We start from the raw sequence: 121,896 nt of genomic DNA on the forward strand, positions 1-121,896 counted from the left end.
GGCTGTAAGAGATTTAAAGGATTAAAGAACAGCTCTCTTTGAGGAAACTGAGGCAAGAAAAGAGTTTCTTCATTCTTAAAATGAAAAGGTAGGCAAGTTCCTTCTTATTCTGACCCTTTACGATTCTTCAAATTTTTCTGTGAGAATGGCAGATGAGGGCTCTAAATGAACAAATACAAGTTTGAGGGAAGAGGAAATATGGAGACAAAAAAAGAGAGAATTGGCTACATTGAATGCTAAGAGCCTGGTTTTCTGGTGCTTTGTTTTTGTTTTTGTTTTTTGAGGCAGGGTCTGGCTCTGTCGCCCAGGCTGGAGTGCAGTAATATAATCTCGGTTTGCTACAACCTCCACCTCCCAGGTTCAAACAATTCTCCCACCTCAGCCTCCTCAGTAGCTGGGACTACTGGCATGCTCCACCATACCCAGCTAATTTTTGATGCTTTTGGTAGAGACGGGCTTTCACCATGTTGGCCAGGCTGGTCTCGAACTCCTGACCTCTGGTTATCCGCCCACCTCGGCTTCCTAAGATGCTGGGATTACAGGTGTGAGCCACCGCTGCTGGCTGAGTCTGGTCTTAGAAGTTAGTCAGCTTCATCCCTGGATGGATCTCTGGTCAGTCATCTGACTGAGCTAATTCACAGCTCTGAGTCTCATCTGCAAGCTGGAGTTCTTAGGAACTACCATAGTTACTCTCAGGAGTAAAGTTTGTTTAATTTGTAAAAATTTCCAGCACAACATCCAGCCTACAGAAGGTCCTGCCTTCTATATCCGCTTCTAGACCATATGGGCAGAGATAACTATTCATCTTTGTTTATTTTCTCATCGAAGGAAAGGACTTGAAAGGATCTCGTCTGAAATTCAAAACATTAGTTCCTTCCTCCCCTTCCAGAGACAAATTGCTTATTAAACATTTTGCCCTATAAATTCACTGACAAATACAGGACCAAAGAACCCCAAATCCTCAGACTTGATTCAATGGCAAAACCTAATCCCTCTCCAAATGACAAGGCTCCAAGACCTCAACTGTTGCTTAACAGAGCCACTTATCACCTCAGTCCCTTATGACTGACCCTCGGTGACCCACTGCCTCTGAGAGTGGCCCCACAAAGGAAGCAGGCCCTTCTCCCTCCACCCTGGGGGTCTTCATTCCCTCCCACCTTTCCAGACTCAGGAAGTGCTGCATCTGCCACTTCGACCTCTGTTTCCACCACCGCACCTCATCTTCCACCTGACTTCCTTTCCTTCCTTTCCCTCTGTGCTTTTTAGGGGACAGGCCAAGTCTAAAGCACCTTCAGAGATCAAGGTGGTGAAAGGAGGTGGATAATGTTAAATGAGGAGACAGGGCTTTCTGTGTCCCAGTAAGTTAAGAATAGCAGAGCTGGAAGCCTTCTTAGGGTCTATATTATTTTCCTGTGGCTACTGAAACAAAGTACTAACAACTGGGTGACTTAATATAACAAGAATTTATTCTCTAACTGTTCCGGATGTCAGAAGTCCAAAATCAAGGTATCAGGAGGGACTTGTTCTATCTGAAAGCTCTAGGAGGCCATACCTTCTTGCCTCTACCAGCTTCTGGTAGTTGGGAATCCTTGGTGTCCCTTGGCTATAGACCCATCACTCCAGTCTCTGCCTCTGTCATCACATGGCATTCTCCCTGTGTGTCTTTCTGTCTCTGAATTTCTATGTGTCCTTTTCTTCTAAAGACACCAGTCATAGTGGATTATGACTCACTCCAATCCAATATGAACCCATCTTCACTTGATTACATCTGCAAGGACCCTATTTCCAAATAAGAACACATTCTGAGGTTCTGGATGGACATGCATTTTGCCAGGACATCCTTTAACCCTTTAACCCAGTGCAGACTCCTCCATGTTTAATTCACCTGAGGACAGTAAGCCCTAAAGATTAAGTGAGTTGGCTGGGCACGGTGGCTCACATCTGTAATCCCAGCACTTTGGGAGGCTGAGGTGGGTGGATCATTTGAAGTCAGGAGTTCAAGACCAGCCTGACCAACATGGTAAAACTTCCTCTCTACTAAAAGTATAGAATGAGCTGGGCGTGGTGGCGTATACCTGTAATCCCAGCTACTTGGGAGGCTGGGGCAGGAGAATCACTTGAACCCAGGAGGCAGAGGTTGCAGTGAGCCGAGATCGCACCACTGCACTCCATCTTGGGTGAGACACAGCGAGACTTAGTCTAAAAAAAAAAAAAGATTAAGTGACTTGGCCTTTACGTGACCAATTAATGGCAGAGCTAACACTAGAGTTCAGGCCTGTTGCTCCCATATCCAAGGTGATTTTTAGAGCACCAGTTTCTAAAGAGCACAAATTTGACAATACGCTCAGGGTAGGGGTAAAGTGGTGATTTTTGTTTGGGAAGCTGCCTGTGCTGAACTAGGCTTATAAGAGTACTAGCTACTGTTTACCAGGCTTCAGAGGCATAATCTCTAATCTCCACAACAATTGTTACACCCACAGAGCTTCCTACAGGGCAGCCATACTGCCTAGCACTTAAATGTGTACAGTAGTCTCCCCTTATCTTTGGTTCCATTTTTTCCATTTCAGTTACTGCAGAAAACATTTTGTTCCCCATGGGTTCAAAGTATTCAATCACCATCTGAAAATATTCAGATATTTTGAGAGAGAGAATATATTCACATAACTTTTATTACAGTATATTATTATAATTTTTTTCTTATTAGTTGTTAAACTCTTACTATGCCTAATTTATAAATTAAAGTTTATTATAGCTACATATATATAGGAAAAAACATAATATATATAGGGTTCTATACTATTCATGGTCTCAGGCATCCAATGGAGATCTTGGAACATGCCCCCAAAGATAAGGGGCGGCCAGCTGTATTAACCTATTTAGTCCACCAAATAAGCCAAAGTCTGTCTGAACCCAAACGGCGTGACCTTCCTCTAGCACCAACCTGCCTTAAATGAGAATTTAGAGTGAAAATGGCACCTTAGGCAAACCCTTCCTGACTCCCTCCAACTGCCTAGGAGTAATTTAAAGCTAGAAGAACTTTGAAAATGTCCACCTAGGCCAAGAATGGGATAACCACAAAAGACAGTTGTCTATCCAGAAGCCAGCTGGCAGCCAATTAGCTGGGAACCTCCCAAAGCCAAATCGTTAGATGTGCCTACAGATTGAGACAAGGCATGGGCCATTAAGCCCATTCCAGCTGATGGCTGTGGTTTCTGGCCAGGGATGGCCAACAGATGTGCACCAGCAGCCTCCACAGGTCCGTGTGCAGATGTTGGGCAAATCTCCCCAGCATGACGCAGCTCCGAGGCAAGGAGGGACCCAGAGAGAGAGAGAGAGAGCAGCTCCAGCTACTCGTGTCAACAGCTCAGATTTTTAAGGCCTGCTGGTTGGAACCTCGTGGCACTGGCTCACCACTCATTACATGCTGAGGAACTGTGGGCAGTAATTAAGGATTACCCAATGGCATCAATTAGTGCCAATGAGAGGCTCAGTTGGACGTGTTGACTCTCCAAGAGGTAATACAGAGGAGGGGAAGCCATCTCTTACTGGGCATTTGCAGAGAAGAAACACTTGGGGAGGTCATAGGGGACCAAAAAAAAAGCAGTGGAATGTCCTTTGCCTCTGCCACTCCCTTTGTAATGATAGTTCTTATTTGAGACAAGGCACATGTGAGCAATTTGGAATCTCGACAAGATTTCTTCTGAGGACACACCCTGTGTTTCTGGACCAGATTTTTTCTTTTAACAGGGTCTTGCTCTGTCACCCAAGCTGGATTGCAGCACTGCTATCATAGCTAACTGCAGCCTGGGACTCCTGGGCTTAAGTCATCCTCTTGCTTCAGACTCCCAAGTAGCTGGCACTGTAAGTACGTGCCACCATTATTTTAAAAAAAAAAAAAAAATGTAGAGACAGGATCTCACTATATTGCCCAGGCTGGTCTTGAACCCCTGGCACCAAGCGATCCTCCTGCCTCAGTCTTCCCAAGTGCTGGGATTACAGGTGTGAGCCACCACACCCAGAATGGACCAGATTTTTAGAGGAGTCTGAACTCATTGCCACTCTTGGCTGCTTTGCTCATTAAGAGAATGGATGTGCCCCTTTTCATTTGTGAGGATACTGAGGAAGCAGCAAAGAGCACCAACTCAGAGCCTTGAGATCTGTGGCCCCATGACAGCTCCATCATGGCCTTGCTACATGACTTTGGATAAACCAACAGCCCAACCCATGGGAAACTGGAAAAGTCATCACAAAACTCTGACAGTGAATGATGGCCTTGGGCCATGAAGTTTTTTGCAAATCTGGCCAAAGCAATGTACCCAAGTACCCCCAGGAAAACGCCCACAGAAGCAATAATATTCGCAGATGACCTCAGAAGCTTTTTGTGGCCCTCTACCAAGTCCATAGATTCCAAGATTGAAAGTGCCTGCCCACAGAAGCATGACAGCAGCTGCCCAGGGCTCAGCTAACACACCTTGAGGAAAAACATCTCAATGTCACCAAGCCCATTATCAGCAGATTGAAAGTGAGAATATGTATTATTTGTTATATCTATCATCATCATCATAAAAGTAATACTGCACATGGTGTAAATATTTTTCACACAGTGTTTGAGGGTAATCTGCTCCCTCGTTGCCGGCAGCACTTTCCTGATCATGTTCTAAACTGTAGCTTGTTCTTCCATATGTTCCCTTCTACTTCCATCTTTCAGAAATTCACCAGAATCTCTGGGCACAGAGGGCCACCCCTGCTGTTCTCAGCACAGTTACGAATTGATTTCCTTTTTATATCTTTGCTGTCATGTCAGTGGGATTCAGGAGGCAAGGGAGGCAAACATGCAAACTCAGGCTTGAGCCAGAAGTTGCTAATTTCTTTTAGATTATGTAAAGGACTTGTCTTCTCCATCCCAGAAGGCTGGGATGGGAGGCACTGTCTAGGCTTGCTTTTGTAAGTCCCTGTCTGACCATCTACCTCATTGCCCATCAGCACTCCCTGAGTGCCAGCATCCATGCAAGGCCCTTGTGGCCCAGGAAAGTAGTAGGATCAGTTGATGCAGCTTCAGCAGGAATGTCATGACTGACAGGGTACCATTCCCAGAAATCTGCATGTCCCTCCTGTGGCCAGAGGACCGGTGCTCTCACCTGACAGGCTGTACTGTCTCTGTTCTGTGGATTAGTGCAAGCACTCATTTTATGTTCAGGTCTGTGGGTTTGGACCCAAAAGGCAGCACAGCACAGAGGTCAAGGAAGTAGACTCCAAGACACTCACCAGCTGTGTGACTTTGAACAAATTCCCTAACCTTTCTGTGCCTCAGGGTCACCAACTGTAAAATAGAGATAATAATATTCACGTATGGTTATACATGAAATGTGTAGAACAATGGCTAGTAAGCATAGTAAGTGCTCAATAAATGAGAGTTTTTTGAGAATGGGGATAACAGGGTGTTATAGACTGAATGCTTGTATTCCCCTAGAATTCATATGTTGAAGCTCTTAACCTCCAGTGTGATAGTATTCGGAGGTGGGACTTTGGGAGGTAATTAAGTTTAGTTGAAGCCATGAGGGTGGGGCTGCCATAATAGGATCACTCCCCTTGTAAGGAGGGGAAGAGACCAAAACTCACTTTCTCTCCACCATGCAAGGCAGTAAGGGAGCTATCTGCAAGCCAGGAAAAACCAAATCTGTGGGCATCTTGATCTTAGACTTACCCAGTCTTTAGAACTATGAGCAATAAATTTCTGTTGTTTAAGCCACCTCATCTGTGGTATTTTGTTATAGCAGCCCACATTGACTGATACAAGGTGGGGTATATTAGTCAGAGTTCTCCAGAGAAACAGAACCAATAGGATATGTGTATTTTAGGGAACTGGCTCCCACAATTGTGTTGCTGGAAAGCCTGAATTTTGCAGAGCAGGCTGGCAGGCTGGAGATCCAGGGAAGAGTTAAGGTTGTAGGTCAAGTCCAAAAGTGGTCTCCAGGAGGAATTCTCTCTTTCTTGGGAGACCTCAGTCTGTTTTCTCTTAAGGCTTTCAACGGATCGGATGAGGCCCACCACCTATGGACAGTAATCTGTTTTACTCAAAGTCTGCTGTTTTAAATGTTAATCTCATCTAAAAATTACACTCTCAGAAGCAACTAGTCTGTTGTTTCACCAATTAACTAAAAAAACCATGGCATAGCTAAGTTGAGACCTAAGATCAGCCATCACAGCGGGTGACCAAAAGTTCACAGGGCACATAGAGTACACCTCCATGGCAGGCTTGACCTCATTTTAACCTAATTACCTACTGAAAGGCCCAATCTCCAAATACAGTCACATTCTGAGGTACTAGGGATTTGAACATTTAGATTTGGAAGAGACACAATTCAGTCCCAAACAGGGACCCACTGGTCTCAAGGGTCTTTCCATATACTTAAAGTGCCATAAGGGCCAGCACTGTCTCTAGAGCCAGGGCCCCTGTGTCTAGGTCTCCAAAGATAACTGAAGAGGGCTCCACAGGCCTGTGTCATTAGCACACACAGAACAGCAGGGATTGTCGAAGCCAGATGGCAGACACCTGCTCTGAGGGCAAGTGCAGACCTGGAGCAAGTGTGTCCTGGATGGCATCCAGCAGGCTTCCCTGCAAGCCCCTCCCATCCTAATCATTATGCTTTCCACTAGGAGCTTTGCCTGCATTTTCTCCTTTGGTTCTTATAGTCACCCATGGAGAAGGCTGGATGAGGATCACCATGCCCATTTCATAGAGGCCTGATGAAAGCTAGAGGCAACACAACAAATAAGGACTTAGCTTTTTTGACCCCTGCTTCAGGGCGCTTTACCACTACACTAAGCTTTTCTCAACGCCCACACACTGGGTCACACTGTGATGTCCCCTTTGGCAAGGCGAAAAAAGGAATGAAGAAGTAGGATATTATGATCTCAAGCAAGTGAGCTCAGCCATCTGAGCCTTGGTTTGTTGAAACGCAAAATGACACAAGGAGGCCAGAGGTTTCTAAATGATGGAAACCTCATCTTTTCCCTCTATATTAAGATATCCCCGACCCAGCCTGTCATGTAGAAAGCATTCAGCAAATGCTTGTTGAACTGAATGGGTAATAGAGGGATGCATTAGTGTGCTTAGGATGCCATAGGAAGCATTTGACTGGGTGCCTTCAACAACAGAATGGACACTCTCACAATTCTGGAGGCTGGAAGTCCAAGACTGAGGTGTTAGCAGGATTGGTTTCTTCTGAGGTCTCCCTCTCCTTGGCTTGCAGATGGCCGTCTTCTCCCTTTGCCTTCCCACAGTCTTCCCTCTGGTGTGTATCCTTACCCTAGTCTCCCCTTCTTAGAAGGGCATCAGGCATATTGGATTAGGGCCTGCCCTGCTGACCACATTTTAACTTAATTACCTACTTAAAGGCCCAGTATCCAAATACAGTCACATTCTGAGGTACTAGGGATGAGAACACATAGATTTGAAAGGGACACAATTCAGTCCCAAACAGGGACCCACTGGTCTCAAGGGTCTTTCCAGCTCTGACATTTTATTTCTCTGATGGTGAATAAGGAACTTTGGCTAGGCCTTTCTCCCTCCAACAAACAGTTCCTGGTGACAATGAGCCGATTGGAGCATTGCAGATGCAGATTAGTGTCAGTCTCCAGACGCGGCTGGATTGGGTCTGGGTGGTGTGACTGGGTAGGGCATCCATGCCGTGGAGCAATCCTCAGTGATGGCTTTAGATTTGTGTCCTCACCCAAATCTCACGTTAAACTGTAATCCCCAGTGTTGGAGGAGGGGCCTGATGAGAGGTGACCAGGTCATTGGGGTGAATCTCCCCCTTGCTGTTCTCATGATAGTGAATTCTCATGAGATCTGGTTGTTTAAAAGTGTGTAACACCTCCCCCTTCTCTCTCTTCCTCCTTCTCTGGCCGTGTAAGACGTGTTTGCTTCACCTTCACCTTCCACGATGACTGTAAGTTTCCTGAGGCCTTCCCAGCCATGTGGATCTGTGAGTCAATTAAACCTCTTTTCTTTATAAATTACCCAGTCCTAGGTAGTTCTTTATACCAAAGCAAGAACAGATTAATACACTAAGCTATCACAAGGAATGAACTACTCATGTGCACCACAATTTGGATGGATCTCAAAGGGATGTGCTGTTCTTTGTCAGTAGCAATCACAGTAAGGATGATACAGACACAAATTTAATGGACATGAAACTTTTTACCAATTAAATGGATATATTGTTTGCTTTCACTTTTTATTATAAATAGAAAATTGTTTTCTAAAATTAAAATATTTGAATTGTCAAAGTAATATATCGAGTGAGGGAAGCTGACCAAAAAAAAACTACATACCCTATAATTCTATTTCTTTTTTTGTTTTGCTTTGTTTTTGTTTGTTTGTTTTTAGAGATAGGGTCTTACTCTGTCATCCAGGTTGGACTGCAATGGCATAATCATACCTCACTGCAGCCTTAAATTCCTAGGCTCAAGCAATCCTCCTGCCTCAGCCTCCCAAGTAGCTAGGACTATAGGTGTGCACCAACATGCCCAGCTAAGTTTTCATTTATTTTTTTGTAGAGATTAGGTCTATTTTGCCCAAGCTGGTCTTGAATTCCTAGCCTCAAGGAATCCTTCCAACTTGGACTCCCAAAGTGCTCAGATTACAGGCATGAATCACCATGCCAGGCGTGTATGATTTCCTATATGTACATCCTAGAAACTGCCAACCAATCTAGAGCGATGGAAAGCAGGTGGGTGATCACCTGGGGAGGAGGACGTAGGAGGGATGGGCAGAGGGTCACCAAACTGCATGACGAAGCTTCGGCAGTAATGGACATGGTCACAGTTGTGATTGTAGTAATGGTTTCACAGGTGTATGCATGTGTCAAAACATATGGAAGAACACACTTTAAACATGTTAATTACACCTAAACATGTTAATTACACCTGACACTTTTCAAAAGAAGACATTTATGCAGCCAACAAACATATGAAAAAAAAAGCTCATCATCACTGGTCATTAGAGAAATGTAAATCAAAAACACACTGAGATATCATCTCATGCCAGTTAGAATGGCGATCATTAACAAGTCAGGAAACAACAGATGCTGGAGAGAATGTGGAGAAATAGGAACGCTTTCACACTGTTGGTGGGAGTGTAAATTAGTTCAACCATTGTGGAAGAGAGTGTGGCGATTCCTCAAGTATCTAGAACCAGAAATACCATCTGATCCAGTCATCACATTACTGGGTATATACCCAAAGGATTATAAATCATTCTACTATGAAGACACATGCACACGTATGTTTACTGCAGCACTATCCACAATAGCAAAGACTTGGAACCAACCCAAATGCCCATCAATAATAGACTGGATAAAGAAAATGTGGCACATATACACCATGGAATACTGTGCAGCCATCAAGAATGAGTTCATGTCCTTTGCTTTGCAGGGACACAGATGAAGCTGGAAAACATCACTCTCAGCAAACTAACACAGGAACAGAAAACGAAACACCGCATGTTCTTGCTCATAAATGGGAGTTGAACAATGAGAATATATGAGCGCAGGGAGGGGAACATCACACAGTAGGGCCTGTCAGGGAGTGGGGAGCAAGGGAAGGGATAGCATTAGGAGAAATACCTAATGTAGATGACAGCTTGATGGGTGCAGCAAACCACCATGGCATATGTATACCTATGTAACAAACCTGCACATTCTGCACATGTATCCCAGAACTCAATTTTAAAAAAAAGAGAGAGAGATGAAAATCATCACACGCACAAAAAAGGAACGTCTGGAGGAAGGGCAATTAATTTATCAGGTGACGAGTCTTACAACTCAAGGCCTGCTGAGAGGAATGCCAGACAGATAAACAATTTGCCAGTAGATCGCTGAGAGGTTCCTGACACCCAGGAGGCACGGGTGACTGAGGAGGGGCAGCAAGCAGGCAGAGCGGATGAAGTCTCCACACAGAGCACCTGCGACCCAGGTTCCTCCCTGCCCCATCCGCAGGGGTGCCTGGTCCTCCAAGATTGGACTAAGGACAAAATGACCCAGCCTGAAGTCCCTAGGGGCTGGACTCAGGTATCTGGACTGAGGAAAATCCCTCTAACACCCACTGTCCTTTCCTCCATGACATTCAGCCAGCTGAGTACGATCCCTAAACCAGCTCATCTGCTTCAAATACAGGCTCCAGCTATGACCAGGAGAAAGTGTCTTAACATGCGTGCTCTGAGTCCTCCACAAAGTAGGGACAGTAATACAAATAGCTCCTGGCTACAGGACTTTGGTGACATCCACTTAGAGCATTGCCTGGCACCTTGGAAGGATCTGTAGCTGCTGGCACTTCTGTCTTAAGAGATCTACACAGAGAAGACGACTTTTACATTTGTTTTTCTTTTCAGTCCTGTTGAACTGCATGATCTCTGGTAGGTCTTCGGACCATGGGGTTTCTTTGTGTTTGTCCTCAGGATACTCCTAGCTTCTGAGTTTAAATCTCTGTTCCATGCAGTCTCCTGAACTCCATGGAAATGGCGTCTCAAAGAACTGGAAATTGACTTTCTCTCCCCCTTCACTCCCTTTGCCACTATTCCTGCCAAGTTCTTCCCACGACCATCGCTCCAACCCACAGCTCCCGCACCATAACCCACTGAGGGTAGGATTCCCATCCCCAGACGTCTGGGGAGAGGGCAGGGCAGCTGACTCTGCTGGGTGCACTTCTTAGTTTCTTTTCATCAGCATATCTGATGTCCAATTGTATTTTGAGTACTTCACTTTCATGCAGTTCATTATTTAGTTTTAACCTACAAGATTTGCAGGAAGATCTTTGTTTTCATGAAACCCACTATCATCTGCAAATTAGAAACAGTTGCTGTCAAGTACTCAGCTCTGAATGTGTGTGCAGGATGTTACCTGTTACTTCAACAGGGTGTGATGGTTGGTCAAGGGGGTTAGCGATTGCCTTTCACGAAACTGTAAACACCACCCCTCTGTCTAGCAAATGGCCCAGCTCTAGCTTATGTGGCCGGTGGGTGGGGAGAGGAAACAGAAAAGGGAAGAGGAGGAAGTGATGCTCTGTGAAGGGTCCCCAGCAAACTTTTCCCTCGGCCCTCACCCCACCCCATCCCAAAGCTCTTCCTCGTGATGACACAGGATTGTTAATTTTGGGAAAATGTGAGAGGGAGGAGCTGAATGGTGTGAGGTGGGTAAGATGCTTGCATCATACTGCCTGAGTTTGAATCCTGGTTCTGCTCCTTAGTACTGATTGACCTTAGCTAAGATACTTGACTTCCCTGGGCATCAGTTTTCTCATCATAAAATGGTGCCGTGAATAGTACCTGTCTCATAAAATTATTATGAATGTATGTGGGATAAATTATCTAGTCCAAACTTTTAAATTTGGGGACTGGTTGGAGAGTCAGACAGACAGAGAGAGAGAGAGAAAGAGAAAGAGAGAGAAAGAGAGAGAGAGATCACTTACCCGAGGGCAAAGGGCTAATTGTAGCTTGGGGACTAAATCCAAATCTCCAGGCTCCTAGTTCAAAACATGTCCCCCGACCAGAGCATGAATGGCCCTAAGCACACTCTATTAAAATGCAAATGTTCCCCAGGAGGTCTAACTCCAAGTTATTAGCACCTTAATGTGAGGGATGTGAATTGGGTTAACATGCTTCTTTTTTCTTTTAATTGAACTCGATCTGGTTCAAAAGGAGTACGGAAGGGGAGTGGGAGGGGGACATGAAGCCCATGATTTTGGCAGGGCTTTCATACTGCATCTTGCCTCAGGCAAACGACATCCCCTTGCCCATTATCAGGGAATAAGGTGGAGATTCAGACTCCAGGATCAGGCACACAATGAAAAGCACTGCTCCCGAATATTTGGCATCTGAGAAAGAAACTGGGATCCAAAACTGGAGTTTTAGTTGACCCTGGGTGTTGCCCATGCAGAAGGAGAGGCCTGGGTGCCCCAGCAGAAGGAGACAGAGACCACTCCAGAGTCCCCAGCAGCTGTCCTGGAAGTGAGATGGCATGGGCAAGACAAGGTGTGAATTCTCCACTCAATCACTCACTCACTCATTCATTTAGCCACAGAGTGTGATTGTCAGAGGCATGTAACCCAGGGCAACTCCATTTTAAGTAGGGGCTGGGTAAAATGAGTCTGAGACCTACCGGACTGCACTCCCAGACAGTTAAGGCGTGCTAAGTCCCAGGATGAGCTAGGAGGTTGATACAAGATACAGGTCATAGAGACCTTGCTGATAAAACAGTTTGCAGTAAAGAAGCTGGCCAAAACCCACCAAAACCAAGATGACGATAAGAGTGACCTCTGGTCGTCCTTACTGCCACACCACCACCAGTGCCATGACAGTTTACAAATGCCATGGCAATGTCAGGAAGTTACCCTATATGGTTTAAAAGGGGGAGGCATGAATAATCCACCCCTTATTTAGGATGTAATCAAGAAGTAACTACAAAAATGAGCAACCAGCAGCCCTCAGTGCTGCTCTCTCTATGGAGGAGCCATTCTTATATCCCTCCACTTTCTTCTTTTTTTTTTTTTTTTTTTTGAGACGGAGTCTCGCTCTGTCGCCCAGGCTGGAGTGCAGTGGCCGGATCTCAGCTCACTGCAAGCTCCGCCTCCCGGGTTCCCGCCATTCTCCTGCCTCAGCCTCCCGAGTAGCTGGGACTACAGGCGCCCGCCACCTCGCCCGGCTAGTTTTTTTGTATTTTTTAGTGGAGACGGGGTTTCACCATGTTAGCCCATGTTGGGATGGTCTCGATCTCCTGACCTTGTGATCCGCCCGTCTCGGCCTCCCAAAGTGCTGGGATTACAGGCTTGAGCCACCGCGCCCGGCCTATCCCTCCACTTTCTTAATAATCTTGCTTTCACTTTACTCTATGGACTCACCCTGAATTCTTTCTTGGGTGAGATCCAAGAACCCTCTCTCGGGGTCTGGATTGGGACCCCTTTCCTGTAATGTAAGCATCTGCTCTATGCCGGAGATGAATGGCAGTCCCAGACCTCAGGGAATGGACGCTCTCATAATCCTTAAGCACCAGCAGTCTTGTGAGCTGCTAATGGTGGAAGTGATGTCTAATTCAGGGATTGAACCCTCAACCCAACAACCAAGAGGTAGCCCCAAAAATCCAGTGGCAATCCTGTGGTCCCCTCCTTCAAGGAAGGTGAGGCTACAGTTAAGTCGTTGAAATTCCTCAGCTTCCCTGCTCCTTTGAGAGAAAAAACAAGCTAAAATACAAATAGCTTGTTTTTTGGTTTTCTTCTTAATTAAACCTTCCAGATTTAGACCTGCTTCTCTGAGATCCTTATGTAGGGAACAGTGGACTACAGAAAATACAAGAAGGGAAATATCTTGTCAAAGAGGGAATGCCATCTTTTCATTATTCAACTCATATATGCAAGGACTTACTATGGCTTTAAAATAATATCTCATTTGATCCTCATGTATTCTATGAAGGATAAAGATCACAAAGGGTGTGTTTGTTACCCAAGGCCTATATAAGGGGCAGAACTGGGAATTGAAGCCAGCTCAAACTGATCCGAAAGCACAGGCTCTTCCTGTGTGTGGCTTCACACCGCCTCTCCATGGCACCCCTCAGTCCCCCATGCATTTGTTCCTTCACCCCCTCACTACTCAAATGCATTCTGTACACAATTTGCGCCGCCCTACAATAGTGGTCCCCACTCACCTTGTAGAGTGAACAAATCATCCAGCATCCCTACCAAATCATCCCTGTTTAAGAAAAAATTACTCAAACTGGCCAAGCACAGTGGCTCACGCCTATAATCCCAGCACTTTGGGAAGCCGAGGCGGGCGGATCACCTAAGGTCAGGAGTTTGAGACCAGCCTGACCAACATGGAGAAACCCGTCTCTAGTTAAAATACAAATCAGCCAGGCGTAGTGGTGCATGCCTGTAATCCCAGCTACTCGGGAGGTTGAGACAGGAGAATCACCTGAATCTGGGAGGTGGAGGTTTCAATGAGCCAAGATTGTGCCACTGCACTCCAGCCTGGGCAACAAGAGCGAAACTCCGTCAAAAAAAAAAAAAAAAAAAAGAGGAAAAGAAAAAAAAGAAAATTCCTCAAACCAAAAGCCACCACGAACTCTGTGATGCTTTAAAATTACTTAATATTTTAATAATCACAACAGTATCTATGCACATTTGAGAAACAGTCTCATGGGGAATCATGCTCTATTCACCCTGTCTAAAATGCTTCCTGTGCCCACGCATTAGAAAAATCCCTAGAAATAACTCACCACAAAGTCCCCAGAGGTTGGAACTGGCTGAAGATTCTTTCCATCCCATAATCTCTCTACCCACTGGACCAGGGAGATCGGGTAGTTGGAAAGTAAGGTGCATCTTTCTTTCTTGTGTATTCCAAGCTAGCATCCTCCCTCCAGTATCATCAGTACTACGCTACCCTCTCCTGGCCTGGGGGAGCTCATAGAAGGCCCAAATTTGTTCTGACCGTATCTTCTTTTGATAGCAGTAAACAACTCAACAGCAAAAACGTATTTTAGTACCTGACAGTCTACACTGCACATTTACCAGTATTTATCCATTTCATGCTCAAATAGACCGCATGGAAGTGGGTGATAAGCCCACCATTTTTGTCAGCAAACAGGCTGGGTGAGATTGAAGCAGCTCGCCAAAGGTTGCTCAGCTAGTGAGTGGGAGAACAAGATCTCAAACCCCAGGGCTGAGTGTGACTCCTTCTCTTTCTACCTCCCCAGCCACTCCCTCTCGCCCTCTCCCTTCAATTCCCTCATAGCTATGACCATGGGAGCTTCCAGGCTGTCCCGGGACAGGCACCCTGCTTGGTAGCACAGGCAGAGCAGAGCTGCTTACCTTTACGGCCCACGCGTGGCTTCACTCTCCAGCCCTTTTGATGCGTGAGGTTCCATGCCAGCGTGAAATGACAATCCTGTTGGATTGATAGGGGCTGTTCCACTCTTCATTTCCTGCCCCAAGCACCTTCTGGAGTCACAGAACAGCCTTTGTGTGGTGGGAATGACTGCCTCAGAGAGCAAAGCCTGCTGGGAAGAGAGCAAAGCCTGCTGGGAAGAGGGCAGCTGCCAAGCTCGCTCTGGCCCGCTAAGCCTGAGTCGTGGCTCTCAGAACTTTGCTTTGCAGTGCGCCCCCCGCGAGGCCTTGGACCGCAGCACACAGAGGCTGGGAAGTGCTGACTTCATTCTCTCTGGGCCATCGTCTTCCCCTTCAGGGCTCCCCTTCCAAATGCCCCCCCCACTCATAGCTGAAATGCCACCTGTGGTGTCTAGGGGCTCAGCATCCCAGGGCAGCCGTAGACACTTTATGAATGTACTGATGCATCAAGTCCCATCTCTGCAGCAAAGACTCCCCAAGAATGCACCAACACTCATCATAGTCTTCTCTGAACGCCCACTGTGGTTTGGCATCTCGTTTTTTTCTTCGTGTCTTTAAACAGGACTGTAAGTTTCTGGAGAGCAGAAATCGTATCTTGTTTTTAAATTTCTTCATGGTCTCATGAAAGGCCAAGTGTATATATTTAATTGAGAGATCAGTTTGCATAAGACCATTTTCCCATACACTTGTTCACCCTAAACTCTCTTCTTATGGGTTCTTCTATGTACAGGCAAAATGAAGCTGTAACTCCAGGGAGACGCCCCTGCCTCCCAGGACTCTTCCCCACCCCACAAAGATCTCAGCAGCAGAGACGGCTGTCCGGCTTTGGCAATTATCCTGGATGCCTTCCAAGCCCCCTAGGTTAATCACGAAACAAACAGCTGCCTAATAAAGAGGTGTCTCTCCTCTTGTACCCAAGATGACTGAGGTTAGGACAGAATTCACACCTTGAGGCCCAAAGCCTGTGGCCCATCTGGTGTTTCTCCCTCCCTCTTCTACACTGAATAGTTTTGGGCAGGAGGTGGCCAGCTGGGTAGGGACCTCTGGAGATCCCTCTCCCTAGACTCACCGGAGTGAGAACCCGTGCGCCCCCTCCCCCCTCCCCCCTCACCCGCACCAATTCAAGGGCTGACGAGGGCCATCTGTGCCTGAACACTGAGAATTGGGCAGGCAGTGCCCCGGGCCTCCAGGGGCCTCCAAGCTGTGAGGAAATTCTGCCAAGCCCCCGGCTCCTCCCCCTAGAGCCTCTGACACTAAATATAACCAGCAATTTCCCTGCCTTTCCCCACTGCCTGAACCAGAGATTTCCTACCACTCACCCTGAGGAAATGCAATTGCATTAGTGCAGCAAAGAAGCTTTTGATCGCTGGTTCTACAGCTCCTAGAAGCAGGCAGGGGATATGGATGGGGATAGAGGAGAGATGTAAAGGAAGCGTAAGGAGCAGAAACCAGGAATTTATAAGTAAACCCATTGACCTCATAAGTCCATCTGTAAAATATGTGCAGAAAAACCAACTTTAGTGTCATTGTGAAGAATATAAAAGATAATGTCTATTTTTAAAATACTGCCTTGATAACTGTTAAACTTGTCCTTTACAGTACACTTTAAATCTGAGGATTTGTTAAGAGTTCTCTATTATCCTATAGACCCCAGACCATTTTTTTTTTTTTTTTTTTTCTGAGACAGGGTCTCACTCTGTCACCCAGGCTGGAGTGCAGCAGCATGATCCCGGCTCACTGCAGCCTCCACCTCCCTAGGTTCAAGCTATCCTCCCACCTCAGCCTTCTGAGCAGCTGGGACTACAGGTGCATGCCACCACACCTGGGTAATTTTTTTGTATTTTGTGGTGGCGGGGTTTCACCATGTTGCTCAGGCTGATCTCAAATTCCTTGGTTCAAGTGTTCCACTCATCTCAGCCTCCCAAGCTGCTGAGATTACAGGTGTGAGCCATCATGCCCAGCCCAGGCTTCTTATCTACCCCAATCTAAGAGGAAGGCCTGCAGGTGAATAGAATGGATGCATCTTCCTTTGGTTTGGGATCTCCTTGGGAGGTAAAGTTGCTTCCCTGGCTCTGTCCATGGATAAATAGGTTATGCTCATGCTTACCTCGAGGTCCGCCCTCCTGCTGAAATGATCTTCCTTCCACCTGTCCAATGTACCCGTTTGTGAAGTCCCATCTCTGCAGGGAAGACTCTCCAAGAGTAGACCACCCATCATTGATACTCTACTTCTTCATGCTTCCCTGTGACTCAGCATCTCATTTAAAAAATCTTGTCTTTTAACAGGACTGTAAGTTGTTGGAGGGCAGAAATCATGCCTTGTTTATTTTTAAGTCTTCTTGTGGTCTAGTGAAAGAACTAGTGTGATATGGCTAGGCTCTGTGTCCCCACCCAAATCTCCACTCAAATTGTTATCCCTACGTGTCAAGGGAGGGTCCTGGTGGAGGTGATTGCACGATGGGGGTGGTTTCCTCCATGCTGTTCTCATGAAAGAGTTCTCACGAGATCTGGTTGTTTGATAAGTGTCTGGCACTTCCCCCTTCTCGCTGTCTCTCCTGCCACCATGTAAGATGGGCCTTGCTTACCCTTCTCCTTCCACCATGATTGTAAGTTTCCTGAGGCTTCCTCAGCCATGTGGAACTGTGAGTCAATTAAACCTCTTTTCTTTATACATCACCCAGTCTCAGGTAGTTCTTAATAGCAATGTGAAAACAGACTAATATAAACTGTACGTATTCATTGAGGGTCCCAGTTTGCATAAGCCATTTTCCTGTACTGTCATGCACCCTAAACTCTTTTGTTGTGGGTTCTTCTATATACAGGCAAAATGAAGCCATAACTCCAGCGAGATGGGCACAAAGGAGAACTTATTCTCTTGCTTGAAGATCTGAGGCTTTCTATGTTCATTTATTCATTTTTTTAATTCCTTAAAAAGACGAGAGTTCCTATACCTGCCAAGTATAATTCACGTGGAAGGAACTCTGGCCAGAGGTGGGCAAGTACCTGTGAGGCACCATCAGACCTCAAGATAGAACCAACAAATCCTGTGAGGTCATTTATATCAACAATGTGTGCTACCTGCTTTTCACGCACTAATAATTCTAAGTGCTTTACGTATTCACACATAAAATCCCTATGACTGTCTTTTGAAGCGGGGACTCTGATGACTTCCAATTTATTGATCATGCAACTGAGGCACAGAGATGTCAAGTCACTTGTCCAGGGTCTCATGCTAGGGAGTTAGAGTCTGGAAGAAAGCCAGGCATTCTGGCTCAGAACCCGTGTGCTTACGCACCCCACTGAAATGCTTCTCAATGGGGAGGCATTTCTTCACACAGAGTGTGCGAAGTGGAGGGACACTCAAGAAGGGGAGGACATCACTGAGAAACTCCAGAGCCCGAGTGGGCTGGGGGCAATTGGAGGGTGCCAGCACCTTGGTCACAGACACTGAAGATGCCCAGGTCCTGCCCTGCCTCTAGCCCCTGTGAGCTCTCTCCTTAAAAGGACATCCTGAGCCTCTCCAGGGAGCTGCCCTTGGGACTTAACAGACACAGGTTTCTTAGGGGCAACTTGGCAGTCCCGTCTGCCTGAGATTAACCAGACCCTGGACACAGGAGTTCGTGATTTCTTGAAAACCCACCCTTTGCATTTCTAATGCAGTTCTTCTAACATCCTGAAAGAGCACTCCTCCACCTTCAGATCACTAGTGACAACCACAGAGTGTGCTTCCTCAGTCCTGTGGGCATGGGTGGCAATGCAAAGGGAAACATCCAGCAGGGACATGAAAGATCATTAGAAGATGCTAGAAGGAGCGGATGCTCATAGCATTTGCTTCTGAGAAAACTGGGGTGGCAGGCAAGGCTTCCACCATCCCTCATGCAGGTAGGGAACCGAGACCCTCGGGGTATTCTTAAAGAGAAGGGCAGAAGCTTACAGCTATGTTTGCAGTAAAGCTTGGTGCAGGTAAGCTGTGCACTAAGACAGCATGAAGACACAGGCCACCACTGTTAGTTAAGGCCGAGCCAATGGCAAGGCATGAAATGAACTGGATTCAAGAATAATAGGACCACAGGCAAACTCAGCGAGAGTGGAAATTGCTGATTGCCCAAATAGATTTTCAAAAGCAAAGACTCTTGGAGAAACCTTCATCAGTTGTTGGTACAATGGTCGCTTGTGGAAAATCAGCATTTTATTCATGTAGTCAAAGACAAGCATAAGCCCAGAGGTGGTATAAGCCCTAGCCAGCTTTGTGGCCTGTTGATGTGAGATGAGCCCACAGGATAGAAGAGCAGGAGAAGTGGGGCTTTCCTGAAAGATATTTCACATGAAAAAGAAAGGAGTTGGAGCCACAAGCTCTCCACGCCATCAGGCCATTTTGGGATTTGATTGCAGCCAGCACAGCTCACCCATGGGAATCACCAACCGCAGTGGAGCATGGATTGTAGTGGGTAGCACGTACGCTAGTATACCACATTGATTATTTTCCTCACGTGTTTTCCGAGGCCTCTCAGGATCTACCCTCTCCCATGACTTCTCCGACTTTGTCCCCTGCCACCCTCCATTCTCCCCAGCCCAGATCATTTTTCATTTTTTTTTTTTTTTTGAGACAGAGTTTCACTGTGTCACCCAAGATGAAGTGCAGTGGTACCATCTCGGCTCCCTGCAACCTCCACCTCCCGGGTTCAAGTGATTCTTGTGCCTCAGCCTCCCAAGTAGCTGGGATTACAGGCACCCACCACCACGTTTGGCTAATTATTGTATTTTTAATAAAAACAGGGTTTGGTCGTGTTGGCCAGGCTGGTCTTGAACTCTTGACCTCAAGTGATCCACCTGCTTCGGCCTCCCAAAGTGCTGGGATTACAGGCATGGCCCACTGCGCCCAGCCCCCGGTTCATTTTTTATCTATGGCACTGGCCAACCAGTTGTTCTATGAACACCCCACAGGCTCCTGCCTCAGGGCCTTTGCACCTGCTGTTTCATCTGCTTAGATGACTCTTTCCCTAGCAACCCAAATAGCTCGCTCTCTTCTTTTTGGTTTCACCTCTCCAAGAGGTGACCTGATCTCTCCCTTAACACCCCTCAAACACTGCATGCTCCCCCTGGAAGTCGCACTCCTGAGTACCCTTCCCTGGCTCCATTTCTTCAGATGCATATCACCACCTGACATGGATGTGGCTATGTGTGTGTGTGCATGTGTATATATCATGTGTTTGATCCTCATAGAACGCAAGCTCTATGAGAACAGGCTATATTTTGTTTATTGCTATATCTCTGTGCCTAGGCCAGAGTCTGCAAAATCGTTTATTGAATTGAATTCTCCTCCTTTGGTTTCAAGTGATTCCCACCTAACTGGGTCTAGTGATTTCCCTTGTTGGTGTTCTTTATTTGTTGGTGTATTTTTTAAAAACATTAAAAAAAAATTTTTTTTTAGAGACAGCTCTGTCGCCCAGGCTGGAGTGCAAATGGTACAGTCATGACTCACTGCACCCTTGAACTCCTAGAGTGATCTTCCCACCTCAGCCTCCCAAGTAGCTGGGATTATAGGCTTGTGTTACCATACCTGGCTCATTTGTTTGTTTTCTGAACCTATAAGCAGAGTGTGGAAGGACCTGCCAAGGAATCAAGGCCCTTGAAAACAAGACATCCCCTCTATTCCTGCCACTCCCCCATGTGAACCCGATGCCCCAGTGATAAATAAGTTTCCAACTTGTTCTTGGCTATAGGTCCCAACTTGTGCTGGGCTCCCCACCAAATATGAACTTCCTTCTGCTTAACTAAATCATACTCAAACTTTCATACTCTGCCTTCCACTTTCTTTTTTTTTTTTTTTTATCTGTTCACCAATTTCTCCTTTCTGTGAGTCTTTATGTCTCTTTGACATCGTTTAGCACTAAAAATTTAAAATGTGCTAACCTCTTCTTCCTTATCAGACTACTGTTGTTTGGGGACAGAAACCATGGTTTCCTTATCTTGCACATCCTCCTGCAGATGCACACCATGCAGGGAGACAGTGCTTCCATGTTGACCGATTTTTCAAAACATTAATAAAATAATAGGGCAGTGTGGAATGGCGTTGCTGCTTCTTGCTGATGTGGCTCCTGCTACCTCCATGTGGGTATCTGTGATCACTGAGTGAGATAGTGAAAAGCACAGCAAGGGGAACGTCCGAGGCAGGGATCCTTTGGCCTCCTTGGTCACTCACTCGGTAAGCATTAATTTAGGGCCCAGCAATGCACCAGTTGATCTAAAGACAAATTCTAGAGTTGTAGAACACTGAGCTAGAAGGAACCTTGGAAAGCATCTGGTCCAAACCCTGGTGACAGAGGCAGGAGGCAGAGAAACTCCAGGCAGACAGGGACAGGTACCCAGTGGAAACCCCACCTTCAAGCCAAAAGTAGCCTAAAACCTATAACCCAAAGTGAGAACTTCTATTACTGTTTGCTTGCTCTCTCCCAATTGGTTCTTTCTGAATAAAGTCTTTTTACCAGTTGAATGTTACCTTTTCCAAAATAACCTATGCCCCCCTGCCCCCATCCTGTGCCTATAAAGACCCAAGTCTCAGCCAGTAAGAAAAGAGAAGCAGCTGGACATTGGTAAGTGGCGACTTGACTTCAGAGAAGCAACTGGACATTGGAGAGAGGTGACTTGACTTCGGAGACATGGCTAGATGTTGGGGAGAGGCAACTTGACTTCAGAGAAGTGACTGGACATCAGAAGAGGTGACTTGACTTCAGAGAAGCGACTGGACATCAGAAAGAGGTGATTTGACTTCAGAGCAGAGAGGCAGTGAGGCGACTTGACTTCATGGGAGAGTGACACATTTCCATCCCAGTTCCAGCTCCCCTCTCCGCGAGAGCCATTTTCATCCTTCAATAAAATTTTCTGCATTCACCATTCTTCAAATTGCCTGCATTACCTAATTCTTCTTGGGCACTGGACAAGAATTCAGGAGCCACTAAGTGCGGATATCCAAAAAGGCTGTCACACTGGCTCTTTGCCCTCACTGGCAGTGGACAGTCACCCCACGTGATGAGACAGAGGGCCCATTGAACTGAAAGCACATTGCTGTCCACAGACCACGGAGCTAAGAGTATTGTGACATGTCCTCTGGGGTCTTGGGGTCACAGGCTCCCCCATCTGGATGCTGCCACAGGGCCTGGACAGAGTTTGCTCCTACCAGCACCTAAACAGCTGGTCAGTTCCTGCACTCGCTCATTCGTGTGCTCCCTCCTGTGAATGGCTGAGCATGGTCGGCTGAGTAAACACGGCACCTCTGTCCTGAGTCTCACGAAAATATCCTGCACCACTGGTAGCAATTAAGGTGCTTTGTAGCAAGCAGCAGAAACTGGGAAGGCTTAAATTACAAAAAAAAAAAAAGGAGCATCTTCAAAGGACAGTGCGTGTGGTAAGGGAGCTGGAGAACTACTGTCCGGGAGCAAAGCCCAGCATCACTCCATTGAGCAGGTCAGGGTAGAAAGTGGGTGCTGCTATCATGGACACTGGACTTTGCAGCTTGCACTGCAGAGGCACAGCCCTGTTTCGGACAGCTACCACCTGCAGGAGGACTCACCACGGTCCTCACTCCCTTCTGACTCATACTCTGGCCAATGGGCTTCTGATCGGGAGAACTGAGTTCACCAATCTCCACCCGAGCTGCAAGAAAGGGCAGGAAACAGGCAAATTTCACATTCTCAATGAGACATGGACTTTTTTTCTGACCTAGAATTTTTAGATGGAGGATTCCTTAAATGGAGAAAGGGATTCAATGGCAAACGTCCTCTTTACCTCTCAAAGCACAGCACTCAAAACTGTGGCTAATGCCCACAGTGGAAGTTACTAGTAGCTGGGATGACAATCCAGGTCTCCTGACTGAATGACTCAGATTCTTCCTACTCACCTGTGCATGCAAGAAGCAACTGGTGGAAAAGTTACAGGGATGAAGTAGGATAACTCACTGGGAGCAAAGGATCAATGATCCATGTCCCTGGCAGCTATTTTAGGTAATAACTGACTCTTAGATTTAATCATCACTCTGCCACCCTTCACAATGCCATAGCTCAGACATCACCTCCTCTGGGAACCTGACTTCACTGGTTCACTGACTTAGCACTGCTGCAGCATTTACCATTTATATTGCAATTATCTGCATCTGTATCAGCTTCCTCATTAGGCTGTGAGCAACTTGAGAACAGGCATTAACTAAGGCTTATTTATATTTGAATACTGAGTGCAGAGGAATGGGAAGGATGAAGTCTTGTGCTGAGATAGATCCGTGCAAGGAAACCTGGCAGTTGGTACTCATATCTCATTCCCCAATTAATACATTACGTTCATGCTTAACCTTTGTGCCTTTCTTCTACCTACAATGGACTACTCCACCTCCAAGGTCCCTCTAAGAATGGCCATTCTGTGTGTGCATGTGTGTTTGTGTACGTCTGTGAGTCTGGGGTCCTGAGGCTTTGTTGATTCATTTATTCAGACTAGAAATAGTATGGCATATGAAGTGTGTTCGATAAATAAGGATTGTTAAACTGGAGTGAGGAGGGCAAGTGTTAATACCTCCATTTAACAGATGAGGAAGCCAAGGCCCAGAGAGATTATACAAGGTTCCAAGACCTAAGCTTCCATTGCATGTCAGTAGCAGAGCCTGCTTTCAATCCAGTGCTCTTTCTGTGGTAACCACTGAGCCCTGGCCCATGGGCCCTCCAGTACTCAGATCTGCCCTACAGTGCTCCCAGTGGACGTTGATAACAGTACCCCCATCTTCCAATGCTTCCTGGGTTAATACTACAACTGTCATTCATCTCTTGTATCCAGGCTGCCTAAAATCAGCTTCTTGAGGCATCTTGTAAACGACCCCAGCCACATGTCACAAGTCACAACTCATAGATGCTGGCACTTGAGGTGGCCTCACAAAGTCATCACCAAGGACTCTTGCTGGTGGGTGGGAGAAAGCAAACGGCAGAGTTGGCAAAGTAGGTGTGTGAGACCAGGAGGCAGAGGTCTGAGCAGGGCAGCCCCCAGTGGGGTAGAAAGTGCAGGCAGATGCCTGACGGCAGGAATCAAGCTCTTGGCATCTAGGCCCCTTGCAAATGACAGGAACTGCCCTGCAGAGAAGCTGAGTCAGCAGGACAAATGTCACAGGGATGAGCTATGAGCTCCTGGAACAAGATGTGGCTTCCTTCACCTTGGAATGGAAATACTTCAATATCTGTTTGAAAACCTTTTCAAGCTCGCTCTGGCACCCCCTACTCTTGGTTTCAAGTTTGCCCAACCTCATCACTGGCCCCCACACGACAGGTGCATGGCCACATGCTGTTGCCGTGCTCAAAGAGCCTTCCTCTGAGTCCTCGCATCCTTTAAAGCCCAGCTTGGGTGTGATCTCCTCCAGGAAACTCCTTGGACACACTTATTTCTTAGCTGATATCTCAGGGCAATATTTATCTCTACCATTGGCTTTGATATTTCTTCCTATTGTATTCTACCCTATACTAAGTTCTGAATATAAGCCATGTCTCCTAGACTGCAGTATTATACTAAGCTCTGAATATAAGACATGTCTCCAAGACTGCAGTATTATACTAAGCTTTGAAGATAAGACATGTCTCCAAGACTGCAGTATTATACTGAGTTCTGAATATAAGACATGTCTCCTAGACTGCAGTATTAGTCTCCGGATGGCTGATCATCTCAGACATTTCCTTTTCCTCTATAACCGTCTTGCACAATGTTGTGCACATAAATACCAGCAAACCAACCAACTGGAATCATACCATCAAATTCTACACTCTACACCATTCATGTGGCCTCCATTAAAATAATCTATTGATTGTTAGCAATCTCTTTTTAAAGAACATTAAAATAATCTTGATTATTAGCAATCTCTTTTTTAAAAATGTCACCTTGTTGTCAATTAATACATACTGGGGCAGATGTCAGAGGTTGACTCTACCACACAATCCTAGACATCTCTCTGTTGCCAAGGCTGGAATAACTGAGATACTCAAGTCCGCAGCATCCCTTGGAGTTGGGGAGAGGCAGAAGGCACAGGTTCCAGTTCTGATGATAAGACGAAAGTGGTGACCTGCCATGTTGCTGCTTCCTCCTTCAGAGTAATTCTGCCTGAAATACAGGCATGACCATGACCTCTAGAACTGTAGCATCTTCTGGCTTACGGGGCAAATGTGAGGAAAAGGCTCTAAGACTGTCAGAGATGCTGCTGACATGCTGAGCAGAAACCTCAGGATAAGGAGCCGACCCATTGGGAGACTTGGGAGTAGGAAAGGGCTCCCAGTTCCCCCACTGACATTATCAAAGTGCTGAGCCCAGGCCAGGTGCCATCTACACTCAGATTTCCAGTAAATGAAGGGGGGAATCTATTTGACGAGCAACTGAAATCAGCTTTCTGTAATTTGCAGGCAGACAAACACTTTCCTAATACACACATACGTTGTCAAAAACAGAGAAAAGCACAAAGATGAAAAGCCCTGTCCCCTCCCACCACAGACAGTTTGTTGCATATGATTCAGTATTTTTGTAAATGTTACATTTTTATAAAAATGAGATATTTTAGTTGTATGATTTTCCACTATTTAACATATATTATAAAACTTTTAAACCTTTTCATCAAGAAGTACTTCACAGCATTATTTTAGATAGTATATACTACAATTTATTTTGTTGATCTCCTTCCACAGTGATATTGTGCATATCAGTGGACATGAGGTTCTTTCTAATACATCACTTTTATGAACGTGGTTATAGAAACATCTGGCTAAATTTTTGCACAACTTGAAAATGATTTCAAGATTTTCTTCTGGTAGTAAAATTGGTAAAAGTGTACATATCTTCAATGTTTTTCTATTCAATGTTAAATTTTCCTCTATCAATATTATATTACTTTTCTCGATAGCATAAATGATAAATTACAAAATATTTAACATTTATAAAGACCCAAGAATGTATAAAAAATAAAGAGAAAACAAATGCCTAAAATAACATCAAACTAAATAACCAAGCTTACACATATGAGCAGAGTTCAAGGTGTCTGTGTAGGGATTCAGAAACTCATCCCTTCATGCCACCATCACCACCACAATAGCCTTTTGCCTTTTTTCTTACTGTAAAAGAAAATAATCCACACACTTGGATTCTAGAAATAAAAAATAGTCAAAGATGATGAAACACATTCCCTAGGGAGTTTTATATGATGGGAGGTTGGAGAGCACAAGTGTTTGGAGCAGCGTTTTCTGAAGAATAGGGCCAGATTGAGAGATGATAGAAGGAGTAGAACAAGGAGACAGGATAATACAGAGAAGAAGAAGATCTTTTGGGTTAGAGGTGTCCAGGAGTTGTTGAGCACAAGAGAATAAGTGAAGACAGAGCATGTTAATAAGAGAGTCTCTAGACTGTACTTATAGCCCCTTGAATGAGTTTGGAAGCCGTCAGTAAGAATTTGACTTTCTGTTAAATTATTCTTCATATGCAACACTCTACTGCTAGACTGTATCAGTTAAGGCTTTTACATGGGTCATGCAAGATATGCTTTACTCATCTTTAGCTAGCAGCCACTACTGTCACTCATCCTTCCTGCTCTCAACTTGCTCCCACGTGATGGCAGAGACCATCCAAACACCACTCCAGGTAGGCCCATCAGGCATCCACAGTCCTAGACTCAGGAGCAAAGCAAGCAAGAAAGAGAGTAGAAACTCCTCTTTTCTACTGTCACACTTTGTAGAGGTCTGCCTTTCTGTTTTCCACCTAAGACCCAAGAGAATTTTGCTCCTAACAAAGAATGAGCACTCACTGCAGGGGACTCCAGACCTACCCAAAGGGTGTGGCCTTCCTCAACAGGCCTAAATTTTAAAAATCAGAATGGAATACAACACAACCACTCCAATATTCATACCAGGGACTAACTAGATGGTTTTTTAAAAAACATTAGTTTATTTTTTAAATTGACAAAAGTTTTATTTATTTATTGCATACAACCTTTTGTTATGAAGTATGTATACATTGTGGAATAACTAAATTGAGTGTATTATATGCATTTCCTCAAATACCATTTTTTGCATGTGATGAGAACATTTAAAACCTACTCTCTTAGCAATTTTCAAGGATATAATACATTGTTGTTAACTACAGTAACCATGTTGTGCAATAGAACTATTCCTTCTATTTGACTGAAATTTTGTGTCATTTGACCAGTATCTCCCCAACCCTCCCAACCTTCATAACTGTTCTTAATGCTAAGCCACGCCTCTCTCCATAGGGTCACCTACATGGATCAAATGAATATTCTTTCTACTCCACCCGAAAATCCATTTCCTGAGTTTCTTATGTCACCTCCATCACAAAAGCAGGGATATCAGTCTGTTTTGTCTTCTTAATATATGAATATGTGTGCTAATATCCCTTCTCTCATTTCTGACATTGGTCGTTTATGTCTCTCTGTTTTATTTCTTGAGATCAGTCTAGCTTAGAGATTAGTCATGTTTATCTTTTTAAAGAAAAAGTTTATGTTCTTTTCTGTTGATTTTTATTTTCTCTAATTTTACTTTCACTGAGATAAATAAAAATGTCTGCTCCTTATTTTTCCTTCTAGGCGTTTATTTTGGATAAGATTTACTTTCTACTTTTTTACCCTAGCTTCTTAAAGTGCAAGTGTAACTCATTTAGGATAGTTTCTATTGTTATGTCTTCAAGTTCACTAATATTTTCTTTTGTCGAGTCTAAACCTCTTTAATCTTACTCAGTAAATTTTCCATTTCATATTTCTATTTTTATTCCATCTGTTTATTTTATATATGTACATTTCTTTCTTTCCCTCATATGTTCCTTTGAATTTTTGAGCAATTTTACGCTAATTTTGAGATGTGAGCATAGCTTGACCCAAGGAATTTGAAGATGCAGTGAGCTACGATCACACCATTGCACTCCAGCTCTGGGTAGCAGAGAGAGACTCTGTCTCCAATAATAAATAAATAAATAAATATCCTTGTCTACTAATTGTATCATTTCTGTCATTTCTGTGTCCACTTCCATTGACTGATTTTTCTTCCCATTATGGTCTCATATTTCTGCTTCTGCCTGTGTCTATTAATTTCATATTGGATGCTAGAAATCATAATTTATATTTTGTGTGCTGAATTTTATTGCATTCCTTTAAAAAGGGTTGGGACTGTTGCATTTTATTCTGGCAGACAGTTAAGTTCCTTATGGATTGGCTTGCTCGTTTTGAGGCTTGTTTTTAAGGTTTATAAGACAGATTTTAAGAAGCCCTTACATTAGCACTAGTTTTGCCCCCCTCTTATGATGAGACTTTCTGGAGCTTCCACTGAGCCTGGAGGCTCAGTAAGGACTCTCCCCTCTGGCTGGTCAGAAGTAAAACATCTTCCAGACCGGCTCTGGCAGCTATTCGATCTCCTGCTCCTTGGTCGTTCCTTACCTGGCCTGTGAAGAGTTTCACCCTATGCTGTGTAGCGCAGTATTGAGCAACAAATTTAGGAGAATTCCTGTGTGGGTTATTTATTTATTTATTTATTTATTTATTTTGAGACAGAGTTTCACTCTCATTGCCCAGGCTGGAGTGCAGTGGTGCAGTCTTGGCTCACTGCAATCTCCGGCTCCTGGGTTCAAGCAATTCTCCTGCCTCAGCCTCCTGAGTAGCTGGGATTACGGGTGCCTGCCACCACGCCCAGTTAATTTTCATATTTTTAGTAGAGTTGGGTTTCGCCATATTGGCCAGGCTGGTCTTGAACTCCTGACCTCAAGTGATCTGCCCATCTCGGCCTCCCAAAGTGCTGGGATTACAGATGTGAGCCACCGTGCCTTGCTAAATCTCCTTTTCTTTTTTTTTGAGACAGAGTCTCGTTCTTGTCGCCCAGGCAGGAGTGCAGTGGTGCGATCTCGGCTCACTACAACGTCCACCCCCTGGGTTCAAGCGATTCTCGTTACTCAGCCTCCCAAGTACCTGGGATTACAGGCACCTGCAACCATGCCTGGCTGATATTTGTATTTTTAGTAGAGACAGGGTTTCCCCGGGTTGGCCAGGCTGGTCTCGAACACCCTACCTCAGGTGATCCACCCGCCTCAACCTCCCAAAGTGCTGGGATTACAGGTGTGAGTCACCGAGCCCAGCCTGAATCTCCTTTTTCATGCAGCTACTTCATCTCCTACACATTGCTCTGGAATTTCTGACTACCTAAGCCTTCCCAAATTCTGTCTTCTGTTTGTACCACTCAGAAAGACTGTTGTGTTCTCTTGGGATCACCTCCCCATGCTAATGTCCAAAAAGTGTTCCAGGTAGAAAGCTGGGGAAATCTTAGGGCTCACCTTACTTGTTTCCTTTCTCTTGGGACCACAGTCTTATGCTACCTATTTTCCAATGTGCAAAAACTATTGTCTCATATATTTTTCCAGTTTTCCAGTTGTTTATAGCAGGAAGGTATGCATGGTCTCAGATATTCCAAAAAGGACAGATGTGAAAATCTTGGTCTGTTTTGTAAACTAAGCCACAAAACCCTCCCAGATTTGAACAGCAGAGAGCTCCAGAGATCCACTATGGCTCCTCCAACAGGATTAAATGAAAACCCCAATATGAAGTATAAGGGAGAAAATTCAGGGCTGCTTTTACTGCCTCTCTCTTTTACCTGGAGAGCTTTTCTTGGCTAAAACTTCAAAATTCTCTGTATAATATTTGGTTTTCAAATATCTGCCAAACACCTGATTTCCAATGCCCAAGAACAAATAGAAGTGAGCTACGGCTTCATTTGATGAAAATGAGATAAAACGAGTCCAAACATTTTTATTTTTCTTTGCTTAACATAAGTCCTTCAGACTGACTCCTTACTTCAAGTTAGTACAAGCTGGCTGCCTGTTGGAAGCAAGTCATTGTAATTGCCTTCTCTGTAAGGATATCACAGAATGAAGGTGATATCACCAGTCTTCATTGCTGAAATATCAAAGAGAATTCACACTATGTGATTATCTTGGCCTGGTTAGACCAGACTAAACCTCAACAAATCCTTGCACTGGTTTTACCCTACTTCGTCACCTTAGTCCTGGACCATGGTCACCAGTAATTCCCATTCCAATTCAACCTCCTCATGCTATGTGGTCACGTTTTCTATAATTCAACTCTAATCATGTTATTGCCTAGTTGGAAAACATTTGTCATTCCTCGTTGCTATAAAATTCTCCCTCAATTTGGCCACAACCTTCTTTTCCAATGTTTTGTCCCATGACTCTCCTTCACTGCATTTCAGCATTAATTTCTAGTGACTGTGCATGAATCATAATTTCCCAGCTTTCTTTCCCTCTCCCAGCTCATATTTTTTCCATCTCTCTGGAAAACTTTCCTTATACTGAATATTTGAACATAAAAACATAAAAGTCCCACTCTAAGACTACCGCATTCATGAAACTTTTCATATTCTTAGCTACAAGAAATCTCTCTCTCCTCTCTCAGAGTACTTAATCTTACTTGTTATACGTATCATTGTCTATCTTATATTTTAAAACCACCCCAGAAAACCCCTTGAGCATAGAGTCTGTATCTGACTCTGCTTTGTGGCTCTGTAAGCATCTAATGCACTGATCTTCACATAAGAGTGCTCAATGAAATATTTATTGAAAGTATGAGTGAATGAATGGTAAACTGAAAACCTAATACAGTCATGAATCACTAAATGATGGGGATATATTCTGAGAGATGCATGTTTAGGTGATTTTGTCATTGTGGGAACGTAATATGTCACAGAGTACACTTACACAAACCTCGATGGTATAGCCTGCTACACACATAGGCTGTGTGGTATCGCCTGTTGCTGCGAGGCTATAAACCTGTAACAAACAGCATGGCACTGTACTGAATACTAAAGGTCATTAAAACACAATGGTAAGTATTTGTGTATCTAAACGGAAATGATACAGTAAAAGTATGGTAGAAAAGTTAAAAAACAGTATATATGTATAGGGCACTTAACATGAATGGAGCTTACAGAACTGGAAGTTGCCCTGGGTGAGTCCATGAGTGAGTGGTGAGTGCGTGTGAAGGCCCAGGATATTGCTGTGCATTACTGTGGACTATGAACACTGTACACTTAGGCTACACTACATTTAATTTTTTAAATGTTTCTTTCCTCAATAATAAATTACACTTAGCCTACAGTAACTTTTTTGTTTTATAAAATGTATAATCTTTTAAAATTTTTTTTTTTTTTTTTTTTTTTTTTTTTTTTTTTGAGACGGAGTCTCGCTCTGTCGCCCAGGCTGGAGTGCAGTGGCGCGATCTCGGCTCACTGCAAGCTCCGCCTCCCGGGTTCACGCCATTCTCCTGCCTCAGCCTCCCGAGTAGCTGGGACTACAGGTGCCCACAACTGCGCCCGGCTAATTTTTTGTATTTTTGGTAGAGACGGGGTTTCACCGTGGTCTCGATCTCCTGACCTTGTGATCCGCCCGCCTCGGCCTCCCAAAGTGCTGGGATTACAGGCGTGAGCCACCGCGCCCGGCTAAAATTTTTTAAAGAGTTCCAGCTCTCTTTTGTAACAATGCTTAGCTTAAAACATGAATATATTATACAACTGTACAAAAATATTTTTTCTTTTTATCATTATTCTATGTCTTTTTCTATTTTTTTTTTTTTTTTTTTTTTTTACTTTTTAAGTGTTTTGTAAAAACTAAGACACAAACACACATATTAGCCTAGGCCTATGCGGGGTCAGGGTCATCAATATCACTGTCTTCCACCTCCACATCTTGTCCTGGTGGAAAGTCTTCAGGGGCCCTAACAGGCGTGGAGCTTTACTCTCCTAGGCTAACAACGCCTTCTCCAGGAAGACTTCCTCAAAGACCTCAAAGACCTGCCTGACACTGCTTTACAGTTAACTTTTTTTTTAATAAGCTGAAGAAGTACACTGTAGAACAAGGATAAAAACTATAGTACAGGCCAGGCGCAGTGGCTCACGCTTGTAATCCCAGCACTTTGTGAGGCCAAGGCAGGCAGATCACGAGGTCAGGAGTTTGAGACCAGCCTGGTCAATATGGTGAAACCCCGTCTCTATTAATAATAAAATACAAAAATTAGCCGGGCGTGGTGGCACATGCCTGTAGTCTCAGCTACTTGGGAGGCCGAGGCAGAAGAATCGCTTGAACCCGGGAGGCAGAGGTTCAAGTATAAGGGATCACGATCACGATCACAAGTGAGCCAAGATCACGCCACTGCACTGCAGCCTGGGCGACAGAGTGAGACTCTGTCTCAAAAAAAAAAAAAAATTCTGTAGTATAGTAATACATAAACCAGTAACATAGTTGTTTATTAGCATTATCAAGTATTATGTACTGTACATAAATGTATGTGCTATATTTTCATATGACTGGCAGTGAGGCAGGTTTGTTTACATCAGCCTCACCACAAACACCTCAGTGATGTGTTGCACTACATTAGGGACAGCTACAGTGTCACTACGCAGTAGGATTTTTTTAGCTTCTTTATCATCTTAAGGGATCTCCATTGTATATGAGGTCCATTGTTGACTGGAACGTCATTATCTTGCTCATGACCATAAATTCCTTGCTATTCCTACTGGTTAACTTGAGATACATTAATCTGAGTCATATGAAATTGCTGTAGGTAAAAAATAGTCAAATACCAGGAATTTCAAACGGTTCAACCTGATATATCTTCTACTCTATTTTAGTGCAAACGACTGTTTAGCAAATTGTATTACATTATTAAATTCATAGGATATCTAAATTAATCGGGGCAAAGGATGCTCATTCATTAAATTAAAATGTTGTCATTACAAGCACGAGCCACTTAGCCCCGTCTTGCAGTTATGGAGATAACTGTAATAGGAGAACTGAGTATAAAATGGACACATATCTATTAAAGAGCATGTACCTACAAGAGTAGGTGCAGTGGCTCACGCCTGTAATCCCAGCACTTTGGGAGGCTGAGGCAGGAGGATCGCTTGACCCTAGTATTTTGAGACCAGCCTGGGCAACATAGCAAGACTCCATCTCTAAAAAAAAAAAAAAAAAAAAGTAAGAAAAGGGGTGTATACGCAAAACAATAGATAGATCAAATCAAGCTAGCTTACATCTACAAGTGAAGTGTCAGCAGGATGCTAGGGCATCTCAGAGTCTGAACAAGTGGCACTGGTAATGGTGGAGTCGGGCAGCTTTGAAGCCCTCAGCATCAGGTCGTCCTGGGTTTTTCTTTCCAGAGTTCTAACTTCCAGTCTGTTTCAGTTTGAGTTCCAAATTCTTGATGGAGACCACCCGAATGACTCAGCCTGATAGATGGGGCCACTGGTGCATTAGTGAAGATGAGAAGCTGTCTGGAGGATGGCCCTATAACCCAGTAGCTAGAGAGGGACAGTAGGTAGAGAGACATGATTTTTTACAGAAAAAGCACAGAGATTAAAAGAAATGTATGCCACTCCTAGGGAGACACTTGCTCTGCTTTGCTACAGGGGGAAAAGTTTAGGGAGCATCAAGCTAGATGATCTCTATGGCGTCTTCTAACTCTAGCTTTTCTCATTCAATAAATCTCCATAGATAGACCAAAGCTTTCTTTTTTGTTCTCCAACCTAGCTCAGGGTTTTTAAAAGTTGGTCTGTAGGTGGCTGGTCTGCTGTTCGGAATGTCTGAGGTAGAGGAAGATAAGGAAGTGGAATTATTAGCACAAGTTGATAGTTGAACACAAGAGAGCTCATTTCAGCTTTTTCTCTCTTGTTTTTTCTCTTTTTTTCTTTTTTTTTTTTTTTTTTTTTTTTTTTTTTTTTTTTTTTTTTTTGAGACGGAGTCTTGCTCTGTCACCCAGGCTGGAGTGCAGTGGCCGGATCTCAGCTCACTGCAAGCTCCGCCTCCCGGGTTTACGCCATTCTCCTGCCTCAGCCTCCCGAGTAGCTGGGACTACAGGCGCCCGCCACCGCGCCCGGCTAGTTTTTTGTATTTTTAGTAGAGACGGGGTTTCACCGTGTTAGCCAGGATGGTCTCGATCTCCTGACCTCGTGATCCGCCCGCCTCGGCCTCCCAAAGTGCTGGGATTACAGGCTTGAGCCACCGCGCCCGGCCTCTTTTTTTCTTTTTGTCTCTTTTTTTTTTTTTTTTTTTTTTGAGACAGGGTCTTACTCTGTCCCCTAGGCTGGAGTGTAGTGCTGTGATCACAGCTCACTGCAGCATCGACCTCTGGGCGAGTGATCCTCCCACTTCAATTTCCCGAGTAGCCAGGACCTCAGACACACACCAAAACACCCCGCTAATTTTTGTTTTTTTGCAGACAAGATCTCCCTATGTTACCCAGGCTGGTCTCAAACTCCTGGGCTCAAGTGATCCTCCTGCCTTAGCCTCACTCAATTCTTTATAATCCATTTTGTTCGTTTATTTATTTATTTATTTAGAGACAGAGTCTCGCTCTGTCATCCAGGCTGGAGGGCAGTGAATCTCAGTTCACTGCAAGCTCCGCCTCCCGGGTTCAGGCCATTCACCTGCCTCAGCCTCCCGAGTAGCTGGGACTACAGGCGCCTGCTACCACACCCGGCTAATTTTTTGTATTTCTAGTAGAGACGGGGTTTCATCGTGTTAGCCAGGATGGTCTCAATCTCCTGACCTCGTGATCCATCTGTCTCAGCCTCCCAAAGTGTTGGGATTACAGGCTTGAGCCACTGCGCCTGGCTAATTTTGTGTATTTTTGGTAGAGACAGGGTTTCACCGTGTTAGCCAGGATGGTCTCAATCTCTTGACCTCGTGATCTGCCTGCCTCAGCCTCCCAAAGTGCTGGGATTACAGGCATGAGCCACCGTGCCTGACCCATTTTATTCATATTTTTAAAGTATCGACTGTACAACAAAATCTAGCACTCAACAATACAAAATAGTATGGATACTATGAGAAATACAAAGAAATCTAAGGATTATTCTCTGCATTCCAGAAAGTTGTCATCTGATTAGGAAACCAAGATCAACACGCTGGAAACATTAATCCGTGTAAGCTCTGTGGCAAGTGTTCTCCTCAAATCCAAGTGCAAACATATATGTTATTTCATCATAAAACATGACATAGACATGAAGCAAAAGAATTATTTATTGCATGGGATTATTTGCTACAGAAGATTGGCAGCAACCAGACCAACAAAATCCTGCATGAGCTACTTGCCAAGACTTGGAAATAGAGTTCTTCAAAGCTCACCTTGAAAAGTGACTGGGGCCGGACGTGGTGGTTCACGCTTGGAATCCCAGCACTTTGGGAGGCCAAAGCAGGCAGATCACTTGAGCTCAGGAGTTCCAGATCAGCCTGGGCAATATCGTGAAACCCCTTCTCTACTAAAAAATTAAAAAAATAAAAAATTGGCCGGGCGTGGTGGCGTGCACCTGTAGTCCGAGCTACTGAGGTAGGAGAATCGCTTGAACCAGGAGGCAGAGGCAGTGAGCAGAGATGGCGCCACTGCACTCCAGCCTGGGCTACAGTGAGACTCGGTCTCAGTAAAAAAAAAAAAAAGGTGACTGGATCTTTATTCCTTTGAGTCTGATCCATCCTCAATGCTGAACAACACTGAGTCATGTCTAAGCTTTAAGCTGCCTCATCATCCGCTTCCCATTAAGGAAAGACCAGCAAGCATTCCATAGCCTCAACACAAAGGCTTTAGATGGGAACTAAGTCCCAGACAAGGAGGAATTAACAAGAATCATGAATTGGGAACCAGAAAACTTTGTTTCTGGTCTTACCACTGACCCTAACTTACGGCAGTGCATTGAACAAGTCACTTAACCTCTCACTGTCCCAGTTTTGGTGCATTTGTAAATCAAGGTGTGTAGGAAAAGCTTTAAATTCAAGCTTACATTCGAGCTTAAATGTAAAACCCTTGGGGGCTTTAAATTCCATCATAAGCCCCCAAGGAAATGCCTTGCTCCATTAAATACCTGTGGGCAAAATTGCAAACTGAACTTTAGATCTTGAACCTCCAGACTGTCTAATCCCAGACAATTAATGGTGCAACATCTGCTCCGTTTTTCTAATCCCCAGCCCCATATCTGACTAGACAGAGCACAGGCCGCCACTCTCTGATGCAGCGAAAGTCTGTCTGAAAATAAGCTAAACCAGATCGTTTTGGGGACTTGCTCATGGCTCCCACTGAATTTTAGCTTGCAAAAACTCTCCCTCGTGGGGGCGTTAAGAGGATCTAACGTGATACTGTACATGAGAGCACAGAAACCAGTCTGGCCTCGGAAGCGCTTCTACTGGAAGTTTATTATTGAAAGTTGTGGGTTTTGATAGAGCATTACCCAGGGACAAATCCCACCGCTCCCAACCCTCCTCCTCTTCCGCCTCTGTTTATGCTCTTAGTTCCGGTGCCTCGGTCGATGACAAAGAAGGGTCAGCGCTGACTCACAACAGCGCTGAGAATACCATGACCCTGGTGGGCTGCAGGGCCTGAGATGTTTATTTCATTTCCCTTTCATTCCATCCTCAGCTGGGCTCTCAGGGAAGGAGAGGGAAAGTAGCCCACGCTGACTAACCAGTCAAGAAATACTTACTGAGCCCTAGTCAAGTACTGTGCATTACGAGAAAACATGAGAACGCATCAAACGCCCAGGGCTTTAGAGCTGTGCGGGGACTGGATGAGAACCCCATGCTCCGGCTTCCTTAAACAAGGTCACAAACCCTGAGAAAGAACACTTTGGCTGTGTTGGAGTGTGTGGGGGCTGGGAGAGGCCTGGGATGGAGGTTGCTGGAAAGTGCTTATGACCAAGGGGCTTCAGTGCATTCATGCATTGCATTTAAACATGTCAACATATCCTCAACCTGGGCGCAGGGGCACGCACTTATAATCTCGGCTTCTCGGGAGGTGGAAGTGGGAGAATCCCTTGAGCTCAGGAGTGCAAGACCAGCCTCTAAAAAATAGCAAAATAGTGAGACCTCATCTCTTAAAGCAAAAGAAAAAATATTTATCTTAACCAACATCATCAGTCATTAGTCAGTGGATGGACTTTTCTCCAGATCTGAATGCTTTGGAGGGTATAGATGATTGTCCTGGACTAAATGCTCTTTCGCAGAAAGAGGTGGGGCAGAGGGAAGAAACGAAGTGGCAATTGTGTATCCCTCACTCCTCTCCAGCCCCCACCCCAGTAACAAATCCAGAAGCCCCGAACTCCGGGGGGCCACAGTTACTGTTTTGTGTGTTTGTGCAACTGGGCAAGCTGCCTCTACCCTATGAAAACGTGCAGGGGAGAAGATTCCCAAAAAAGCGGAGGAAGATGTTACAAGTCCAGCCCCATGGGACCATGCCTGACAGCACAGCCAAGAGGCTGGGGGTTCAACACAGTAGGGTGCCTCCACACCACACTATCTGAGGTGAGCTTTCTGCCCAAAGGAGGAAATAAGAACAGCTGCTATCAATTTCAGACCACTCACCAGGGGCCAGACACCATGCTAAATGCTTTAGTTGCATTATCTCCTTAACTCTTCACGCCACCACTACTCATTGCCCTCCAGGGAGCTGTAATTCTCTCTAATAAAGGCAGAGAGCAGCGAAGTGACTTGGTCCAGTTAACACAGATAGCAAGAAGAGGAGGGAAGATGCTGATCGTGTCTGTCTAACTTCGAATTCTGTGTTGATCTATTCCTGATACTGCTTGCCAGAAAAGAAGTTGGAAGCTCTAGGAAGAGGGTGGAGGAGGGGAGAAGATGATGACAGAGGCAGGAAGGAGTATAAGGGAGAAGGCTATTGATCCAGTCTGGGTTCAGCAAGGGGAGAGCTTCAGCTTTGGAAAAGGATAGAGCTTGTTTCCCGGAGGCATCCTTTAGGTCAGGGAACAGCACAAAGTGGTAAGATCTGTCTTCTGTATCTGCATCTGTAGACGAAGGTCTTGGGCAGAGGTACTCCAGGAACTGAGAGTAAGTAGCAGACTTTCTGAGAACTCGTGCTCAGAGTTCATGGAAGCTTCCTAACTTTTCCAGACACCGTTGCAGATCGAGGCACTTATACAGTGCTCCCACACCATGGTGGACAATGACAATAAGAAGGGACCACCGGGGACAGGGGCAGGTCTGTGGGGTAATCCAATGGTGACAGAGTATCCAACAGCCACAGGCATAGAGGGAAGGGGACTGGCTTTCCAGTGCCTGTTGTTGTTGGTATTTCTGGACCCAGCCTTCCCCAAGTGCCTTAAGAAAACTGCCTGGGGAGGTGATCTCTTCTCTGCCCTGTGCAGTCTTCAGAAACATCACTGAGGAGACCCTTTTATTGTTTTCAATGCTGTCAAGCCTTGAATGACTGGAGGACCTCAATCACGTGCAAAATCAGTGAGGTACACTCCTTTACCCATTCTCATTGCACAAAGAAGTGTGAAACATGATCTCTACCTTCAAGAAGCAGGCATTTTTGTTTTGTGTCATTTTGTTTGTCTTTTAAGAGATTTACTGAGATGTAATTCACATACCCCACAATTCACCCCATTAAAGTGTACCATTTAACGATTTTTAGTGTAGTCGCAGAATTGTGAAGCCATCACTACAATCAATTTTAAAAGGAACCCTGTACCTATTAGTAGGCAATCCCCATTTCCCTTCAAATCATCCCCTTTCCCTGGTCCTAGGCAACCACTGACCCACTTTCTGTCTCTATAGATTTGTGTATTCTGAACATTTTGTGTCAATGGAATCATACAATATGTGGTCTTTTGTGACTGGTTTCTTTCACTGAGCATGTGTTTTCAAGGATCATTCAACATGTTGTAGCGTATGCAAGCACTTCATTCCTTTTTATACTGAGTCATATTCCATGGTATGGACATACCACATTTTGTGTATCCATCACCAGTCGATAGACATTTGGATTGTTTCCACCTTGGGGCTCTTATGAATAGTGTAGCTGTGAACATTCATGCGTAAATTTTTGTGTAGATGTAAGTTTTAATTCCTCCTGGGTACATAAAAGAAGTGAAATTGCTGGGTCATATGTTAAGTCTATTATATAGGTTTTTTCAGGAACTACTAGACTGTTTTCCAAAGTGGCTACACTCATCAGCAATGTTTGAGATTACAATTTCTCTATATTCTCATCAACACTTATTATTATCTGTCTTTTCTCCTAGCATCCTAGTTAGTGTGGTATTTTATTGCATTTTTTATTAACACTTAAAAAAAATTTTTTTTGAGACCAGGTCTTGCTCTGTCACCCAGGCTAGAGTGCAGTGGTGTACTCACAGCTCACTGCAGCCTCGACCTCCTGGGCCCAAATGATCCTCTCACCTCATCCTCCTGAGTAGCTAGGACCACAGGTGTGCATCACCATACCTGGCTAGTTTTTTTAATTTTAATTTTTGTAGAGATGGGATCTCTCTATGTTGCTCAGGCTGGTCTCAGATACCTGGGCTCAAGTGATCCTTTTTCCTTGGCTTCCCAAAGTGCTAGAATGACAGGTGTGAGCCACCATGCCTAGCCCTTTTATTGCATTATGACTGATATTTTTCTAATGAAAAATGATATTGAGCATTCTTTCATGTATTTATGGGCATTTCTGTGTCCTCTTTGGAGAAATATCTATTTAGATCCTTTGCCTAATTTTAATTGAGTTGTCATTTTATTATTTAGTTGTAAGAGTTCTTTATATATTCCGAATATTCTGATATCTTTTATCAGCTATCTAAGAAATCATTGCCTAAACCAAGGTCATAAAGATTTTAACCCGTTTTCTTCTAAGAGTTTTACAGTTTTAGCTCATACATCTAAATGTACTATTTTGAGTTTTTCTTTCTTTTTGGTATGGTGTGAGGTGGAGTCCAAATCCATTTTTATTTTTTTGCACGTGGATATCTAGTTGTCCGAGCACCATTTGCTGAAAACACTATTCTTTCCCTTATTAAATGTTATGGCACCTATGCTGAAAATCAGTTGACTAGCTTACCATCCTGTTTGAGGAGCAGGTTACATCACATCACTGAAAAAGACAAGATACCTATGAGAATTGAGGTAGCCATAGGTGTTGCTGTTAGACTTAACAAAGAACCATTCAGATGATTACATACTTCAGAGTCCAATTAAACAGTGCTAAGAATGGCAAAAGTTTAGAGTCAAGATAAACTAAAGCTTACAATATGCAAGCATGACAATGTAAAGGGCTTTGCTGGTTTGTTTCTTTTTAACATATCTCTAGAGCAAAACCTAAAGAAAAGAAGGGATGGACTCCCAGTTTGGAAACTCTGTTGCACAGTAGATTTATCAAACACCACTCTTACATTCCTATTTAATGCGACCTCTTCCACGTGGATGGGGGGCACATCGCCCTCATTCAAGATGCTTCTTCCATAGGAAGGTATGACACTCCTAGACTCTCTGGACTTCTCAGTTTCCAGGGGAAAAGGTATATTTTAACAGGATTCAGGAATTTGAAGAGAAGAAACAGAGGATGCTCAGCTCAGCTCAGTTCTTCCCTTTTTCATCTTGGGAGTGAGCTGCCTGTGGGGAGCAGAAGTTTTTTAATTTAAGGAGTTAGGAAGCATACTTGCCCAAAGATGTAAGCCACGTCTTAAGACTTTGCTTTCATCTGTATCAGAACTGAGGCAGGGAAAGGAGAAGTCATTGATGGAGAGCACACTCAGAGACACCATCATTTGTTGCATGAGTCAGGAATACTGAGAAGTAAGACAGGTGTATTAGCCCATTTTTATGCTGCTGATAAAGTGTATTAGCCCATTTTTATGCTGCTGATAAAGACATACCTGAGACTGGGTAATTTATAAAGAAAAAGAGGTTTAATGAACTCACAGTTCCACGTGGCTGGGGAGGCCTCACAATCATGGCGGAAGGCAAAAGGCATGTCTTACATGGTGGCAGACAAGAGAGAATGAGAACCAAGCAAAAAGGGACACCTGTTATAAAATGATTGAGAACAGTGTGGGGGAAACCACCCCCATGATTCAATTATCTCCCACCAGGTCCCTCCCACAACACATGGGAATTATGGGAGCTACAATTCAAGATGAGATTTGGGTGGGGACACAGCCAAACTATATCAACAGGAAATGGAGTTTTGAAATCAAAATAACACATGAAAAGGTTTTTTTGGTAGGGCCAGGGTATATGGGCATTGATCTGGGCAAGACCCTGGGACCTTAGGTGTTTGTGGAGGTTTATATTGAAACAGTTAGATTTTTAGCCATTGTGCATTTGGCTTTTAACTACTACAGCCTGAGCAAAAGTTTATAATGGCTTTGTTCACTGAAGAGAGGCTGTTTCTATAGAGTCAAAGCTGAATTATGGGCCAGGCACATAGTGGCTCACACCTGTAATCCCAGCAGTTTGGGAGACCGAGGAAGACAGATCATTTGAGGTCAGGAGTTCAAGACCAGCCTATCCAACACAGTGAAACCCCGTTTCTACTAAAAATACAAAAATCAGTCAGGCACGGTGGTGGGCACCTGTCATCCCAGCTACTCAGAAAGCTGAAGCAGGAGAATCTTTTGAACCCAGGAGGTGGAGGTTGCAGTGAGCTGAGATCACGCCACTGCACTCCAGCCTGGGCGACAAAGCAAGATTCCATCTCAAAAAAAAAAAAAAATAGAGTTGGGGGGACTGAATTATGGGCAGCTTCCAGCAAATGCTGCTCAGGCTGTACCTGCCTTAAGCAAAAGTACTCAGGCCATATGATTGGCCAGAGAAAACACCAGCCAGGTAAGTCAGCTGTGGCCTCAACACAGAAACAGTAGTGTCCATGCAGGCTGCTGCAATTTACTATGCAGAAGCAGCTTAGACCTGTATCCCAGGCTAGGCTGAGATGGGATTTGATCTTTTCAGTCCTTAGAGGGCAGGGCAGTATCAGGTCCTTTGAAAAAACAAGGCATCTTAGTTCTATATTTGTTAGAAGGTACTACTGAGGTTCTAATTTTAAATTATTAGTGCCAGGGCCAGGCACGGTGGCTCATACCTGTAATCCCAGCACTTTGGGAGGCCAAGGCAGACAGATCGACTGAGGTCAGGAGTTCAAAACCAGCCTGGCCAACATGGCAAAACCCCATCTCTACCAAAAAATACAAAAGTTAGCCAGGCGTGATGGCATGCACCTGTAATCCCAGCTACTGGGGAGGCTGAGGTGGGAGAATCCTTTGAACCCAGGAGGCAGAGGTTGCAGTAAGCCGAGATCATACGACTGCACTCCAGCCCCGGCAACAAAGTAAGACCCTGACTCAAAACGAAGCAATTATTAGTTCCAGGCCTAAGTTGGCAGAGCCAAATTTGCTTTCCTGAATACCATTTTGCATTCAGGTTCAAGGAGGGAGCATCTGGAATAATTAATTTTGTATTCATGAGGCTTATTCTAAGGTGCAAACAAAAAATAAAATAATGGTATTTCCAGGCAACTTTCAAGATAATTCATGTATTGTAGGTAGACATTGGGCACTGGTTGGGCCCTGTGGCCATGTGTCCAAGACATGTATAGAATTTAGAAGTCTAGAAAATGCAATGCCTTGAGAAGTCAAGGTGGAAGAATTGGTTCTTTCTTGGTCATGGAGGCAAAGGGTTTTAAAGCCCATAGCAACTCCTCACCAGAATCATCAGAGGGTAATTTTCCCAGCTTAAAAACATGCGGACATGAGGTAAAAATCTTCTGCAGAAGGTTCTTGGTCTTAAACAATTCCATAACAAGAATCAGTGGCAGCTGTTGTTGTGGCCTAGAACTGAAAATATCTACTCACTTGGTAGAACGGAGGCTGTTACCCGTCAGGGCTCACCCCTCAGTGAAGTACTGAAATTCCAGAACTCAGGGCTACAGAGACAATGTAAATGCGAATTTGCAAGCTCCGCAAGCATCTCGACGTCCTTCTCATACAGTGCAGACGGTATACACAGATGGAGTCCTGCCCCAGTTTAGGTAAGTTTATAGTGCTGAAAATAATGCGTAGTGCCAAAATTAACCTTTTGCTAGGAGATTTTTTCCAATTGAGGTTAAGTTCTTCAGCTATGGATCCCAGACGACTGACATCCACTGAAAGGCATGATGGTGAAGTGGAAACCAAGGTCTCCTCTGTCTGTTCCCCAGCCTTCAGAATGGCCCTGGGACAGCACTAAATATTAGAGTCTGAGAATGTAATTTTACCTGAGATAAGTGCTAAAGGTTGGCTGATTTTCTTAACTGGGGGTGTAGGAGTATGGAAAGTCTGTAACTGTCATCATCTTATGTGTCTTGTTAAATGATCAAGCTTTTTAAAAGTGAGGTGTTGCCCGCCAGGCACGGTGGCTCATGCCTGTAATCTCAGCACTTTGGGAGGCTGAGGCGGGTGAATCACCTGAGGTCAGGAATTTGAGACCAGCCTGGCCAACATGGTGAAACCCTGTCTCTACTAAAAATATACACATTAGCTGGGCATGGTGGCAGGTGCCTGTAATCCCAGCTACTCAGGAGGCTGAGGCAGAAGAATTGCTTGAACCCAGGAGGCAGAGGTTGCAGTGAGCCAAGATCACACCACTGCACTCCAACCTGGGGAAAAGAGTGAGACTCTATCTCAAAAGAAAAAAAAAAAAAAAGCAGCCGGGTGCAGTGGCTCACACCTGTAATCCCAGCACTTTGGGAGGCGGAGGCGGGTGGATCGCGAGGTCAGGAGATCGAGACCATCCTGGCTAACACGGTGAAACCCTGTCTCTATTAAAACTACAAAAAATTAGCTGGGCGCGGTGGCGGCGCCTATAGTCCCAGCTACTTGGGAGGCTGAGGCAGGAGAATGGCGTGAACCCGGAAGGCGGAGCTTGCAGTGAGCTGAGATAGCGCCACTGCACTCCAGCCTGGGCGGCAGAGCGACACTCCGTCTCAAAACAAAACAAAACAAAAAAAAGTGAGGTATCTAAGACTTCGCATTGCATTAATAAAACTCCTAAGGCCCTGCAAGGATTACATGATCTCGTGAGAATCCAGGTTGAGGCTGCTGAAAGAATCCCAGCTCCACCCAGCTATCATGAACTCTTCTGGCTGAGTCTGAGCAGAATAAGAAATCGAAGAGGATGAATTTCAGACTTTAATTTCCTTGAACTTTAACTCACACAAGCAAGTGAATTTGATTATGGAGATTAGCTTCTTTGAACTTTGACTTACCAAGGGAATTTAGACTTTGAGCTTTGAATTCTCCTTGGGAACTCGATAATGAGAGGCATTTATATTTGAATTTGGGGTGTTCTGAAATTGCCGGAGTTTTATTACTGAATTGTCTTCATGCAGTTAGTAACTAGAGGATCTTAATGGATCAGTCAATTTTATTCAAGGACTTCTGATGTACTATGTTGAAAAATGGGGTTGGACATAATTTGGAATGGGAAAGGGAGTCAGTTTCAACCACAGGTACAGAGCAGTTTGGGGTTTATTTAATCAGTGGACTGTTATGATTTATTTCAGAGCCTTCAGGGAAAATCCAAGCTGTCCTGTAGAAGCACCAGGAAGATGTCCAACAGCGCTGTAGCTGAAACCTGGGAGGTGGGGACTAAGCTGGGAAGCTGGACTGCCCTGATTGAGTGTTGATCTTCACCCTCGATGGAGAGAGCCATATTATTAGTTGGCCCTCAGTTTCAAGGCTAAACCCTGGGGGTTAAGCATCCAGGGTTTGTTAAGGAGCAATGCTTTGCACCTGTTTTTGATGTTTCCTTCCATGTGATGTGTGGCTTTCCTGATTGTCATTTCCTCACAGGAGGGTTTTTTGGGATACTTTCCCACTGACTCAAGCCACATTCTCCAACCTAGTCTTTGTGAATAATAAACGTGGAGTTCTGATTTTTTGGGCACGTCCATTGTTTCTTTGTCTTATTAATCAATTGATTCTGAGTGCAAAGTAAAAAAAAAAAAAAATGGTGTTATTTAACCCCCAAAAGACCATCATCTTCAAACTGCATGTAGTTTACAAGGTCTATTTCAGATGCTTACACTAATATGTGTACCTATGAGAATGATATTAATATAGTATACAATATGTAACAATATAAGTACACATATACATGAAATTATAAATATATAAGTCTATATAAACTTACACTCACAATTGTGTCATTTGTTATTATACGCATCTACAATACACATTTATTTTACCCTTTATCTTGATAAGCGATATTTGCAAAAGTAAAACTGGCCCTGATTTCTCAGATTAAAAGCAGTGATCCTCAAACTTCAATGGTGCCGCAAAACCATCCAGGCTGCTTGTTTAAACACAGATCGAGGCAGGCATGGTGGCTGACGCCTGCAATCCCAGTACATTTTGAAGCTGAGGTGGGAGGATTGCTGGAGCTAAGGGGTTTGAGACCAGCCTAGGCAACATAACAAGACCTCGTCTCTACTAAAAATCAGAAAAATTAGACGGGCGTGGCAGTGCATGCCTTTGGTCCCGGCTACTCAGAAGGCTAAGGTGAAAAGATTGTTTGAGACAGGGAGGTTGAGTCTGCAATGAGCTATGATTGCATCACTGTACTCTATCCTGGGTAACAGAGGAAGACCCTGTCTCAAAAATAAAGAAAGAAATAAACAAAACAGATCGGTAGCCCCATCCTCAGAGCTTCTGGTTCTATAGGTAGGGGAGTTGCGTGAGATATTGCATTTGTTTCTTTTTTTTTTTTTTTTTTTTTTTGAGATGGAGTCTCTTTCTGACACCCAAGCTGCAGGGTCACCCAGGCTGGTGCAATCTTGGCTCACTGCACTTCCACTCCACCCTGGGTTTAAGCGGTTCTCATGTCTCAGCCTCCCACGATTACAAGAGAGCACCACCACGTGCAGCTAATTTTTGTATTTTCAGTAGAGCTGGGGTTTCACCATTTTGGCCAGGCTGGTCTCACACTCCTGACCTCAAGCAATCCGCCCGCCTCAGCCTCTCAAAGTGCTGGGGTTACAGATTTGAGCCATCAAACCTAGCAGAGATACTGCATTTTCTAATAAGTCTCCATACATTGAATATCACAGGATAGACAATAGGGGCACATTGATTTCACAGTCATACTTAAATTCCATACTTAAAGAACTTCTGCTCTACCTATCTCAATGCATGTTTTGATGTCTATAGCCAAACGGAGATTTTATGGAGGCCAGCACTAGTTGACTTCACCTTCATTCCTGGCTTGTAAGCAGCTCAAAGAGGAATTGTATGTCATGTTTGAAGTAGGGAGTAGTCAATCGACCCTTGGTGAGGTATGATTTTGAGTGGCAGACTTCGAATCCTGAAGATACTATAAAGCTCAGTCAAAAAAAGCAGATGTTAGAATAGCTGACTGCAGGGACCACAGACGCATATATCCCCATCCCTTCAGAGAACCAGCTCTGTGTCTCCCTTCTTGGTTAGTCCCAGCTACTCAGGAGGCTGAGGCAGGAGAATTACTTGAGCCTGAGAGGTGGAGGTTGCAGTGAGTGGAGATCTGGCTATTGCACTCCAGCCTGGGCAACACAAGTGAAACCCTGTCTCCAAAAAAAAAAAAAGATAAAGTATAGGGCAAGACACCAAGTGACTGTCAATTCCACCGCAAGTTTGGGAACATCTTTGTTGATGCATAAGACATACCTGTTATAACAGGCATCATTCAGACTAAAAGTAATAAATCTTTCCTGGTTCAAGTGACAAGTGGCTGAGATCACGATTTTTGGCTCTCAGCACACACATGAAAACTACTTATTTTGTAAAGGAGGTACCATGTCTGAAATGGAGACAGAGAAGGATAAAATCTAAGAAACATAAAACAAACATTTAAATAAATTAAATCCCTGTATAGATGAGGAGCTCATTATGAGGCACTCAGACACTTTCAGTGTATTTAAGAGCCTGTGTTCTGGCCAGGTGTGGTGGCTCATGCCTGTAATCCCAGCACCTTAGGAGGCTGGGCATGGTGGCTCATGCCTGTGGTCCCAGCTACTTGAGAGGCTGAAGCAGGAGGATTGACTGAGCCTGGGAGGTGGAGTCTGCAGTGAGCCGTGATCATGCTACTGTACTCCAGCCTGCGTGACAGAACAAGACCCTGTTTTGAAATTCACATCTCTCTTCTGAGAAACTCTTTATGTGCCAGCGAGTGTGCTAGTTGCCCCACGATGCCACAGCCCTGTCCATAGCTAATCAGAACAGAGATAGTACCTGATCCAAATAGCCAGGACCATGTGGACACATGATTCTTAACACAGGTAGCTGACTCAGTCAGATCTTCTGAGCATCAGAAGCAGCAAATACAAGTGACAGAAGAGTATAGAAGCGGAAAGAGGAAAATAAAAAACAACAGGAAGAGGCCAGGTGTGGTGGTTCATGCCTGTAGTCCCAGCTACTCAGGAGGCTGAGGCAGGAGGATCGCTTGAGCCCAGGAATTTGAGGCTGCAGTGAGCCATGATCACACCATTGCACTCCAGCCTGGGCAACAGAGTGAGATGCTGTCTCTTAAAAAAAAAAGGGCAGGGGGGCGGGGAAAGGAAAAGGCAACAGGAAGAAATTATGAATAGAAACCACAGAGAGAAGGAAGAGGGAAGAGGGCTGGGTGAGGTGGCTCATGCCTACAATCCCAACACTTTGGGAGGCCAAGGCGGGAAGATCACTTGAGCTCAGGAGCTCGAGACCAGCCTGGGCAACATGGAGAAACCCCGCCTCTACAAAAAAATACAAAAATTAGCTGGACATGTTGGCATATGCCTGTAGTCCCAGCTAGTCAGGAAGCTGAGGCAGGAGAATCACTTGAGCCTGAGAGGTGGAGGTTGCAGTGAGTGGAGATCTGGCTACTGCACTCCAGCCTGGTCTCAAAAAAAAAAAAAAAGGAGGAGGAAAAAGAACAGAGAATAGAGTAGGAAGAAGAGGTAAAGGAGGGAGAATACTTCAGTGGTAGACATGTCCCAAGGCCGTTCTCTTTTTTGCAACTGCTGAGGTCACCTCCTCATGTATGAATAATAGTCCTTTCTCTGGGACCCTCAATGGGAGTCTGCAGAAGCTTTTCTTGTCTTTACAATAAACTCCCATGAACTCAGATAACCTGAGCATGTTTCTAGTTCTTGCAAACATATCTTTGTTAACAGAAACAGAGACAAGAAGAGATCGTTACAGACTGGAATCTTGAGTCAAACCAAAAGGATGAAATATAATATGTGTAAATTGTCGATTGCTTCATTGCCACTAAAAACATTAAACAGATCAGACTGGACAGTAGATCACATAGATTTTAGGTGAGCTCAGGCTACTAGAAGCCAGCAACACCGTGCATCTGGGGAAAATGCAAACTCAGCCTTAGCGTGCCTTAACAAAAGCATGGTGTGTGCAAAAAGAGAGAGAAAGAGATGAGAATGGCTGCTCTCTGTCTTGAGCAAATATTTGAATTGATACAACCTTTTCAGGGGCCCACACATTAAAGAGACCTTAACGAGACAGCATGTGGGTACATAAGCAACAAGGAAGGTTAGTAGCAGCACAGATTGGGTGCCTTCCCTAATATGGCTCCTAGATGTCCCCGTCCCTCCAACAGCATAACACTTGCCTCGCCTAATCTCCTACAGCATTACATTCACCACATCGTATTTTATTTGTTCAATGACTACATTCCCCATCAGACTGTAAGCTTCATGAAGACAAGGACAAATCTGAATGTTCACTACTCTGTTCCTGGCACGTAGCACATGTTGAGCAGAGTTGATTCTCCAGAAGTACTTGTTGAATGAATAAGAAAATCACATCACACAATAAGGATGAAGTCAAGTGGGAACACTAAACTTGGACAGGAGGAAACTGCTATAGACAGGATTGTCACAGTGCCATTCACAATAGCAAAGACATGGAATCAACCTTGATTCCATCCATAGTGGATTGCAGGCCAGGCGTGGTGACTCATGCCTGTAATCCCAACACTTTGGGAGGCCAAGGCGGGTAGATCACAAGGTCAGGAGTTCGAGACCAGCCTGGCCAGCATGGTGAATCCCCATCTCTATTAAAAATACAAAAAAATTAGTCAGACGTGGTGGCACACACCTGTAATCCCAGCTACTCAGGAGGCTGAGGCAGGAGAATTGCTTGAACCCGGGAGACAGAAGTTGTAGTGAGCCGAGATCGTGCCACTGCACTCCAGCCTGGGAGACAGCGAGGCTGTCTCAAAAAAAAAAAAAATTGTGGGTTGGATAAAGAAAATGTGACATGTGATACATAGACACAATACTGTCTGGCCATAAAAAATGAAATCATGACCTTTGCAGCAACATGATACTGCTGGGGGCCATTATCCTAAGTGAATTAACTCAGAAACAGAAAATAAAATGCCACATGTTCTCACTCTTAAATGGGAAGTAAACATTGGGTACGCATGGGATATCTTCTTGTTCCCATGAGATGGGAACAATAGGCACTGGGGAGTGCTAGAGGGGTGAGAGAGTTGGGGAAAGGGTTGGAAAACTGCCTAGTGGCCACTATGTTCACTATTAAGGTGACAGGTTCAACTGAAGCCCAAACTTCAGCATCATGTGATATATTCATGTAACAAACTTGCATGTGTACCCCCTGAATCTAAAAAAAAAAAAATTTTTTTAAGATAGACTGGGTTGTGGTTTTATTTTTTAATTTATTTTTATTTTATTATTATTATTATTTTTTGAGACCGAGTCTTGCCCTGTCGCCCAGGCTGGAGTGCAGTAGTGCAATCTCGGCTCACTGCAGTCTCCGCCATCCTCGTTCAAGTGATTCTCGTGCCTCAGCCTCCTGAGTAGCTGGGACTATAGGCGCATGCTGCCACACCCGGCTATTTTTTTTTTTTTTGTAGTAGTAGTAGAGATGGGGTTTCATCATGTTGGCCAGGCTGGTCTTGAACTCCTGACCTCAGGTGATCCACCCACCTCGCCCTCCCAAGGTGCTGGAATTATAGGCATGAGCCACTGCGCCCAGCCTGGATTGTGGTTTTCAGAGATCTGCAAGACTTCCAGGTGAAAAGTAGGCTCATCAGGGTTGCTCAGGTGGGCAGAACTAACCTGGCGTAGTTGGGCTAAGAGGACTGGACTGGTAGGCAGAGCCCTGAGCTCACCCACCCACTCGTAGTAACCCCATCACTTAGACCTGAGCCATCATTGCATCATTTCTAAGATCTCTTTCAGCTTCAACATTTAATATACCACTGACTGATGGGTAAACATTACTAGGAGACAGATTTTTGTTTTCATTTTATCAAAACTCCCCAACATTTACAGATGTGAAAAAATAGAATGATCTGTCTCATAAAGTAGTGAGTTCTTTGTCAATATACGTCTTCCAGCCGAGTCGGAACACCACCTGCTGTGTGCCTGGTGGTGAGGATTCTTGCATTGGGTGAGAAGTTGGACAGGAAGACATTTAGCCTCGTCAGATTCTGTGAAATTCTAATTACAGGCTGGGTGTTTCAGTTTTGGTGCCAGGAATGGGAACCAAAGAAATAAGTGATTTCTGCCTCATTCTGTGACTTGTAGGTATGTGACTTAATCTTACTGAGCCTCAGTGTTCTCATCTGCTAAATGGGGATAGTAACACCTGTCCACCATATGTTAAAAGGTTGGCAAAGATCAAATGAGAGATTGTTTGGACTTTGAAAGTATAAAGTGTTCTACAAATACATTAAGTCTCTGCTCCTCAGGGAGAATAGAAAATTCACAACGACACATCCCCCGATATCCAGGCCAAGATTCTGTCAGTCCAAAACAAGGGTATTTTTCCCTTAACCTCTCTCTCTTTCCCTACTTGGTGATAATAGGGCTATCAACTTGTTTTTCAGTTGTGGTGACTTAACTTGCTACATAAATGTGAAGTTCCACTAGAACTAGAAGTTCATATACAATATCTCTTCCCTTCCCTCACGAGTACAAGACTGTTAAATTATCCCTTTATGCTCACATTGATTTTTTTTTTTTTTTTTTTTTTTGCTTTTCAGTTTTAAGTCCTAAAATAGCATCTTCTACCCAACTGCTTTACTGCTTTCAAGGCAATGAGGATCGTGCCTGGCAATGTGGGAGTTTAACGCAGATCAGAGTGAAGTTGGCCGTGTTTCAAGATAACAAGAGCACCGCCAAATGGGCATTTATCAAGGAGAGCCGACAATCCCAGGAGCCTAAATTACCTTACGTTTTCAGCATTTCATTCACAGTCTCCTGTCACCCTCATGCAAGCCAAATGGAAACACGAGATGAGTTTTATCATCCCCATTTTACTGGGAGGAAAAAACAAGACACAGAACCCTGAGAAGCCTGCACAAAGATCACTGGGCCTGAGCGGTGCCGAACCCAAGTTTGGCTTCCTCTTGGCAAATTACTCTTGCTACAAAATCTTCAGATGCCACTGGAAGATTCTGCCTGTCCTGGGGGTCAGTTCTACCCCCAATTCACTCTCATAATTGTAGCACACAGGTGTCTCAATCACAGGCCAGCCTTGCTAAGAAAGGCTGGGACCTTCTCCACCGTACCTTCGCAGACAGTCAGAAGCACATCCAGGGAAACTGTCCCCAAATCAAGAGGAAGAAACAAGGACAGCAAGCTTGTCTCTGTTAAAATTTCAGTGTTTGACCCTTAAAGCAAATGGGAATATTGGGCAAAAGTATCAGCCACAGGCTTAAAATCTGCACAAGGGAGGAGGAGATTCCCCAGTGAAAGGAATGCATCTGCCATGTGTTCACAGTGACTTACAGGAGCAGCGGGCTTCTCTCCACTTCACAGAGAAGTCAGCTCGCAGTAAATGACCTATCCACCATCATGTAGCTAGTAAATGTCAGAGCTGCCCAAGAGCTCCGGGCTGCAGATAACACCTGCCCATCCATAGATGAACCCCAAGCATTGACTATCAACTACAGGGAAATATTTAGGGGGGAAATAGTCTCTTTTTGGCCTCCCAGAAATAACGCCACAGAGGTAAATTTGTCCACTATTCTTTCTCTGCAAACGCTGGCTCTACATTATTCATGGCAGGTTCACTCACACATTTCCCCTTCAAGGTGAGGAAGGCCCCAGTTCCCTAGATCTGGCTCTTCCAGGAGAACCTCAAAGACGAAGGCTGGGAATACTTGTTCCTAGTTTTCAAAACCAGCTAGAGACCTCCCCAGGCCCAGAGGGAGAGGGAATTTCCCAGAAAACACTCTTGCACAAAATCCCGCCCCCGCTTTCTTTTACCCACTATCCCCGGCACTTCAATGGAGAGTCACCTTTCTGTAACACTTGTTTATCACCAGCCGGCAGGCCAGCCCACACCTCCTGCTTTCTTAGCAAACAGCCTCTCCCACAACAAAATTCAGGGTCAGGGTCGGGCGAGTCAGAAGCAGGTCTGAGGCGAGGGGATGCCTCAGCAGCTCTCCTGAGGGGCTGTCAGAGTCAGCAGGGGTGGCCCCGAGAAATCCCCCTGCCCCTCCCAGCACTGGGCTCAGCCCTGCATCAACAGCAGAGGCAGTGGCGGCAGCGAACCTCACCGCTGCAAGTTGAAACAAGACTCCCCGCCTCCCCTCTCAGCAGCCGGGCTTTAAATAGGATTAATGAGAGAGAACATTCTAAACACCGCTCCGAGAGGTTCCAGAACAGGCAGCCGACTGCTTCCTCTCAAGCTGCCATTTTGGATCGGTTCCCCTGGCTGTCTCTCTTAACTTGGAGCAAAGGCTTTCGCTCTCTGCCTTCCATCTCCACTCTGTACCTAACCTTGGGGTGTCAAGGACAAGATGAAGCTTCTCTGTCCAACCAAGGACCTCCTCCGCCCACTGCTAATGCCAGGAAGTTCAGTGCTGCCTCATTCATTTAGATTAATTGATCATCTCCATTGATAAAAGGAAAAGACCTTAGGGAAGGGGTGGGGCTGTAACTGGGAAGGAAGTAACATTTCACTGTCACTGCCCTTCGCAGTAGTGGAAAGTGTTCTATTGTACAGCAGTCACTATCCTTGAGAATTGTGGTAGATGTTAATCTAAGTGTTCCATTGTATAGCAATCACTATCACCGAGGATTGTGGTAGATTTTAGTCTGTTGTACGTTTTTCCTGAGTCCAGTCCCGTGGAATATTATTGTTAATATCACTCAAGAGGGCACAAACTTAAGCTTATGGAGTCAAAAGACTAGGCCAAGGTCACTCAGTTGCTAGGTGCAGAGTAGAATTCCAACCGAGGTCTTCCATTCCAGGTCTATAGACTCGAAATGTTTTTTTCCACTGCGTCATGCTGAATGGGCTTCAGGCCAAATCATGAGACCTTTTCTAATTAGAAGAAATAGGGTAGAAAGGGCTCTGGGTTCATGATTGCGGGAGAGGTGGCAAAGAGAACAACCACAACTAACACTTAAGAGTTTTCCTATACATTTTCCTTGTCCTGAGCTCTGCACAAGTATTAGCCCATTTAACCAGCACCGCAACACTGTGAGGTAGGCACAATGCCTGGGAAACCTTAACCAAACCGATGCTACTTCGAAATATTGTTTCTATTGAACCCTGAAGGCAAAATTAGTCAGCATTTACCAAGAGCCCTTTCTGGATGGACCACTCAACCTGGCTGCCCTTTTTTTTTTTTTTTTTTTTTTTTTTTTTTTCTGTTATTAGAAACTGGGGGAAAAGAGACAGAAAATTCTGGAGGCCGGGCACAGTGGTTCATGCCTGTAATCCCAGCACTTTGGGAGGCTGAAGCAGGAGGATCACTTGAGGCCAGGAGTTCCAGATCAGCCTGGGCAACACAGTGAGACTCCATCTCTACAAAAAATTAGCTAGGTGTCGTGGTGAGCACCTGTAGTCTCAGCTAGTCAGGATGCTGAGGCTGCAGTGAGCTCTGGTGGTACCACTGCACTCTAGCCTGGGTGACAGAGGGAAATGGACAAACGAGAGAGAGAGAAGAAAGAGAGGAAGGAAGGAAGGAAGGAAGGAAGGAAGGAAGGAAGGAAGGAAGGAAGGGGAAAGAAAGAGAAAGAAAGAAAGAGAGAAAGAGAGAGAGAAAGAAAGAAAGAAAGAAAGAAAGAAAGAAAGAAAGAAAGAAAGAAAGAAAGAAAGAAAGAGAGAGAGAGAGAGAGAGAAAGAAAGAAAGAAAGAGAGAACACTGGAAATGATCTCAGTGTTGACCTCAGTGATGACCTTCTGCAACCGCCTGCCCCCTTATGCTCCTCCCAAATTAAGTGATTAGATTGAGTCCATCTCTTGGAGACTACAGTCAGTCTTGGGAATAAAAGCAAAATATATGGTGAACACCTAGAAAATCTGATATGCAGAGTAAAGGGAGTGTAGTTAATGCCAGAAGACAGGAGGGAAGAGTGGAGATGCTCATTCAGGGGGGCAGTGACCAGGAGGATTCAATTAGAAAACCAAGCAGGCCTGCAGGACCCCAAGCCCACGGCAGTCCCTTGCCCCAGACAACCAGTCTCTGATCTCCCCAGCCCTTTGTGTGCGGCGTCCTCTCCTCTAGGACTCCTGGAGCCGCTTCCTGACAAACCACTGAGTAAATGTGTAAATTAAATTGCAGCACACAGGGTTTCCAAAGCCTCTGCTATTTTTTTCTCCCCCCTGGGGAGAGGAAATGAGCATGCCAGCATTCCCCATAGGGGAACTAAATGATTTCCCAGAAGTCATGATCTCATATGCTCTATTTGTTTAAATGAGTTTAGGGCTACAAGCAAATGTGAGTTTGACAGGGCCCATTTGCAAAAGACCTCCCTCAGAACTGACAAGGGCCGTGCCAGCTTCTTTGTCTGCGTGCCATTCCTTAGCCCTGGGGGGAAATTAGCCCCAAGTCAATGGGTCCATTAGTCACCAGCCATGTGCTCAGCAGCAGGCGGAGTGTTATGAAAGATATAGAAAAATAAGGGGTGGTCTTTGTCCTCATGTATTTCTTTAATGTTTATTGAGTGCCTATTATGTACTGAGCACTGAGCAGAGCACTTCAAAACCAGTAGGAAAATGAGATTCATTCACGGGAAACAATGGCACCTAAGTTACAAAGTGCGCAATAAAGCAATGAATAGTAGGACATGTATGTGTTGTTCAGTGAAACTTCATTCGATGGGGTGGGAGTGGGAGATTAAGGAGGGGGGGTCAGGACCTGGCGAAGGCCTTGAAAGACGCTTCCATCTGGCTGGAAGGAGGGCCAGGACAGGGACGGATATGGACGTGGCTTTGATGGTGGGGAGGCAATGTGGAGCTCTGGGGTGACGTAGGAGATGTGTATGTTGGGAAGGTGGGGGGTGTGGGAAAGCTGAAGAGGGGAAGCTATTCTAGGCCTTGTGCTTACAGTGGTCCTAGAAGGCTCTTATTCGTTTGGTGGGGGAGGGGGGTCTCCAGCCTTGGGTAGACCTGAAAAGAGTAGACTCTGGAGAGAGAGCCTGGAAGACTAGAGAGAGCAAAGGGTGTGGATAAGCCTGAATTCCAATTCTTTCTCCTCCACTACTAGTGGTGGCATTTGAGGCAAATTGTTTAGCCATGCTGAACTGCAGTTTCTTCATCTGGAAAACAGAGATAATAATTTCTGTGATTATTAAGTAAGATACTGTAGGTAAAATGTCCAGCAAAGGTGTGGTCTGTGATAGGCAAGCAATGGCTGTTAGTTTTCTACAGGGCTTCCTTCCCCCTTCTTGAAGACAAAGGTGAGCTACATAGGTATGTTCCAGTATCTATCTACCACCAATGGACTGGTCAAAGCCCGTCAGGGTGATTGTACTGAGTGTGCCCATGACTGCTGGATGATGTGGCCAAGCTGTTTAGGGTCAGCTGAAGGCCTTCTGGGAAAGGTTTCCTTGATCTTGAAAAAGAGATGTAGGAACAAAGGTCCTTTATTCCTCAGCCCATTGCTAGTTCTGGTGTCCCGACTAGACCAAGAGATTCAACCTGTGATCATGAAGCAACCATCCCAAGGGTAAGCCAAGCTCATGCTCTGAGCATGGCAGAGCAGGGACGTGGCGAGGCCGGATTCCTGATGCCACTGGGAAGCCAAGGTACAAAGGAACCTGGGACCTGATCTCTGAACTTATTGATCCATGAGGTTTTTTTTCTATTGTTTAAGGTATTTTGAGTCAAGCTTTTCTGTTACCTGTACAAGGAAATAGCCTCAAGATTTATAATTGTGGACAAACTTGACAAAACCACAGAGGAGATAAATTTCAGAACAAGTGATAGGCCAGACATTTCAGAGACTGGATGTTAAATTAGAACTAGTCTGTTAGCCAGGCGCACTGGCTCACGCCTCTAATTCCAGCACTTTGGGAGGCTGAGGTGAGCGAATTGCTTGAGCTCAGCAGTTCGAGACCAGCCTAGGCAACATGGCGAAACACTGCCTCTACAAAAAAATACAAAAATTAGCCAGGGGTGGTGGCACATGCCTGTAGTCCTAGCTGCTGCAGAGGCTGAGGTGGGAGGATCACTCGAGCCTTGGGAAAGCAGAGGTTGCAATGAGCCAAAATTGTACTACTGCACGCCAGCCTGGACAATAGAGTGAGACCCTATCTCAAAAAAAAAAAAAAAAAAAAAAAAGAAAAGGAAAGGAAGGAAATAAACAGTCTATTATACAGTATTGAAAAAGATGGAGCAAGGAAGTGAACTCAAAATACTTCCTTCTCATTTCTCTGTAATTTAGTTCAACCCTGAGTTTACATCAAAGGGCTTGCTACTTAATTTTCAGATGAGCTTTGCCAGATGGTACCTAAACAAAGCTGATTCACGAGCACAGCCCGTTAGTGCCATTTGAGCCCTCGCATTGCTTTAGCCAAGTTAGCTGTCTCCCTATTCTCTGCTCAGGTGAAGGCTGCCTGTCTGTGGTCAGCACTGCCCAAATCAAACCACGTTCAGGCCCTGTGTCAGTTACAAGGTTTCTGAGGCAGGTAGGAGGCACATGCCATTAAACTCTAATGTCCTGGCTCCAGTGAAGCTGGGTCAATTTCTTGTCTTGCACTTTGGCTCAGTTTTCCTTTCTCTGAAAGAGTAGGGTGGACATATTTCCTGATATAACTTGAGCGTCTTAGCAGGGAGGGGTCATCGTTGAATAGGAATGACCTATGAATGTTGAATGTTGTATGTCATCAAGTTCTCCCAGGGCATCTAAGGGCATTTGCTCTCTCTGTAACCTCTCTGGTCTCCCTAACCTGAATACAGGTGAAGACTTAGAATGAAGTTATGAATAATAATGCTAGTGATGATGATGATTAACAATTTTCTTGAAGTCGTGCAACACTTTCGAGGAAAGTAGAAATACTACTTTCATTTTATCTCATTTGTCTTTGTAACATGCAGAGAAGACGGAGAAGAGATGGTCCTTCCAATTCAAAGACAAGTTTCCTGAAGCCCAGGGATAAGAGATTCAAGGTGCTCAGAGACCTACAGGTAAGGAATGAAAATCCTTGTTAAAAAGTTGCACATTCAGAGCAACTCCACCGGAACTGTTTTTGACAGAGATGGTAAGACATCTTCTAAGATGGTAAGACATCTTAGACATCTTCTAAGTCTAAGAAGGCTAAGACTTCTTCTAATTGGCTCTGGCTGAAGAAAAACTGGTCTTCCTGGTCCTTTCCTGGGGTCACTGAGAAATCAGTAGCGGCCTCAGTTGATTCCTTAAAGTTTTGCTCAGTGGTCTAGGTTCATATTTTTTCACCGGTTTTTGGAGATTATCTAATCTCACTTAAATATAGTCAGCATTTCCTGTCTCTTAACACAAGGCCCTGGATTTTTAGACTTGAAATAATATCAAACAATTATTTGATATTTTGTATTTTTCATACCACCTTTGACTTTATTAATTCTTTTCATTTTGTATTGTTGCCAAAAGATAGATAAGGAAAATGTTATTAGGACTCTTTTACTGATAGCCAACTAAGCCTCCAAAAGGTTGTGAGAACACTGCAGATTGGAAGAAGTAGGAGTACATGTGGATTTTCTGAATTCGAGTCAATTTATCTCTCTGAAACATCACCTCACCCCCTTCCCCTCATTCTAGTAGCTTTTTCTAGTAGCTTTATGAGTGCTTGCTTTATACCAATAGTGTGCTGAGTTCTGGGGATTCAGTGTTGACTAAGACAGACATGATCTTTGAATAAGAAACTTACAGAAGAGTTGAACAGACAAACAAGAAGCCAGGCAATTAATTAAATTGTGATAAGTGAAAGTACCTTGAGGAAGGCAGAGTTGTCTGTAATCCAAGCAAGCTCCTGGCTTAACTGGTCTATGGGTCTGGTCCAGTGTGGCCAATCTTAGGTTCTAGAGATGAAGCAAGATGCTGTGTATCTCAGGTGATGAATAGATGAGGAGGGTAGGAGATTGTTAGAAGAAACGTTTTGTGACCCAGCTTTCTAGACTCAACTCAGACAAGGGAGAGCCTGAGGGATGCAGAGTTTCACATGAGACACCTCTCAGGAACCCAGACACTCAGGAAGGGCAGCGAACCTTCATTAGACAAGGAAGAAAAAGAGCCACACTGAGAACCCACTGGTGGCGTTGGGGGTAGACACACCCAGCCATTGCATTACCATACCCAACTGCTGAATCAGGGAGCTAATTATGGCTTTGTACTGCTGGAGACCACATTCCTGAGGCTTTCATGCACACACACGGAACCATAACACATACACACATGCTGTGCTGTCCATCATTGGTCTCCTCCTCCATTCTGCCTTCTCATTTCCACCCCCACTCTCGACGCATTCTACTCTGTCTCTAAAGTATCCCTTCTGCAGGGTGTTTCTGTTGTTCCATAGAGTATCCCATTTCCACCCCTCATACACAAACCAACACACTCCTCATACCCTTTGCCCGACTCAGTCATTCCAGGAAGGCGTCACATCACACCCAGCGTTCACCTAGCATGTCACTGACAATGGTGTCGGTGCTGAAGGAGGATCTTTAAGGAGTATCTTCTCATCCGAACCATCCACTTTCCAGATGAGGAAACCGAGGTCTCATCAGGGACTCCAAACCACTCACTTTCCAGATGAGGAAACTGAGGCCTCATCAGGGACATGGCTTGTCCAACAGCATATAGTCAGCGGTAGGGCCATAACAAAAAGTGGGCTTCCAGAGTCCTTTGTCTCTTCCATGGAACCTCACCTCTGAAGACACAAAAATGAGTTTGAAGTCTGGAGCCCACCTGATCCCTTAATCTACCTTCCAAGAATCTGCCCTTTCCTTAAAGTGCTGGAATGTTTGATCGATATTAACTTATTCGGCTAAAATTCTTGAGATACTCTCACCAGCAAGCAAGAATACATGTTCTCTGTCAATGAATGGAACACAAAGAAGCATGGGGCTTTAGCAAAAGAAGGCATTATTTTGCCCAGGACAGTAAGAGAAGGTATGAGTAAGGGTCCCATGTTTTGTCTCAGATTTTGAGAGGTAGAGTTAGAAGAGCAGGAGAAAAGCTTTTCAGACTGAGGGGCAAGCATACAAAAAGGTGGGGAAAAGGAGGTGATGTTCAGAAAAATGCTGGTTAGCCTTTGGGGTTGACACTTGGAAATTGTAGTATTGCTTGTAATCACTGCCATGTGTATGTACTCACCACAAGGCAGTGAGTTTCATTTAATCATCAGAACAAACCTATACATGAGAAATTCATTCATTTAACAAATACATATTGAGTGACTACTATGTTGCCTGGCAAGTTCTAGGTGTCGGGGGTACATCTATGAATAAAACAGACCAAGACCCTCAGCCACCAACAGAAGAGAACAAGTTCCTGCCTTCAGGGAATTTACATTCTGGGATTTGTTACCTCATTTCACAAATTAAAAAAAAAAAGAAGGAAAAAAACTGAGATAGAGGGAGGGGAAGGTACTGGCTCAAATAACAAGCAGAAAGTCTGCCTGTGTTCTTAAACCCCTTGCTGTGCCATCTTTCAGGAAGCCTAGATTCGAGGGTCAGAGTCTTCAGGGTCAAGACCTGAAGGCAGTGAGGTTCCCCTACAGGGTTTTGAGCAGGGAGCAGGGGTGTGACAGAAACCAGATGGCTTGTTTTCCTTTGAGCTGTCTCCCCACCCCCCACCATTCTATTTAATTATTTTATTTTATTTTATTTTATTTTATTTTATTTTATTTTATTTTGAGACAAGGTCTCACTCTGTCACCCAGGCTGGAGTTCAGTGGCGCTTTGGCTCACTGCAACCTCTGCCTTCCAGGCTCAAGAATTCCCAAGCCTCAGCCTCCCAAGTAGCTGGGATTACAGGCTTCCGCCACCACACCCAGCTAATTTTTGTATTATTATTATTTTCTTTTTTAGTAGAGACGGAGTTTCACCATGTTGGCCAGGCTGGTCTCGAACTCCTGACTGAAGTGATCCACCCGCCTGGGCCTCCCAAAGTGCTGGGATTACAGGCATGAGCCACCGCATCCAGCCCCCATGCTATTTATAATCAGAGATTGGTCATGTCAATCCTAATCCATTACATCTATCCCTTTCCCCACCTCCCCCCACACACGCTTTTTTCAAGGTGAGGCTGACACTCCTTGGGCAGAGCTGCCACCTTCCCGTCAAGCCTGGTTTTAGCGGATTAGCCTCAGTGCACCCTCAAGTCCCCAAGCCTCAGGCAGCACCTGGCACTTCGGTTAACTGACCCTTTGTCCTACAAAACCCTGTAAGTTTGTATCCTCTCCTGGCTCAATTGCTACAAGTTAAAAGCGAGGGTGGCAGAGAAAATGATAGTGTTAGAAGGGCACTGGGTGAGATTAATAGCTATAAGCTTGAAACAGGCCTCTGCTTTCACCTGAAACTCAGCTCTCTCAGAGTTGGAAAAGTTTGCCTTTGCAATGTTTTGGAAGTGGGAGTCTCGATGCTCTGGACTCGAGTCTGTAATCCCGGTGTGGTGTGCAATGCCCCTCACTTGGGTGCTAGTCCAGTCCTTGAACAAAACACACGCCCTTTAGTGCGAGTCGGGAGTGGGAGAGACGGTATTAGGAAAAAGAAACTGGCGAGTAAGAGGAAGGGGTAATGAAGAATGGGGAACATACAGAGAACGAGAGACGGAATGGATTTAAAAAAAAAAACTGGAGTAAGAATTTCAGGTAATGAAAGGGAAAAAAGGATGCGTAAAGAGCAAGACAGGAACAATCGGAGAAAGGGGGCCAGGCAAGAAAGGAAGACCGAGGGGGCAGGTCGCCCGATGGGGCTGATGGAAGTGAGAGCAGAGAGACCGGACCGGGGACCCCGCGCAGGCCGCGGGCGCGAAGGAGCAGCGAGGTCGCCGGCAGCCCCAGCTGTCAGCCCGGAACAAAGGCCGCCGAGCGGCACAAACCAGGCTGCCGGCAGCTCGCTGCCAATCAGCGGTGCCGGCGCTGGCCCCGCCCCGGGCCGGCCCCGCCCCGCCCCGCCCCGCCCCGCCCAGGCTCCGGGACCCGCGCAGAGGCCGGCGCGCCTGGAGCTGGCGGGTTGGCAGCGGCCGGGCGGGGAGGCCGAAAGTTTCTCTGCCTGCCTCGGCCGGCGAGTAGGAGCCGGGAGCTGCATCCCGCGCGGTGGGACCGGCCCGGCCCGCTCAGCAGCTCTGGAAAAAGAGAGACGAGAACACACCGGGAAACACTGGGAAAAAAAAAAAAATCTCAAGTGCGCCCGAGGCGCAGGGGGCAGGTAAGATGCGGTGGCCGGGGGTCTCCCCGCCCCTGGAGGGTCTGCTGCCCTGGCTGAGGGAAAACTGGCTCCCCGTGCCGGGCTGGCCCGTCCGTGCGTCCGCGCGTCCGTCCGTCTTTGTCTGTCTGTGTCCGTGGCTGTCGAGGTGTCTTTGTCTCCGCGTGGAGCTGTCAGGGTCTCCCCTCTGCAGGGTGGGCGCCGCTGCTCCGGCCCGGCCCGGAGGAGGTGACTGAAGGTGCGTCCGTCCTCCTGTCTTTGTCTCCGTGTCTCCTGCAGACGGGGCTCGTCCATTTCCAGCCCCGATGCTGATCCTGGCGGGGACGTCAGTGTTAGGTGACACTGGTGTCGGAGGTGAAGAAGTGGGACGTGGGGACGCGAGGCCGCAGGAGCAGGGGCCGCAGGAAGAAGGTCCGGCGGTCGCGCCGGGCCGCTGAACTTCGCTGCCTGGAACTTTGCGGATAAGCTGTGTCCACACCGGTGGGGAGGACATCGGTGCGATGCAGCGAGATATTTCAAAGGTTTACCTCAAGGAATAAGTCATACGGGGGGAGACGGTTAGAGAGGACGGTGGTATATCGGAGTGTCTAAGTGGTTCCCTGGGGCTACAGGTTCCTGGGGTCGGTCCTGGGTGTGCAATTCAGGAATTTAGTCAAAGCACCACGCACACACAGAGCACCACACTAACTTCACTTCTTCCACCGCCACCCTAGGCAGCCAGACCTCACCCCTCCACCCTGCTACAGCCTTTGCTCTGGCTGGAGAGGCTTCAGAGGTCGCAGCTCGGCAGCAACAGGCACCCCCGAGACACCAAGGGCCAGGTGATGTTTCTCTTTCCTGCTCCAAGTGGAAAGGTTTGAACTGTGGAGCAAATGAGTGTTGTGCTCGCCCACGAGTATGTCAGGCCTGGGAAAGTGCTCCAGACTTGTTAGCTTCGCAGTCCTCAATTTCCCAGGAATGAGAAGTGCTTAGGGATCTGGCCTCCTAAAGCGTTTCCTGTCTGGCTTATTCCCTCCACACCGTCCCGCTGCCGTCAGTCTCTCTGCTCTCTGGTCCTGGGCGCTGGGAAACTACTGAGGAGGCACTGAGTTCTGGACCGTGCTGGGCAGGCGCTGCTCCTAATAAGGATCCCACACTCTGCTGGAAGTGCAGCCTAATAGGAGTGCTGGGAGCCCAGGAGCCCAGCCACAAAGAGATGAGCTATCTGCTTGGCAGTTCCTGCACCAAGACCCTGAGAAGAGTCTGCGGGCAAGAGGGTGTTTGTAACCTGAGCTTTCTCTAAGTTCAAAAACAATTTTCAGCAGGCATCCAGAGGGAGTATGGAGGTGTCTGAAGAGTGTGCGCATATGGGTATTAGAGATAGCATTTACAGAGGGGAAAGGTGTTTATGTTTAAGAGTGGAATGGAACATAGTCTGTGGGTAGGAGTCTGCGGGCAGAGAGCATACAGGCTAATCAGGCGTGGCGTTACACCTTGTATTTATCCAGCGCTTTTCTTTGGAGGCGCTTTCTGCTCATCATAGACGTTATCTCATATGTTATCTCCTTTATCCTCACAACATAACTACCAGGTTGGCCCGGTGGGCTCTCCGTGCCTGCCAGTGAAGAAGCGGAGGCATCAGAAGGGAAAGGCATTCCCTGAGGTCCTACAGCTAATGGGAGGGAGCAACTGGAAGTCCTAGTAAGAGGTCTCAGCTGGGTGGATGTGAGTGTGCGGCGCTCAATCTGCTTAAGAAGAGAAGAAAACTAGTAGAAAAAGAAAGGGCATCTCTGTGGATGTCTATATGCAAGCAAAAGGGAGGATGGGACATTTGATGTGCTGAAGATGGTTGTTATTTAACATTTATAGCAGCGACTGTGTGTTTCACGAAGTAAACCTGTCTCAGCAATTCAGCTTGTCTGCAGGAAGTGCCCCCAACTGTGTGTGCCTGGGTCGATGTGGGACAGGGGTGCTATCATAGAAGGAGTGCTGCTGTGTGGGGTGTGCTGGGGAAAGCCAGTGCTTTGGGAGTGTGTGAGGGAAAGATGTGCCATTCAGTTTGGAGAAGCCGTGGGTCAGCGTGTATAGCAAAGCTATACATGGGCTCCAGACGTACATAAATGGCTTTCTAATCCTGAAAACTTATTTATATGCCTTGCGCTTATTCAACATTCATTTCATAAATATTCATTGGGTGCCTACCAAATGCAGGGCTCTGGGCTAGGCAGTGAGGCTAGGAAGATGAATAATGTAATGATGACAAACCTATATGGGTAAGCACCTTATAGACTAGTGTAATGGATAATAGCGTAACACTTAATACCAACCACTAAATACACTGTGTGCCCGGGACTTTTTATTCATTATCTCATTTAATTTTCACTGCAGCCCTGCAGGGTATGTATAATTATCAGATGAGGAGAGTTAGGTAATTTAGCCAGGCTACAAAACCGAGGGGCAGGGATTTGAGATCAGCTTAGTAAGGTTCTGGACCCTGGCTCTGTCCATGTTATTCTGTTACCTTTGAACATAGGAACACTGTTTCTTCTACGTAAAATATTCCTGCCTGGTCTCTCTACCTTCTCCACTTAACTGGCTCCCAATTTCTTGCTCAGTCACCCAGGCTGGAGTGAAGTGGTGCGATCTTGGCTCACTGCAACCTCCACCTGTCGGGTTCAAGCAATTCTCCTGCCTCAGCCTCCCAAGTAGCTGGGACTACAGGCACCTGCCACCACACCTGGGTAATTTTTTGTATTTTTAATAGAGATGGGGTTTTGCCATGCTGCTCAGGCTGGTCTTGAACTCCTTACCTCAAGTGATCCATTGGCCTCAGCCTCCCAAAGTGTTGGGATTACAAGCATGAGCCACCACGCCCAGCCCCATTGTGGGTTTTAACCATAGGGATCAACTCCTCCAAGAAAGTTTCCCCTATTTTTTCCTTAATTCTGGGTCAGGTACCTTCCTCGGAGTCCCTACCGTCATATCAGTATATTATAGCATTTACCCACTGGCTCCTGAGAAGTCTACAAAATTCCTAGAAGCAGAGATTGCGTCGTGAGTTCCGAGCTCAAAATACAGTGTTGGCTTTCTGTAGATACTATGAGTACGCCCTTAGTAAATGCTTGTTTAATAAGGTGAGGGGAAAGAGGAGAGCTCTCAGAGACCTTTGGCAGGAGCACTGTTCCCAACAGTAGATTTCTGCATGGGTGCCCTTTGCTAGAGTGGCCACTGACTTTCCTTCCTCTGTTACTGGGCCAGCTCCTTCAAGACCTCTCCCTAGATGGGGCCATCTCAGGCCCCACCAACAGTTCGGGGAGCCTGAGGGAACCCTCGCCCCCACCTACTCTATCTCCAGGTAATCAACCCACAAACACAGTTGTAGAAGGGGAGGTTCTAGGTGTGACCTAGACCTGGGGTTTTAAATCCTGCACTTGGAGCCCCAGGGGCCAGATGGTTCCAGGGCAGAGATGTTTCTGGGATTTTGCCAACAAAGAAGTATCCAACTGCCTGGGGAATCTTGAGGTGATTTACATATTAGCTCTTTGAGTTTGCTGTTGAATAGATCTTTGTGCTGCTACAGTTTGAAGCCTGAAATGGACACTCCTAGACTTGCAGTGGAGAGTGTGAATTGCTACCATGTTTGGGGAGGTAATCTGGCCATGATTTCTCCAAGGCCACGCGGTCAGATGATTGTCCTCCCATGCCCTTTCCATCGCCCTGTTATTTCTCATATTGGAATTACAACCTGTGTTCTCGGGGGTCCACGGTAAGTTTTCCTTTTAAAGATCATTGATCAAGTTTGAAAAACGCTGCATTTCACTATTTATTAAAGGTCTTATCCGTGTGAGGTGCCAGGGAGTGGGGAACAACAGCCAAAAAGACGAAATAAATAATGCTTTGAGACTAAAGTTTGTGATGACGGTTGGGAAGAAGAATTGGCACACGTAAACAATGACAAGTAAGTTGAAAACTGGATTGCATTAGGTTGGTGCAAAAGTAATTGGTGGTTTTTGCAATCAAAATACTAACTTTGAATACAGCAGTTTCTCAGTTTCTCAGCAGGAGGCAGGTGAGCCAGAACCTTCCTTACCAGGGAGGAGGTAGCCGTGAACTGAATCTCGAAGTTGAACCTGAGGAGGGTAGGAAGGGAGTCAGCGAAGCAGAAGTCAAGTTCACGGCTCCAAGATACAAGCTGAGAGCTGAGGAGACAGGGCTCTCTCTTCCAAGAACCCTAGCCAGGGCCTGTTGCCTCCTTATGCCAGGTTTGGCCAGCCACCCAGACCAAACAGAGGTGGTGCATAAGAAATGGGAGGTTTTCAACCTCTCACCTCTCACCACTGCCTCCAGCCAGTGTGCAGATTAGCCTCCAGATCCCCTCCTCTAAGGATTGGAGAAGTTGATGGGGATGTGTCAGCTACAGTTGGGCATAGCTGGTGAGCTTACGGCTAGTTAGCTCCCTTTACCATTTGGCAAAGCCTGCTGCGTTGCTGCAGTTTCCATCCTGTGTCTCTCCCGCTGGTTTTTTGTTTGTTTCTTTATTTTTTAGAGACAAGATCTTGCTCTTTCTCTCAGGATGGAGTGCAGTGATGTGATCACGGCTCAGCTCACTGCAATCTTGACCTTCTAAGCTCAAGTGATCCCCAATCCTCCCTCCTCAGACTCCCGAGTAGCTGGGACCACAAGCGAGTACCAATACACCCGGCTAATTGTTTTTAATTTTTACAGAGATAGGGTCCCACTATGTCACTCAGGCTGGTCTTGAACTCCTGGCCTCAAGTGATCCTCCCACTTTGGCTTCCCAGTGTTGGGATTCTAGGTGTGAGCCACCGCACCCAGTAATTCAATTACTGTAATTCAAGCATGAGGAGGGCATTTGAATCTTCTTCACTTTTTCCATGCTCTCTTCACCCCCCATCTGCCTTTTCTCTAAGTGCTTGTGATGCATATATGTTAAGTTCAATAAAATAAACTAGAGCCTGGCGCGATGGCTCATGCCTATAATCCCAGCAATTTAGGAGGCTGAGGTGAGCCGATCACCAGAGGTCAGGAATTCCAGACGAGCCTGGCCAACATGGCGAAACCCCATCTCTACTACAAATACAAAAAATTAGCTGGGCATGGTGTTGCACACTTGTAGTCCCAGCTACCCAGGAGGCTGAGACAGGGGAATTGCTTGAACCCGGGAGGCAGAGGTTGCAGTGAGCCGAGATCGCGCCACTGCACTGCAGCCTGGGCTACAAAGCGAGACTCTGTCTCAAAACAAACAAACAAACAAAAACCCACAATAGACTAGGATGTAGCTAGGACAATGGAATGTCTACTTGGGATTTGCTTTAGGGAATGAAAATTTGTCATATATCAGTTCTTTCTTTATAGCTTGTCAATTCAAAAGGTTTAGTCCACTCCACATTGAAATTAGAACAAATATTGCCTCCACAGAATTTGAATTAATGACATTTCATTGGAATACCAAACTTAATTACATAATATATTTCAGAGAGAGCTTCACACTCTTGCTTCCTGCTGGACACTGACTTCCGCCATCCCTAGACTTCCTTAATAATGATTTCAATAGCGCTTTTTACTTGTATAGGACTTTACACTGTAAAAAGGGGAATAAAATTATTATTATTATTATTTACACCTCACAACAACTCTGTGAGAAGATTCCTTTTGCCATTTGACAGATGAGGAAACCCAGTGTACCTTTGAAGGCTGAAGGAGGGCTGGGCACAGTAGCTCATGCTTATAATCCTAGCGCTTTGGGAGACCGAGGCAGGCTTATCATTTGAGGTCAGGAGTTCAAGACCAGCCTGGCCACCATGATGAAGCCCTGTCTATACTAAAAGTACAAAAATTAGCCAGATGTGGTGCTGCACGCCTGTAGTTCCAGCTACTTGGGAGGCTGAGACAGGAGAATCTCTTGAACCCGGGAGGTGGAGTTTGTAGTGAGTGGAGATCATGTTGCTGCACTCTAGCCCGGGCGACAGAACAAGACTTTGTCTCATAAATAAATAAATAAATAAATAAACAAATAAATAAAAGAAAGGTGAAGGAGTTTATGCAAGATTTTTAAGAAGAATGCTGAGATTTGAACACCAGCTGTTCTGATTCTCAATCTTGGGCTATAACTATTAAGTCATTGCGATTCACTAATTAAATGGATTTAGGCTCATCAAATTGTTGGTGTTTAATATGCAAGAAAAAGAGATTTTTAAAATTATAAGAATGCAGTTACTTTCACATTTATTGTAATTCAAGCATGAGGAGGGCATTTGAATCTTCTTCACTTTTTCTGTGCTCTCTTCAGCCCCCATCTCCCTTTCTTCTAAGTGCTTGTGATGCGTATATGTTAAGTTCAATAAACAATAAACTAGAGCCTGGCGCGATGGCTCATGCCTATAATCCCGGCAATTTAGGAGGCCAAGGTGAGCCGATCACCAGAGGTCAGGAGTTCCAGACGAGCCTGGCCAACATGGCGAAACCCCATCTCTACTACAAATACAAAAAATTAGCTGGGCATGCTGTTGCACGCTTGTAGTCCCAGCAACCCAGGAGACTGAGGGAGGAGAATCACTTGAACCCGGGAGACAGAGGTTGCAGTGAGCCGAGATCGCGCCATTGCACTGCAGCCTGGGCTGCAAAGGGAGACACTGTCTCAAAACAAACAAACAAACAAACAAACAAAAACCCACAATAAACTAGGATGTAGCTAGGATAATGGAATGTCTACTTGGGATTTGCTTTAGGGAATGAAAATTATCATGTATCAGTTCTTTCTTTATAGCTTGTCAATTCAAAAGGTTTAGTCCACTCCACGTTGAAATTAGAACAAATATTGCCTCCACAGAATTTGAATTAACGACATTTCATTGGAATGCCAACCTTAATTGCATAATATATTTCAGTGTTTCCACCTTGTCTGTGAGCAAGTTAGTTCTGAACTAAAATGGGATAGCAGTCTCTTCACTGGTAGCTCAACAGTGTGTGGAAACCAGACTTCAGGGGTAATCACACATGGAGGCTGCCCCCAGGTGAGAAGAGAATTGGATGGAGCATCGTGGGAAGGAGAAGAGTGAAGGGAGGCGGAAGATGGAGACAGAAGACAAGCAGAGAGGGAATGTGTGTGTTAGCCAACAGCTAAAGCTAATTGTTCTAATCAATCCAGCAGAGAGGTGATTTTTCTTACTAAGTGACAGGCCAAATTGGTGTCTGAACAGATGTGATGTGGGTTGCATCCAGCACCTGGAACAAAGACAGCAAAGAGCTGCCTCATGGAGATCGCCAATAGAAGTGCTTCATGTCAGTTAATCATTGTGTGAGAAGATAGGGCTGCCTTCAGGCCAGTGCCAGAGCCCAGGCACACACACCTGCACACACGCGTGCACGCACACGCACATTCATCCATTTCATTCATCCACTCTCATCGTCTCTCCCTCTGAGACATGCTTTCTTGTGATACCCAAACTCACAAGCCCATGTACATGACATTACACAAATCTTCAGAGACTCCCAAGATGTCAGGACCCAGGAGATCCACACCTCTGCCTACCTGTGGCATGGTCTGAGGTGAGCTCAGACAGCCCCTCCCTGATGCCATGCCCGGGGTAGTCTTTGGGCAGCCACGAGCCCATCAGAGTTACAGACACTCTGTAGGAAGAGGATGGACCAGTCTAGGTGAGACGTTCAGCCTGAGCGGGGTACAAGAACTGGGGCCCCTCAAGGAGGTTGAAAGTGGAGGTGAGATGGGGTTGGGAGTGGGCATTGTTCTCAAACCCTCCCATTCCTGTGCATGAATCTGACTTCACGGAATAACCTGTCGGGTGGCTGAGGCCATCCCTGCCCAGGGCAGGGCCGTGCACTTGGCTCCCTGACCTGTTGGCTTGGGGGGCATTTTCACTCTTCTTGCTGCTGCAAAGCCATTTGCTGCTAAATCACCCTCCTCTTGGCACCCTGGACTGCTAAATTGGTCTCAACTTGCTGTACTTCCACCCACCACCTTAGTCATTATTCGCTGGCAGCATTCAGAGAGTGGGTGTAAAGCAGCCGAACATTATATTCCTGCTGTAAAGAGAGAGAATTGAGTATAGACATGCAAGGAGAGGGGAGAGAGGGAAGGAGGGAAGACAGCATGAAGGAGGCAGGGAAACAAGGCCTGGGGTTTGCCAGTACCTTTCCCTGCTGACCCCAGTGACACTGGATTGGGGGGGCGTTATCGGTGAGCGGGTCCTGGCTTAGTGGGAGAAGACAGAGGGGTCCACCTGCTACTGAGTGACTTCCCACCCCTGGTCTGGAGGCAGGAAAGGACATTAGCCATGGGAAGAGAAGGGTTCTGCCCTCCGTGAACTCCCTGTTCCTTGAATTCTGCAGCATACAACGTACTTGTCACTCCCATTTGAGCACTTGTTCCCGTGTATTCGTATTTAGCTTTTTATCTCTATCCTCTCTCCCAGCATAGATTATAAGGCCCTTGAAAGAGAAAGCGTGTCTCCACATCTGATACATAGCACCAGGACCTGGGGATGCTCTAGGGCTCGGTCTCAAATGGCTGAGATGGATGGCACTAAGGCCCACAGTGCTTCTTTCTACCCAGCCACTTCAGATCTCAATGTGCCACTCAAGGGCTACAGAAATTGGAAAGCCAGGCAGGCAAAAGGAGACGGAATTGCAAGGGAAACTACAGGGCTTGGTCTGCAATGTCAGTGGGTAGCTCCAAGGAGGGAAAGGGTTACACTGCAGAACAGACCAGCCAGGAAAGCAGAAACTTAAGAGACCTGCGGTCCTCGTGCAGAAGGCTCGGGGTGATCTCCACCTGGCACACGGGCTCTACTGATAGCTCATCTAATGCCCAGTGCCCAGGCATGGTGCCGGGGCTAGCAGGAGGTAGGAAGCAGAATCGGTTCTCACATCAGGCAGCAGTGACAGCGTCAGGCAGGGCAGACTGACCTTGACAGGAGGCTCTCTGAGTCACTGATAACATTTGTTTAGGCACCCAGGGAGAGGTTAGAAAGCATGCCATCCTAAGCAGGCTTGGGACCTGTTGGGGCCCTCAACCCAGGCTCCTTGCCTCCCACACTCTGCTTGGGGGAGATAATAGGAAAATGCCAAGAACAGAAGCCTCCCCAGCTAGGGAGGCGGGGAGATATGGGGATGAGCCCTGAGGGATATGGGGATGAGCCCTGAGGCTGCCCTTGACCTTCCAGAGAGGCACCCCCATGCCTGGTGTCTGTAGGTACCTGTGTGGGGTCTGCCCTTCCCTCTGTCTCCCATGATCAATGGCAGCAGAGGTCCAAAAGGACAATCAGCACACTCAGGGTAGCTTCCCTTATTTATTGCAACCTTCAGACACTCCAGTTTCAGCTCTTCCCTGCTCCCCGCCACCGCAAAGGGCATTTCCTCAGTGCAAGGGGAGGAGGGAGGGGAAGCATGGACTGAACAGCACTCACCTCTTGAGGAGACAGCCTCCCCCTCCTTGCCTATCAAATTCCCCCAGCCCCAACGCCTCCGTGGCGCCAGCAGACAAACCACACTGCAGGCAGGTGGGGAAAACAAGAGGAGCCAGGCGGAGCCCCCAGCCTCCACCTGCACTGTAAAGCGAGCCAGCCCCTGAAGGAGGCCTGGGAAGGACTCCCCAGCTGCCTTCGGCTCCTCCCCTTGCCAGGCCCGCAGCTGGCCCCGCTCAAAGGCTCTGCAGCCGGCTGGTGGCTGGTGGGGCAGGTGTGGGCAGAATGTGTGTCTATTCCCAAGACAGGATTTCTTCATCTATCAAACTAGAAGCACCAGACATTTGGCTTCTCTGGGCTTCTACCAGTACCTCAGACATCTGTTGACTTAGAAACTTTTTCTTGATGTTGGACTTACTTCTATACTAGAGCCACAGACAGGACTTCCAACTCTAGGGTCCTAAGATTTGTCGGGACACAAAAGAGCCTGTGCTGAAAAAACTTCAGATACTCTACATGCAAACACAACTCTTCAGGGTTGAAAGGATGCTTAAAAACCACTCTATCCACATCCTCTCCCTGTCTCCCCTACACACACACATACAAGTACTCACTGCCAAGAACTTTTATATCATACCCCAGGAACCCAGTTCTTTCCATTTTCTTTTTTCTTTTTCTTTTTTTTTTCATTTATTTATTTATTTATTTAGGCTTTTTGAGGCAGAGTCATGCTCTGTTGTCCAGGCTGGAGTGCATGGTGCAACCCATGCTTGTTGCAGCCTCGAATTCCTAGACTCAAGTGGTCCTCCCACGTCAGCCTCCCAGGTAGCTGGGACCACAGGTGGGCATCACCATACCTGGCCCATTTTAAAATTTGTTTGTGGAGATGAGGTTTTGCTACGTCACTCAGGCTGGTTTTGAACTCCTGGCTTCAAGAAATCTCCCTAGGCTCAACCTCCCAAAGTGCTGGGATTATAGGTGGGAGCCACCGCCCCCCATCTCTTTCTGTTTCAACTCCATCCTTTTAAAGTCACAGAAGGTTAGTTCATGTCCGGCCCTGTGCTACCCTCAGGAGCAAGATGAGCAACCACAGACCCTGCCACAACGAGTCACTTGTCCGGTATTGGGGGTGAGACAGCACATCCAGAAAAACATCATTCTACACAACAGAATCAGCACCGAGTGTTCATGGAAGATACAGAGCTGGAGAAGAGCCCCGAGGGCTGCGTGTGATTTCCAGGCAGACGAAGTGGAGGGGTGGCCAAGATAGGGAAGAGCAGGTGGTGGGGAAAGAAACGTTTCTAGAAAGGCACGCTGGAGTCAGATTGAGGAGGCCCTTGCATACCCACCTTGCATATTCGGCTGGAGACAGTGCATGCTATTTGGTAGACAGCAGGGAACCACTGAAGTCAGAGGCAGAGGGGCGGCCTAGAGCAGACTCTGGTTTTAGAAAGTGAATCTAGCAATGGAATATAGAACAGATTCAAGGGTGGGGAGACTTCTTTCTAGAAATACCATTATTAGAATACCCATGTTCATGTCATATCTCCTAGTTGATAGCACAGGTTCCCAGAGACCTCTTGTAGCCGGGGAATATTTGGGGTGACCAAGGCTTCAAAGAGAGAGAAGTTCCTAATCCAAGGTCAAGATGTTGGGCCCAGGATTATTTATTTAATGGGACGGATGGATAATACCTCCTTGCTTTGGACCTGAACGAAAGCACAGAGGGCTTTTGTTTTTTATATAGATGAAGACATAGAGGCCCAGAGAGGGGAGGGGACTTTCTCAGGGTCCCATGTCTGAGGGACAGGACAGAGCCAGGATCGATGGTCCACATCAGGGCTCTTTCTACGAACGTGCTGTGGGGTCGGTGGATGAGGACTGAAGAGCCAGCAGAATTCATCAGACCCTCAGACCTCAATGGTAGGCAGATTTGCCCAGGGGCCATACGAGAACACAGCAATAGAAAGAGGCTTTCAATCTTGGTAGATTTTTCTCCCTACCCCGGTCAAAGGAGCCCTTGGACTTTTGTGACAGCTGATACAGCGCTCTGTATTTTTCTTGCCACTCTTCTGTCTTGTTTCGCTGAGTGCTGGAGGCATCTTATTTCCGTCTGTTCCTCTGCCTTTTCTGTCCTCAGGGTTCTGTGACAGCAAAGGCTGTGCTGGTCGCAGTTGCTAACAGTCGGTACTTTCAAAACTGAAAAGCAAGTTCTCTGCCTGTCTCATATGTGCACAGCTTAAGCCAAACCCAAACAAAACAGAAGGGTTGCTGGGTGCCAGTCAGCAGGGCTAGCCACCCATAGAGCGACAGCACGTAGGGAGAGATTTCCAGACAGGAGGCAGATGTGTGTCCTAATGCCAGGTGGGATGTCAGTGACAGGGCAGAAGAGGTGGCACATCCCTCAATCTCAGACACACTGGATGCCAGGGGTCCCTCTGCCTACTGCCATGAGACTCTCAGAACAGCATCTCCCACCTTCCTCTGGAAGATTCCTCAGCCTGGTACCCGCTCAGGCGTTTTCATCTTGCCTTCTAAAAACCCGGCGAGCCAAGGGAGGGGACAAAGCTGTAGCAGTGTCCCATGAGGTTTCCAGAGAGGGGACCCCTGGAGGCAGAGCCTTCCTCAGGAAACACCTCCACCCATGTCAGCCTCCCCTGGTCTCCCAGAGGAGCTCACCCTCACCTGGCTGGCAGTCTCAGAAGCAGGTTGGAGAGAGCAGGTAAGTTCTAAAGACAAGGCATGAGGTTTTTCCTGTGAGCTCATCCTGAGGCCCAGTTTGGGAGTGGACGGTGGAAAAAAACATGATTTTGGGAATCAGATAGATCAGTGTTCGTATCCTGGCTCAGCTACCTGTTAGCTGTGTGACATCAGACAAGTCACCTGGCCTCTCTGAGCCTCAATTTTCTCATGTGTAAAATATGTTAGAAATAGATAATTGGTGCTGCAAAGAAAAGTCAGCACGGAGACAGACGATCTCTCAGCAAGGCAATCTTTACTTTCTGCAGAAAGGGTGCTCAATGGCAGATGGAACAATGGCGAGAGACATCCTGGCTCTGCTACCTGTTAGCTGTGTGACATCAGGCAAGTCACTTGGCCTCTCTGAGCCTCAATTTTCTCATTTCTAAAATGTGTTGTGTCTCATGTAGAATTTTTATGAAAATTACGTGGCCAGTAGAAGTGAAAGCACATGAAGCATAGTAGAAGCTCAGTTAATATTAGTCTCACCCTCTTCCCCTCAGTTCCGAAGGGAGGAAACCATGCATGTGACTGAGTTGCCTGTGCAGGAGGTTTATGAGTGCTTGGTAGAGGCAGGTGTCCAGGGGGTCAGGGAGGGACAACTTTAGAGTCAGGTGGTGCTGGCTGTGGAGCTACCTCTTTATCCTGTTATGTGCTTACTCTGGCAAAGGGAGATGGTTTAATGGGAAACATTATGGGAAGGAGTCATTTGTACCTTGATAACTCTGGAGCTCCATCTATGTGGTCAATCTGACTGCGTTAAAATAGATTGAAAGCCTATGAAGTTATGTAGAACAGGTGGCTGTGACACCATTCAGTGTCCTGAGGTCAGGACTCAGCGCTGAAAGTGGGTGTCGTGCTCAGATTGACTTACACCAGATGTGCTGCAGGAGTAGGGGAAGTGAGGGGAGAAGGCTGGGAGGCCATCCAAGTCAGCTGGGCTTCTGTCCTCCCTCGGGAAGGACCCCACAATACCATCTCGAGCCCGTGCATGGGACGGACTTTAGGGGAGGGAGATTTCTCCCCACGGTCAGCAGCTGGACAGAAGTAGGGTTATTCTCCTTTCCTTTATTCCTTCCTCTTTCCTCCTTCCTCCTGCTTCAAAGCCAATGTCTTTCCCATCTGGATCATTTTCTGGATTATGTAGCACGTAAGGTCAGGAAAGGGAGAGAAAGAAAAACAAATAAAATGAAACTTCTCTCTTAGTTCAGTTTATGGGGGTTGTACACGTGGGAGAGGACATAGATCCGTCAGAGTCTCACATAGGAGAACGCAGAAGTCAAGTTAAATAGTCTAATTCTGCACTGGAAAATTGGAGAAATAGTTATTCTGCCTAAACGGTATCAAACTAGATGGGGGCAGCCTGGGTGGGCTGAGAAGAAGATGCTGGTGTTTTGGACATACATTCCCTACCAGGAATACATATACGAGTCCTCCTACGTGAAGCAGGCGTGCTGGCATTTAATGATTTAATGTACCTTCCAGGAGAGCTCCGCCTTGCCTTCCTTCTCCTCTTTGTCTTTTTCTTTCTTAAAGTGGAGGAAACTTTTCCCTGTTAATGCCGTGGCCCAGACAGTTGAGACACACAGCTACAGACAGTTGAGACACACAGCTATTAGGGCTCCGATCTGATGTTAAAACCTGCATCGTCAAAAGTCCAGCGATTTATCCATCCCCCCATCCAAGTCCTAAGCAGGCCCAACCCTGCTTAGTTTCCGAGATGAGATGACATCCGGCGTGTTCAGCGTGGTAGGGCCATAGACGGTTTCTCCTTTCTAACATGTTGGTATCTGCCGGGGAGAAGGCAGCGTCTCCACCAACACGGGGCTCGCGTGGCTTGTAGGAATGCCTAGGAGAGGGGATGCTGCGTTTGTTACTTGTGCCAGTTCAGTTGAGAGCTGTCTGGTTCTAGGACCAGGAGTGCTCCAGGAGATATCAAAGAGCTGCCTGGAACCGGGGGAGCCGTGGGACTTCCCCTCAGGCAGTCTCAGCCCTCCCCCTCGAAATTACGCCGTGGTGGGAACCTCCCACCTGTGGGATTGAGACACCGAGTTCAAAGGGCTGCCCTCTGCACAGTCCCAGGAACAGCTATTAAACTCCCACTTGACCTTGCTTTGGGGAGTCGGCAGCTGATGAGAGATGGGGAACTTGTTAAACTCAGGCAGCCTGGAATTAGGCCTCACTCGCATTGGCATAAAACGCTTTCAGGGAAGCCTGCCAAGAGTTGAAATCATGGTGCTGCGATAGGGTCCCTGCTTAATAAGCCTCCACCCGGGAGGGTCTTAGGGAGGTCCCAGGACAGAAGACAAGAGGAAGTGGCAACGCAAACCCAGAGCCCTCCCTGCTTTCCTGCCAGCAGCTGAGAACTGTGCTCCATTGCCTGACCCTGGGGCAGCAGAGGGACCAGGAGGTGGGTGGGGATCTACTGGCAGCTGCCAGTTTTGGATGTGGTTTAATTGCAGTGCTGGTCTCGGGGTCTTGCCCAGACCCGAGCTTCTGAGGGGGCAGGACAGAACTCCGCAGGAGGAGGTAGCAGGAGCCTGGCCCACTTCTAAGGATCAGGGAGGGCTCAGCCTTTGCAGGCAAATCTGTTTCCATACCCAATGATAGAAGGATGCCTCCAGAGGGGAGGGTCTGTCCTCAGGAAATGTTTCATCTGCTGGTTAGATCGGTGACTTCCAAGCACTTTAAGAGCAATTCCTGCAAACAATCGATACATGATTACGAATCTGTTTTTCTAAATCTAATCTCTAAAGCCCCCAAATGGCATTGTTGTGAGTTCTTTAGATAACGAGCCAGAAGAAATAGAACCCAGGGCCCTGCGAAGTTGGAGACAAATGTAAAAAGAGTTTGAGTCCCAGCAATCCCGCTGTGTCTTAAGTCACCAAGTCCCATATGTCTAAAAAAAAAAAAAAAAAACAAAAAAAACCAGCTGCTATTTTTAAGCTCTTAATTATATCTTCTTTTACAAATAAGATTTTACTCATTACTTACCAAAACCCAATGAGGTGGATACTACTTGTAGCTCCAGTTTACAGATAAGGAAATGGAAGTAGTGGCCCAAGACTTGGGGGAAGAGGATTAAATGAAGGGATTGCCTGAACCCAGAGGGAAGGGTTGGAAGACACAGGGGAGGCAGAGGAGGGGAGGGCTGGGGACAGAGTTGGGGTGAGTTCTAGAGGAGCAGGGGAGCTGTGGGGAGAGGGGTGCCAGGGGCTCCAGTGGTGGGAGAGCCATGTGCTCGATGCCTCTGTGCGTATTGCTGGACTGCTGTTGACTGCAACCTAGGTTTGAAGCTGGGTACTGCCACTGGCCAGATATAAAACCTGAGGCATCGTTTTTTTGCATCCATCAGATAGGGTAGTAACAGTGCCCCCCCTCTCAGTGTTGGGGTGAGGCATGCACCAGATCATGTGTGTGTCGTACGTAGTCCTGTACCTAGTGCACAGGACACACACAGTGAATGGAAGCCCAAGAGGAAGCTGTGTCCTCCCCCACTGGACTGGGCACTGCTGTTTCCACTTGGGCATCGCCTCTGGCCAGAGGTGATGGCGGGGGAGGGAGGCTGTCTCCAGGCAGCCTCTCCCGAGCAGTGGCCACCCCCTTCCTGAGACGTGGGACGCTGGCAGTCAGCCTTTGCAGAGGCTCCTGACAACATCCAGGTCTTGATTCTGCAGCGAGGCGGTGATTTCAGAATCTCCCAGCTGTGTGGGGGAGGGAGGGAGACAGTGGGAAGACAAGCTCTGCTTGGCTGAGCTGACAACACCAGGAAAGCTTCACTCCTCTTTGAGAAGGAGAAGGAGCTTGTAAGGCTGAGACGGAGCGGGCGTCAGGATTGCACGTGGGGCAGAGAGAAGCAGGAGGTGGGGGCTGGGCAGATCCACAGTTGGGATTCACCACCCCCAGCAAAGGAGTAGAGGACCCCACCCTCTGCTTGGGGATGGCCCATCTGCAGGTGGGCTGGCCTAGGGGAGGGGAAGAAGCCAGGTGGCATTTTTTTTTTTTGGCTGGAGTGCAGTGGCGCCATTAGCTCACTGCAACCTCCACCTCCCAGGCTCAGGCAATTCTCCTGCCTCAGCCTCCCAAGTAGCTAGGATTACAGGCATGTGCCACCATGCTCGGCTAATTTTGTATTTTTAGTAGAGTTGGGGTTGCACCAACCATGTTGATCAGGCTGATCTCGATCTCCTGATTTCAGGTGATCCACCCGCCTCAGCCTCCCAAAGTGCTGGGATTACAGGCATGAGCCACCATGCCTGGGCCCGGGCAGCAGCATTCTTTCTCCGCTTCACTCACTCTTCTCCCTCTGGACTGAGTTCTGGGAGCATTGCTGTGGCCTCCCTGTCCTGGAGACGGCTCAGATTCTGCAGAGGAGCAAGGCAGGGTCAACAGCCAGGGCAAGCTCACAGACCCTCTCTAGAGCCAGTAAGGGAAAGAAGAGTAGAGGGTGAGAGCGAAAGAAGAATGAGGTGGGCAAGAGCTTACATTTCACTCTCACCTTTTACTTCTTGCTGAGCATCCGCTGAGCAGCAGTGTCCAGCTCTGTGCTGGCAGCAAACATATAGGAGTTTAGAGTCCCTGCCTTCTGGGGCACGAAGCTCCAGTGAGGAGCTGGGCCCCGTGAAAGGGTGGACAGTACTCCATGTAAAGTCAGGAGATGGTGTTTAGGAACTCACACAGCATGGGCTTGAATTCTTGCTCTGTCTCTCATTTCCAAGTGACTGGCACTGAATACCTTTCTTGTCCTCTCTGAGACATGTTTCCTGATTGGTAAATTGGGCAGAAAGAACCACCTCGTAGGATTATTGTGATAATCTTTTAAAATCCATGTATTGAAGTATAATATTCATACAGAGGTGTGCACAAACCATAGGTGAACAGCTAGACAAGTTTGCAAATTTTTCATATAAATAGAAGCCTAGTCAAGAGATAGAACATTAAAAGTACCCCCAGAAACTCCTTGTCTTCCTCTGCTAATCCCTACTACTCCCCATCCTGACACCATAATTTTTCCCTCTTTTTAAACTTACTGAATGGAATTGCACAGAACATGTTGTTTGTGAAACTGGTCCATGTTGTGATTGTAGCAGCAATGCTGTCATTTGTGCCCTGGGATTCACTCTACACATGAATCCCAGCCCTTTCATTCTATGGTGCATAGGCATTTAGTTCTCCAGCCATTCTGAGTTTGGGACTCTTACTCACAAAACTGTTAGGTCTTTAATTGAACACATGTGGCCATTTCTGCCAGGTGTACATCTACGTGTGGAATTGCTGGACTTATATTCAACTTGGATAGACACAGCCAAACATTTTCATAGCATGGCTGAGCGTGTCTGCACTCCCTCCAGTAGTGTATGAGAGTTTCACCTGCTTCACATCCTCACCAGCACTTGGTATTATGAGAGTTTTTCATTTTGCCATTGAATGGTGGCCTAGTGGTAGGTATTTAATTATGATTTTTAATTTACATTTTCCTAATCAGTACTCACAGTACCTTTTTATATATTTTTGTCGATTAGCATGTCCTATTTTATGAAGTGCCTGTTCAAATCTTTTGCTCATTTTAAATTTGGTTTCTGTTTTTCTATTAGAGATGTACGAGAATTGTTTTCTATATTCTGATAATGAGTTCTTTGTCAAGTGTGTGTATTGTAGATATATCCTATTCTATGGCATGCCTTTTCATTCCAAGTGGAGACCTTTGATGAAGAGAAATTCTTAATTTATTACTATTTTTCCTCTAGAATAATGCTTTTTTAATGACCTGGCCAAGAAATTTTTGCCTATCCAAAGGTCAAGAAGATATTATCCTTGGTTTTCTTCTAGAAGCTTTAGGGCGTTACCTTTTGCATTTATATCTACACTCATCTGGAAATGTTCATGTGTGGTAGGAAGTAGGAATCAATATTTACTTTTTCCTAAATGGACACTAGTTGACCCAGCAGCATTTTTTTTTTCTCACTGCCCCGCCATGTCTCTTTTTTCATAAATCAAGTGATCTGATGTATTTGGGTTTGTTTCTGAATTCTATTTGGTTCCATTGGTCAATTTATTTACCTGTATCAATACCACATTGTTTTAGTTACCATTAAGTCTTGCTGTATGTTGACATACACCCTCCAGCTTAGTTCTTTACCAAATGGTCTTGGTTATTCTTGCCCCTTTGCACTTTAATGTCTAAGCTGCTAGGGTGTTGATTGTGACTGTATTGTCACTAGGTCAATGTGTATAAAATGTAAATCTTTAGATTATCAAGTCTGTGAACCATGAACCTGGCAGATCTCTGCATTAATATAGATTTTACTTTATTTATCACAATAATACGTTAGAGTTTTCAGGGTAGAGGTCCTACCCCACTTCGGTTGTATTCATTCCCAAGCATACACATTTTGTAAATTATATGTTTTTCAATGTCTTTTTTGATTTATTTGTTGCGAGTATATGGAAGTTCAGCTGGTTTTTGTATATTAATTTATTGTGAGAAGTAAATGAGGTTATGGGTAAGCCCCAGAGACATAGTGGGGCTCACTAACTCCTATCTACACATGGAAGAACTGAGGCAGGTCAGGGTGGCAGGCTCAGTCCTAAAGGATATGGTCAGTGAAGGAAGGCATCAAGGTGTGGAAGTTGGTGAGCTCACAAGGGCAGGATTTTCCTGATGAGTGAAAGGAGGGAGAATCTCTACGGAGGGAAACAACGTGAGAACCACAAGAAAGCCATCTTGCAGAGACTTGAATGGATGGGAATGTTGGTACTGCACTTTAGAGTTTGTAAAGCGCTTTGCATCCATTGTATCATTGATCCTCACTGTGTGCCTATGAGGTCACCAGCTGTGAGCTCTTTATGTCATTTTCAGAGATAAGGAACTGGGCTCAGAGAGTAAAGAGGCTTGGCCAAGTTCTCCCCATGAGGAAGTAGTTGTAAGATCAGTTTCGATCACAGACTTTTCATTTCACCACTTAATGGAGAGGTTTTCTAAGACTATCAGATGGGAGCATGACTCTTGATGAGATAGGCTATGGAAGCAGGAAAAGGTTATCAGGCAGATGAGTGACCCAAGTGCTGAAATCTGTGTTTAGAATGACCTTTGTGTAGAATGGGTTGGAGGCAGAAGAGGTAAGCCAGCCGCCTTGGAGGTTGTCATTACACACTAGGCATGAGATGATGCAGGCCCCAAGGTAGGGAGCAGAGAGGGTGAAAACGAGCAAATGCAGAGCGGAGAACCACAGAGCGTGGCCTGGTACCCCGAGGTCAGGTCTACAGGTATCCATGGACAATGTACATGTACGAGTGAAGCAGAGTCCCTTGTGCTTTTGGTTCTCAACTCTCTCTCCATTTAAAAAAAAAAAAAAAAAGTGAAATGTGCATGCCTTTACCCTCTCTTAGCTAATCCTGCGATTAAAACAAAAACAAACAATAAGCTCCTTCTTTCTCATCCCCTGCTCTGATGGCTGCGGGCTCCCAGCTCTTATTCCACACTGATCTGGTTATCTTCAGAAGGGTAGCTGTGCTCTGGTCTCCCATAAATGGTCCTCCTTTGTCTGTGCTCATCCTGTTAGCCCAGTCCTTCATCCAGTGACTCCCTTTTAAATGGCCCTGGCATGGCCCGTGCTTCCTCAACATGAGGCTGAACTTGCTGGTGGGCATTTGCCAACAATCCTTTCTCTCTTCTCAAAGTGTGTTTGTTTGCTGATCCAGCCAGGGTCTCTCAGTTGGAAAGAGCGGTTATGAAGCTGCCCAAGGGGAGATGATGAAAGGAAGCCCCAGAGAGAATGACTCACTCAAGACCACACAACTAGTCAATGGCCCAGCAGACCAAGTTCAAGTCCAAGATGCCTGACCTCCCATCCATTGTCATTTCTACTCCACCATCAGGAAAGAGGGGTTGGGGCATCTATTGCTTGGGCAACCCTGAGATTTCCTATATTCAGTTGGTTTTGCCTCTGGTGGAAGCCTGATTTGCTGACTTGGAAGATTTCCATTGATCCTAGGCCTGAAGGAATGGAGAGGCCTGGATTTGGGCGGGCAGGATGTTGTAGCTGTTCAGGCCAGATGTGCAGTGGCCACAGCTGGTTAGTCTCTCCTCTGTGACCTGAAGTTGCAGCCAGAAGACCCTGAGTCCCTCCATCCTGCGCTCCAGCCAAGCTGACATCTCAGCAGTGTGTCTCACACTCTGTCCTTGCTGGTAGGAGCTGCTACTCTGCATAACTCATATTCCCTCCTCTAGAATGGACCATCTGTCTCCCCAGAACAACCAGGTGTGGAGGAAGAACTGAAGTAGAAACGGGCTGTCTGCTTGGAAATGGCTCTCCGTGTAAACTGCTGAAATTGCATCCCTCTCCGGGTTTCTAGAACAGACTCCAGTTTGTTCTGGCTGCTATAAAAAAATACCATGAACGAGGTAGCACATAGGCAGCAGAATTGTATTTCTCACAGTTCTGCAGCCTGAGAAGTCCAAGATCAAGGTGCCAGCAGATTCAGTGTCTGGTGAGGGCCCACTTTCTGGTTCATAGCAGGTGCCTTCTTGCTGTCTTCAGATGGTAGAAGGGCCAAGGTAGTTCTCTGAGGACACTCATCCCGTTTATGAGGGCTCCACCCTCATGACCTAATCACCTCCCAAAGGCCCTACCTCCTAATACCATCACATTGGTCACTGGGTTTTGACATATGCATCTTGGGGGGACACAAACATTCAGACCATAGTGAGCTACAGAACATCCCTTTCCCATGAGACAGTTCCAGAACACATCTGAGCATCCATGAAATGTCTTCTTTTCAGTCCTGACCAGTGAAGCCACTGGGGAGATCACTGGGTGGGGATACCTCCTCCAGAGCTCTTCTCAGGCCTAGTCAGGCTCCATCCCACTTCCGAGCCCCCAGGGATGCTCCATGGTGCATGAGGATGGAAGAGAAAGTGTCCTATTCTATTCTATTCTATTCTATTCTATTCTATTCTATTCTATTCTATTCAAAGAATTCTATTCTTGAAATATCCAGTGGGGCCAACATGTGTGAGTACTACTATATGCTAGACATCATCAGACAACTCCCATGTGCTATCACATCCTCTCATCTTTAAAACCCCAAGGTGGTGTAAAGATCAGTGATTTTTAACTGAGAAAGATTTTGCCCCCTACCCACCCACCTAAGGAATATTTGGCAACATCTAGAGACATTTTTAAAGGTTACCACCAGTGGAAGAGGGGAGTGAGTGCAACTGGCACATAGTATGTAGGGGCTAGGGATGCTGCTAAAAGTCCTACCACACACAGAACAGCCCCTTACAACAGGGAATTACCTAGCCTTTGTCAATAATGCCAAGGTGGAGAAGCCCAAGCACAACTTAAACGCAAAAGGAAAAACTGCAGTTCAAAGCAATTAGGTAGCAGTTCTTACAGCCAGTCAAGAAGGAGCCACATTGCAGTCCTCATCTGTTTGACCTTAGAGCCTGTGCTTCTTTGGTTACCAAATGCTCCTGGTGCTCAGAAGCAACTCCCCGCAGGTCATATCTGTCATATCTGTGTGATAACGCATTCTATTGTTTTCCACATGGCCAGCAAACACTATTCTGCATCTGCCAGATCAGAGGCCCAGCAGACTCAGAGAGCAGCTGCTCAGAGGCAAGCCTTTCCCACCAGTGCTCTGGAGGGCTACAGATGCATGAGCCGCCGCCTCTTCCTCCCTGAAACTTGAAGTCTCTAATGAGTCATTATGATGTGTGCATATGAAGGGCCTTGTAAGTGCCAGTGAGGGTATTGCCAAGAATCCCATGGCTGTCAAAGGACTATGGACCCTCGTAGTGACTAGGGAAGGCCCTCTTCATGGAAAGGCAGAACTAAAGTGAATCTTGGAAGGCCTGGTGGGGGGATTGCAGTATTCAGGGGAGAAGTTCAGGTCCTAACATTGGAGAGAAAGGAGCCTGTTCCCGAAGGTCAGGGGTGGCCAGGAGCTATACTTTGGGGGGCTGGTAGCAGACTCAACTATAATGATAGCTCCATCCTTCCACCAACTCTTTTCTCTCTTATCTCCTGTATTCGTCCATTTCTTTTTTCATTGCTATAAAGGTATACCTGAGACTGGGTAATTTATACAGAAGAGAGGTTTATTTGGCTCACAATTCTGCTGGTTATACAAGCATGGCCCCAGCATCTGCTCGGCTCTGGTGAGGCCTCAGGAAGCTTTTATTCATTGTGCAAGGCGAAGGGGGAACAGACATATCACATGGTAAGAGAGGGAACAACAGAGAGAGGAGGAGGTGCCAGCTTCTTTTCAATGACCAGCTCTTGTGCAAACAAATTCAGCAAGAACTCATTCACAACTGTAAGGAGGGCACTCAGCCATTCTTTTTTTTTTTTTTTTTTTTTTTTTTTTTTTTTTTTGAGACAGAGTTTTGCTCTTATTGCCCAGGGTAGAGTACAATGGTGTGATCTCGGCTTACTGCAACTTCTGCCTCAGGTGAAAGCGATTCTCTTGCCTCAGGCTCCCGAGTAGCTGGGATTACAGGTGCCCACCACAACACCCAGCTAATTTTTTTTTTTTGTAATTATAGTAGAGACTGGGTTTCACCATGTTGGCCAGGCTGGTCTTGAACTCCTGACCTCAGGTGAACCACCCGCCTCGGCCTCCCAAAGTGCTGGGATTACAGGTGTGAGCCACCGTCCCCAGCCCCATTGGCATTTTTGGGATAAAAGATGGTAATACATTGTCACCTCACCTCCACCCTTAGAGATCAAATTTCAACATGAGATTTGGAAGGGACAAACATCCAAGTGATATCCTCTCCCATCTCACAATCTTACCCTAATCCTGCTTCTGTAATGATTTTCTTCAACATCTCGTTAACCATTATGTTACAAAATATTGAGTAGACACCGTCTTTGCTGAGTAGCTCGGAGAACAACTGTTCTTGCTGCCATTGCAACTACCCAGGCCCTGGGCAATGATTTGAAAGAATATGTAAGCAGAGTGTGAGCTGCACATCATAGGCATAGACCTGGCTGGTTAGAGAAGAATTCAGCCTAGAGAGGAGGTAGAAGGTGAGTCTGGTAGATACTTGTGAGCGTTTTTTAGAGAGCCTTGAATGCCAGGCTAATGTCCAGGTGGAAGGTAGGGAGTGCAGCTCCCAGAACTAGCTGGATCTAGGGAGGAAGGATGGGAGGAGGAGAGCTGTGTCTGTCTGGAGTGATGTCGCTGACAGTGCTTTAAGGAAGGGAACTATTAAGACCACCCGGCCCCTTCCTCCCTCCCTGCTCTGCCGTGCCCACCAATTCTCCTGGTACTTCTTGAAATAACATTAGCACAATCGACTCCCCTACTATTAAACAGGAAAGCAGTTCCGCATTCAGGCGGTGCTGCTTTTTATTTCAAGTGTCCTCACTGCTAATGGGACATGGGGTCTGAACACATGTGCACGCGCCTCCGTGCATGTGGCAGTGGGAGAAATTATCCCCATGAATGTCAATGAATGGGCAGGGACAATGAGGTACAGTGAATGAGCAAGTTGTAAGGGGGCCTTTCACAGAGGCCTGAATGACAAGTGAACTCTGAGGAAGACTGCCAGCAGGAACACGAGCCACATCCAGAGAATGAGAGAGGACTGTTATGCCTGACAAAGCCAGGCTGCGGGAAGAGCCAAAGTCCTTCCAATTAGCACTATTACTGGGCAGATGAAAGCAGAAGGAAGGGTGCACCCTTATTGTGGGCTACTCTAAGAAAATCAGGGCTGAGTCTTCGAAAGAAAGAACTGAGCGAAGGAGGGAAATCCAGCGTCATCTGGCGTTGGGGTGGTGCCTAAGGGAATAAGAGCACTTTCACTGTCTCCTGTGTAGGAGGATGGTCTAAGGCCTCCTTCACCTCTCTTTTCTTGGTCAGTAGCAATTCTACTTCTTGAGATGGAAGTGAAATCATGAAAAAAAAATTCACTGGCAATTTCAGCATTTTTTTTTTTTTTGAGACAGGGTTTCTCTCTGTCGCCCAGAGATCATGGCCAACTGCAGCCTCAACCTCCTGGGCTCAGGTGATCCTCCCACCTCAGCCTCGTGAGTAGCTGGGACTACAGGCATGTGCTACCATGCCCGGCTGATGTTTTTGTTTGTTTTTATTAGAGATGGGGTCTCACCGTGTTTCCTAGGCTGGTCTTAAACTCCTGAACTCAAGCGATCTGCCCACCTTGGCCTCCCAAAGTGCTGGGATTACACAGGCATAAGGCACCATGCTCAGCCTCTTTTTTTTTTTTTTTTTTTTTTTTTTTTTTGAGATAGGGTCTTGTTCTGTCACACAGGCTGGAATGCAGTGACCCGATTGTAGCTCACTGCAGCCTGGAACTCCTGGGCTTAAGCGATCCTCCCACCTCAGCCTCCCAAGTAGCTGGGACTTCAGGCACATGGCACCACGCCCAGCTAATTTTTAAATTTTTTGTAGACAAGGGTGTCTCACTATGTCACCCAGGCTGGTCTCGAACCCTTGGCCTCAGGCAATTCTCTCAGTTCAGACTTCTAAAGTCCAGCAATTTCTAAGGCAAATAGCTAGATGTCTGTTATTTTTTATTTTCCTGTCACCAGCCCACTAACACATCTTCCAACTTCTTTGAGCCTCTCTGATTTCCCTCCCTCCTTCCTTGGATGACTGTTTAGCTGGGTAAATGGAGACAAATGAAACAGTGTTAGTCTTCGAGAAGCCCAAAGACTAATAGAGGGGATAGACAGATAAAGAACAGGCTACTTAAGGAGCAGAATGAAATCAATGCTCTAAGAGTTTCAGTCCACCATTGTACAACGACAGACAAGGCAGCAAGGAAAACGTAGGATGGCTTCCTGGAGGAAGTGATATTTGAGCTGGACCTTGAAGGATGGGTTTTCACAGGCAGAAGGCTGGAGATACAGGGAAAAGTTTTGTGAAAGAGATTCTAGGTTGTGCCAGTGGCACATGAGAGCATTATATGCTGAGCGGTATTTGGAAGAAATGGTGAGAAAGCAGTGACAGGTGACAGGACAAACAAAACTGGCAATTGGACTTGGGACCCAGGGCATAAAGGGTCCTGAATGTACTGAAGGGAATGAGTAGAGATCCCCGAGGAAGGAAATGAAGACAATTTTTGGAGAGACGAGAGGCTGGAAAAGAACCTGAAGCTGTCAAGTCTGTGTTTTAGAATGGCAATGCCCAGTTGCTGCAATGTGGAAGATCTATTTTTGAGCTAGGAGAGAACTAAGGTAGAAAGTCCATTCATTCATTCATTTGATGAACATGTATTGAGCTCCAGCTGTTAGCAGCGGCAAATCCATACAGGCCTGCAGCAACCCCAGTTCTTACTCCTCAGAAGAAAGAATTAGACAGAGGAGTCCTAAGACAGAGTGAGAAACTGAGGCAAGTTTTAGAGCAGGAGTGAAAGTGTATTAAAAAGTGTCAGGGCAGGAATGAAAGGAAGTGAAGTATGCTTGTAAGAGAGCCAGGTGGGAGGCTTGAGAGAGTCAAGTGCACGGTTTGACCTTTGACTTGGGGTCTTATGTTGGCATCTTCCCAGGTTGTGTGATTTCCTCCCTGATTCTTCCCTTGGAGTGCGCTGTCCACATGCACGGCGGCCTGCCAGCACTTGGAGGGCAAATGCTGTGCATGTACCGTGTGTTTACTGACATTGTGCACAAGCTTATTTGAGGAATTCTCTCCTTACTTGTCTCGTTCCCAGACGAAGGTCATATACCGGTTGTACCATTTTGCCTCTTAGTGCGCGCGGTTGAACCCACACACCTAAATCCTGAGATCTTATCAGGAAACTGCTGATCACCAGTTTCAGGTGTTTCTACCTACTGGAAGACTGCCTTTCCCTGGCACCAGCTGTTGACCAGTTATTGTCTTAGAGAGACACTGTAACAACCGCCTGACCATCTGATGGTCACCTGGCATTCCTGGATCGGGGACTCTCCTGCCCTGCTCATGCCTGCCTGACTACCTACTGTAACACAACTATGTGCCAGGCGCTGTGCTAAGTGATACAGTGATGAGCAAGACGTTCCAAGGTGCTCATAGTAGATGGGACTGTTTCCATACACACATTCTCCTGCTCCCAGCTTCCCTCCAGTCCCAGACTTCCCAAGCTCCACACCAAGCTAGAATTGGCATTAGACACAGCGAGTCCTACTGGGAAATGGCCAGGAGGCTGACAAATCCTGCTGTTTTGGATCTTGCACCAGATTCCTGGCACTATGGTGCGTAGAAACAGAGAAAAGGGTGCTTTTAGGACAGTTCGCCCACCTGGAGTTGCTGGAATTTTCTGACACCCCACCCTATTTCCTCCAACTCATAGATTAGCCTACAAAGTGAAAAGCCACAGTTAAAGGTCCAGTTCTTAAACTATTTCTTGGTTTGTCCTGTTGGAATTAATACCAGCCTTATATACTTGTTACTGGAAAGAGGTCCTAATCCAGTCCCCAAGAGAGGGTTCTTAGACCTTGCTCAAGAAAGAATTCAGGGCGAGTCCATAAAGTGAAAGCAAGTTTACCAGAGAAGTAAAGAAACAAAAGAATGGCTACTCCATAGGCAGAGCAGCAGTATGTATGGGCTGTTCAGCTGAATATACTTATAATTATTTATTCATTATATGCTAAAAAAGGGGTGTATTATTCATGAGCTTTCGGGGAAAGGGGTGGGCACTTCCCAGATCTGAGGGTTCCTCCCCTTTTTAGACCATATACGGTAACTTCCCGACTTTGCCATGGCATTTGAAACTGTCAAGGCACTGGTGGGAATATCTTTTAGCATGTTAATACATTAAATTAGCATATAATGAGCAGAGAGGACGACCAGAGGTCACTTTCATCGCCGTCTTGGTTTTGGTGGGTTCAGGCCGGCTTCTTTACCACAACCTGTTTTATCAGCAAGGTCTTTATGACCTGTGTGTTCTGCCTACTTCCTGTCTCATCGGGTGACTTAGAACGCCTTCACCTCCTGGCAATGGAGCGCAGTAGGTCTCAGCCTTATTTTACCCAGCCCCTATTCAACATGGAGCTTCTCTGGTTCAAATGCCTCTGACATGCTTACCGTTAATCCTAATGTCCAGTATTGGGAACACCTTTAATAAATATTGAGTGGAAAAAAACAAACGATTTTCCTCTGATCTCACAACCTAACAACACAGAAGACTTATATTACCACGTGTACAGGGTTTTCCCAACCAACAAGAAAACAATCAGCTCTGCAGAGGACCCTCTGATGTCCTCTCATTCAATTCACTTATGGCACTACCTACTTGGAGATCAATTCACCAGGTCGTTTCACTGGTACTTCTGACTGGCTATAATTGGAGTTCCTATGACCCCAGCCTTGGGTTTGATTCATTTGCTAGAGCAGCTCACAGAACTCAGTGAAACAAACTTATTGATTGATTGCAAAGGATATTACAAAGGATATGGATGAAGAGATGCATAGAGAAAGGCAGGGGAGAAGAGCTGGGGTACTTTCAAGCCCTCTCTGGGCACGCCACCCTCCAAGATCCTCCAGGTGTTCAACTATCCAGAAACTTCCTGAGCCCTGTCCTTTTGGGTTTTTATGGAGGCTTCATTACATAAGCATGATTGATTAAGCCATTGGCCATTGGTGATCAACTTAACCTTCAGCCCCTCTCTCCTCCCCAGAAGTTAGGGGCAAGGGCTGAAAGTCCCAACCATCTAATCCTGCCTTGGTCTTTCTGGTGACCGGCCCTACTCTGAAGCTACCAGCCAACAGTCAACCGTTAGCCTACAAAAAAAAAAAAAAAAAAAAAAAAAAAAAAAAAAAAAATCACTCTGGAGACTCTAAGGATTTTAGGATGCCAGGAAATGGGGTCAAAGACCAAATATATATTTTATAATATCATAGTCATCCATTCATTAAACCGTCATATATTAAAATGAATCTATCCCAGGATTACATTATTTCTTGATAACCTAAAGGCTTCTTACATATTTTCTTGCTTTCTTTATTTTTTGGAAGTAGTTATAATGGGGGAGTAGCTAGGGGGCTGGTAGCTTTATAGACTTCTCCTCCCGTTAAAATGTGCTCCGGTCCCAAAAAGCTGCCTTCATTTCTGCAGGCTGCACTATTTCTTCTACCCATGCTGAAATGCACTCAACCACATACCTCCTTGCTTGCAGCTAAGCCCTGACTCCTTTTAGTTAATAACAGCTCACCCCGGCACATGACATCTGCAGAAAAGAAACCCGATCCTCATAACCAGCAGCTATGACACAGTCGCTGCATTCAGCTCTTACTGCTGTCCTTGCCCTGCACCCTCACCCTTCCCACACGGCCCCTTCCCTCTGCCCAGTCACTCATTTACATCACAGTCGAGGTCCTCTCCGGAGTCCAAGTCTCACCCCTCCGTCTGCTGCTAGGACTGGACCCACCAGCACTTTCCATCTTCCTTGTCCTTTCTTGTTGCCTTCTCTTTCTCCTCCACTACCCCCAGATTGCCCCTTACCCTGTAGGATTCCCTCGCCTATGCCTTCTTAGACTTTTCCTCCTGCTCAGGCCCTTCCCCAACTCCCAGCCCACCTCTCTCTGGGGTCTGCAGGAAAGCTTCTCCCAGGTGAGGGGAGGTAAGGCTGGGAGCTAACCCACATGCACAATTCTTTTTTTTTTTTTGAGATGAAGACTTGCTCTGTTGCCCAGGCTGGAGTGTAGTGGCGCGATCTCGGCTCACTGCAACCTCTGCCTCCCGGGTTCAAGCGATTCTCCTGCCTCAGCATCCCAAGTAGCTGGGATTATAGGTGCCCACCACCACACCTGTCTAATTTTTGTATTTTTAGTAGAGGCGAGGTTTCACCTGGGGTTGGCCAGACTGGTCTCGAACTCCCGACCTCAGGTGATCCACCCGCCTCAGCCTCCCAAAGTGCTGGGATTATAGGCGTGAGCCGTGGCGCCCAGCCATAATTCTTTCTGTCCCCAGTTAATGACCTATCCATCTCTTCCACACACATTAGTCTCTTTCCCCCGCCCACTGCCCTTCAGACATTTCCCTCCAGGAAGCCAAGATCACACTCCTGAGAGGTAATCCCATTGAGACACACACACACACAAACACACACACACGCACACAGTCTTATGGCAGCCACTCTATCTTTGTTTTTGATCACAGCGCTCCAGGGAGCCCACTCAGTGAGGGACCAAGGGTTAGGTCAAGGGGTCACTGAGAACTAATTCAATCTTCTTTTGTACAAATCCTAACTTCCAGTTTAGGTGGGGCCACCAACACATCCCACTTTACTAGGACTTTCCTGGTGATTTAGCACTGACATCCCACGTCCCAGAAATTCCCACAGTCCCGGGCAGATCTTTTCACAAAGTGGAGCTTGGAGTGCAGAAAAGCTCAACACCAAGGGAGTGTTGACGCTGGTACACGCACGTACACCCCAGTGGGTAACATCGTCCAGCTATGATCTTATCTCCACATAAAGGGAGTCTAACACTCAGGCCCACAGACTCCAACACGTCCACAGCCCTGAACCCAGTGCCCAGGCCGGGGTGCCGCTGAGGCTTGAGTGCCCACATGGAGAAGCCTTCATCACACACTGGGATGGAGATGATTGCCGCTGTGCTCCAAGCTACCTAGTGTATTCCAAGGGGTTCCCTAGGATGGGGAGAAGGGATGAAAAGTTCGTAAACACCCACTGTGTAGAGTGTTTTGTGATGTTGCAGCTGGGAAAGGGTAGCTGGTAGAACCCAGGCACCATAAAATAAAATATGATGCATGAACACATGCTTATCCATTCATTCAACAAACAAGCATTGAGTCTTGGGCTGGGTGCTGTGCTCGAGGCTGGGAGTACAGTGTTGGGTGAAAGACAGTCTTGCCATCTACTGAGAAAGAGCTCAAAGCAGAGAGCAGCTGTGCTACAGAGTGATTAACGCCCACTATAAGAAGACGCAGAAGGGGCCTCACAGACACGGGAAGGCTTCATAGTGGAAGAGTGCCTTCTGAGCAAAGTCCCAGGGGCTTTGGGCCTAGGGAGGAGTGTGGGAAAACCTGGGGCCGGGCCCGAGGGAGAAAATGACAGATTTACACACTCCAGTCTCAGAATAGACAGGGGGCAGGATTGGGGAGAGGAGGAGAGGAAGTGGTGGTGGATGACATGAAGATACAAAGATACACAGAGTCCCAGTCATGAAGGCCTTCTCTGCCATGTTAGGACATTTGGGCTTTATTTTGGGGGCCATAGGGTATCCTTGGGAGAACTAAGAAAAAAACCAAATAGCAGGTCTATTAATTTCCCAAGGGAAGTATGATAGCAACTTAAGACTAAGACAGTGGCCGTGGAATCGCAGGGAAATGCTGGTTTGGAGGAAAAGCCATGGTAAGACAGGGCTTGGTGGCTGGTCAGAAGTAGGCTGAGGGCTGAATGGGAATCAAAAGTTCCTGGTTTGCTTAGGTTTCGTGGGACCGGTTTCTGGCTTGTTCACAGTTGTGCTATTCACTAACACTGGGATTCCAGAAGGAAGAGCACGCTGAAGGCAGATGGATCCTGGCAAGGAAGAGAGAATGAATAATTCCACAGTGGATGTGCGAGGGTGAGATGTGGCTCCTCCGAGGGAAGAGCAGTTGCATGTTTAGGGCAGGAGCTCAGGGGAGAGGATTTGGCTGCAGATACCGATCTGAAAATCATCCCCATGGGGATGCAGCTGAAGCCGTGCAGAAGGGGCAGAGGTCAGGGTCTCAGATGCTGCCTGAAAAGCATCCATATTTAGAGAATGAAAGAGGTAAAGGTGACAGAGAAGGAGAGGCTGCGCAACAGGAGGAAAGCCAGGCAATCATAGTTTCATATAAGCCAGGGAAGCAGTGTTTCAGAAAACACAGACTGAAAAAGAAAGAGACAAAGCCGCTGAGACGTCAAGTTTGCGAACTATTGGGAAGGTCCATTGGATTTAGCAGCATCCTGGAGGGCAGTTCTAGCGGACTGGCAAGGACAGAAACCAGGGCCTCTGTGGATTGAAGAGCCAGTGAGAAATGAGCGAGCAGCAATAGTGAGTATGATGTTCTGTGTCTCTCGAGAAGTTTGGCTGTGAACAGGAGGAAAGACAGCAGTCCCTGGAGAAGAACATGGAGTCCAGGAGCTTGTAGGTTATTTTTGAACTGGGAGACTTGTGCACGTTTAAATGCTCATGGGAGAGAATAATAGAAAACTGGAAGTGAGAAGGTTGGCGTTGACGAGAGTCACGCCATGGCTGGAAGGATTAGTCTGAGATGAAGACAGACTTCTGTTTCATGGTGACAGGCACAGAGGAGGCAGCAGTCACGTCAGTTGCAGGTTTATGAGTTCAGGGAATTGAGGGAGTTTCTTCCCAATGATTCTGCTTATCTCTGTATTATAGAGATGAAGTTGTCTGCAGGGAGTGTGGCAGCAGAGGTGGGTACAGGGCTTGGTAAGTGGCAAATGATTGATAGGATTTGAGAAATGCAAAAGGAGCAAGAGAAGCACAGGTCAGCTAGGAGGTTTTGATTCTTGGATCCCCATCGACATCTGGGCTCAAAAGGAGTTCCATATCTAGTGGACAAAGGCACCACTTCAAAATACAAAGTCCACTCAGCAGGGAAAACCAATGAGGACCTGATCTGGGATGGGGGGTCGGGCTCAGCAGGGAGAATTTGGCATGAGCAAAGCCACGGGGGAGGGAAAAGGCAAGACAGGCCCTTGAGGGTGGTCAAGGGACACCAATAAGGTCACTCTCGAGGTCAGATGTGACCCAGAGTATCAGTGACTGCGCGTCGTGGACCAGTCAAGAAGCAGGCCTAGTCATTCTAGCCTGAAATAGTGGGGGATGACCTGGGAAGACAGGTTGGGCTTAGATGGCATCGGACCTTGGATGCCAAGTTAAATGTGTTCATTCTCTGACGTGATTCATGACATGATTCTATTAAGGCAGATTCTTAATTCAGTGCTATGTCTACAGGGCCCTGATGGAGACTGTGCACAGTAAATGTTCCATAAGTACTTGTGAATATTGAAAAAATGCACAGGTGCTCCCAGCAGCTCACCCCTCCAGTGGCTGCTCTCTCCCTGTCAAAGCTAGTGCTGACACATGTACTGGGAGATGACCCCCGCCCCCACCCGCTGCACCTGCCCCACCAGGCACATCAAGCCGGGTCCTGGCCCTGCTTTCACCTTGCTTGCCTATGGCTAGGCTGTCCAGCAGCCGCTGTGCACCCACCAAACCACAGGCAATGGAAATGCATAGTCTTGGGTTTGAATTCTTAACAGAGCATAAGACTGGTATTGCTTTATTCAGACACAGTCAGGGAAGGCAAGAGGGAGGGAAAGGCGCTTTCCCACCATCCCTGCACAGGTGAAGCAGCCACGGTCAGGGAAGTTGTTCCTGGCAGAGGGAAGAGTAGGTGGGAAAGCACCGAGAGGATGGCATATGGGGCCTATAAGCCACTTGGCATCGCCAGGGCCAGAAGGGCAAGGAGGTTCAGGAGCAAAGCGGGAGTGACCCTGACGTGCTGGCATCTACAGGTGGCTCTTCGGAGCCTCTTTAAGCACCTCTGGCCTTGCCAGCTGGTAACATTCACCAGGAAGGTTCACGGAGACAGAGGGGGCACAGCTGAGGGACTTAGGTGGTAGTTCGGGGCCAACACTGCAGGAGCCCTGGGCTTCCAACAAGAGGTTAATTATCTCACTGTCAGGGGCTGTGGGGTCTGCAGGCTCCAGGAGAGTGGAGACATGGCCGGATGCTCAACCCAGGCTCAGTGGCTCCTGTACTAAATGTGAGCCTCTAGTTCACCGAGGAGCCTTGGAGGAGGAGGCAGGCAGCTTGAGGAATCAGGGCAGAGGTGACACAGAAGTCAAAATTCCTCAGCCAGACACATCAAAGGGTACCAAGAGAGCTTTAACTCAGGACAGGCAGAGACTCGTTGGGAACGGCCACAGGCTTCCTGGCTTGTGCACACAGACTCCCATGCTGTTGAGCACACAAAAATACACTCAGGCACACACAGACGGTGCCAGGTACCCAAAGCTGCCCTTGCTGAGGGACCAGGTTAAACTCTTTGTGCCACACCAGGTCATTTCCATCACCCAAACTTAGGAATCTGAGCTGTGCCTCCTGCCGGGGCTTCCTCGATCCCAATCCTTTCTGGGTTCTGAAACCCAGAAATCTGAAATCAACCAGGTCTCCCTGCTCCACCCCTCACCCCACCACACACACACACACTCAGTACATTTAAAAGGTGAGCCATACTGCAGTAGGGGTGAGGGGCAAGGCCAGAAGGGGAGGAAGCATCTTTAAAACTTGTACTGTGTTTCCTCCACCCTTCATCTTCTCCCACACCTGCCCACCTCCTGGAGGAGTCTGTGCCTTTTGTCTTAAGTTCTCCCTCTTCCCTGCCCAAAGCAGAGCCCTCCCAGGGGTGGCAGAGGTGCAAGAGGGCTTTCCAGGCTGCCTGTTTCTTTCCTACGCTGTCTCGCCACCTCTGTCCTTCGTCATGCTCTTGCCCCATCCAAACTCGCAAGCTCCAAATTGCCCTTGATTTTCCGTGGAAAGACAGCACGTATCACCTGCCCTCAGCCACTGTTGATCGCTGATGACACAGGAAGCCGCAGGCTGCTGGGGTGCAGGGCGGAAGACCTGGCTTCATCCTTAGTCTGATGGGAGTATTTTTGTAGCAGTGCCTCTCAGCATAGAATGATCTTCCCCCTCCACCTATGCCTCCTTCCTGCTCTGTTGTGAAAGAACGATGTAAAAGGAAAGAGCACTGGGGAGGGAGCCCGGGGGTGGGGGGGAGTCAGGCTTCCAGCCCAGCTCTGCCACTGCCTTGCTGAGTGGCCTAGGACATGTCACCTACCCTCTGTGGGACTCGTGGAGCACTGAAGCATCGCTGGCCTTAACAGCTTTTCTCCATTCTGTGGTTCCATCTGTGATCTGGTACCAACTCGTTTGACTGCCTGGGACGCCTGGTCCTGCCTGTTCAGGAAGGGCCTCAGGCATAGGTGGAGTAAGGAGGTGGGTACCTCTGTGATGCCCTGAAGGGGCCCCAACACCCTCTGTCTGCTTGAGGGTGCCCATTAGTGAGAGGCTCCTGTGCCCATCCCATCTCCTGGCATGAAATGGAGAGTCGTGCACCTGCTGCACTTCCTTCCATGGAAGACCCTGGTCTAGAGAGTGAAGAGGACCACAGTGTGGACCTGGGGACGGTGAAGGAAGATCAGAATTTTGGAGAGAGGGAAGCTACAAAGGCATCCCACAAAGTCAGAGATCCATTGAGAGAGTTCCCACCCAATCTGGGATTGTCGGATTTGCCAAAGGCTAACCAGGTGTCAACCTGCCTAGGGAGCTCACAGCAGCTCCACTCCCCTTCTCCTTGCCCATGCATGCCATCACTGTTTCCATTGATTCTTCCCTACTGAGCTTAAACCTGGCCTCAGAATACCCAGTTGGTCAATGGGTAAAAGTTATGTTTCAATTCCCATCCAAGGCCCTATTGGTTCTTGTCGGTTCATCACTCAGACTCAGACCGGGGATCTTTAAAAAAAAAAAACTCTGGGTGTTAAAAACCTGGCAGGCAGGGGGCCATCTGCCCCCAGCATTCTGGACTCCAGAGTCCCATCTGCTCCTAGGTTCCAGTCTCTGTCTGTCCAGGTAAGATGGGAGGGAGCCTAGCCAGATGCCTAGCCCTCCTCGAGATTACACCCACTCCCCGGTTTAAGATCTGTATCACGGGTCGTCGGAAGAGGCTCCCTTCCTCCGGCGGTGCCCGGCTCACTTGGGCCCTGGTGTCCAAGCCATGAATGCGGATGAGCCTGCCTTCTGCTCTCTCACGTGGGACCAGCCGCAGCACAAACAGCAGCAGGGTGAAATTTGCATGAGCTTTGCATGTAACTGTGGCTTTATTTTTGGAAGGGGGAAGGGCAGGTTGGGATTGGTGGGTAATCTTGTTCCTGGGGAGAAATGTCAATCAACGCTGCTAAGACACAAGCTGCCCACCGGGACGGAGGAAGGCTCCCCGGCAGCTGAACGCTGACAACCTGCGCACAAAAGCCCGCCCGGCAGAGTGGCTTTTGATTCCTCCAGAGCAGTGGGAAGCCGAATTGCTTCCGATTGTTCGACCCGATGGAATGACTCAGCCTGCCAGCGATTTCCCTTTCACTTTCTGCCTTTCCACGGAATCCAAGTGCACTTAACTGAGAGCTGCGTGGGCCCCTGCTCCCAACCCACCAGCAGCCTCTCTCCCCAGCACCTCAGCAACCTCAGCCCCTCCTCATGTTGCCCACGTTCCCCCCCCCTTCCTCCTCCACTCTCGCCTCTTTTTCATTCATGCATTCACTCAGAAAATCTGTATCGAGCTTTGCTCATGTAGCCCTTCAGGCGTCTGCAAATTGAGCACTGGGAGGTTTGCAGCCTGGGCTGAGATGATTAACTAGCTCAAAGGCTCACCCCTGCCCCAGCCCTGGCCCCCCGACCCCTTTCCCCCTCATCTAGAGCAGCAAATGGGAGGAAGGGTCAAGGACAAGGAATACAAACAGGAGGAGGAATTCCAGATAAGGAAAGCTGAATCGGGCAGAGTATGTATGGGGGGAGGGGGAATGGGGAGAATCATCATAAAAGGGGAGTCAATTAGCCCTGGGCACGTGCCCCATTCAGCCCCAGAGAGACCTCTGCTGGGGAGCTGGCTGGAGGCCCGCCCACCAGTCTGGTGCAGCCTGGGCCCCCCAGCCCCAGCTGGCAGATGCCTGGGGACAGCTCTCACATCTCTGCAAGAGCAGCTGCGCTCCTGGAGGCCGAGAGGCAGGTCTGGTGAAATGGGAGTGGGGGTGGGGATGGGGGTGGGGAGTCCTTCCTAAAGGACCTGCACTTTTAACTTCAAGAAATGCGGGGATCTAATTCTAGCATCTTTCCATACTGCTCTATAATTTCACGTGCACTTCGGTTTCAATGCATCCAACGTGTACTGTTCTCACTGGTCAAGCATTTGTATATCTGTGATTGCATTTAATCCTGTCAGTGGCTGGGTGTTGGTATCAACTGTGCTTATCTGACACATGAGGAAATGGAGACCCTGAAAGATTGAATCGTATGCCTGATGATACAGCAGATCCATCGGTGTGGTATCTTTTGTCTAGGGCCTGATGCGAACATGCAAGTAAAGTGTGTGCCAAGTGTGAGGTCTGGGTCGGTCATGGTGGCTCATGCCTGTAATCCCAGCACTTTGGGAGGCTGAGGCGGGTGGATCATGAGGTCAAGAGATCGAGACCATCCTGGCCAACATGGTGAAACCCCGTCTCTACTAAAAACAAAAAAATTAGCTGGGTGTGGTGGTGCGTGCATGTAGTCCCAGCTGCTTGGGAGGCTGAGGCAGGAGACTTACTTGAACCGGAGAGGCAGAGGTTGCAGTGAGCCGCCGAGATCGCCACCACTGCACCCACCTTGGCGACAGAGTGAGACTCCATCTCAAAAAACAAACGAGCGAAAAACCAAGTGTGAATTCTGATGAATGATGCCTGATGGTTTCCTCCTAAGGACCTACAACTGTGTCTGGTTCCCTGACTGCAGCACCCTCTGACTCCCGCATCTCTCTGTTATCCAGCCCCCAACATGGAGAGCAGGTCTGCACTCTTGGGCTCTCAGCACCCTGGGGACAAAGAACCTGGAGGAAAAGAACACAAGGACAATGCCAGAAACCAGGTTACCTGACAGCCCAGACAGTATCTTCCACCAGGGCACCTGTGAGGTGAGGCAGATAAGAGAGTAACTTTTTTTTTTTTTTTTTTGAGATGGAGTCTCACTTTGTTGCCCAGGCTGGAGTGCAGTGGTGCAATCTTGGCTCACTGCAACCTCTGCTTCCCAGGTTCAAGCAGTTCTCCTGCCTCAGCCTCCTGAGTGGCTGGGACTACAGGTGTGCACCACCATGCCTGGCTAATTTTTGTATTTTTAGTGGAGATATGTTGGCCAGGCTGGTCTTAACTCCTGACCTCAGGTGATCTGCCCCCCTTGGCATCCCAAAGTGCTGGGATTATAGGTGTGAGCCACCACGCCTCACCGAGAGAGTAACTTTCACCTCCTTTTCTACAAAAGAAAAAATTAAAAACCACTTACCTGCTAGAGGCAGAGACAAACTGGCTCTAACTCAGCAAATTCCTAAGAAAGCTGTATTTTCAGTTAAATTTGTGGTGCTTTTTAAACCCTTTTTGTTTAGATGTACATAGCTGTCAGATCTCTCAAGCAGATCCTCCAAAACAGAAACTCTGCCTTGTATTTTTTTTGTCTTGGTCCAAAACTCTGAACAGGATTGGTTGTTGAGGAAGGGGATGGATGCACTTCCCCCCGGGTGACCAGTTGTCTCAAAGTCTAAGTGATGACTGTTCAGGCGAAAACCAGATTTGGGTTCTGGTAGTAAAGACTTGCCTTCGTTATCTACATATGTGGAGACCTCAGTTTAAGTCACATGCCCTCCCAGGACCTCAGCTTCCTTTCTGTGAACGAAGTCAGTAGTCACTGTGCCTCCTTATGAGCTGATTTTATTAAAAATATTTCTTGAGGGGCGGGCGTGGTAGCTCACACTGGTAATTCCAGCACTTTGGGTGGCCAAGGCAGGAGGATCACTTGAGCTCAGGAGTTTGAGACCAGCCTAGGCAACATAGCAAGCACTGCCCTGTCTCTACACAATATTTAAAAATTAGATAGTTATGGTGGCTTATACCTGTAGTCCTAGCTACTCGAGAGGCAGAGGCAGGAGGATCTCTTGAGCCTGGGAGGTTGAGGTTGCAGTGAGCTATGGTTGCACCACTGCACTCCAGCCTGGATAACAGAGTGAAACTCTGTCTCCAAAAAAAAAAAAAAAAAATTATTGAGCACCTATTGTATTCTTAGCACTGTGTTTGACCCTGTGTGTGATACAAAGAAGCTTTAGCCCTATCTCTGCCTTCAAGAGGGTTTAAAGATAAGTGGGATGACAGACTTTCACCCCTGAAAAGTTAGATGATGCAAGAGCTGTCTGCAGGCTGAGGGCCAAGGGAGCTGAGCACTAAGGAGCAACTGTGGCCGAGGGAACTTCCTGCCCTCTGCCCAGAGCAGGGAGATGGGAGCCAGGCCTGAAACAGGGCTGTATTCTTTCTTGGAAAGGAAGCTGAGGTTTCATGATGAGATTCTTGTTTGTTGTTTTCTCCCCGGCCTTTTTTTTTTTTTTTTTTTTTTTGACAGAGTCTTTCTGTTGCCCAGGCTGGAGTGCAGTGGCATGATCATAGCTCACTGCAACCTCCAACTCCTAGGCTCAAGCAATCCTCCTACCTCAGCCTACCAAATAGCTGGGACTATAGGCATTGTGACACTGTGCCTGGCTCATTTTTTTAAAAAAATCTTTTGTAGACATGGCAGGGAGGGTCTCACAATTTTTCCCAGGCTGGTCTCAAACTCCTGACCTCAAGCCATCCTCCTGCCTTGGCCTCCCAAAGTGCTGGGATTATAGACATAAGCCACTAATGCCTAGCTGAGATGCAAGTTATTTATGAGAGGCCTTGCTCCTCTTTTTCTCTGCAGTCAACATGATGCTTGCCATGCCGCTACTCTGGGGGACAATGTGAATGAATAATAGTGAGTGTGAAGTTCTCCAGGTTGCACAGATGGAACTGAGCATGAAAATGCAAAGGCGTGGTTCCCATGGCTAAGATTAGAAATTACCCTGGGCTGGTGATGCTGCCCCAGTGGGAAGGAGAGAGCTACAGGCAGAACTCTAATCCCTGCCCTTCAACCACCGGCCATTCCTGGAGAAAGCTTGCTCCCTGACCTGGGCCTGCAGCTGCAGCCTCCTCTGCCTTCCAGGCACTTGAACCCACGGGTGACCGTCTCTGATTGGAGCAGCACGGTGAACCCAACAGGCTGGACTCCCATTTGTATCAGACAACCTGACACACACACGTACACACCCCACACCCCCCCTTTCCACACGTGCCCAGGTAGATCAGGGGATGCTCTTTCTCCCCCCTCCCTCTTTCCCTCAGCTGGAAATGAAACCCAGTGGGCCCTGTCCTGTTAGTCAAATAGACAGAATACGGGTTGGAGCCTGGAATTTGTGATATGAGCTTGGCAAATCCCTTTTCCGCTCTGGCCTCAGGGTGTAGGGAAGCATTTGGGGCAGAAGACAGCCGAGGTCCTGCCTGGCTGGTTGTGCCTCAGGTTCCAGGCTGCCGTAGAGCAGGGGGCTCCTCTGTACCGGCAGCAGGTCAACTCCTCTGCTCGGCCAAAGCTCCTTCACCACACCTGGTCACAGGGCTCCTCCCTGGGCCTCAATTCTGCCAGTGCCACTCTTCTGAGTAACAGCAACTTCCCCTCCCCTCCCCTAGGGTAACACAGCCAAGTGTGACTCAGGGGCTCTCTGTCTCACTGCTCCTGCCTTCCTTTGATGTCTTGGCTAATAGGGGTCCTAGATGTCACCTCACCTGGACAATTTAGGGAAGGTGGCTTTGAAAACTGACAGCTTCTGAGACCCCAATAAAATAAATCTTAGTAAAGCTTTCACATGTGGAAAAATAATCATATGTAAGAGAGTTTTTGCAACAGAATGGAAACATCTAAATAGGGAATAGTAAAAGAAATGAGGTGGAATATGACATAGCGGGCAAATGGGAAGATCTAGCTCTACATACTGTCAACATGAATGGATCCCAAGTATCAAATAAAAGGTCGAGTAAAACAATCAAGGTTGCAGAATGATATATATGACACGATACCATTTATGTAAAGTGAGAAACATATAGTATTATAGACATTAAAATATGTTTAATGATCCAAAAATGTTCCCACTCAAATCATGAGAATTTTCCCCCGAGGGAGAGAGATTACCGTTAGGAGTGGGGAGAAGGAATAGGGAATGGGGACTCCAACTCCGAGACTGTTTGTTTCATTTCTGAAACAAATATGGCAACATTTTAACAATTGTCGATTCTGCATGGGGGTACTTGGGTTATTTTTGTACATATTTCCATATCTTAAAAATTTGTTAAACACAAGGAAAAGGAAGCTGCCGCGGGGGATGTCCGATGAGCATCGGGCGAGCCTTCGGGAGACACTGTTCCCTGAGCCCTGCTTGCTAGTCCAGAGGGCCTGCCCATCTGACCGCCCAGACCCCTTCTTCCACCTCGTACCCCACTTTGAGTGGTCTAAGGTCCGCCCACCTCTTGGGGACTGGACTGGCTGCAGGCTGGAGTCTGTGGAGGGATGGGGCTGCCTTGAGAGGATGCAACACATTTGCTTTGGTTTCACTTCCAGTGGTCTCTCCAGTTCCTAAAGGGAAGCAGGGAGTCCTTAAAGTGAAGTCAGTAATCCAAAACCACGTTATTTGTTCCTCTCCAAAGTTCATGTTCTATCCCCCAGAGCAGGATGTATTAATGTTTTTAAACTAGGTCAGTCAAGGGGCATTAGGGGTCAGGGAACCCTTAGAAGTCCGAGCCAAAATGTTGGAGGCGGTGCATTTTTCTGAAGAGGGGGTTGACAGCTCTCATTAAATTCTTAAGAGGTCTCAAAAAAAAAAAAAAAAAAAAAAAGACTGAAATGAATCCAGACCCTTGTGCTGTGGTTGGAAACGGAGCCCAGAGGGGGCTGGAAGTTCTGCACCAGTGAAGGGAAGACCCACATCTCCCTGCCCAGTCTCCGCCCGCTTCCAAGTTCAACGTGGTCATGGTACAGGCAGTGGCACTAAGACCTCTATGGCCAGGCCAGCTTCTGCCCTGGGAGTCCAGCCCCGCAATGCTTCTCAAATCAACAGAGCATCTCCGCGAGCTCTCCTGGGGAGTAATAATGAGAAAGAAAATTAACAATGACCAGCACTGGGGACTTTTCAAAATGCTTTCTAAGCTCCTACTTCCTTTCCTCTCCCTACTGAAGTCACGTGGCAGAGCCGGTGTGGTTACCTTCATATTACAAGTGAGGAAACTGAGGCATAGAGAGGTTACATAGCAGGCCCACGGTCACACTGAATCAGTGACTCAGCTGGGGTTTTAAACACATATTTTCCTTCTCTTCCCCCCAAACCAAGTTTCTTAACCACAGAACCATTGACATTTTGGGTGAAATCATTCTTTTTTTTTTTTTTTTTTTTTTTTTTTTTTGAGATGGAGTCTCGCTCTGTCGCCTAGGCTGGAGTGCAGTGGCCGGATCTCAGCTCACTGCAAGCTCCGCCTCCCAGGTTTATGCCATTCTCCTGCCTCAGCCTCCCGAGTAGCTGGGACTACAGGCGCCTGCCACCTCGCCCGGCTAGTTTTTTGTATTTTTTAATAGAGACGGGGTTTCACCGCATTAGCCAGGATGGTCTCGATCTCCTGACCTCGTGATCCGCCCGTCTCGGCCTCCCAAAGTGCTGGGATTACAGGCTTGAGCCACCGCGCCCGGCCTGAAATCATTCTTTGTCTTGGGGCTATCGTGTGCGTTCATTGTAGGATGTTTAACAGCATCGCTGGCCTCTACTCACTGAATAACAGTAGCACCCCCATCATGACAAGCAGAAATGTCTTGTCTCCAGGTCCTGCCAAACTACCCCCATTTGAGAACTGCTGCTCTGATACTAAGCCCAAGTTCATCCAGACCTCAGTGCCTTTGCACCTGCTGTTCCCGATGAGCGGCTCGTTTTACAAAACCACTTTATCAGGCTGGCTCTTCTAGAATGTCATCTTCTCAGAGGCTTTCCTGGACACTCCATCTAAAGTAGCAGACACACATGCACACATATACACACACGTTCACACATGCACACACAGAGACGTGCACACATGTACACACACTCACACACTTGTCCTCCCTGTCTCTTTGGCTTTTGTTTTATCTACCATTCGGTAACTATTCTCCTTCCTTCTCCCCTCCCCTCTTCCTCACCTGATCCTGTACATTTTGCATAGTACTTAGCCCATGTCAGATGCTGAATAAATATTTGTTGGATAAATGACCAAATGTACCCCCACAGTGCAGCCGCATCAGCTCAGTCCTGCCAACAGCCTACTTGGCACAGCAGTTATTGAGGACACACTTGGCTGAGTGGGCTTGGGGAGCGGCCAGCACAACACTTGCATCGTTGTGGGCCTGCAAAGGGCAAAAGTGTTGCGGGGAATGGATGGGGTAAAGAGGGGGCAAGTGCAGACTGCAGAGATACCAGCAGCACAGCACAGCCGTGAGCTCACTGCTGAGTGCTTGGCAGCCTTTCCCCCTGCTCCTTACAGCTTAGGGGAGGAGGTGTGGGACGGAGAGGGGGAGAAGGAGGGAAGGATGTCAGGGAGCAGGAGGGGAAATAACAGAAGCTGAGTGGGAGGCAGGAGGCGGGGTGGCTGGAGGCTGAGCATCTCCGGCTTGGCGAGTGACCTCTTCACACTGCATGGCGGCAGAGGAGGAGGAGGGCTTGTGTGAATCCTCCACTCCCCTTCCCAGCCAGAAGCCGGGACTTGGCGTGGGCCAAGGCATAGCTGCTTCAACTCATGGGAAGGGAGACTGTTGGTTTGGGATGGGAGGATGAGTCAGGTTAGTTCACACCTCTCTGCACCCAGAAAGACACTTTGCAACTCCATGCCTCTGTCTCCACATTCCCGAAAGGGACCTTCCGAGGCAGCCCTCCCTTTGTCTGGAGCCTCGGTTTCTTTTGGGAAGGAAAATGCAGAATGGGGGTGGGGACCGGGCAGCTCAGGTGCTCACACTACTTTTGAGAGGAAGCCACTCAAAAGTGAGGGCTTCCCACAATATCCCGGGCCCCTCCCCGTTCTGGTGGAGCAGCCACCCACAGTGAGGTGGGCTAGCAGAGGGGAGATCGTGTCAGGAGGGGTGTGAGGGCTGGGACTGGTCCTGGGGCTGGATTCTGAGACGGGTAGGCTGGATGGTCCCTTTCCACCAGCGGCTTTGGGTTCCTCTTCTCTTTTTCTCTCTTCTCCTAAGGTCTAAAGTCCAACTCTAGCTGGATTCCTTCCGTAGGAACTCACGTAGCAGGTCACCATGCCATGTGGAGTGTGAGGCTCTGCTGTTCCTTTGCCTTCTCTCCATCCTTCCCTCTTCCTGTCCCCTTCCCAAATCCCCAACATCTGTGCGATGTCTTGTTTTCACGCCAAGTATAGGTACTCCCAGTCAGTGGGAATTTGTTTCCCAGAAATAAAAATGTGTCTGTTGACCCTGTTCTTATGGAGGGCAGAGACAGCAAGGTGGATGGGGGCAGATGAGAAGATGGATTTGGGAACCAGGATGGAACACAGCTGAGTTTTGTGTAATGCTATCTCCAAGTTGACAGTGAAACAAGTCTAGACGCTTAAAGGTGATGAGCTTAGCTTCAAGTGGATCCCAAAGTCGCCGCAAACTTCAAAGCTCCTCTGTGTGTCTAGACCTGGGGAGTGGCGAGCTGGGTGTCTGGGCTGAGGGACAGAAATGCTCTCAGGAGGCCTGGAGGTGGCCATTCTTCAGCCACCCTCTCCTGGGCTCCTGGCATTGTCCATCTTCTTCCTCTTGACCCTCTAGGACGCAGCACAGGGCAGCTGCCCAGGTGAATAACAGAGCTTCCGAGTACCTACAACCTTGCTGGCGTTGGCCCGAAAGGGAAATGAAGTTTGGCTAAAGAAGTCTGCTTTTGATTCCTCCTCTAGGCTTCCTCTTCCTAACCCAGGAAGCTCATTTCGCTATCTGGAACGGGAGCCCTAACATCTCTGGGTCTCACCGACAGTCCCCAGTCGCAGCGTGTGACTTTAGCATGGAGATTATGGCATTTGGGCGTGGGTTCCAATCCCACCTCTGTCACTGGTCACTGAGTGGCCAGGGCCATGGCATCCTACCTCTTAAGTCTGTGCTTCAGCCTCCCTTTTTTTGTTCTAAGACACAAAAACCGTTGTTCTCAGAGAGCTCATATTCTGGTAGAGATACACACAATAAACCCTAAATTGGCAGTAGGCCGAGATTATGCCACTGCACTCCAGCCTGGGCGACAGCGTGAGACTCTGTCTCAATTAAAAATAAATAAATAAATAAATAAATAAGAAAGATATGGCCGGATGTGGTGGCTCACACCTGTAATCCCGGTGCTTTGGGAGGCCAAGGTGAGAGCATATGTTGAGGTCAGGAGTTTAAGACTGGCATGGGCAACAGAGCGAGAGACCCCATCTCTACAAAAGAATTTTTTTTTTTTTTTTTTTTTTTTTTTTTGAGACGGAGTCTCGCTCTGTCGCCCAGGCTGGAGTGCAGTGGCCGGATCTCAGCTCACTGCAAGCTCCGCCTCCCGGGTTTACGCCATTCTCCTGCCTCAGCCTCCCGAGTAGCTGGGACTACAGGCGCCCGCCACCTCACCCGGCTAGTTTTTTTGTATTTTTAGTAGAGACGGGGTTTCACCATGTTAGCCAGGATGGTCTCGATCTCCTGACCTTGTGATCCGCCCGTCTCGGCCTCCCAAAGTGCTGGGATTACAGGCTTGAGCCACCGCGCCCGGCCTTACAAAATAATTTTTTAATTAGCCATGAGTAATGGTATGTGCCGTCATCCCATCTCCTCTGGAGGCTAAGGTGGGAGGATCACTTGAGCCCAGGAGTTGGAGGCTGCAGTGAGCTGTGATCACTGTTACCTGCTGCACTCCAGCTTGGATGACAGAATGAGACTCTGTTTGTAAAATTTAAAAATTAATAAAAATTAATAAGTTTAGTACAGGTGAGAGCAAGCATTACGCAGGGAATAAACAGGTTGGTAGAAAGTAATGGGGGAGGGATGCAGGGGTTTCAAGGTAACTGGAGAAAGCCACCTTGTGGAGGTGAGACTCAAGTTGAGAACTAGAAAATGATGTATGTGAAGGCTGATGTGTGTGAAGAGCCCAGGAGGAGAATTCCAGGCAGGGGAAGTAGCAGCAAGTGCAGAGACTCCTAGATGGGTCAAGGCTTTGTGTGTTCGCCCACTGGGAAAGAGATGAGTGTGATTGTCCCTGTGGACATGCAGGACAAGGTGAGGAGTCCGCATTGTACTCTAACACAGTGGGAAGCCTGCAAGGTTTCCACTAGGAAGTGCTATGACCTGGACGCTTCAGATGTGTCTGATGAACAGACTGGGGAAAGGCCCAGGTGAGAGGAGATGGATGAGAGCCATAAACAGATCCATTCAGCACCGATGTTGTCGATAGCCTCTAGTGGTGTCACAGGCTTGAAGGCAACACATACCGTGCACACATCTGAAGACCACCTACCACGTGCTGGGCATTGTATTTTCCTTCTGTTCGTTTGTTGCATCTCCCTAATGTTCCTATTTAATATTAATATTTTCATTTTGTAAATGAAGAAACCTCAGAGAGATTGATTTTCAAATCAAACTCCTGCCCATGCCGCAGCCGATGGTCTGGTCTGTACAGCGCTGCAGGTAGAGCTGCTCGTCAATGTGTATTGCATGGCAAAAATGGAAGGAGCTGAGCGTATTGCGCAGAGCGTGGGAGGGCCTTTTGACCCAAAATGACACCCCTGCATGTGGACCAGAGTAATATTTTCTCCCCATAGGACCTAGAGGTCTCAGCTAAGCTAGAGATGGATGACCTAGGGGGATGAAAACACATTTTGGCAGTGTCAAGTTTATTTCAGCAGAGCTACCCTGTGCTCCTAAGTCACACCTCGCAGGAATGGGAGGCAGAAAGGTTCCATTTAGAAGGAAAGGACTAGTTTTAGAAAGTGAATGTGGACATTGAAGATCCCAAGATCCATAGGGATGATGGATGCTGGCAAGGACAATAGGTAACAGATACCAATAAGAATGCCTAACATTTATTGAGTGCCTACTATGTACTAAGTATTGAGTAAATGTTCCAGAGCTGTTATCTTATGGTGGTATTTCTTAAATTTCTCATAGTGATCCTATAAGGTAGGCTTCACTGTGTTTCCTTAAGTCTACAAAGCCATCAATTCAATAAAAGCTTTTCACATCAAAACATGTATTAAACTTATACGATGAAGTTTCATTGTCTTGTGCTTTTCCTAATGAAATATAGAACATGTTCATTCATAACATAACCTGTTTATTCTTCAGGATAATAATGCAAGTTTGAATCAAAGCCTAGATATTCAGAGTCAGAGAGTCTCCATGCACAACTGCTAATTGTACAAAATATATGTAAAATAAAATTAAAATTAAAAAACAGAGTCAGAGAGTTTCTGGCTCCCTTTCAGCTGTGTCCATGCGGTTCTCCATGTTCCACCTGGGATTTCTTTAGCCCCTTTAGGATGGATGGTATAATTTAGAGCTGAGCAAAGAACAGAGGCTCCTTCCGCATCTCCTGGTTTATGAAACTTGTGACTTTCCTCCTCTTAATTGGATCATCTGTCTTTTAACTAAGAAATACTTCACGGTGCACGACAATCACAACCTTTTCTAGCTTTGAAAATTGTGTGATCTAACCTTAGAGATGTGTCTGAATCTGCACATGTACTGGCATTGACATCCCAATTTCTCCTGTCTGGTGACTGACAAGGTTGTTATTGTTTAAGCATTGATTATTAGATGCTATCCTATTACTTAAAAAAAAAAAATGTGCCCAGTCTGGTGGCTCACGCCTGCAATCCTGGCACTTTGGGAGGCTGAGGCAGGTGGATCACCTGAGGTTAGGAGTTCGAGACCAGCCTGTCCAACATGGCAAAACCCTGTCTCTAGTAAAAATACAAAGGTTAGCTAGGCATGGTGGTGCTCACCTGTAATCCCAGCAACCTGGGAGGCTGAGGTGGGAGAATCACTTGAACGCAGGAGGCAGAGATTGCAGTGAGCCAAGATCACGCCACTGCACTCCGGCCTGGGCAACAGAGTGAGACTCCATCTCAAAAAAAAAAAAAAAAAAGTTAAAGGTATATTAGAATTAGTTTGTAACACTGAAGGTTAAAGATGTTGAACAATTTACCTTCCATGTCATAGCTGGCAGGTGATATAACTAGAATGCACACCAAGTCAGCTGGGTACTTCAGGCTGTAATGACTGCTTTTGTCAAGGTTACCAAAGAGCTCCACATGGCCAAATGCATTGACTAATTCTCAATTGTTGTCTGACTTCAGCAGCAGCACTTGACACCCTTTTTTTTTTTTTTTTTTTTTTGAGACAGGGTCTCACTCTGTTGCCCAGGCTGGAGTGCAGTGGCGTGATCTCAGCTCACTGCAACCTCTGCCTCCCAGGTTCCTCAGCTTCCTGAGTAGCTGGCCCTACCGGTGCATGCCACCATGCCCAATTTGCCTGGCTAATTTTTTGTATTTTTAGTAGAGACGGGCTTTCACCATGTTGGTCAGGCTGGTCTTTGAACTCCTGACCTCAGGTGATCCATCTGCCTAGGCCTCCCAAAGTGCTGGGATTACAGGCGTGAGCCATTGCGCCTGACCATTTGACACCATTTTTAGGAAACAGTTTCTTGACTTGGCTTTCTTAGGTCTTCTATATCCGCATCACCCTGAAAACCTCTGCTGCTCTTCCTCACTTCTCCTAACCTGCCTGACCTCTGGATGCTGAGTACTCCATGTTAACCATCCTCAGGCTTCTCTTGTCTTTCTGCGTCCGCTATTTTGGTGACCCCGTCTAGTCTCATAGCCACGTCCACACTCCCAGCTCTGACGAGTGCATCTGCAGCTCCCAGCAGCTGCCCACTCTCCCTCCTGCCTACTCTCCATCACTCCCCGGATGCCAGATAGGCTTTGCAAACTGAAGGCTTCAACCAGACTCCTCTGTTTGGCATCGTCCCTGACTCCTCTGTTTCGTTCACTCGCTACATCTGATCCTTTAGCAAGTTCTATCACCTCAACCTCAAAATTACATTGAAAACTGCCTTTTAGAGGCAGGGTCTCACTCTGTTGCCCAGACTGGTCTTGAACTCCTGGCCTCAAGTGATCCTCCTGCCTTGGCCTCCCAAAACGCTGGGATTACAGACATGAGCCACCGCCACATCTAAAACTTAATCCACAACTACCACCCTAGACTAGCTCTATTAGTCTGTAATCGGCCAACACTTCTATCCCCATCTCCTCAAAAGCCTCTTCCCCCGCTGGAAGCCAGAGGTAACCTTCCCCAACCTAAGGCAGATCCAGGTGTCGTCTGCTTAAAGTCATCCAAGGGCTCCTTGTCTCAACCCAAGAAAGCCAGAGCTCTTACAGCCGCACAGCATCCTTGTTGTCTGGAGTCTGCTGGTTCCTGGTTTCTGTTCCTCCTTCCCAGCCTTGCTAATGGTTCTCCAGCCAGTCTGCTTGCCGTGCGGGTCTCACAGCCAAGCTCCCTCTGCCTCAGGGACTCAGGCTTTTATACCTGGGCTTCTTTTGGTAACCCTTCTCCCCTGAGATTTTCATATACTTGCACCTCATTTTCTGTTCTTTCTTTCTTTTTTTTTTTTTTTTTTTTTTTTTGAGTCGAGGTGTCACTCTGTCCACCCAGGCTGGAGTGCAGTGGCACGATTGCAGCTCACTGCAGCCTTGACCCCCGGGTCTCAGATGATTCTCCCACCTCACCCTCCCAAGTAGCTGGGATGACGGGTGCGCACCACCATGCCCAGCTAATTTTTGTATTTTTAGTAGAAACGGGGTTTCTCTAAATTGCCCAGGCTGGTCTCGAACTCTTGGACATAAACAATCTGCCCACCTTAGCCTCACAGAGTGCTGGGATTACAGGCACGAACCACCATGCCTGGCACCCCCTTCATTTTCTTGAGGCCTTTTAAAATGCTACCCCAACAAAAGAGATCTTCCTGCATAAAACAGCCGCCTCCCAGAATTCTGTTCTGTTCTCTCTGCTGCAGTTTCCCCCGCAGCACTGGTACCACTTGCTATAGTATACATTGGTTTGCTCCTGGCCTCTCCACACCACTGTAACCCTAAGTTCCAGGAACGCAGGGGCTGTGACTGTTTTAGTCACTTCCTGGTCCTGAGTGTTTAGAGTAGAGGCTCACCTGAAGGGGGCTCCTGGTGGATGTTTGTTGAATTATCAGACAAAGGAAGAAGGAACAGAGCACCTGCTGGTGGAGACAGTGCTGGGCTCTGACATGTGTTTTTTTACTGCCCAGATTTGGAAGTCGGAATAAGCACTGTGCTGTGACCACTCCCACCCACGCTGACTTCTGTCTCGTGTCTTCTTCCAGGTCTCCGGCTCTCGCAGGCTCTGTGAGGGCTTTGCTATGACCTCAGTCCCCTCGCGGAGCCAGGACTGCCCCTTGCTGCCGCAGCCTCTCCAGGTGCCCGCCTCGCCCTGCCCCATCCTCAGCCCCGAGTCACCATGGGCAGCGTCAGTAGCCTCATCTCCGGCCACAGCTTCCACAGCAAGCATTGCCGGGCTTCGCAGTACAAGCTGCGCAAGTCCTCCCACCTCAAGAAGCTCAACCGGTATTCCGACGGGCTGCTGAGGTTTGGCTTCTCCCAGGACTCGGGTCATGGCAAGTCCAGCTCCAAAATGGGCAAGAGCGAAGACTTCTTCTACATCAAGGTCAGCCAGAAAGCCCGGGGCTCGCACCACCCAGATTACACGGCACTGTCCAGCGGGGACTTAGGGGGCCAGGCTGGGGTGGACTTCGACCCGTCCACACCCCCCAAGCTCATGCCCTTCTCCAATCAGCTAGAAATGGTAAGTGGGGGTCGCTGGCAAGGGTGAGTGGGTTGGAAAGGCGGGAGACAGCAAAATGGGGGTGGAGAGCCTGGGGGCTCAGGGGGAGTGGTGACCTGAGCATTTAGACTCCAAAAAGCCAGAGCGGCAGGGGTGCGGCAGAAGCCTGTGGCCACACCGCAGAGATCAAAGGTTGCACAAAGGAATCAGAGCATTGCTCAGTCCCCTGAAGCAGAAGTCTCAGGTCAGACCATAAGCAAAGAGCGCAGGGGACACGTAAGCTGTCCGGAGTCCCACTGGAATGTAGCTGGATTGTCAGCGCAGGACGCCTCGGGAAGGAGAGGGAGCCCAGTTCTCATCTAGAAGCACAGATGAAGAGGATGCAGGCGGGGAGTTAACCACTTCTCTCCCCAGAAGACTCGTGCGGGTGGGTGGGGTCTTCTCATTTGCTGCCCTGGTGTGCCTTAGCTCCTTGCTTAAGCTGCGCCTGGAGGCATCTTTGAATACAGGCTGGAATTTTGTCATCCATTTACCAGAGATGAGGGCAACAGAGGCCCAGGCATTCCGAAATCCAGCCCTCACACCAGCCCGAGCCCTCATGCGTCCCACGAGTGGACCCTGAAATCAATTTTCCTATTCAGTCCTTTGCCCCTTGCCCTGGGGAAATGAATCACCGGTTTTGATTTACTAGGAAAGAGCCTCTTATGTTTGCATAGAGCACTCAGCTTTTCAAACGGAGGGGCTTGTAAACTGCAAAGCACTTTACCAGGGAAAATTACAGTTTTAAAAAAGGATTGTGATTTGGAGTGAGGCTCCCAACCCCGTAAGGAGACCAGGTCCGTGTCCTTGCTCCAGGCTTAATGGAAGAGGCAGTGAACAGGAAGAAGGGACGGACCTAGAGAGGGACAGCAAGCTCGGCCAGCCTAATGCCCTAACCTGCTCCACACAGAGACCTAGAGCCTCAAGATGGTGTTTATCACCTCGGGAGGGCTGGAACAAGCTGGTGGCAGGTTGCTATTTCATGGAACAAAGTGCCCAAGTCACCATTAGGGTTTTTTCTTTCCTAAGAGAGATTTATCACATTCAGCTGCTTCAAAGCAACAGGCAAGGTATGCTAAGACAAGTGACCGAGAGGGGTGCCGCATGTGCTGGGAGAACCCAGATTGGCTCAAGGTGGGCACACGTGCTGGGGGAGGGAGGGTGCAATGCGCCTGCAGGGGAGGCATGAATCACGGCAGTCCTTTTCCTCTACAGGGCTCTGAGAAGGGTGCGGTGAGGCCCACAGCCTTCAAGCCTGTGCTGCCGCGGTCAGGAGCCATCCTGCACTCCTCCCCGGAGAGTGCCAGTCACCAGCTGCACCCCGCCCCTGCAGACAAGCCCAAGGAGCAGGAGCTGAAGCCTGGCCTGTGCTCTGGGGCGCTGTCTGACTCCGGCCGGAACTCCATGTCCAGCCTGCCCACACACAGCACCAGCAGCAGCTACCAGCTGGACCCGCTGGTCACACCTGTGGGACCCACCAGCCGTTTTGGGGGCTCTGCCCACAACATCACCCAGGGCATCATCCTCCAGGACAGCAACATGATGAGCCTGAAGGCTCTGTCTTTCTCTGACGGAGGTAGCAAGCTGGGCCACGCGAACAAGGCAGACAAGGGCCCCTCGTGCGTCCGCTCCCCCATCTCCACGGACGAGTGCAGCATCCAGGAGCTGGAGCAGAAGCTATTGGAGAGGGAAGGCGCGCTCCAGAAACTGCAGCGCAGCTTGGAGGAGAAGGAGCTCGCCTCCAGCCTGGCCTACGAGGAGCGGCCGCGGCGCTGCAGGGACGAACTGGAGGGCCCGGAGCCCAAAGGCGGCAGCAAGCTCAAGCAGGCCTCACAGAAGAGCCAGCGCGCACAGCAGGTCCTGCATCTGCAGGTACTGCAGCTTCAGCAGGAAAAGCGGCAGCTCCGGCAGGAACTCGAGAGCCTCATGAAGGAGCAGGACCTGCTGGAGACCAAGCTCAGGTCCTACGAGAGGGAGAAGACCAGCTTCGGCCCCGCGCTGGAGGAGACCCAGTGGGAGGTGAGGCCACGCAGCGCACACGGGCTTGGGTGGTCAGTGGTTTGGCGCCAGTCCCCCTCCTCTCCTTCTGGTGCTGGCCAATAGCGTGCAAACACAGACTGTGTAGGCAAGTGAGGCTAACGTGCTGGTTTTATCACCAAAAGAAGGGGTTCCCTGCAAACCATGTTGGGGGATCGACTTACTTCTGAGCTTCCTTCTATCCCCACCATCACCCTCATGGCCCCTAGATTTCAATTTCCCCAAGTGAGCCATGAACCAAAAAGCCGGAAGCCAGATGACCAAGGCTCAGCCAGGCTGTGGGCCATCCTCCCTTCAATCTGCTCACAGGAGGCTCAGAAGAAGCACAAGCTATGCCTGAGTTCACGCAGGGCCAGGAGCCCAAGAGAGCACAGAATGTATTTGTTGCTTTGGAGGGAGGGACCGCACCCACTAGGAAGAGACACCCCATTGGTGGCAGGTTTCAGTGATGGAAGTGGCCACTCTTTGCAGAAATGTAAGTGGAACTTCTATTTGGTGAGCTGAGATGGAAACCTAGGAGAGGAAGGAAAGAGTCCCACGCTCGCACATTTACACACTCACACATACTCACCTGGTCACACTTGGAAATGGGGCATCCGGACCTGACCGGGCTGGAGAACCCCATTACCTCTGCATCCTATTAGCGGGGGAAGCCAGCTTTTCTCACCAGCCCAGTGGTCTGGATGACCCATGGAGTTGAAGTCTATCGTTGAGGCTCTTTACATGCTCGCACCCTGCTTGGTCCGTCCACGTGCCTGCCTCACCCCCAGTTCAGAGTTCAAATCTCAATCTACACGCAAACCCCTGTTTATGTACAAGTCAACAACCAGTGGTTTAACTTGCCCACTGCTGGCAGCTGTATCACCCCCATTTAACACCAATTGTATTGGTCTCTGTGTCAGCCTGATTTCTGTCATCCATGTTTATACTCACACCCTCTGACCTCACCCCTGCCTGCATGCACCCAGCCTTCCTCTCTCCTCTCTACTGGGGTAAAGACTACATTGCAAATTCATTGCTGTACCCGGTGACTAGTACCATGCTGGTTTGGATGCAGAGCCCAGTCCACATCTGCCAAACGAGGAATCATTGTCTTCTCCTCTTGCTCTTCTTCTCTATTTCCACTCCTATCCCCCATCAAAATTTGGCCAAAAGCAATGATGAAAACCGAAGCCACAGGTTAGAACCATGTGTCTCTGGATCTTGGCCATTTGGGGTCATGGGAGACCAAGGCCAGTCTGACTGAATCTTAAGAGTGAATGAAGGCCAGAGCATGTGGCTCTACAAAATGGATTCTTGGAGCAAGCCTGGAAGCCACCTTCACATTTCCTTTCCCAGTAGAAATGTCCCCTTGCCCTCAGTGAAACTCTGCACAGTCCTGGAGAAAATCCGACCCTACCCAGGATGCCTGCTTGGGACCAAGAATTTCATTCCAAGGCCAACCCTGTATTCATGTCATGAAGGGAGTGACAGTCATGGCTGAGGCATGGGCCTGGCTTTGAACCTCAGCTTGACCGCTTATGATCCAGGTGATTCTAAATACATTAGCCATGGTGGCAATGGGGTGTAGTGATTAAACTGTTAGGATCAGACCCTTACTCTTATACTTTATATATTATATATATGTGTGTGTGTGTGTGTGTGTATATATATATATATGCCCTCAGGCTGGTCACTTCACCAGCTATTTGCTCTCATAACCTCTCTGTGCCTCAGTTTCATTGATGTAAATTGAAGCTTAGTAATAGTACCTACTTCATCGGGTTGTAAGGAATAGATGAGCATATGTAGGGCTTGGCACTTAACACTATAAATTATTAGTGAAAGTATGTTTATAATATACTTACGTGTGACTAGGCGTGGTGACTCACACCTGCAATCCCGGCACTGTGGGAGGTCGAGGCAGCCAGATCACTTGAGGTCAGGAATTCAAGACCATCCTGGCCAACATGATGAAACCTCATCTCTATTAAAAATACAAAAACCAGCCAGGCATGGTGGCAGGTGCCTGTAATCCCAGCTACTTGGGAGGCTGAGGCAGGAGAATCGGGAGGGGAGGCGGAGGTTGCAGTGAGCCAAGATCGCACCGCTGCACTCCAGCCTGGGTGACAAAGTGAGACTTCTTCTCAAATAACAACAATAATAATATACTATGTGTCATTATACATGATGACGATTATTTTATCAGTTTACTATGTAGCCTAGCTCAATAACCTGGGGAAAGGGTCACAGCAATGTCCAGCCTACTTTCAGATGGGGCAAAGGCTGGAATGCTTAACACCAGACCACCGCATCCGGAGTGGCTTGGTTATTTTAGGCAGCTGAGCTGTCAGTTCCCTGGGTAAGGACACTCACCTCTTGGCGCTCTGTCTCTATCCCGCCCTCGGCAGGTGTGCCAGAAGTCAGGCGAGATCTCCCTCCTGAAGCAGCAGCTGAAGGAGTCCCAGACGGAGGTGAACGCCAAGGCTAGCGAGATCCTGGGTCTCAAGGCGCAGCTGAAGGACACGCGGGGCAAGCTGGAGGGCCTGGAGTTGAGGACCCAGGACCTGGAGGGGGCCCTGCGCACCAAGGGCCTGGAGCTGGAGGTCTGTGAGAATGAGCTGCAGCGCAAGAAGAACGAGGCAGAGCTGCTGCGGGAGAAGGTGAACCTGCTGGAGCAGGAGCTGCAGGAGCTGCGGGCCCAGGCCGCGCTGGCCCGCGACATGGTGCCACCCACCTTCCCCGAGGATGTCCCCGCCTTGCAGCGGGAGCTGGAGCGGCTGCGGGCCGAGCTGCGGGAGGAGAGGCAAGGCCATGACCAGATGTCCTCGGGCTTCCAGCACGAACGGCTGGTGTGGAAGGAGGAGAAGGAGAAGGTGATTCAGTACCAGAAGCAGCTGCAGCAGAGCTACGTGGCCATGTACCAGCGGAACCAGCGCCTGGAGAAGGCCCTGCAGCAGCTGGCACGCGGGGACAGCGCCGGGGAGCCCTTGGAGGTTGACCTGGAAGGGGCTGACATCCCCTATGAGGACATCATAGCCACCGAGATCTGAGGGGCTGCCTGGGAAGGCGAGTCTGGGGACCTGGCACTGGGAGGCAGGGCTCTCCTGTGCCTCCCCCTTGCTCAGCAACTCAGACCCCTCTGAGAGACACCACTCCCTGGGACACAGACCCAGGACCCCCGAGGGGAGGGCAGGATGGCCTTTCCTTCCCTCTCTGATTTCCCAGTGTTCACCAGCCCTGCAGCCCACCAGGCCTCAGGCCCTGACTCCTCTGGCTTTCCCAGGAGATGGGTCCAGGGGTCTCTCTGCTTTGGTTAAGGGCTCCCTAAACTTTGGCCTTTGTTCAAAATAGATATCCTCTCCCCTCCTCCAGGGAAGGTGGCCACAGCAAGTACAGGGGCTCCCCTCCACTTCTCATCCCAACCTCTTTTTCCCCCTGGACACATTGGAATGCCTTGGAAATAGAAAGAAGCCATATATGACCAGAAGCCTTGGAACCGGCCCCATCAGAACCTGAGCTATTCTCTGGCTGCAGAGGTGTAGGGGTGAAATGAGCTGTGGTGAAGCTGGCTTTGAAACCTCAGGGCTGTCCTGGGCCCGACAAGCCACAGGAAGGAGGGGAGAGCCAGGCAGCCCGCAGTGTGGAGACGCTGCCACAGCCAGAGGAGGGCAGAGGGAAAATCCAAGGGTTGGGAACCAGTGGCGGGTGATGGCCAACCCCTGGGGCCCAGTCCCTGTTTACTGGTTCTTGCGAATGGGAGCTGAGCAGCCTCTGGACAGCCAGTGGCCTTTGACCTCAGTGATCATTCTTCTTTAAGCCATAGACCCTGAGACCCCCGGCTGGGTGCTGGGAAGGGAGGGTTGAAGCCACCATGAACCAGAGGGTGTGGCTTTCCAGTTGCCCTCGGGGAGCCTCCCCATCTGTCCAGCTGGGGCCAGAGGCTGGGAATCCCTACCTGGTTCACAGTGGCCAGCGGCTACTCTGGAATGTTTTTCCTTCCCCAGAATCAAGCTTTTCCTTGATCCAGAAGAGCCCATATCACTAAGAGGGCACATGTGTGATCTGGGCGTTTTCCTCCTCTGCCCGCAGCCAGGTTCGGCGGCACACCTTCCCCCCTTAGCGCCTTCAGGGCTGAGTTCTGGGTTTCTACAGGTCAGGACGGCTCCTCAGAGTGCCAGGGAGCCAGAGCCCCAAGCAGGAAGAAAAAGAGGCATATACACAGCCGTGTGCATAGCCTGGCCACCAGCCATCCTCCCTCCACCTCATGCCCCCATTTGTCCCAGACTAAAGGACCCGGAGAGCAGCTCCCTTTCTCAGGAGCTTGGGCAGTGCCCCAGGGGGCCCAGGGTTTCTCTGCAGATGTGCAGAGCTGGAGGTGGTGGAAAAGGATAAAAGGGAGTTTCTCTGTTGTTTGGTTCAGGGATTTTATTTTTATTTTTGTTTTTGTTTTTATTTTTATTTTATGAGACAGGGTCTTGCTCTGTCCCCCAGGCTCGAGTGCAGTGGCATGATCATAGCTCACTGCAGCCTCATACTCCTGGGCTCAGGCAATCCTCCTGCCTCAGCCTTCCAACTAGCTGGGACTGCAGGTGCACGCCAACATGCCTGGCTAACTTTTCATTTTTTTTTGTAGGGACGGGGTCTCATTTTGTTGCCAAAGCTGGTCTCAAACTTCTGGCCTCAAGCAATCCACCTGCCTTGGCCTCCCAAAGTGCTGAGATTACAGATGTGAGCCACCGTGCCTGGCCAGATTTTTCTTTTCTTCTTCTTTCTTTCTTTTTTGCTTTCTTGTCTTTTCAGAAGCAAGCCAGACCTAGCAGGCTGTTCCATGTTCTATTTTTGACTGTAGCCACAGCTGCTGTTCTCAGGACAGCAGTCCTTCCCACATGCCTGTGCCTGCTGCCTGCTGAGATGAGGAGGGGGGCGTCTGGGAACTTGCGAGTCCGAGGCCAGTCCCCATTTCTGCCTCGCCCACCCCTGGCCCTTAGAGACCCTGAGGTGGGGGTGGGGAGATGCTTCTCTCCTTGCCCCCCACCCTCATGGGTCCTAGCCCTTCCCTGAGTGTGGGCTGAGGCCAGAGTCAGCTTTTCTGTGGCTGGCTCTACCTTCCTGTCCCTGGGGTTAAATGCCGCCCATCCTGCCCTCCTCAAATGACAGAGGAGGTTTTCTGGACTTTCAAACCATTGCTCTTAGTCCCAAGCTAGGTTTGAACCTGGAATCTACCAGCCAAAAGTCCCTCCCTGCCTGAGGGCGGTACCCTCCATTGCGCACAGTTCAGACGCAAGTCAAAGATGTCCCATTCCTTGCCCCCCGGCCCTCATTTCCTTCATTTCCACCAGGCTGTGCCTTGTTTGAGTTTTTCCTCCCAGTGAGACTGCCCCATGGAGAGAAAGGAAAGGGCTGGCTCCCCCTCCCCAGGCTGGAGACCCCCCCCACCCCAGGAAAGAGCAGCCAAAGTCCAGCGCTCTGCCCTCAGACGTTGCCTGAGAAGAAGTGGCTGCCACACCGAGGGGAAGGCCCTGAAGCATGAGACTGTGCTCGCCATGGCGTCCCGGTGCCCTCCATACACAGGGAAGCGCAGCCTTCTCTGTATCTCCATGGCCCTGTCCCAGGCCGGCCCAGACGTGTTCCCCCCAGGCCTTGTCCAACATCCGTGGCGGCAGATGTCTTCCCTGGGCTGCCACCAGCCCCGGCCCCAGAGTGGCCCACAGTGGCACTAGAACGCAGGTGTCCCGCGACCTCGCGACCTCATCGTCCTGTGGGTGTTCTTTCCCGCCCTGTCCAAAAGCGCCCTCACTATTCTTGGACCATGCCAGATTCTGCCTCTCTGGAAAGAGGCTCTGGACAGCAGAGGCCTCCAAGCACAGAGCCCGGCCCCAGGCCCCAGATGGGGTGGGCTTCCTGCCCTTCCCTCTGGGCACGCCTGCTGGCACGCTGACCCACTCGAATGGACCAACCTGCTGTGTCCCCAAAGGATGCCTGCAGGAGAGAGCAGCACTCCGCACCACCTCACCAAGGATCGAACTCTGCCCCTGGGCCTCGGAATGACTGGACTCTCACGGGGTTCCCTCCTAGCTCTCCTGGTGAGCTCCTGCCAGGCACTCGCAGCCCCTATAGCACTGAGCTCACACGAGACTGGGATGTGGGGGGCATCTCTCCCCAAGGAGGCCCTTGCTGAGCCTCCTGTGCCTGGTCCTATCCCGGGCCATGTCTTAGGTGAGACAGTTGCCCGAAACTAAGCCAGGCCGGGCTGTAGGAGCAGCAGCTTTGGGAGAGGGATTTCCCTGCAGACCTCAAGTCATCATGCAGTGGGTGCTGCCATGACAGAGGCTGTACCCCTGGGCCAGCGAGGCTGCTCACCCACCTCTTGTGCAAGGTGGACTTCGTGCTGTGCCTGCAGGCAGAGCTGGAGCTCCCAGCAGAGGCAGGCTGGGACAGACCAGCATTTGGAAGATGTACATAGTTGTTTTTCTTTGTGGTTTCTTGTTGGGTTTGGTTTGCTTTTGACAGCTTCATTTTATTTTTGATGTCACTTTTTGGCCATGTAAACTATTTGTTGCAATTTTATGTTTTTATTTATGAATAAAGAATGCCATTTCTCACGCTCTCTAGAGCCACACGTGTCTGCCCTCCTCTCCCCTCGCTATGGTGTGGCAGCTCCCTGGCACTTCTTCCCTCGGAACAGGAAAGATGATGTCCCTTCCACCAGAGAGGGGGGTGAGGAAGGCGGCCCAGGGCAGTGGGAAAGGGGGGGCCAGGGGTCAGATAGGCTTTAGCTGGCCCCTGCCCCCATCACCTACCCCGGGACCTTATCTGTGAAATGAGCGGAAAAGGGACTCAGGGACAGGTGCCCCTGTAGAGTCAGAGCATCCTCTCCAAAAGATAGCCCCTCCCCACCCAAACCGCATGCCCCACCGGCTGCTCGCCTCACCAGCCAACTCCTGGGTCTACCGCATATGGCCTCTTGGCAAAAGACCAGCATGGCTATAGTTGCCACTGCCCCAGGGCCCCCTGGTGGGGCAGGTGCAGTCACCACCATGGCCATCTGTCCAGCCTTCTTGGTTCCAGCCTACCTGGTGCCCCCTTGACAACCTTCCCTACTATCCCGGGCTCACAGCCTAGGCCCAGAGGGCTGCTGCTCAGATGGCGACAGACAGAAGGGACATGTTACGAGGAAATTGAAATCGCAAGGCAGCCTAGGGGGCACATAAGGGGCAGATGACAAGTCCTCTGAGGTGGGGAAGGTTAGTGTAGACTGGGGGATCTGGGAAGAGGCAGGCAGGAGAAGACTTGGGGCAAGGGTAGGACACAAGAAGAGTGGGAGGGAGGAAAGGACTAGAAACATGTCTCCGGGGCAGGCGTTCACACAGCTGCCTGCCCACCTGTGATGGGAAAAGAGCAGCACTGGGGGTTGGAGAGGCAGGAGGACCAGGGTGCAGGGGCCCACGCAGAAGCTCAACTCACTGAGCCAGGACAGGAGCCAAATTCTGATTAACATAGAAGCTCCAGCTTTGGGACAAAGGGGTCATGTCCGACCTGGGGTAACTCTTCCCTGTCTTCCTCCTAGACCTGGCCCAGGCTGGTGACCTCACTAAAACATGCCTGTCACTAATGACACTCTTGGGTTACCCCTTCCTCTTTAATTCGAGCAGGCCCAGAGATTCATTTTAACCAATGGGATACAACAGGAGTGATGCTCTGCCAGTTTCAGCCTAAGCCTAGAAGGCCTAGCAGCTTCTACTTTGATTCTATTGTTTGAGGCAGGGTCTCACTCTGTCACCCAGGCTGGAGAGTGCAGTGGTGTGATCATGGCCCACTGAGGCCTTGACTTCATGGGCTCAAGCAGTCCTCCTGCCTCAGCCCCCCAAGTAGCTAGAACCACAAGCTTGCACCACCATACCTGGCTAATTTTTTAATTTTTTTATGGAGATCGGGGGCAGGGGTCACTATGTTGCCCAGGCTGGTCTCAAACTCCTGGCCTCAAGCCATCCTCCCACCTTGGCCTCTCAAAGTGCTGGGATTACAGGCATGATCCCCTGTGCCTGGCCCGCTTCCGCTTTTATACTCTTGGGAGCACTAAGATGCCACATAAGAAGCCCACCCTCCTGTTTTGCTGGAAAGGCCACGTAGGGTAGGAGGGATCACTTGTCCCAGAGTCTCAGCTAGGTCCCACATCTAGCTGAGCGTAGTTGAGTGACTACCCTGGACCCAGCCGACCCCATGGGGAACAGAGTCTTGTTCCCCACTCTGCCCTGCCACAGTCCTTACCCTCAGATCCCTAAGCACAGTAAATGACGGTGTGTTTAAACCGCTGACGTCAGGGATCTATTACACGGCATAAAGATTCATCACCGGAATGCCCATCAGCATGCTCCTTTGCTTGCTACTTCACAAGCCTTTCTCCATCCAAAGGGCTCAGAATGACATAAAAAAGCACCCCTAGAGGCCGGGCGCGGTGGCTCAAGCCTGTAATCCCAGCATTTTGGGAGGCCAAGACGGGCGGATCACGAGGTCAGGAGATCGAGACCATCCTGGCCAACACAGTGAAACCCCGTCTCTACTAAAAAATACAAAAAAACAAAAACAAAAAAAAAACTAGCCGGGCGAGGTGGCGGGCACCTGTAGTCCCAGCTACTTGGGAGGCTGAGGCAGGAGAATGGCGTAAACCCGGGAGGCGGAGCTTGCAGTGAGCTGAGATCCGGCCACTGCACCCCAGCCTGGGCAACAGAGCGAGACTCCGTCTCAAAAAAAAAAAAAAAAAAAAAAAAAAAAAACGCACCCCTAGAAAACCACAGGGCTGGCCGGGTGTGGTGGCTCACACC

General features: G+C 47.7%; 1 protein-coding gene across 1 annotated transcript; it reads left to right on the forward strand.

Moving 5' to 3' along the window:
- The first annotated feature begins 61,121 nt into the window (after positions 1–61,121).
- Positions 61,122–119,679, forward strand: LZTS1 (leucine zipper tumor suppressor 1). The gene is made up of 4 exons (XM_050801847.1): positions 61,122–61,364; positions 110,559–111,037; positions 112,271–113,074; positions 115,483–119,679. Exons 2-4 carry the CDS (start codon positions 110,693–110,695, stop codon positions 116,122–116,124), a joined length of 1,791 nt encoding a protein of 596 aa, XP_050657804.1. The 5' UTR covers positions 61,122–61,364; positions 110,559–110,692; the 3' UTR covers positions 116,125–119,679.
- The last annotated feature ends 2,217 nt before the right edge of the window (positions 119,680–121,896 follow it).

This window comes from Macaca thibetana, chromosome 8 (genome assembly GCF_024542745.1).
Source record: "Macaca thibetana thibetana isolate TM-01 chromosome 8, ASM2454274v1, whole genome shotgun sequence".
Taxonomy (NCBI): domain Eukaryota; kingdom Metazoa; phylum Chordata; class Mammalia; order Primates; family Cercopithecidae; genus Macaca; species Macaca thibetana.

What these genes read in the sequence shown, in the direction of transcription:
- LZTS1 (XM_050801847.1), top strand. Translation starts at nt 110,693, where the DNA reads ATGGGCAGCGTCAGTAGCCTCATCTCCGGCCACAGCTTCCACAGCAAG. An exon ending in TCTCCAATCAGCTAGAAATG is followed by an intron (nt 111,038 to 112,270) that starts GTAAGTGGGGGT and finishes TTTCCTCTACAG; the next exon opens with GGCTCTGAGAAGGGTGCGGT. An exon ending in TGGAGGAGACCCAGTGGGAG is followed by an intron (nt 113,075 to 115,482) that starts GTGAGGCCACGC and finishes CGCCCTCGGCAG; the next exon opens with GTGTGCCAGAAGTCAGGCGA.